Source organism: Mustela nigripes, chromosome 8 (genome assembly GCF_022355385.1).
Source record: "Mustela nigripes isolate SB6536 chromosome 8, MUSNIG.SB6536, whole genome shotgun sequence".
Lineage (NCBI taxonomy): Eukaryota > Metazoa > Chordata > Mammalia > Carnivora > Mustelidae > Mustela > Mustela nigripes.
Genome location: NC_081564.1, coordinates 86,129,120 through 86,273,298, shown reverse-complemented (window position 1 = coordinate 86,273,298; position 144,179 = coordinate 86,129,120). Strand labels below are relative to the sequence as shown.

Genomic DNA, 144,179 nt, shown 5'->3' with positions numbered 1-144,179 from the left:
AGTATATTTTGGCCAGTATAAATGATTACATCCAAAGACTAATAAAGGTTTAGAATATTTGAACAAGTTCAATGAATTTTACTAATAACTTTCTTTGGAAGTTAATGCATAAAATAAAAGTGAAGTCAGTTTCTGACTTTACAGTTAAACTATGTCAAGGATTTTTATCATTTGATTACCATGCGAGATTAAAGTAAAGCACCATGTGATCTCTCCTCTTCAAAGTTAATGTCATGAGAAAAAATTGTCCCTAAATAATCATGATTTTGTTTCTTGTAACTAAATCATAAACTATCTCTTTTTTTATCCAGCTGCCAGGAAACTTAAGTATATATGTGTGTGTATATTATAATAATCATAATATATATGTAATTTTACTGATGTGTTGTATGTAGTCTGTATGTTTTTATGATTCATGTATTTAGATGTTTGTGATATCAGATTTGTGTTAATATTTCATTGATATATTTTATATGCTATTTCTTATCACAGGCATTCACTATAAATTAGCTAAAATATATTTTTCATAACTCAAAAGAATGCTTATTACAAAATAAATTTTACAATCTGAAACCTCTGTCTTCCTGCTCTCCAAATAGAACAGGCAGGACCATGAATGCAAGCCCCACTAACTATTCAGAGCAACACGGTCCGGGGGACCCGTCCCTAGGGCAGCAGTCAGATGATGTGGTGCAGATTGATGCCGGGTGGACATTTCTTATTTCTTTCTCAGACTGACCAGGTTTTTGGTTTGACGATAGGCTTCTACTCACTAAAACTTCCACCACTTTCCTTATTAAAGAAGACATTCTGTTGCTGTAAAAAAAAAAAAAAAAACAAAAAAACAACAACAAAAAAAAAACCAGGCACCATCAATTTCTGGGCTGAGCGGGGTTTACCAAAGCCTTTGGAAATTTCTCCTGATCCTATTGATCACTCCTCATAGATGGTCTCTTCACAACGTTCCTACAAAATCTTGTCCAATCTGAATTCTGTCCATTTTCCTGGCTCTTCTCCCAGGGCAGATTTGTAAGTCTTAAGATCTCTATGTTATCAACTTGGAATATAATAAATGTGTGGGTCGAATAAGAGCAGATAGTGGAGTTTACCAGACAAACAAGCATTCTATAGATGGCTGCTCGAGATGTGTGATGCATTCTGTCCTTGACTGTTTATTGTAATATTTTATCATTTACTTGCTAGGACATAAAATACTAGTTACACACATGTATCAATAGAGTGAAGCGACGAGGCTGTCATGAAGAATAGCAACAGCAGAATTTACAATGGACTTCAAAAAACTATAACAAAAGCCTGAAACAAGAAATACGAAATGCCATATAGAAAAAAAAAAAAGTGTCCAGTCTTGTATGCAGGTGTGTTTAAAGAAGGATTGCAGGATTGAAAGAAGTAGATTCCAGAGTTAGATAGGACTGGGATCCAATCAATGAAATATCACTCTTTCTTTTGTGACTACGGTCAATGATTTATTTCCTAAGATTCAGTGTCCTTTTTCCTAAAATGGAAATGTGAGGATTAAATAGGATAATACGCATAAGATGCTTAGTACGGCACACGACACTAAGTCATCACTGCAGAAATACCACTTGCTCTTATGACAATCACCATTTATCATCACGTGGGAGAGGCTGAAATTAAAATCAATTCATTAAGAAAAGCCTGGAGTAAGAGTTAATCACAAGCATAATAGGAGCTGCAGAAGAGGGTTAAGTTGGTTGTACCCTACATTATGAGAAATAAAAAACATAGCTACCTCAATATTAGTAAACAACCTCTGTTAGTTCATGGCCTGATGCTTCCTCACCTTGAAAGTGCACATGAGTCACCTGGGAGTCAGATCACATCAGATGCTTCCAGAGGTGTGGGTGAATTCTCAGGATCATCATGCCAACTGCCGGGCAGATGTTCATGCTGCTGGGGGTGGTCATAAGCAAGAACGAGTCTAGAGTATATGTTTCACGCGAGGAACTAAATATGAGGAATAATGACAAACTTTCAACGACATTCTTTTAAAGAAAGCAATGAAGAAAATGAAAGATCAAAAATTTGTTCAAATTACAAGATAGTTAATAGAAAGCACTGGGTATAATAGCATAGACGTTAATTGTCTTCAAGTTATATGAAAACCATTACAAATAATTTATTAAATCTTTTTAAAAAACTGCTTTTTTCCCATACCCCACATGTTTGAAGATTAGGAAACTTACGAGCACTTTAAAATAATAATTTGGGATACTTAGCAAATGTCATGCACAAAAGGGCCAAAAATTATTCTATGTTCAATTTTGCTGATGTTATCTTGTTAAAGGTCTAAAGTTAATTTTAAATATTTATTAAACAACCTATGAATATGTGTCTTTGTACTTTGCCTGGAAATTCTGTGAAACACTCTGCATTTGAAAATTCACACAGAAGTAGGTGAGACACATATAGAAATATCTATTTATCATATAATAAATAAAGCATAAGCAAATACAAACTAATTTATGAGACAGCTATCATAATAGATAAACTGAGTGTTCTAGAGAAACAAAGGTACAAAATGTGTTAAATTTTGCAACAGCAAACTAAATTGAAAAAGGTTCCATAAGATTCTAAGAGTCAGAGATACAGCCAAGTTCTACATCATATTTAATTCATTTTTCTGAATAATATGTCATCTTTATTCCTAAAATAATCTTAGCCATTTTTATTATTATAATTTATTGTGGTAATGCATCTATGAAATTAATGGTTATACCTGAAAGTCATGGTTTATAATGACCATCTGATAACCCCTCGTCCTTTTAAATTGTTCTAAATGAAACACCAAATTTCAAAATAGTTGGCTTATTCTGATGTTGCCTCATTTTCATACTGGTTTTCTGCTTCCTTGCCAGAATCACTATTAAATAGATTGCAAGTAGCACTAATAATAGTACTTTCCTTTAGGGACTGCTTTGTTCAGGTTACAGACTATGTATTAATTTAAAAAGAGGGGGGCCCAAGTGTGTGTTGGGGGAGTGCATGAATGTGTATATATGTGTGTAAGTGTGTGTTGAGTTAGATTTTCTTAAAGTGTTTTCATATTGCCAGCATCATTCCGATTTCAATGCGGACAGGTGGCAGGGACAGAAAGAATCTTTGCCCACGGTCAGCATTTTCTCTTTCCAGAAACTATGGCCAAAATAAAACCATAGGAAAAATGTGAGGGGAGAAGCATTTGAAGAGCTTGAAATGTGTAGGCGTCCTGCTATGCATGAAATGTTAGAAATAAAATAGATCAATTTATGCTCAATTTTAAATTTTAAAGCAGATGTCAAATGAAAAAGTGATGCTCCAATGATCTAAAGAAGCAATGGTAAAAGTGGCCCTCAGAGTTCCCGAGCTGCACTGCCCACTGGGCATCCTAGTCTGGGTGGTATTACCGTGCTCGAATCTGCCTCCTAGACGTGGTTACTGGCTGAGATCCTAAGAGGTAGCCCTGTACAAAGGGTGGAAGTTGGGAAAACAAGAACTTTAAACGTTCTCTTTGACATGGACTCTTTCAATTCTGGATGAGCCTGAGGCTCTTGGAGAACATGGCATTTAGGGGAAATCACCGCCCCAGAATTAACAACCTTCCTGGCTTCCTACAGATCAGAGCAGGTTGGCTGCTCTTCTGTTTTGTTCTGAGATGTGCTTTGTTTGTATTTTGATACAAGGCTTTAGACAAATTCATCTTCTTTTCTCGGCCTTTATAGCTCATGATTCTAGAATCAGGTGAAGTCACTGTGGTCTGTTTAGTTAGTGGCTTAAAGACTGAAATAATAGTTTTGTCAAAAGAAGACTTGGCGGCCACACAGAGAGAGCCGAGGCCGAAGGACGTTGCTGTGAACCCAGGTTTCTCCAGGAACGTATACTAGGACTCTGGGAAGGTTGGAATGCATACTTTATTTATTTATTTTTTTAAGATTTTATGTATTTATTTGACAGAGAGAGAGAGATATCACAAGTAGGGAGAGAGAGGGGGGAAGCAGGCTCCTGGCTGAGCAGAGAGCCCAATGCGGGGCTCAATTGGAGACCCTGAGATCATGACTTGAGCCGAAGGCAGAGGCTTAACCCACTGAGCCACCCAGGCACCCGGAATGCATGCTTTAAAACCACGTTCATTGCCTCGAATCTGCATGTGGGGGCATTAATGCAGGTGACTGCTAACAGCCAGGTTAAAAGAAACACACAGGAAAGGAAATAATGGAGCTCTCCAGGATCAGTGAAAGATGAAAAGAGAAAGTCTCCTGACTTCCTTGTTCCAGAGCATCTTTTGAAGTAGAAAGACAATTTAGCTAAGCCTTCATTTCAAAGAATGCCCTTTTAGGAAAATCTGGAGGGGCCAGATAAATGAGGTGGGGGTATGGTACCGTGGAAATCACGCCAGTGTGTCCATTTCTCATAGAGTAAATGAGCAGGGGAAGAGCGGTGGTTGACTGACTGACGGGTCCTACAGATTATTTGAAGAGAATGAGTATGACCCCTTTAAGATCAGCATAACTCACCCTTAAATAAACTGCTATATGCAGAGTGAAGAAGTCACTAAAAATACCTGTAAAACAATATATATGTGCAACCGCTTTTCTTATTTGATTAGAGTCTGAAATGGTCACACTTGGAAGTGGTATTCACAATAGTCTAAGAAATTAATTTGTGTTTGGCTTTCTCCAGGTATTGTTCAGGGGTAGACCTGAAGTGTGGAAGACGTAAATCCCTAAATTGCAGGGTCACTGGTCCTAAGAAAGATCCGAGTGCCTTTCATGTGCAAATAGATATGATGTGTCTGTATTGGTGCTTCAAATTTACCTTTTTCATCACACAAAGTGGATAAACTTTGCCCTGCTTCTTTGATGAGCCATTGGTCCTTCCCATTAACACAAGCTTAGGATATCCCTCTGTTCTCGACTTAGATGGAATTCTGCAGATTGAATGATGAGAACAGAATTTCTTCTTTTGTATAATATTTGAAAGGCCAATTTATTAAAATACAGTTTTCACACCTGCTTTTTACAAGTAGAGACAGGGTTTCCATTTAGGTTTTTCAAAAGTAAAAAGGGTTTGCTTCAGATACATGCACGTTTTGGAACGAGTAGCATGAGTGTGGGATTTTTCTTGACTGTTGCCTCCCTTTGAATATTAAGCTGTGACTATTACTCTTCTCCAGCAGAAAGTGCTATGTAGTAAAATTGCTCTGTTTCTTAAAAATACACTTGCTATTTTGTAGGTCAAACAACTGAATTCTCTTCTGCACCTCACAGGCTTTCCAAAATCATATCTCAGATTTTATATCAAAATATTTATTAGTATGAAGAAAAAATATTAAAAAGGAAATATGAAAGATATAATAACTGATAAAAGTTAAACCTATTAGAGAGACTTTTAAAAAATATTTAGAAATTATTTGAAGACTCAGTTCCTTGATATTTTAAATTTAGACAGTCTAATATTTGCCATTATATTCTGTTTTATTTAAATTTCTATATAATATTATCATGCTTGTGATAATATTATGATGATATAAAATCATGTCAATTTTATGAATACACACACAGTTTACACTTAATTGCAGGAACTTACCGAAAATCATAATGTTCTAAATGCAGTGTGGTGTCCTGGATTGAGTTCTAGAGGGAAAAATAAAAGGTGTTAGTGGAAGGAAAATCCTAAAATGCAAACTGTGTGGACTGGAGTTCACAGTGGTGCGATGGTTTTGGTGTCTCGTCTCTGACAAGTATGCCAGGTGTTGTCCACATCAGCGGACACTGGATGAGGGTTTATAGTGACTTTGTTACCTTTGTGGCTTTTATGTAAACCTAAAATTATTCCAAAGTAAGATTTTTATTTTAAAATTATAAAACCTCGATCATGTATTTCTATGCCTCTATAATGGAAATTGCAAGTAATAACATGACCTTTTTAAAATAATTTGTAGGAAATAAAATATTAATTATAATTAAAATCTAGTTATAACATTTCCCTAAAAAATCCATGGTAAAAATTAGCTTATTTTCTTGTCCTGGTAAATTGTGCCATGCTGCTGATGGTAATGAAGATGAGTTTATTAGTTATGATGAGTCATTTTCATACCTTCATTTGTTTAGCAAACTGCATTTTCTATTTAATGCACTTTTTAATTTTTTTAAAATATTTTATTTATTTGTCAGGGAGAGAGAGAGAGAACACACAAGGAGGGAGAGGGACAGAGGGAGAAGCAGACTCCCCGATGAGCAGTGAGCCCAAAGTGGGGCTTGATTCCAGGTCTCCGGGATCATGACTTGAGCTCAAGGCAGAGACACTTAACCAACTGAGCCACCCAAGCTTCCCTCTATTTAATGCATTGACAATATTTTTTTGGATTCATAAGACACTGATCCATTAAAAGCCAATAAATGAAAAAATATTCTCTGTGACAGTAGACTATCTCCTACATCAGATTCTAGAGTTAATTAAGTTCATTGACTCCGATGTTTCCCAGCTATATGAAGTGTCACAAAGATTGTTCCCTTAGATCAAATATTGCTACCAGAGAATGATACACCTACAGTGCTACTCCCACTCACCAGAGAAATAAAAAAATAGCAATATTTGTCACAGATAATGCATTCTATGTATCAGATGCTAAAGAGAGAAATCCACTCACCGAATTTTGAATTGATAATAACCATCTCATATTAAACTCACAGTCTGGCAGGAAAGAGACCCAGATTTAAAGTTCTGGGAATCTGCAGTGAAAACACAAGGGACACATCTACTTTTACTGACAATGTTCCCCGAATTCTAAGGATAACTGACAGATACCTACTGAAGATGAAGACTGGACAATAATCAGATGTGAACGGAAAGTTTGAGGAACTAAGACATGTTATTTGAGCTTGCAAAAGGATGTTTGTAACAGCCCGAACTGGAAACAACCCAGTGTACGTCAACATGTCAATGAGAAAACACACTGTGGTCTATTCACACACATAACAGAACTAGGATGTTATCATGAAGGTTTAAACTGCCACGAGGCAGAAAATAGTGATGTCACTAAGAAAAAAGAGGAATAAGTTTGGGACGGAGGAGAAAGATGAAATTTGTTAGACAATACAAAGCAGAGAAAATGCAAAGAATATGATCCCTGCCCTCATTGCTTAGTTGAAACGAGGCCTATGAAGAAGCTTATCCTCTAGGTTTATTAGTTTAAAATATGAAACATTTTTTAAAATGACTTTCTCACAGCCAGAGACCTCTTAGTAAGTGCATAGTAGTGAGGAGCAATCCATTAGTATTTATAATTGTTTTAATTAAAACAACACTTTGGGATACTGGGGTGGCTCAGTGGGTTAAGCCTCTGCCATCAGCTCAGGTCATGAGCCTGGGTCCTGGAGTCAAGTCCGGCATCAGCATCGGGCTCCTGGCTCAGTGGGGAGTCTGCTTCTCCCTCTCCCGGCTGCTCCCCCTGCTTATGCTTGCTCTCTGTCTCTCTCTGACAAATAAATAAATAAAATCTTAAAAAAAATAAAATTAAATTAAACTAAAACAACACTCTATTCTGAATCTCAGAAGCAATTTTTAATACTGCTTCTTCATTTTATTAGTGTAATCTTTGATCCATAAAAGTGCATAAAACTAAATGCTTTTTATTTTCCATCACTTGCGCAGAATATATTGAGTACATTGGATTGCATTTGCGCACTTAAACATAAAAAATCATAACATCAAAATTCATACACTTGAATCTAAAGTAAAGATGGCATAGGAAGTCTGGGTGGAGAGATGTCCACCTTCCTTCGACATTAACAGTTTAATGACGCTCAATTTTCTCTGGACCAGGACTTCAAATATCGTTCTCTATCCCAGGTGTCCTTCTGTGGGGTGAAGAACATTCCATCTGTGAGCGAGCGTCTCTCATGAGACAAAGAATTTACAAAACTTACAGTCTCATGAACTCACATTAGAGCCAAATGGATGTTTTCTATTCTGTCTTTTACAAAAAGTTAGTTTTTCCTCTTTTACAGGCCAATGTTATAAAAATTACATGAATACTCTAAGCTTTATTTTATTAAATTAGATGAAATATGGTCTATGGTAACTGAATTCTGAATGTTTTCATTGACAGTCTATTCTTTTAAAAGTTCAACCTTCTGTAGACATAAGTAATTTAATTAGAATCCTGCCTGGTAGGCTACTGAATGTCTTATTAATAGGCAGAAGAAACATATTTAGAACTGAATTTCTCTTAAGGGAAGCTACTCTTACATATACTTGATACATTTAAAAATATTAAATAACTAGATCCAATTCAATAATGTTGGTTCCTGTCAAAATATACATTATGATCTTCATGAGTGCACGTCACTGTCCCATGTGTTATGTGATTTAATGCCATAAATTCAAGGAAGTTATTGAATGTAATTATCAATATTTACATAGTAGGGTTTTTGACAAATGCCTAGAGAGTTATAAAGTGTCTATTATGTTTAGACATAAAGAGTAAAGGATAGATTTGCTTTATATTCTGATGTTTGCTATTGCTTTTTTTTTAAGCTTTAAAATGATTTTTAAAATTAGCATATAATGTATTATTTGCTCCAGGGGTACAGGTCTGTGAATCGGCAGGCTTACACACTTCCCAGCACTCCCCATAGCACACACCCTCCCCAGTGTCCACAACCAACCACCCTCTGCCTACCTCCCTCCCACCGGCAACCCTCAGTTTGTTTTGTGAGATTAAGAGTCTCTTATGGTTTGTCTCCCTCCCATTTGCTATTGTTTTTAAGACTCTACTGTTTTCATGGTTATGGCAAGAAACTCAAAAAGCCTTTTTTTTCTTTGTAATATGCTGAAGGATAACTTTATAATACACTCATGGCATAACATTCCTGCAACAAGCTACCTTTTAAATACAGCTTTTATTTTATTGTCAGACCCCACTATATCAAACGTGAACTATGAGCAGGAATTTTTGATACTGAATATGAATGTTTACTATGTTTGGGATTCTCATCAAAACAAGCTAAAGGAAGGGGAGAGACATAAAAATAATTTTTAGCTTACTTGATATTGTTATATTACTATCATTACACAATTTCATTTTTAGTCATGGTACTCTAAGGCACTCATTTGTCTTTCCAAATCAATGCTTAAAAATTAGAACATAATTTGCTGTTTCTTATATCAGTCCAGACCCACTGTGACTTGGAAACAGTAAACACTTGACAGAACCTTCTGGCGCGGAGGTCCTCTCGCCCCCACTTGCACATCTGAAGTCCGTGAACTGTCCTCCACTCTCTCCCCGTCATCAAATTCTGTTTCTCATGATCTCGTCCCTTCTCTCTGAAGTCCTTTCTTTGCACCCTGTGAGGACAAAGCTGGCAGAGAAAGATGTTTGGCCTCTCCCTGGAGAAATGGGGAGATAAGCAAGACAGGAGTTATGGCAGTGAGCAAAGCTTCATGTGCAGAGAGAAGTGTGAGCTTTTCAAAAGCATGATTTGAGCATCTTGAGCTTCTCTGTTTATTTTCAGGACTGCTTCCTGGAGAGGAGCAAGGGTGAAAATAGCCAACAAAGGTAAAGAAACCCCTTTGCCTAAACGGCGATTGCTGAGAATTATCTTTCTTGAACCCTTCGGCTTCCGTTTTGCAGGTGCAGCTTTAGAACAAGGTGAGCACCTGTGTTTGCCCAGATCACCTCCCTGCTTAATGGCTTAAACACACCCGTCAGCTGTTGCACTGGGAAGCGCTATGAACGGATTCAGCATGACTTTTCATTAAGGAAATAAATAAATATGGTTTCTATTCACTCCTTTCATTTTCCTCAAGGAAGGGGATTTTGTTCTCAATTTAAAACCAAATACTATTATCAATATCCCTTGGAAATTCTACTTAATTAAAACGCTCTAGTCATAAAATCTGCCAAATAAAAACTTCGTTAGGTTTTTCAATTAACTGCATTTAATTAGAACTATATAATATGAAGTAGATAGGCCTGTTTACCTTATCCTAATCAAAGAGGTTTGGATTTGGTCAAAATAAAGAGAACATTAAAAAAGTAATGGATATCCATGGGATAAAATGTTCTTCATTCCAAATTAAGCTCTCCTCCCTGACACAACAAAGGGAAAAAGCCCCCCATTCGTGTGCAGTGTTTGTCAGGAATACTTTCCCAGGACTCCAGCCTGCGGGTGCAAAGGGGCTGGGGTTCAGACCACAAGGATGTTCTGTGTCTGTATCCAGTGCAAACCCACATTACCTGACTGTGTTCAGGGCACAGACTTGAAAATCAACAACAACAAACTGGCATGTAAGTCATTCGACTTATACATTTTATTTTCTTCAGCTCAATAATAATAATAATAATAATAATAATAATTTCTACTAGCATTCACTAACAATAGGACAAGATCCTAGCCCCGTCTTTAAAAAGAAAGGGGAAGAAAAGGTTCAGCCCTCAGGAAAACTATACGATCAAGGTCTGTCATCTGTACTTCTCTTTAAGGTGACGGCAACCTTTTCCCATACGTGAACAGCTAGCTACTAAGAACAGCATGCGGGGTAGAAGACCCACTTCTTTTCACGCAAATCACGTTTGCGACAAAACATTTGGGAATAGAATGTCTGAGATCAGCTGGGACAGTCCCCATTTCTAGTCACAGTCATAGATTGAGATTTCTAAATTTGCATTAGGAAAACTTCCATGCTCAGAAAATCGTCATTTGGGGGTAAAGAGTTTCTTTAGATGTCGTTCAGACTGTAGTGAGAAAAACAGAAGCGTGTATTTTAGATTTGGGGGCTTGGAGAGAAGGCTTGATCTTAGCCAGAAGCAATCTGGCAAATGTGGGTGTTTTACAAGCAGAGAGAAGGCAGCTCAGCAAAGCCCACGTCCTGACCTCAGTCAAAGGGAGGACAGCAGAGGGACATCTGCAACCTGAGGGATGTTCACTCCTTTGACTTAACTGGCCAAGATATTTATTTGTTTGGTCACATTTTGATTTATTTCTCTTGCTTCTTCAACTGCATTAATACATGACAAGCCTTCCTAATAAGCTCATACCAACTGCTATAATCCAAAGCAAGACAGGTTAGAAGGGAAAGCCTAAAGCCTCAGCCCACCCCCAGGGCATTCTGGAGCGTGACCCGCCAGCTGGAGTTTACCTGCAGACTTTATGGGCTGCAGGGTATGATGGAGGCAGCTGGGGAGGGGCTCCCGAAGCAGCGGACCATCCGGGTCTTGTCTGCCGGCAGCATCCTCTCTTCCGATGGGACAGAAAATTATCTATTTGACACATGGCCTATAGCTGAGGCCCTGATGACGGCGGTCACGACTGGTAGTAGGGTGGCAGCATCTTCTGGAACCTGCCCTTTTGCTGTAGGGACCAGAGTGGTCAGCAGTAATATATTGGGGCTCTGAATCATTTCAATCAGGAAAGCAGAGTGTTTCTGTAGAGGATCAGATACTAAATATTTTAGGCTTTTTGAAGCACCTCTGATCTCAGTGACATTTCTTCTTCTTGTTTGGTTTTAGGATCTTTTGAAACCATAAAAACCATTTTTAGTTTATGAACCGTGCAATGGTAGTTTGCAGCCTGAATTTGGCCTACAGGCTGTAGCTTGGTTATCCCTGATTTATATGCTTAAAGGTGGCTCTGGTTTCTGTTGTGCTTACCTCCCCTCCAACAATTCACTACCTTGGAGGATGTGCAGGTGCAGTTCCACAGGCTTCTGCTGGGCCCTCCCACAATAATGACATATGTGACCTGGCTCCCATATGCTCCCATTCTAACAGGGATCATGATTATACATGGGGTCTTTACGTAGTAAAGCCAACCTAGACTTTGTGTCCAGCAGTGCTCAGAATGGCTGGACATACCCTTTCCTCCATATTATGGGTTGAACTGTGTCCCCCTAGTACTGATAGGTTGAAATACTAACTTGCAGTACCTCGAGTGTGACCTTTTTTGGAAATAAGCCATTGCAGATGCAATTGGGGTTTTTTTGTTTTTGTTTTTTAAAGATTTTATTTATTTATTTGACAGAAAGAGATCACAAGTAGGCAGAGAGGCAGGCAGAGAGAGAGAGGAGGAAGCAGGCTCCCTGCTGAGCAGAAAGCCCGATGCGGGGCTCGATCCCAGGACCCTGAGACCATGACCTGAGCCGAAAGCAGAGGCTTTAACCACTGAGCCACCCAGGCGCCCCTGCAGATGCAACTGTTAAGATCAGGTTATCCTGGAACGAGTGGGCCCTAATCTGACTGGTGTCCCTACAGAACAAGATTTGGACACAGACACAAGCACAGAATGAACTTCACATGAACATGAAGGAAGAGCTTAGGGTGATGTTTCTACAACCCAGAGAGCACCAGAAATTTCGAGCAAGGTACTAGCAGCTCAGGAAAAGGCCAGGAGCAGACTCTCCCTCCTGGCCTCACAAGGACCCAACCCCACTGACACCACGGTCTCAAATTTACAGTTTCCAGAATTGTGAAAAAAAAACATTTACTGTATGTGAGCTGCCTAGTTACAGCAGCCCTTGGAAACAAGTATTCTCAGTACACATACATCCAAGGACATGACTAGAGGGTCCTTGGTGGAAGGACAGAGGCAGTGATGCCAAGGACTATGGTGGCATCGTTGAGTCCTTCCTTCTGGGAACATGGCCTCCTCTTCAGCAGGTGGGCTCCAGTATGGAAAGCTGGCACAGGTCCAGAAATGGAACAAAAGATTTTGACATTTGTGGGGAGGAGGGGTTCAGCATCCTGGGCATATGTCCTTGATTTATACTGGTAGTTCAAACTTTGCTGACCTCGCATCTATGTTGTTCTTAGGGTCCCCGTGTTCAATTAATTATCTCCATAACTTTCACTGGATTAGCCTTCTTTCCTGCATGCATTCCAACACGATAATGAGGATGCTCTGTCCACTTAGTTTCCCCATGGCTATCAGTGTGCCTAATTCTGTAATGACCTCCCTTGCCATATACCCTGGTGAGGAGGAGAGCCACCACTAAACATTTGGAGATGCTGGTGCCTTTGTCATCAGCTCATTCTTCCTGATGGTGGTTAATGGTAGGTCCTTTGGACCTGATTGTGGATAGTAATCCTCTTCAGGTCTTACACAGTATACCCACCCTAGCATGCCCATTTCCCTTAGCCACTCTCTGTGATGGAAATCTGACATTTCAACTTCACTTAGTGCTGGAGATGGAAGAGACAAAGGAGGGTAGACATTCGTCTAGGCTGAAAAGAGGAGAATAAACTGAAAATCTTTATATACATTTGTAGACTGTCATACCCTGCCTTCATGCACAGAATTTTGCATGTCTGGCATCTGTCCTCCCTCCCATGCCCCAGGGAGGAGATCCAAGCTTTCATCCCTGGGAAAATTAAACTTTCCTAATAGAAAGGCAATTCCATGGTCTAGAATTGGGTTCTCTCTCAGCATAATTACATCTAGCTTACTTCCAATCACTCTTAAGCAAATCTGACAATAGACAAGTCTTAGAAATGTATCCAAATTTCCTACTATCTTTTCATCACATTATTTTTAAAAAATAAGACAAAGTATGGACAGATACTTGAGAAAGCCTCCAGGTTGAAGTACATATTGAGGCTCCTCCCAAGATGAATGAAAACAAAACTGACTAAGTATACCAAGGTGACATCTCGTAACATTTAAGATAATCAGAATAATGAGAATATGCTGAATACTCCCAGAAATAAAAATGCAGTTAAATTACACAGGAAAGAGTTTCAGAATTTTTTTTCCTTTTACCTCTTATTCTCAGTACCAGACTCTAAATGCTTTCAAAATACCAATGTGAAAAAAATATTTTCAATCTAAAATGTTATACCTCACAAAGCTATCAATTAAATGAAAGTCAAAAAAATAAAAATAAAAAGACTTTTCAGTCATGGAAGAGCTCAGAACAATTTCTTCCTCTTGTAAGCTTCTCGCAGGAAATTGTATGACAGCACATTTCAGCCAAACTGAATATGAAACCAAAAAAAATTATTAGATCTGATGTATCATCTATGTCATGTCCACTTTGAATACCAGAAAACCAATAAAAACTAGCCGAAGCACAGAAGAACGGCAAGGACAATAACGAGGTGGGCGTCTTTTACTCATTTGCATGATGGTTTGAGGGCAGGGTTGGTGTTAGTCCCCAGCAATGCTATCCGCAACTGATGACCTTCACCTTGACTCAATTCTCTCATCCTTTGATGGCCATGGCAGGTGGATGCAAAGGATTTGGACACACCCTCTCAGACCGCTGTTCTTCAAGGAAAGAGAACCTTTCTTCTCCCAAAAATAAACAAAGAATGGTATCAGTCCCAATCACTCTTCTTGGCTCAAAGTGGTTATTCCATCAAAGCTGGAACAAGAAGAATTAGTTAGAGTGCGTGACTTAAACTACTGAGAATCCACCTCCTGTGAGGAAGGTCTCTCTCACTGAAATCACATTATCAGTGATCCTCCTGAGAGATTTCATGGGTGCTGACAGAGCAACAGAGAACACTGTACTGAAGAATGATAAAACAGTGCATTAAAAACAAAGGAATGAATGAATATTCCCAGGTTTATAACCCAGAGGGCTACTAGATCCGTTTGGGGCTGGAAGAGAACATTCAGGTTAGAGATTACCAAGAAAAAAAAAAATTTAAAAAAAGGTAATTCTCCTAGAACCCTGGCTAGGCTAAACCTTTTAAAAAATGATTTTATTATGAAGAGCATACTATAGTAGCAAAAAAAGCCTGAAACTCCAGTGAAAGACAAAATTTCTAAGTGAAAGAAATATAATTGCATTCCACCTTTTGACTTTGGAGTGAACACTATTTACATGATCATGTTTTTATACACACTGAATATTCATTTTTTATTTAAGTAAATATACTAAAATCTCATGACAGCATGAAGCAGGGGAGGTAGTGTGCCATGAACAATAGATAAATCATTAGCTGTCATTACAAGAAATAAATAGGTTGTATCTCACCTGACGAGAATTCAGGATACAGTGGTCTAGTAACTTCAGAGATATGGTTGTTAGCACCCAAATATAAAGCTTCAAGATGTAAAACCTATTGCCTTGGAGGGAAATAAAGAGGGAAGGAGGAGGAGGTAGTTGTTTTTCTTGAAAGTTTTTTACAAGGGGCCCCTGGGTGGCTCCGTCGGCTAAGCATCTGCCTTTGGCTCAGGATCCCAGGGGTCCTGGGATTGAGCACAGAGCCCTGCCCCCAGACTTATGCTCTCTCTGTCTCTCTCTCAAATAAACAAATAAAATCCTTTAAAAAGTCTTTCCCAATTATGTTATTTCTGTCCATGTTCATGTTATTTGGGAAAAATTGACTTTGTAAAGAGAAGCCCAAGTCATCTCTGTTGGTCTAATGCCAACTCCAGAACCATAGACTCTTTCAAGGTAAGAATTATCCAGTGTTATTTCAAGTTTTCAATAATTTGTAACTTTTTGTTTTTCCTTAGATGTGCTTTGTCTGAACAAAATGCAGCCAAGAACTAATTTGGAAACAAAAATGGCCATTTTTCTGTATGCATTCCACTAATGCCAACTTCTTACTATGGGGTGGTGTTATCACTGGTCCCAAGTTTGTACAGCCCAAGTTTTGATGTAATAGATGAACCACTGGGCATATGAAAGTGGATGGGCAAGTGAAGGTATGAGCCATTATATTCATGCAGTCCATGTGGTTCTCCTCTAGAATACAAAATGGCATATCCATTCTTATCATTCACCTTCTCACCAGACACTAGAACTTGTCTTTAGGTAACAGTGACAGAAAAAGAAAACAAAAAAGATCACAAGTAGTTTATCTGTTCATCTTTCTACAACTTAAATAATGTATCTTCAGATGAACAAAACCAGCAACCTTGAATGAGAAACTAGAAATGCATTATGTCAGGAAAAGACGCCTACAGCTTGTGAGTGGATACAAAAGAAAGGAGAGAGAGAGGGAGTGTCTTGTAGCTTGCCGCCATCCCACCTGTTTCTGGTGAGCGTGCATCTGTGAATACCTCAGCCTGTCTTAGTCCTGCCTGCTGGGTCCCCCTCCACCTCCCCCCTGCCACTTCTCCACCTGCTCCACATCTCCGGGCACCTGGTCCTCTCCCACCAAGTCTCTACCATACACTTGTGGCAACAACTTTATGCACAGTGATATCTTTGCTATTTGATAATCCTTGAAACTGACTTAGCAAAAGAGGATGGAAGAAGCGTGATGTGACGCCTCGTTGTTTTAGCTGAAAGTTATGCATTCAGTTCTTTGTTTCTCTGACACCTAATCCTTTTTTTCTGCAAGTGTCATGGGGTGCTTCTAACAGGACCAATATTCTAGAAATGGTTTTTCATCACAGATGTTGAATTTTAATAGAAACACAACTAAACACAATTTTAAAAGCTTTGGAATAAAAAATCTAAATTTCAGTGTGCTTTAGAGAAAATTCTTATGCATTTTTTTTTTGAAAAATAAAACAACTTAATAATGGTATCAATTATTTCCTACTGGAATCTCTGGAGGTGATTTCAACACCCAAGTGATATCATCAAATAGCCTCTTTCAATCTTTTCAAACTACGATCTTCAATAAATTGACGTTAGTCTTAAGCTTGACCCCTCGTGGTCAAAGTGGCTATGCGATCATCTCTCTGTACAACCCCAGGAAATATCCTAGCAAAGATTTATATGAGAATGTTTACACTAGCTATGAGTTTTCTTCTAGGCTGATATAATAGTTTAAAAACTAATAGATTATATTATCTTATTTCTTAATATTGGGTCCTATAAAACAAAGTATTTATCAATAGCCAACTAAGACACAGAGATGATATTCTATCTCCTTTTTATTTAGTTTTTAAAGATTTTATTTATTTATTTGACAGAGGGAAAGAGAGAGAGAGCGAGCACAAGGAAGGGAGAACAGCGGAGGGAGAAGGAGAAGCAGGATCCTTGCTCAGCAGGGAGCCCACTATGGGACTCATCCCAGAACCCTGAGCTCATGACCTGAGCCAAAACCAAGACTAGGATGCCCAAGCACCTTATGTTTTATCTCAAAATAAACAAATAATAGAAATTCTTTCTCATGTACAGAATATTTTTGTTAATTCAATTTTCCAAACTTAGGTCTTCCTCCTAAAATATTCTAAATGGCAATTCTACTAATTTCTTATCACGTCAATATTCTGTTCATTAACTTACCATTCATTCACTTACACATTAATATTTATTCAATTGAACAAGTTATAATATAGTGGAGAGACAACATGAACTAATGTTGAAATGTATGGATTCTGCAGGAAAACTGCCTAGGTTTGAATTCACTTCTTGGTATATAATTCAGTCTCAGGGCGCCTGCATGGCTCAGTAGATTAAGCATCTGCTTGTGCTGGGGTCATGATCTTTGGGTCCTGGGATCCAGTTCTGCATCCAGCTCCCTGCTCAGTGGGAACCTGCTTCTCTTTCTCTCCCTCTGCCCTTCCTCCCCACTCTCTCTCCCTCTCTCTCTATCAAATAAATAAATAAATAAAATCTTTTGTAATTCAATCTCATTGTGCCCTAGTTTTTCTATCTGGAACAAAATGAATAAAATGCACATACCTTATAAGGTTATCCTTTTTATAAGAGTTACCATATGTAAGTTGCTTAGAATGTCTGGCTCTCAATAATGAGTAAATAATCATTATTATTTAGTTAAATGCAAATAAGCAAATACATAGTTAGTATTGCTTGAAGGAATACTAACTACTTCAATACTTAGTATTGAAGGAAAAGGCATACTGTTTTCTTAATTGCCATATTTAATTGTTTCTGTGTGACAGAAAAGACAGCAAAAGCAAAAATATAAAAGTGAACCTACATCAAACTAGAAAGCTTCTGTACAGCAGTCAACAGAGTCAAAAAGCAAACTTATGAAATAGATAATATTTGCAAACATATCAGATAAGGGGTTAATATTCAAAATACAGAAAGAACTCCTACACTCAACAGCAAATGGACAAAAAAATCAACAACAACAACAAAACCTACAGCCAAATAACCTGAGTAAGATGGTAAAAAAAAGTTGAACAGACATTTCTCCGTAGAAAACATATAAATATCAAACATACACTATCAAACAAACGAACAAGAAAAAAATAGAAAATAAAAAGCGTTGTAGGGATGGGGAGAAACAGAACCTTTTTTACATTGTTAGTGGGAATAGGAAACGGTGCTGCCCTTATGGAAAGCAGGATGGAGGAAAAATAAAAAGATTGAACTACTGTATGATCCAGCCATCTAATTTCTGGATATTTATCCAAAAGCACTGAGATCAAGATCTTGAAGAAATGTTTGCATTTCCATGTTCATTGCAACATCATTCACAGTAGCTAAGTAGTGAAAACCACCTAAATGTCCATCAGTGGAAAACTAGATAAAGAAAATTCAATGTATACACACTCGGGAATATTAGTCAGCCTTAAAAAAAAAAAAAGTATACCTTGCTATATGTGCTAACACAATGAATTTTGAGGGCATTTTGTGAAATGAAATGAACCTGAGTGGGACAAATACTGTATAATTTCATCGACATGAGATTCCTAAAATAGTCACTGTCTCAGAAGCAGAAAGGATAATTGCAGAGGTCAGGGGCTGGGAAAGGGGAGATGGAGAGGAGCTGTTCTCAGGCATCCGACATCAGTCATGCAAGACAAGAAAGCTCTTGAGATTTGCCCACAACAATATGCGTATAAATAACAGTATTGTGCCCTTCACTTAAAATTTTGTTAGCGAGTAGATTTCACATTATGTGTTTCTACCACAATTAAAAAAAAAAAAAAAAAGTCACTTGAATCAATTCTAACCCGGAAAAGCTGGGTTTGTTTTGGGCACATATCCCACCCAATCTGACAGCCGGCTGAAGACCTGCATCGTCCACTGGCTGCTTTGACTCCTGGTAGGACATCACCTCAAAAGCCTCGGCTCTCTGCCATCATCCCCGCTGTCCAGCTTGACCAGAGCAGGATTTCATCAGACAAAATTGCTTTAAACTGCATTGTACCAATTTGGACTCCTTTCCTGTGCAAATGACTATAAACCAATGTAGACTGACTTTTGCCAAACTAGACTTATTGACTCATAAAACCCAAAGACCCAGGAGTAGTACTTTAGACATAATTTAAGCCAGAAGCTCAAATTATGTGGAATCATTTATTTCTGGTTGGTTTTTTGTTTGTTTTGTTGTTGTTGTTGTTGTTGTTGTTTTGTTTTGTTTTGTTTTGGTTCTTGGCTTCTTTTCTGAGCTTCCTCTTTACTCCCAGGCTCAGGTCTTCCTCTCTGGCAGCTGTTCACCCTGAAGCCGTCCTACGCCGTCTTCGCTACCGCATCTTTATTACCCTGCATGATACAGACAGATTGTATATTGGTATAAAATTATCATTCCTGGGGCGCTTGGGTGGCTCAGTGGGTTAAAGCCTCTGCCTTCGGCTCAGGTCATGATCTCAGGGTCCTGGGATCGAGCCCCACATCAGGCTCTCTGCTCAGCGGGGAACCTGCTTCCTCCTCTCTCTCTCTCTCTCTCTGCCTACTTATGATCTCTGTCAAATAAATAAATAAAATCTTTAAAAAATTATCATTCCTGAGTAGGCTCAATAATATCCAACAGACAACATAACCATATCCGTAAAGCCCTAAGGTAAACATTCATCTGGACATGTGGACCAATGGATTCTCCCTGAGTATTTAACAGAAATAGTGTCATTATATCTCATTGCCTTGATTGAATGTTCATTCCTGAGCAGTCACTCTGGCCATAGAATTTTCTGCGTTAGTTGGCTGACCTTAAATCATCCTGTAACCCTAGAGGCAGGAGTGGAGCAATGTATTTTTGTATTTCATATTGTTTAAGCAAAGCCTTTAATTGTTAGATTTTAATAATCCCTTTGAAACCTGTGTTCCATCTTTCATTTCTAGTCTCCAAATTCTGCTTTCAGTGATGGGCTTTTATTTTGCATTCAGTATTCCAGAAGAGCAGATTTTCTTTTCAAGCACCCCTATCCATATGTATGTAGTTACGAATCTTGAGTTGTGTGCCTAAAATAAAAGAATATGAGTCAAAGGTATATACTAAGAATAAATCATAAAAAATCCTTATTGCTAAGGGAAACAAGAACAATGTGTTCCATCTTTAAATTAATATATAGATTGTCTAAGGCAAGGCAAATCCTTCATTTCAAAAAGATGGATAGTATGAATTCTCAATAGATAAAAAGAAGGTATTACATTCAGACATGAATATTTGTTTTCTATCATCTCTCTATCAATCATCTGTCTGTCACCCATCTATCATCATCACCCATTTCCCTACTTGTTTGTCCAATCTCTTTTCATTTATTGAATGCTTTTTTTCCTATTTTGGAGGGTCAAAATTATAACTCTTTCAGTCTTTTCAAGGGTACTGCATACTCTTGGTATCGCTGTCTAATTCAGTTGGCCTAGGCTTTGCAAAACAGACCCTTTGGCTGTGTAAGAAGTTGACTCTAGCATAGCACACAGCTCTCCATGAATCAATCTGACCCTCTTCTCTCACTGCCTTGCAAATCTACTGTGTATTCAATGCAGAAACTTCTTGCAAAGGAAAATAAAAACATGAAGAGAAGAGACTTTATATAAGAGCTTTTCTCCTCCATTGAGGACTTTTTCATTTGAAAAAAAAAAAAAAAACAAAGAAAGAAAAGAAAAGAAAAGAAAAAAGTTGGGAGAAATTCCAAAAACAAACAAAAAGATTAATTGCCATGGCCACAAACTGGCACCAATCATGTATTTGGCATGAATTCGACCATTCCCTTGAATTCTCATGACTCTTCCTTGGTAAGTGATGTAGGCTTCGACCGCTCTTCCCTCATTACAGATATTTTCCCCTTTTTCAGTTTCGAGAAAAATTTTTGTATTGGGTGTAAGATTTCAGGTGGAATCTCATCTCCTTGGTAGCTATATGCATGTCATGAGGAATGCTTCAGTCAAATTTGGAAATAAATTTGTTTTCCGGAGCAAAGGGAGACAGCCGGGTGTAAATCTAGGAGACTATGTACTCAGTGAACAAAAATATGACTAGCTCTATTTTCTTCTTTCTGAACTCAGTCTAACCCTCAAACTCTAATATTTGCTCAAATACAGGGAAATAGTTATTTTCCATACTGAGGATAACATGACCGCGTATGATTTAAAACTCCCTTCCTCCCATTGATTCTAGACCAATGACGAGGTTCAAGGACCAGCATGTCCCAGTTGGGAAAATCCTATTACTGCTTTGCGAGGAACAGAATTAGTAGCAAGAACTGGGAATTAATGAAAAGCTGCCAGGCTGGAGACAAATATAATATAAATATCAATAAGACAGTTTGGATACCCCATGACTCAAAGCGTAATGATTTGACAAGGACACCTGAAGCAGGTGCTGATAATAAACTACTGGAATGTTTCCTTGAAGCCTTCCCAGAATAATGGCTTACAATGAATCATCTGGATATGCTGTTTTCAAGGGTACGGAGCACCTTCAAGATCCACTCCCAGATTCTGCTGATGATCTCTTTTGTCTCAGAATAGATAGGACTTCCCCAGTTAAGCCCACCCTGAGACCTTAACCTAGTAATTAGCCTGGAGTCAATGAGGGGAGATGAGGTCAGACCTTGAGAAAGTGATTATCAACCTCACGGCATTTGTCTGGGGGGAGGGAATTCCACAGTTTTGAGATAAAAGGAGGCTGCTCCAGAAGGTGGAGATCAGACACTTAGGCTGGCCCAGAAGAATTAGGGGTATCTGAATCGTCAAAATTCTCAGTCATGGCGACCACCGACTCACAGGTCTCAGGGTCCCACTTCCTTCCCATCACAGCCTGACTTTAGTATAGACAGAGTCGTGATGGGGAAATGCCAGGGCTCCCTGTTCTGTTTTCTGGGTCAACTTTCCTTAGACAAAAGTCTTAGCAATTGTGATGTTATCTAGTGTGCTGGGGGCATCAAGATTCCAATTATCCCCATCAACGGGGTATCTGTTACTCTATGGCCAGTGAATGATTCAAGGCCAGAATCCCATCCCCAGGATCTGCCTTCTAGGAACGCTTTGGGTACCAAACCAATTGTTTTCTTTGTCTTTCCCTGGCAGAAAACCAAAACCAAACCAAACAAACACAAACACACAAACCAAAAACAACCTCTGGGATAAGAATCTGTATATTGAATGGTTATTTTAGAGGTTCTTCTAGGAAGTATTACCAGGATATTGGACACTGAGGCTAGGAAGGGAATCAGCCTTGTACGTGTGTGTTATCCAACAAGCCACTGGTTTGGGCAACTCCTTAATCCTGCTTTGAAATCTGGATCAGGGTCAAACATGTACTTGGAGATGGCACCACAGGGTGGGTGAGGGACACCAGCTCCTAGCAGTTATTGTTTGAAAACTGCTTGTACTTTGTACTTTTCCCTGCTGAGAGCTACTCAGGAGGAGGTCCCCCAGAGAGAGCCTGTAGAAAACCCTCTGCCTTGGAAGAGTAAGCCAATGTGAATGGACAGGGTAAGGCCCACGAGGACCGTATGCTTATTCTTTTATTGGCCAATTTTGTTTTTTTGCATCGGTTGTATTTATTTTTAATAAATGTTTCCTAGGAGTTTAAAATATGTTTATTTTTGTTGGATTTAAATTTCTGCATATGACCTTATGTCCATGTGTTCTCAATCTTTGCTAACTTTAGGTATATTTAATCAGTTTCTGAGATGATTGCATTAAGAATTTTAAACTAGTTATTATTTAAAATAATTTTCTCACTATTTTTTCATTTATTCTTTTTTAGAAAAATGTTAATCTGAGGCTAAATTTTAGCTGCATATATGTTCAGGAACATTCTTTCAGTTTGCCATATTCTTTTTTTCTACAAATATATGATAACATTTTTTCCTTCATGATGTTTATTTTGCTTTGATTCTATTTGGTTAATATTAAAATTGTCTTCCAGATATACATATTTGCCTGGGATTCCTTTTACTAATCATTTATTCTATGTCTGTAAACTATGTTAAATATTTCCCTTACAGATATCTTAGTGATGGATTTCATTTTAGTTGATATAGTTTGATATTGAATCAGAAAGACTCACTGCCTTGACATATTTAATCCTTATATGTTCATAGCAAATTAAATTATAATTTAAATAATTTTTGTAGATCTGTTATAATTACAGTTTTCCTTTTTTTCCCTTTTGCTTTATTTATTCAGTAATTTATTGTTTTTACTTGCATCTTCCATTGGATGGGTTGATTTTTTTTTTTTTTAAGATTTTGCCTACTTATTTGTCAGAAAGAGAGAGCACAAACACTGAGGGGGGGCAATAGGGGGAAAAGGAGAAATCGACTCCACACTGAACAAGGAGCCCCACGCAGGGGTCCATCCCCCAGAACCCCAAGATCGTGACCTGATAAAGGCAAACACTTAACAGACTGAGCCACACAGGTGTCCTGAATGAGTTGAATATTTCTTAATTGACATGAACATTTTACATTGTTCTAGTCATAGAGTGATAACCTCTAATTTATTTATATAGAGTTATGCTTGTATTCCCTACCATTGCGATATTCAATATATATATATATATATATATATATATATATATATATATATATATTTTATCCAAACCAGACAGGAAACTTAGAACACACTTAGCCTCTGTTCTTGCCACCTGCCCGCCATACCCAATATATGTCAATTGCTCACTTAGAGAACAATAAATTTTTCTAAGATTTTGCTCACCTTTATTTCCATATTGCAATATATCCTCCTGAAGTCATTATTCTTGCTGCTATAACTAGCATTCTTTAAAATCAGATGTGCTGAAAGTATCTTTCTTTTCCCTCTTGAATTTAAGCAATGGTTTATATGCAATACCTTTCTCTAACAACAATACAGGTCTCTTGACTTTTTGTGCCCAGAAGATCGCTGTGAATAGAATCTTCTTTTCTGAGGTGCTCTATGTTTTTTTTCTGTTGAGCTTTGTTTGCTATTGTTTTCTCCTTGCTTTCTTCATAATCTTTCAGAGTTTTCTCCTGCTTTTGATTTTATTAAATGTCATTATTGGATTCAAGTTGTTTCTTTTTCTCCAAAGTAAGCTGCTCAGTAGTCATATGTGTTTTTGGCTTGATGTCTGATAAAATTCTTTAATTATGTTATTATTAACTTAATATTTCTCATATTTTGTCATTTTTAACCTTTCTTTCATTCTGAGATGTATGCATAACCTGATATGTCTATCCCCTATATCCATTAATATTTTCTTGATGTCTTCTGGGAAAGAAATTCAACTTTGAACATTTCAATACATTCATTAAGTTTTTTAACATTTCGGCAATGATCATTCATAGACCCAAATTTCCAATGTCGTCTTCTGTATCAGTGACCTATTCCTAAAAGAAACCAACTCAAAACCTAGTGGCTTAAAATAAAACTCAGTTTTTTAACTCATGATTTTGTGGTTAGCAGTTTGTACTCTTCTCAGTTGGGTGGCTTTATAGCTGGTCTTATATGAAGTCATTCAGTAGTAGTCATTAATGGCTCAACTAGTGTTGGATGGTGTTGGATGGTCTAAGATCATCTCACGCAGATGTCTTGCAGACGGTGATGGCACTTGTCTGGGAGTTTGTTGCTCTAGAAGCCTTCACTGGGATGGCACATCTATGTTCCAGATAGTATCATCCTTCAAGAGGCTGTCATTTTTCGCCAGTGATGATGGAAGACTTCTCATGAGCAGCAAGTTGAGTCCATTTTATAAGCACTTGCTAAGTCTCTACTTCTACCACGTGTGCTAATGTCTCATTGGCCAAAGTACATCACTGGGATTAGGTGATGGAGAAGCAAACTCCAGCATCTTTATGGGAGAAGCATCAATGTCATATTATAAAATACTGTGCAGAGAGAGAGGAAGGAATTACTGTAACCATGGATGACAAGCCTCTACTACACCTTTGTAACTTCTTAAAGTTTTCAATAGCCTTCTTTTATGGTGAGTATTTTTTTCTTATGCTTATATAGGTATTATGCCTTGTGCTTATATAGGTATTATGCCTTGTGCTCCTTTCAGAATGCTTGTACAAAGTCATCTGTTATTCTCTTGGGACTAGCAGCTGCCTTGATAGGATGCTTATGTAAAGGAAAAGCAACAATTCAAGCCCTAATTTGCTCTTCTCCACCTCAGTTTGGAGTATGTCTCAGGATAGGAAAGCACTAGTGTTTTCATCTTGATTTCCCCATTCTCTGTGCACCTCATAATAACACTGCCCCAGGTACTACTCTTGTTCCCGGGCATCCAACACCTTTAGTAAATGTTTGATCCGAGAAAGAGTGGATATGGATTAAGTGAAAGGATGCTGGTAGCTTCACTATTTCAATGGCTCCCCGCTATAGCTACCCTCCTGGTCTCCCTGGATATTTATTGCTCACCTAGATGCATTCTAGCCTGAGGATGGCAATGGGGTAGGTACAGCAGATTGTATTTCCAAAAATGGTTGTCATCATATCTCTAATGCCACATGTTCTTCTGCAATGCTACCATGTCATTCCCCTGCTGTGAGGTGGATCCTAATTCTCGATCTGGAAACTGAGTGGACCCTGTATTTTGTATTCCTTTGACCAACAGAAGATGACAGAAATGCTAATGTGCCACTCGAGGCATCCATTTCCACCAGGCCTGCAGTTTGCATTCCCTGTTGAGTCAGAAAGCACTGGGAGACATGCAGGTAGTTAGAGAGTACCAGTATGAGAAGCCCCAGCCATGTGGAAACACTGGAGGGCACATTGTTGAGGAGAGAGAGAGAGAGAAGAGCGTCGAGGGATTGGAACTGCAAATAAGGGCGTTTTCTGGAAGTTGAGCCTCCGTTCTGGCTACTTTGGCTGATACCAACTTCATGGGGCAGCACCAAGCCACCCTTCCACACTCTCCCTGAGAGTTTGTTTTCAAATGAAGCCTTGGGGCACTTTGTTACACAGCACAGAATTAGTACTTCAAAGGGAGAAGGTGCTGCCGTGAGAAGAGGCTGAAACAGATGGTGGTGTCTTTGGGACTGAGCTTCTAGAAGTCAGAGGCCTTGGGATCCCGAGGAAACTGTGTGTAGGAGCTGTAAAGACAACGTGTAAACTGTTGTCAGAGGCAGGAGAAAAGTTGGCAGCTATTGTGTTGTGATAGAAAGTGTAACACGACTGTCACCTGCGTTAATGTAGAAAATAGAAAATATACCTAGTGATGGAATGGATTTAGCTAAGGAGCTTCCTGAGAACATGCCAGCAGGTTTCTTAGAGCTGGGTGCGGTAAGACACAAGTCGAGAGGGAACAGCTACAGATGGAACTGTTCATCTTTCGAGCAGAATTTAGAGGAAATAAAAAGGAATCAGAACTTGCTATGTTAAAAAAAAAAAAAAACTTTTTGTCATTCTCAGTCTTTCCAGATAGCAAAATACTCTCAAATTTAAGAAATGGCTTAGGAAAAAAGTCAGCCTGGGGCATAGCCAGTTAAAGGGGGCTGGAGAAGAAGTTCAAAACAAGGTTGAAGTTGTAAGAACCTTGTTTAATAATTCAAAGAGAATAAAACGTGTCAAGAGTCTCATGTGAGTCTTGTGCTTTCTCTCAACTAGACCAATAGGACAAGGGAAGACCTTGAAGGCATTGTTCCACGTGCCTCCTGGTTAGCCCAAAGCTGGGAGAGATCTCTCAAGGAGATTAATGAGTATAATTTTTATCTGATGGAGGGGAGCCCCTCTAATAAGATCTACAGGAAACCCACAACATTTTAAAAGGATACTGACAAGCTTCCAGAGCAATGCAAGGGTCTATTTACAGCATTAATACAAACTCTCAAGTGTGTCTGCATCACCCAGTCAGTTAAGCGTCCCACTCTTGATTTCAGTTCAGGTCATGATTCCAGGGTCCTGGGATCAAGTCCCTTGTCGGCTCCATGCTCAGCCGGGAGTCTGCTTGGGGGTTCCCTCCTTCTCCCTCTGCCCCTGCGCTTGTTCTCTCTCTCTCTCAAGTAAATAAATAATAAAACAAAACAAAGCACACAAACTCTCCCTCAGCAACCGCTCCTCTCACCTCTAGCCTGTTGTGTCTTTGCTGCAAGGCCCAGTTTTCTCACCTCAGGACACTAACTAGTATGTTTGATTCCTCGAAGAGCATCTTACAGTATTTGTCTTGTTACGAGCATGGCCGTGATATAGGGCAATTTTTCTCAGCTCGGCCGTGAATCAGCATTGTTACATTAAACAGTAAAACCACATATGTCTTAATGATAGAACTATATTCTAGGGATTGATGGAGCTAGAGATATAAATGCAGATATAATACAGACAGAGATACAGAAATAGTTTTGGGTATATATAGTAGCCAGGTACTTAGGTTTTTACGAAATTGCTTCCATCTCCCAAGACACGAAAATAGGTAGGTTTCATCACTGTGTTAATAAAAGTAGCAATATTTATTTACACATGCCTGTCAGTGTGCACAGTGACTTAGATGTAAATCCATTTCATCATTAAATAACTCTGTATATCCCTATTCCGTCTTACAGGTGAGAGAAATAGGCTAAGAGAGTTTAAGTAATTTTTATGTGTTTACGAACTGACAGAGCTGGCATTCTCACAAGAAATTCCTGACTCCGATCTTCTCAGCTTGTACACATCACATTGAAACAATGTAAAAAGCTTATTAAGGAATTGTCCTTTCTTCCAACAGGTGATGTTATTCAGCTTGGTTATATGTAATGTGTACCCACCTGCTTTCTCCTTATGTTGTACATGTGTTTCTATATGAACGAGCATACAGTTATTTATTTATTCTAGCCAGACTTTAACAACAGCACAATGATCGCCGCCATCACCCACTTAAACCTTCTAAGTACCAAGTCCTTTCTCGTCCCTAAGCTTTTTTTTTTTTTTCCCCCTACATTCACCTACTGTTTTCTTTAATTGCTCTTTGGCTTTTTTTGTTTGTTTTTGTTTTTTTTTTTTAATACTAACCTTCATGGACACTTATGCTCCACAGCGGCAGTTCTAGAAGCATACACACTCTAACCAGGAGTAAGTGGAACAATGGCAGAAAACATTAGGTTTTCCTTTGAGCTCAAGGAAATGCATTCAAGTTGAATAGCAAGGTTTGTTTTTGTTTTCAGCTGTGAGTTGGAAGATCTGGAATCCAACAGTTACTATGTTACAAATAAAGTAACACTGTGGAAATTACTGCACTTCCTTTGGCCTCATTTTCTTCATTCTTAAAATGATAAAATGGGAGAAGATCAAGTATTGCCAACTCACATGCATATAGAAGTGAGGTAAGGAAGCCTTAACAATTCTAACTCTACTGTGTGTCCCCAATAGTCAAAACTGGTGTCATAACAGTATTGGCAGAGATGTAAAACTGCTGGTGACAATGGTATAGAAGTGTGGATATTTCCTACATCGTGTCTCAGAGCAGTGGAGGGTGGTGGACATTGTAGTGATCAAAGAGAATGTGATCAAACATTTGATTAAATTAACAAGGCTGCTGACATTGAGAAGGTTAGTTAATTGTGGTCCAATCAGGATTTTTCAGAGAAGCAAGGATTATTAAGAATTAGACTTAGTAAAATACATACCTCAAAAGCAGCAACTTACAACCTTTAGCAAGAGAACTCTGTTGTGCTTTTAAATTATGAATTAAAATGATTTTAACTTAGTTGCCCTCGGATGCTAATTCTGATGTTACTCAGTTCTCATACCCTGACCTTGTGGGATGGGTTCCTGTAATAACCAAACATGCCATGCAGCTTGCAGTCTCTAAGAAAAACCTGAAAACAAACATCTTTTTAATAGAAGATTCAAATTGGTATCTTATGCATATCCAACAGTCCTTGCGGGTCCGTCGCATTCCTTACCTGTCTCTTTCCTTGGTAAAGGACTGTGTTAAGACAGCTTTCAGAACGCCCCTCAGAAGGTTAATGCTTTATATCATTTCCAACAACCTCTTCTCTCCTTCTACTCAGTTGGAGAGCTTCCTTTTAGAAGGAACTATAATTGCCACAGGAGGGTGCACTGTGCAGAGCCACTCATAACTACAACAAATCCTTTATTTCCAAGCTACATATATTGAGAAATTAACTATGTATGTCCATTCCAAAACTATTTGCAGACTACTGTTTAAAATGGTACATTTACAAAAGCATCAATAGCATTTTTCCCTTGATGTTTTAAAATCATCATAACTGTAGCAGCCTGGCAAAAATTTTGCTGCAGGATCACTCCCTTCTGAAATTGTATTTTCTTTCTTATTTTATTTATTTATTTATTTATTTATTTTGCACCTTGGTGCTAAAACGGGGCTGGGGGGAAAGGGCCATTTTACATTTTTCTTGTCTTGCAAAAGAAACTGAGATCTTTGAGGATGTTTCTTGATACATATTGAATATTAAAGAGAATGGACAGCCAAGTAAAGAATATATACATGAATTTGCTATTATATGTATTTTTTTTTAAAAAAATAGTGTTTAAAAAAACAACATTCATTTCCATACACCACAGCTTGTTCACTCTTTAGAGTTATTTCATGAGTCAGACATAAGTCCTGTCCTACCTCAACATTTAGCCTTATTTTCAATAAGCACATCCTGGCTTTTGCTGTTTTCTAAATCATCTACTTAGCACCCAATAAATCATAATCATAGTATGACATGCCCTAACGATGTAAAGGAAGACAATTTGGATGATGCTGTTAACTTTATAATAAAGCATAAAATGTGATACCTGATGCAAACAATAGTCACATATGTGGTTTAGCAACTTTAAGTGAAACTCTGTATTTCTTAAAGGACATATTGTCATGAAATGTATACATTTGTTTTTTCAGTTTAACTTATACTTACTAAATGTGGTTAGATTCCTTTTTCAACTAGTGATTGTTTTTCCCCAAAATCACAATGAGTGGTTGCTGTGGCCTAAGTCAGTACAGAGGCGGATCCTTTAGGGAGAACAGTGTACCTTCCCATGTCAGGATATATCTTCTAAATGTTCCTTTTGTCTATGCTGATTTACAGAATACTAGCTATTAATTAGGCTGGTGACTTTTTTTTTTTTTTTAATACTTCAAGCCCTAGGGTGGTGACTATTTTAAAAATCCTGATATTATCTTTATAAGCCACTGTCAACTAAATATTAATCACAAGTATGACAAAGCTTTTCTAAATTTTCCCATAGACAGGTCGATCATGGAGTTATTTTTACTTACCTCATTTCCCCAAACAGAGATAATCATACATTGTTCCTGGAGCACAACCATCATGGGATATGAAACCTTGTGGACAATGACCACACATCTGTAAGTATGATGACAACAGGTGGAATAATGTGTTCTGAAAATTCTTGCCCACAAGAGGCTAATATCCCTGCAATATCTAACAATACCATGTATTCATACTTCTAAAAACTCCATGTTTTATTTCTCTGTCATGTTCATAAGGTATCCTGCCTGGTTGAAATGTAAGATTTCAATGATTTTTAACTATCTTCTGCATCATGAAGATTTTCTACTCTGCCCTAATATATTTACAGATTGTTGAAGGTAAGCGGCTTCCCATGTTCGTTCAAGTTTCATGTTAGAGAATTGGAGATAATTTTTAAAGACGTTTTGATATTTGGCAGCATTTATTAATAATTGTTTTTGATAAATTAATACCATGATGTGTAGATTGATGAGTTAATAAAATGGAAAAAGAACTTTATGTAACTATGCAAGTAAATGAAAATAATTATTTAAAATAAGTTTAGTTAATATAGAGTGTCAGAAGCACTACATAACATCATAACATCATTCGTTATGGTCATAGAAAAACAACTTTGAGGATGCCATACTGCAGATAAGTTAGCGAAAGAGTCCTAGAGGATCTGAAGCTTTCTAATGTTTTATACAGAGCTATGAGCCTTGGACAAATACTACTTGCTTTTGAATCAGAAGAGCAAGCATCCTACACCAATTCTTTTAAGGGTTTTGGGAATCTTTCTTAACATTTATCGTTATAAGATACAATGTAAGGAAACCAATGTTACCTTAACTGGTTTCCAGAATTATGCAGTCTGCATTTTTTCTAAAAGTAGTATCTATTTCAGTGCTAATTTTGAAAAGCTGTGATAGGCACCATCTTCTGGGATAGCACATTGAGTTTACAAAGCTATCAGTTTATACCCCCCCCCCTTTCAAAACCATCAAGTCTTGAAACCTGACCATATGTATGCATAACCTTCCTTGGAGAAGCTAAACTTTTCCCATATGTTGGCTTTTCTCAGACAGAAAAATCTTGTGGGTTCCCTTTAGGGAGGTAGCATTACTCAGCAAGTGGTGGTTCTAAACTCAAAAGTGAAAAGGCAGTTGGCCAAGACAGCAGAATGTGGTGGGTAGTTTAAAGTATTTCTGCACGCTTGTGTAGGAAAATGAATAGAATTTTCAAGGAAAAGTTGCAGCCACAGCCCAGGAAGATTGGGCAATAGTGCAAAACCACATCATCCGTCGGCCTCAAGTCTCTGGGTGAGTGAGCAGAGGACCTGGTCCAGGACAGGCACGTTTCTGCCCTCAGCACTGAGGTCTGAGCAGAAATGTCACCTCTCAGGCCCAGACACTGCCTAGGAGAGCTCTGGGGTTCATAAATCAAAGAGGCCACTATGTCTGAAAATTTGACTTCCAACACAGACATATGGAACCACTAGGTTATTGTGGAGGAGTGAGAAATGGATAAAAAGTTTTTTATCACCCTCCCCTTTTTTCCTTCTGGGATTTCCTTCCTGTATTTCCTGCAAGAACCACTTTTGTAGCAAAATTTAGGAATGGCCACTTCCTTGACCCAGTAACACAATCTGTGTGCTGGGAAACTGACCTAGGCAAAGGCGAGGAAACAGGTTACACATACTTGAGTGGGTGGATTTATCGAAGTCCAAGTTTGTATTCTCTTATATTCAAATGGCAACTGAGAAATGTAATTTCACTAAGATATTTTTTTAACATTGTTACTGTTAAATGGTTTTATCATTTTCCTAAAGAAGACATATTTTCTAAGACTTTTAAAACATCCAGTTTTAAAAGTTTCAACATTCCACAATCAACACTGGGGTTGAACATCTTTTGATGACCATCCCTCCCACCTTGGGGACCTGTGTCTTTGTCACCTATTCACACGTCTACTAACCACTTTAAAGGTCTGCTAACCACCCTCTGGTCACTCCTGCTTTTTTGCAATTGGGGCATTTCTTCCTCAACTCCACTCCCATCCACTCCCAACACCCATGCTGGGACAAGAATCACGTGTGGGACCTACGACTCCCAAGGGACCTTCTGCTTATTTCTCCTCCTGACCCTTTCACAGGTACAAACCTGGCCAGATACACACCGGTTTTCTGGGGGCGCTCCTCCTGGCTTTCCATCCCCCACCCATCCCTTGATATTTCCTTGCGCTCCCAGCTCCTCACTCTGGCTCCCATCAGGTGGAGTCAGCTCTCTGTCGGTGCACAGTCTGTCTCTTCCTCTGGCTCTTGGTTTCCTCCGGCCCCTCTACTCCCCCCACCGCCCCGTTCATTAAATGGATGTAAACACACACACACATACACACACACACACACACACACACACACACACACACACACCTCTCTACCCTCTACCTGGTCACTTTTACCCACCTCGAGGACTTGCAGCTGCCTCGAATCCAGAAACCAAAAGCTCAGTGGAAGGAGATGTGGAGGTAGTGTTTGGACTCGGGAATACCCCCGCCCGGGCCTTGGGGGTCGCCTTACTGTCCCTCTTGTCACGTGGCGGGCAGGAGCCCTCCACCCTCGCGGCCGCGGTGCCCGGGGAAGGCGCGCAGCGCGCCAGCACCGCCACCCGCACGCACGTCCCCACGTGGGCCGCCCCGCGCCGCAGCAGCAGGTGCCGCGAGGGGGAGGCCAGGCCCGGAGCCCGGCGGCGGCCGCAGCCCGGCGCTAACGCTTATCGTCCCCTCTCACGGCCCCGTCCTCTCTCCTCCGCCTTCGGAGGTGGTCCCCCGCGTCGCCGCACCGCGCCTCCGCACCGCGCCTCTCCGCCGACCGCCTCCTGAGTCCGCCCTACCCCCAAACAATCACCGCCATCGTCCCAACCCGAGCCCCAGGCCGCGCTCGGGAAGTGGGGTGGGGGGGTGGGGAGCAGCCCTGGGGTCCAGGACCACCGAGGCAGTGGCCGGGGGTAGCGGGCTTCGGGGTGGCGGCGAGGTCCTGCCGGCGGCGGGGGTGGCGCGGGCGGTCTGCAGCGGCCGGGGAGGGACTCCCCGGCACCCCCGCGCGCTCCGGGCCTCCGCCGGGCGGCCCGCCGTTCACTCTGCCTCCGCGACCGTGCGTTCGCGGTGTGCCCCGCGGCGGGGCTTTTCCGGGCCGTTTCCCAGCAACTCTCCCCCCGCCCCCTCCTGAGTTGCACGCGCTGCGCCCGCGCGGGTCGGCGCGTGTCGAGGTGGGGCGGGGGTGTTCTGGGTTTGCCCTGGGGCCTCTAAATATCTGGGCGAGGGTGAGAGAGTGTTCGCAGAAGCACTTCGGTGGGGGCGACCCCCGCATCAGGCCGGGCTATTAACCGCGAAACTTTTGCCGCTGCCTCTGCCTCCGGCGCGCCCCGGGCTCGTCTCCCAGCCCCGGAGCGCGGTCCACGGCGAGCCTCCCCCCACAAGCCCCGATGAGAGCGACAAACCGCTTCCTCCAGACAGATGCAGTGTAACGGGTGGGAGACACACCAGCCGCAATCTCTAACCCGTGAAAAGTGAACACTGAGCCCCGCAGGGAATTGTCACGCGATGGACCCTCCCCCTTGCTCGCTTTGTATCGGGCATCTGGGTCCAGCTCCGGATTTGCCTGCTCCCATCGCGTCCCCTCAGCCCGGGCTGGCCGAGTGACGGATCCCAGCCGGGTCCTCCCCCCCCCCCCCCCCCCCCCCCCCCCCCCCCCCGCGCGGGTGTGATGTCCTTGCAGCCGCCGCCGCCGCCCCAATCCGCCGCGCACCAGCCCCGGGGGCGCCGGCCGCGCCGCGCCGCCCGATTTCGCCCCGGCTCCGGGCTTCCTGGAGGGTCGCGCAGCCCACGGCTATGACTCAGGCGCCCACTTGGTAACTCTGCCATCTTCCTGCTCCTTCCCCCTCCCCTCCCGTCCCCGCCCCCGCCCCCGAGGCCACCCCCGTTTCCCTCCGCCGCCCTCACGCCCTCCTCCCAGACGCCCACCCACCCGCTCGTCTTTCCGCAAGATCGCAGAGGTGGCGCGGAGCCCGGCGAGCCGATGACGGACCCCTTCCTCCTGTCTTCGATGCCTCAGCGGAAGGTCCCCAGGGGCTGGAGAGAGGAGGGCTGCGGCTGGACATCCTCCCGGAGAGGCTGCTCCGACCTGCCGCTCGTGGTGTACGAAACTGGGGACTGAGCGAGCCCCACCGCCGCCGCCGCCGCCGCCGCCGCCCGCCCGCCCCGTCGCTGCCGTCGGTCTGGACTGGCCCCCCGCCTCGCCGCGCCCGCCGCCAGCCCCGGCCCCGGCCCCGGTCCGGGCGCCCCGGGGCTCGCCCCGCGCCCGCCGCCGCCCGCGCGCAGACTGCCCGCGCGTCGTCCTGACAGCTGCGGCGGCGGCGATGATGCAAGGAAGGAGGGTGCTGCCGCCGGCGCTGCTGAGGGTGGCGGTCGGCGCCCGGGTGTGATGCGAGCGTCACGGTGGGGATGCTGGCTTCGCGGCGGTGAGGGAGCGAGCGCGAGCGAGCGCGAGCCAGGGGCGGAGGACGCCAGAATTCGGATCGTGCTGCTGTGTGGGCTCCGATCGCTCTTGCCCCGCGCTCTCTCCCCCCTACATTTGGTTCTGGGTTTGCACATTTAATCCCCCCGACTCCGTCCTGTCCCCACCGCTGGAAGTCTTCCCGGCTCTAAATGGAATTAGTGGAGATCGGAGCCTCTGGTGTAACGAACAGACATGATCTATGGACGCAGTCTGTTTCCCAGTGAGTACCTTTCCCGCCGCGCGGGTCCACTGGCGGCCCCTCCTCCCTCCCGCCTCCCTCGCGGCCGAACGCGCAGGGGAGAGCCTCGCCGCCGCGCTCCAGCCGGAGCCCGCAGTGCCCGCGGTTCCGGGCACCTGTGAACTTTCTGGGCTGCAGCATAATCAGTCGAGGCGTGGGGGCGGCGCCCGGCCCGGGGTCTCTGGGGCTCAGGAGCCGCGGGGGACAGCGTCCCTGCCGTCTGCACGGACGTCCCGGGGGCGGCGGCGAGCACGTGCGGGAGCGCCTGGGAGCGGCCCGGCGAGGGCGCGGGTGGAAAGGAGAGCGCGGGGCCGGCGGTCGGCGGGCTGCGGGGAACGGCCCTGCTCCGGGGGCTTCCGCGGGCTCCTACTTTCCCTGCAGGAGGGAGTTTAGGGCGCACCTGAACGCCACGCTCGTGGGGAGGGCGCGGGCCAGCCTCAACTCTGTGGCCCGAAGACCTTTAGTGTTGCGTCGTGGGCGTGCGGGAGCGCATGCGGTTGAGAGGAAAATGGCTTCAGAAGTCCTCAAGTAAAAGGCAGTGTGAGAAAATGTGCGGTGGAAATTCCACATTAAAAAAGCTAGGATTCCAGTGTTAATCCTGTGCCACGCAGTTAAAAGACCGGCTTTGTGGATGTGTTAGTCATAGTACTTGTTCCACCGTGGGATTCCATCAAAACAGGAAAAGCAGAGTAAAGACAACAGCGCGAGTACGTCCCGGTGTTGATGGCCGTGCACCTGTGTGTTTGTGTGTGTCTAGAATCCCGGCAAATTACAATAAGATTTCTTTTTTCTGTTTAGACACAGACGACAACAGTTAATGTTTTAATCGAAGCGAATGATCAGGCAGGATTAGGAAGTAATTTAACTGGAACTCTCTCAAATGCCAGTATAAAAGCCCAGGTTCTCTTCCTGGAATAACCTAAAAGCATAAATCTGTAAGCTCCTCCTTGAGCTTCGGTTGAGGAAATCATCGCAAATTATACCTTCCCTTTCCCAAGTTAATTGTAAGTGGAAATGTGATTATATACCCAACGGAAGCTCGAGCTTTTAGGGAATAGGCAACAAAATAAATATCAGAGATAAAGCAGAAGAGGAAAAAACCAGTAATTATGAAGACTAGATTGTTTCATTACTCTTCTAGTTTCAGGTTCTATAAACATGGTGTGTAAATCAAGGTACAAAAGTCAAGCAGAAGTTTGGGTTGCAATGGTCTTTGCGGATTCACTCTTGTTAGAGATCGGGGTCTTTTTTTGATACTGAAAAACTGGTTCAGTAAAATGCTCATTTCTGGGTAATACTGAATATTAAGTCAAGGTTAAGGTTAGGAGAAATTAACTGCATAGCTTAGGAAGTGGTGAAGACAGGGGTTACTTGGTTGGTATAGTACTTTTTCATAAGAAACATTTTTGTAAAACTGCTTAATGCCCTCAATCCACATTTATCTGTTTTCTCCTGTTCCCCTCCCCCACCTACCGTAGGATCTGCCCTAGTATTTATTTTCTCAAATACATCAACACTGGCAGTGCCTTGAGGTCAGCCCTCATTGTTTGCCTTTTCTGCCTTTAGTTTGGTTCACTCTTCCTCTTCTTTGCTAGCAAAGCCATTCCCTGTGGGCAGTTGGAAACAATACAGATCCTGAAATCCTACTGGAATGTGCTTGAGTAAATTACAGCATTGCCTCTGAAGTCTTGAGGTTCACATTTGCAGCTTTGGGGAATCATTCATCCTTAACTTGCATTCCTTCCTGAAGGGATTTCTAAATTTTCCTGATTTGTACATTTTTAACCAGTTTTGGCACCTTCTGAGTTAACAGAATGGTTAACAATAATACAGTGAATCTGCTTTGATATTATCTTTATGTTGTTATAGAATGCGATCATTTCTGTGTATATTAATATGATCTCTTTCTAATTTTTCTTTTCTGTTTCAGTTGTAGCAAGTTTAATCATCTTCCATTTGTCTGGGGCAACCAAGAAAGGAACAGGTGTGTTTCTTTGGGAAAATGCAGTGGAAGACCTCGAATTATTTACATTTTCCTATTTTCCCCATATTCTTAATATCCCAGAATATCTGAACATTTTATAGTGTGTATAATTGATTGATTTTGACTAAGACGACATTTCAAAATTAATTTACTAATGGATATTATAAGAATGTCCTCTCTATTTTTAGTCTTATAGAAAATTGGATGATGGTACTTGTTTTTATTTTTTACAGAAAAGCAAGCCACCTCAGAAACTCAGAAGTCAGTGCAGTGTGGAACTTGGACAAAACATGCAGAGGGAGGTATCTTTACCTCTCCCAACTACCCCAGCAAGTACCCTCCTGACAGAGAGTGCATCTACATCATAGAAGGTAAGGGGTGAGACAGCCAGGGCTGGAGAGAGCTCCAAGCCAAACCTGGTCATCACTATGATTTTGATAGACAATATGCGTATATATTAAAGTATTGGTTTTGGAGACCATACACAGAAATATCTCTTAGTGAATCAAATAACTAAAATTTGGGATCAAACTAATTACTGAAATTATTAGCAATGGGTTTTGAGTAAGTAAATTCTGACAAATAAAAGCAGTTGATTTTGCAGTTAAGAGTTGATTTAGAACTCTTAATTAATTGGAATGGACACATAGTTGGGATAATATTACCTAATGTATAACAATTTTAGAGACTAGTATTTTATTGGTTACCAGTTAGTAGAAAAGCCTATACATTTGTTATTTTTCTTTAATAATTTAAAGTACAAAAATAGATATTAATGTCAAAAATCAATCTATAATCATGTTTCCAAATAGTGTGAATGATAGTTGCCTTAATTTATGTTAACAAGTGGCATTATCATCCTTTAATGCCAAAGTCAGAATTCCAAATTATGACGCTTCTTTTCATCATTTTCTTTCCTAACTCAAAAGATAAATAGTTCTGAGAAAGAGATTCATTTCCCTTTGAACGTTTCCAATTTCCATTATCCTTGTAGATAGCACTAGATTAAGTAACAGCTTTCTAAAATGAATGATCATTTCATCTACTGATGAAGATTTCAATACTATAAGTGTTAATACCTAAAAGCCCCAAACCTGCAACCCTTCTCCTTACCTCACACACATAGACAGATTGGGCCATCTTGATGAAAAAGACAGTGTACACTCAGTGTTTATATCTAAATGAGGGGCATGTTCATTTGGTAGATCTTGGAAAGGAAAAGGCTTTCTGTTTAACTGATTTCAAGAATTCCTGTTTAGCAATGATTCTTTTTTTCTTTTTATAACTTTTAAGCTAAGGATATTACTTCTCTCCTTTCTGTGTTTGAGGGTGAACTTTTAGCAAAGATATACTGCACTATAAGAAGGAGGAAAAAAAGCATAAGCTCTGATAATAAAAAGAGAAAACAGAAATCTGAGCTCTGCAGTTTTATTCCTCATGTGATTGATAGAAAAAGAAATTGAAATATGGAAATTCCGGGTTAAACTTAGTTGTTCTCTTCACCAAGTTAATGTTATCTATCTATTATATATATATCTGTATGTATATGCATAAAACATTCAAAGAACTTAACGTATATTAAAACATTTAAACTAGGTGGTAGGTACTTTTCGTTGTCCTTATTTTATGACCAGGGAACAGACACAGGGAGGTTAAATGTCTTGCTTAAACTCACCTGATCTGTGTTTTGAAGCAACAGTATTTTTAAACTTAGAACTATTAAAAAGAATAAAATCAATTAGTTCTCTCATTTGAAGGATTAATTCAGAAGCAGATCTTTGTATATTAATTGTGCTTCCATGTTTATTGTTATTTAGAATTGAAAAGCATCACTAGCATTTTATTCTCACATCATGCACATATCTACATTTATTCCTAGTTATGTCAAGGACTAAACATAAAGTTGAGACATCAGTAGAACTTCCTGTTACTATTAATCATACTTCTGCACTCTTTTTGAAATACTTCATACTAGCCATGGTTTTCTTCCATACATTTATTTAACCAAGATTTATTGAACAAATTACTAAGGAATAGCCACTCTTCTAGGTACAGTTTAGAGAGCTTTTAATAAAAACAACCATGGTACTTGCCTATGGAACTTAAAATGTGGTCTGGGGACTATGCCCCATTCAGTAAACAGTCTAAAGGGACCCCCAAATTAGCAGTGTTTGGAGCAGAGAGAAGAGGAGCCTACGAGAAGGAGATGCTTTCACTCAGTTTTTAAAAACTTCAGGGAGGTAATTCTCTGTTCAGAATGGCCTGTGCAAAAGCTCAAGATATGGTGTGATCTGGACCCAGGGGTAGCTTCTGCATGGTGTGAGGACAGGGAGAAGCAAGGAAGCTCAAGAGGTCAACCATCTCAGATAAAGGAGAACTGGTATTCCGTCTGGTCCAGCTGTGAAAGTTTGAACTTGGTATCATAGACGATGGGGTGCCACTGAAATAATTAAAGTGGAAAAATAATAAGCTGATATTTTGGTGAGGTGACAGAAGGAAAAGTAGTAAGCAGAGACTATTGTGAAGGACCACATAAGCCATAGCTCTTATGAGTAAGGTCTAGTATAGTAAGAGCCTGAACAACACTAATAACATTGGCTGTGGGTCAGAGGGAGAGATAAGAGGTCTTTAGGAAACTGAGTCACAAGTGCCTGGATGTAGGCAGGAGAGATAGGAAATCCCGACATGATTCTTGGTGACATATAGATGGAATTTCTTTTTTTTTTTTTTTTTAAGATTTTATTTATGTATTTGATAGACAGAGATTACAAGTAGGCAGAGAGGCAGGCAGAGAGAGAGGAGGGGAAGCAGGCTCCCCGCTGAGCCACCCAGGCGCCCCCTATAGATGGAATTTCCATGCCAGGTAAAGAATATGGGTAGAGAAATAGGGTTTAAAGGAAAAATAATGAATTCCGCTTTGGTGTTTATAGAGACGTCGTGTAAAGAAATTGGATATGTGAGTCTTTAGCTCACTGGAGAGCTCTGGGCTGAAAATAGATATTTATAGGTTATAAATATGAATTGTTGTTGAGGCTCTTGGTATGAATAAAATTATCCAGAGAGAGTATTAGGAGCGCTATTTTATAAATCTTTCAAAAAATACAGATCCCTGGGTCTGTCCCCAAGAAGTCTGGTTTAATTTGTCTTTGATGGAGCTGCAGGCATCATTATACTGTAATATATACATCCATTGGGATGCCAGTGGTACCCAGAACTCTGGTCTAGAAATAGTGGAAAGAAGACATAAAATGGGTTTCTGCAAAACAGTAGGTAAGGGATGGGAGAGTAAGGAGAGGGTAACAGGGACTGTGAAGGACGAACCACAGGGGTGGACTAGAGATCAGGTAAAAGATGCCCCAGCACATACTGGAGGTGGCATTTCAGCAGGAAGGGAGTAGCCAAAATGCCAACTATTACAGCAAAGACAAGTAAGGTAGCAGCAAACACATCTATTGCATGAGGCCACTGAGAAGCTGATGGTAACTTTAGGACGTGTGCACTCATTGCCCCAGTGGAGGTGGGAACTGACTCACTGCGGGGGGAGGTGTGGGGGGTGGGTGTTGATGGACCCACTGTAGGAAGGCAGTCACTTTCTTTGTCTTTTCGTCTTTTCTCGCTTTCAGGGGTGCAAATTGTCATGTTTAATTCTGAAAAGAGTAGCCTCTTCTGTAGAAAAAGGTGAATGTAAAATCTAAGAATGGTCTAAATCATTGGTCAAGTTTCTTGAGGTAGGACAGGTTCTGATGAACAGTGGAGGTCACAGAAAGGGAGATCCCTTTCATGGTTTCAGGTTGTCCTAAAACTCCTTCGAAGAGGGGGAAATGTTCTGTATCTATGTGCAGTTTTCAGGTGAAAGTACTCAGGTCGTCAGTGTACCCATGGACAGGTTAGGAGGGTAAGACCTCTCATAAAGGAACGTTAGAATCAGATACCAGATGACTTAGAGAAAGTGTGAAAGGCAGCTGTGAATTGAGAGATTCGAAGGGAAGGAAAACGTTAAGTGTAAGGAGCTGAACCTTGAGAGCTCCCAATGCCGTCCAGGTACTATAATCACTTGTTTTGAATTACAACAACCACATGGCGTGTTCACTTATAAAACCCTATTTTATTGCCTTTGAAAATTCAGTTAGTGGAATTCTGTATGTGAGTGTGTGTCGTTAACTTCAACATGCTGACCAAAAGAAGATGAGCTGTCCATAAGTGTGGACTGCCCAAGGCCATGGTGATAGTTTGTGTTGTAAAGGAACATTGGGAGGTTTGTTCATCCATGCTGGGCAGCAGTGAAGCATTCACTCTGTTTTGTTTGTTCATTCACTTAAGCAACAGTGAAAATGAAGGTATGCATACATGAGTTCACGTTTGATGGCCGTGCCTTTCCTAATAGGGAGAACTAGATGGATGGATACTGCTTCCTAGAGTTTTAAGTAAATTAGCACAGTTGTTCTCAATGCTTTATTGATCCCTAGGCATACGTTATTTATAACTGAAAGAAATATCCTACATTCTCCAGTAGCTTATTTCCTTATAAAACTTATCATACTGGCTTGCCGATGAGCAGATAAACAGGCACACGCTATAAGATGCTAATGCATACAAATGGTATACTGAATTCTACTACATCAGTAGGTCCAGTTTCTTGAGCCTTTGCCTTTTTGTTGTTAGACAAATAATCTCAAGGGGAAAAAAACAAAAACAAAAACAAACAAACAAACAAAAACACATGGTTTTCCAAGTAATTTCTTAGGATACTTTCCAATTTACAGATATTTTTAAAAAAATTATTGAAACTTCATCAAATCTATCAATATGGTAATACTACAGTTGTTGACCTTTGTGAATATACTGTAGTGGTAGGTAAAACCATCCCTGGTTTTTCTTGAAGAGTAATGAATGTTTCTTTTACAATGTTCAAAGAGTTACAAACATTTTTAGAGATTAAAAATATTCCCTAAAATAGTCTTGTCACATGCATTGACCTTAAACCAAATGAGCTTTGATTATTCTGTATATCTCTAATTTCCAATTCATCATGTATCTCAATTCCCTCTAAAATTTTGACATCCAGGCATGCAAGGCTTTTGTTTTAAAGCCATCAAGGGTGATATTCAATACACATTTAAGAACTGGTGTGGTGTGGACAGCAGTCATTCAGAATGATTACTGACCACATGGGGAGCAGGCCATGCTGTACCGGGTCATAACTTATAAGTTTCTGGAGGGTGTTGGTCCCTGAGGAGGGCCACATGGCAGGAGAGCACTCAAAGGACTCAAGGCAACAGCTGTTTACTAACTAGGATAAATGTGTACAGATATTTCGACAACTGTTATGGCTATTCTGGGGTATCCCGGCTGAATACCAGTCTGGAGTGCCAGGATTTTGAGCTGTTTTGGACAGGACAAGGGAGAAATGGCAGGACACTAGTAAGTGCATCCAACGTGGAGGTCTGTAGAGCTGCGAGCCCTCTGAGGCTCTTCCTGATGCTGTACAGAGCTCTAAAACACATTTATGATAACCTCATTTACTATTCACCCAACAGAGACTTTTCTTTTTTCTTTCTTTTTTTTTTTTTGAGAAATACTCAATGACAAGTACTATGCTGAGTGCTGAATTAAGAAGGTGAATACATTTTTCCTTAGTGAGTAGATTCAGATGGGTGGTTCTTGTAAACAAGGTTTTCCTGCATAAATAGGAGTCAGCAAATTGGAGGTAGATACTCCAGAAAGTGCTAAAATACATGAGAGCCCAAAAGAGCACATTGCATTAGAAAACAGTGTTTCTGCAGTGGCCAGAACTTAGGCTGTGTTTGGAGTAGGTAGACCCTGGAAGTCTGAGTAGTGGGAGACCCTCAAGGGTCCTGCAGTGTCAAGTGCATTGATCACTTTTCTGTAGCTGATTGAGAGTTGCTAAGTTTAAACCTGAGGGTGACGTGGTGAGATTTGTGTACTAGAAAAATTCTTCTTAATACCCTTGTATATGCACTTGGGTCTAATCAAGACATCTGACTGGGAGTCTTCGGATGTTTGGGTAACTCTATGCTTAACAACTCGTAAGTGGCTTTTGATCTTAAAACTGGACACCTAAGAAGATATGAAGATATGAGCAAAGTGACAGAAAGATGTCTTTCTACTTTCTAAACCTGACTTTAGTGGTCTTCCACAAAAAATTCTGTGATTTATGAGGTCTGTGTTAGACATTGAAACAGTCATTTTATATCTGAATAATCTTCTGTGCAACATCACCAGTTTTAAGGAGCATCCCCGAGACATTCTTGTGGAAATGTTAGAATGCTCTGTATTACAGACTTGCTTTGCTCTTCTACGCACGTCATACTCAAAGTTTGATAGATGTACAGGTACAACCTGAAGTAGAATTACAAATATCTACCTAAAGATTGAAAAACGGTCTTCTAGATATAGTCTTTCCTTTTTTTCAGCTGCCCCAAGACAGTGCATTGAACTCTACTTTGATGAAAAGTACTCTATTGAACCGTCTTGGGAGTGCAAATTTGATCACATTGAAGTTCGGGATGGACCTTTTGGATTTTCTCCAATAATTGGACGCTTTTGTGGACAACAAAATCCACCTGTAATAAAATCCAGTGGAAGATTTCTATGGATTAAATTTTTTGCTGATGGAGAGCTGGAATCTATGGGATTTTCAGCTCGATACAACTTCACACCTGGTAAGTGAGGGTTTGGTTTATTTTCCTATGTTTTTTCTTCCTTAGTTGTCTGTTGTCATAGTAGAAGAACTTTTCTAAGACAAGTTATTATTTTCTCAAGTAAGTGTCTAACTCTATTTAAAAACACATCTATAGTGCTTTCTCTTTTCATTTCATAAATTCTGAAAGCAAAATAAATTTTCCTTAAAATTTAGCCTCCACTAGAGGTGAGTGTAATGACTCAGGGGTCTTCATGATCATCAGGAGTACAGTTAATTAAATGGACTTCCATTATGCTGAAATGTGTAATTTGAGAGGCGGTCTGTAGTAAAGAAACTAATTACAGTATACATTGAATCCCTATAAACTTGAAAAGGCAATTGTAGTATTCTAAAATGTATCCATCAAAATGATCTTTGGAGAACTTGAATAAAATATTCTTTTGTTCTGGAAATTATGATTTTTAAAGCAAACTGGATCTTACTATAAAGCAGTCTAATTCCTTTTTAGAAATGCAAATTCCTGAGAGTTCTGATGAAAGCAAAACTGAGACCCATAGCAGCCAAATATTCATTTGCAAAGTCTACAGACATTATTTGTCATTACACAATTATGCTTTCTATGTCAATTTTCCTTTTAACTTGCTAATATTAAAAAAAGGGTCTATGATGTCGACTGGCTCACTTGATGATGAGTTGCCGTTTGTTGCAATAAAAATTGGTTATCACATTTTTAAATTGCAACATCAGGCTGAAGCGATTTGAAATTTGATGAAGTGAAGTCATTTTTTTTAATGGAAAGATGACTCAACTCTTTACATAAACCATGTTATTTATACGTAATTACCTATTTTTCCAGTCTGTATATATTGCTTTACTAAGGTTATAATTAAAGACAGGAGATGAAATTGTAGGATATGTAAAATTTGTTGAAGTTTCTATTACATGTTATGGAGGTAATGTAAGAGCAGGGCGTAGCTGCTCAGTTCAAGCACTGAAATTAAAAAAAAATAATAATATAAGATTAATGAGGACTTTGGTTACAATATCATGGTTTACATTAAATAAGTCATATATTAATCTATCATACGTATTAACTTTAAACATTAGGAATGTTTTCACAGTATCACTAAGAGGTATTGTGATTTTAATTATGTTTTGTTAATATTGGATTTTTTGCAGAAGGCATGGTTATTTCATATTGGTGATTAAACTAACATGATGTATTCTGAAAAACTGCAAGCATTGAGATTACTTTATTAGTTGTTAGAGTTATACACGGAAATGTGTTTTTTTTTTTTTTTTCTTGACTGGTAATTTCTAGTATAACCATGACCTAAAGATAGTTCTAGACCTTTATAAGTTATGTCTTCACCCTGAGATTGGAAATCATGGGGATAATGTCTAGGATTTAAAATTGAGGTTGCATAAAGTTGTAGGGTCAATTTTACCAACATAAGCCTTGCTGTCCACGTTTCTAGCTCTGCCAGAGAGAACATAAATGTTGGAGCTCAGTGTGGTCTCTCAAGGTTTGAAAAAGCCACTCTGGTCCCTGTTCTTTGCGCCTTGTTTCTTTAGAGTCACTTTACTCTATCTGTATATGAAAGGAGATCTTATTGCCAGGAACTACTGAATTAGAAGGAAACGTGAGGAACTGATGGCATGAAACTGAGGATGAGTTATGGATTGAGTGAGGATCCTGTTTCCATTTAGATAAACTAGAGTAAAGTAAGGGCGCGGGGAGGTGTAGGCTTGGCGTACAGAGGAAGAGGACGACCATAAAAGAGAGACTTGTAAAACTTCCATGACTGCGGACATCGATGTTCCATGGCTCAAGGCCATTGCCTGAGTGGCACAATCATCTACAGCTCATTTCATAAAGAGGCAGGACTGAGGAAGCCAATTAGTTAATGAAAGAGGAAGGGGGCAGGGATTAGTAATAATTCAGACAGCATTTAGGGAATAGGGAGTCAGGCAGGCTTCAGTTTAATTTGGGCTTAATTTTGATATGGGAGTGTGCTTCAGGTGGTGATTTGGAGAAATTGAAAAGGTAGAGTTCGTGAAGTCAACTTCATGATTTAAATTACGAGTCACTGTTGCTGTCACCAGATGCTGTCACTAGGTGTGGTCAAAGTGGACCCCACGTTGGAGGGGGATGCCCCCTGCCCACCAGGTCACTTCCAGAGCTAGACCCCACCGTGGTTCTGAGGAACACTAGTTTTGGAATACATCTGGCTTCAACACTGGCTCTCTTATTTCTTGCTTGCTGTAAACTGTGGACATGATCCTTAATGTTCTATGCCTCATATTTTAATTTATAAAATAAGGATGGTATTGACCACCACATTGGAGTGTTTGAAGATTGCGTGTTTGCCAACCAATGCCTGTCTATGGATTTTTCACTTCCTATGAGATCTCAGCTCTTGGTTGCTATTATTTTTATTAATTTGATCACGTGTTCTTTAAGAACAGAGGGGCCTTGTTGTAGTTTATTGGGAGAACAAGTGTCTCAGAGACTTTAAATTACAACCGCTCTCGCTCTGATTTGGGTGGCAGATGTGCAAAACGGGTGCCTGTAAGATGTCCCCTTTCCCTGTCCCCTGTGTGTTTGAATGGGTCCAGGCCTCTGTGTGGGGTCCAGGCACCTGCGTTCCGGGGCGATGGTGAGTGGGAGCTAGCGAACTGGAGGTCCTGTGTGGACGTGCAGGATAGGAGAGCAGAGCCAGAAAAGACGCCATGGAAGCACTCTTAAAGGGGTAGCTCCTTTCTCTCCTGTCACACTGGATTGGTCCTCACTTTTTATTTCACGGATTCTGCTTATCTTTGCACACTGTGTCAGTGCCTGGGCCCACAGTGCGCCAGTGAATCACCCCGGGCTGTAGTCAGGCACGTGTAAGAATTGTGAGGTTGAGCAGGACTCAGCGGTTGGCGGGGTCTTGCCTTGGAATCTGCAGAAGCAAAGGACAAGGGTGGGGTCTGAAGAGGGACCAGGGGACCCAGAGGCCTGGTGGGAGGCCCCAGGGTGATCTGTAAGGGAACCTCTCTTCTTTCTTTGTAAACACAGTTGTGTTGTGAGCGCTCCTCAGCAATGTGCTCCCGCTTCAGAGAAGACGGATGAATTCAGAATCACCGAAAATGTTAAACGTTACATGATGGACAATTTGGGAGCTCACAGTTAATGAGAAAACATAAGAAAGTGCTCATTGTAGTAAAATGATACAGTTTTCTCATCTTCATAGGACTTTTTTTAATCTTTTTTTTTTTCCAAGATTTTATTTATTTATTTGACAGACAGAGATCACAAGTAGGCAGAGAGGCAGGCAGAGAGAGAGAGAGGAGGAAGCAGGCTCTCTGCTCAGCAGGGAGCCTGCTGTGGGGCTCGATCCCAGGACCCTGAGATCATGACCTGAGCCGAAGACAGAGGCTTTAACCCACTGAGTCACCCAGCACCCCCCAACCATTTTTTATCTTAAAAAAAGTGAGGGCGCGTACTGCATGGAGCACTGGGTGTTATATGTAAATGATGAATCTTGGAACACTGCATCAAAAACCAATGATGTATTGTATGGCAATTAAGATAACACAATAAAAAATAAACAAAAAATAAAAGAAAATAGGCTAACTCGAAATAATAAAAATAAACAATGTAAACAAAAAGAAGGAAATATTTAAATCAAATATATAGCAGAAAAATGAACAACAGTTGCCCTAGCTAGGTAGGGGTTGGTGGAAAATGAGGAGGAATTGAAGGGACCCAGATGGGGACATGGTGACAAGGTATTAGCATTATCAGTAATACTTTCATTTTTGAAAAGGATACTACATTTTTGGTATGACTTATGTAAATACAAGTTTTTAAGATTAAAAAAATAAAAAAAGAGAAATACTTTAGTCAGTAATCTTTAAACGAATTTTGGAGCAGAAGAATACCATTTGTCTACAATCCACATTTTATTTTTTACTCAAACTGAGAATGCTTTTCAAATTGAAAATAATTCTCCCCTACAGCCAGGTCCCTATATGCCTCAATTTTCTTTACCACTGGAAAATATAAATGAAGGAGAAAACATGTAACATCTGCTGTGCCCCCAGTCCAGTGGCATTACGAGGGGCTTTATTCAATATTAAGGAAGACAAACATCTAGGATGCTCTACTCTTGGGGAAAGTAATCCTTTCAGTCTCTTTAGGAATAAGTCTCTTTTGTTAGCCTTGTGCTTTTATTCCTAGTAGAGGCATTTTCTGCTTATCATCCACATAAAATGTTTATGATCTTCCTTTTTCGATGATTTCTTTTTCTGAATTAGTTTTATGAAACAATGTTATATATACACTATTAGAGAAATTCAACTTAAGGGTTGTACCTCAAAATACCAAACAGGTGAGGCAGAGTCAGGTGTCCCCATGCATGTGAGTGGCGTTGTTAAATATATTGAGATTATTATGATACTTTGTACTTAAACAGCACCTTTCATCTGAGAGCTCAAAGTGTTTCAGGAACCTTCTGCCCAATTCTTAGCTTCCTCTTAGACTCCAAGCTGATTGACATCAAAGGCAATGGAAATGATACACCACATGTGATTTAAATCGAGTGTTTTAAAAAGATTTCTATGCATATTGAATGAAATGTATTATTTAGGTAAAATATTGTCATGGACTCGAAGCTATTTTAATTATCCCACACAGTGCTTTTCTTCTTTGTATTTGAAATGTGAGTGCATGTGCGAGTATTCACCCTATCGAAAGTTCCTACACTTGCTTCTCTTCATAATCAGAGTTGTGATACCTGCTCTGGTAGGAAAGATAAAAAAATGCATACATCTATTTACCTGTATCATTTTTTAACAACTACAATTTAATTTGAACTTTACTCTAAAAAATGAAAGAGTAAAGGGTTTTAAAAGCTAAAATTGAAAGGACTTTGTTTACTTTGTTTTTCACATATAAATAAAAAATTGAATGACTTTAGATCAGATAGCATTTTGTTGCCTTTCTATTATCTTTGCATGTAGACCCCAAATGGTCTAACTTCAGCCCAGCAAAGGCTGTCAGAGAGAAAATGTATGAAATAACATCACATTTCCTCTTTTTTTTTTTTTTAAATATAATTGAGGTACAACAACATTGCATTGGTTTCAGATCTACAACATAATGATTTGATATTTGTATACACTGGAAAATGTTTACAATGAGTCTAGTTTCCCCATCACCATATAAAGTTATAAATAATATGCAATACATTAACTGGAGTCACTATGCCATACATTACACCCCCATGACTGATTTTTTTAATAACTGGAAGTTTGTACCTCTTGATCCGCTTTCACTCCTGCCCCCCAGTTCCCTTGATCTGGCTACCACTAAACTGTTCTTCATCTATGACTTGGGTTTTATTTTGTTTGTTCCATTGTTTTGTTTTTTGGACTCCACACGTATGTGAAATCATACAACGCTTGTCTTCCTAAGGCTGATTTGCTTCACATAGCATAGTGCCTTTAGGAGCCATCCATATTGTCACAAATGGTAAGATTTCATTCTTTCTATGGCTGAGTAGAATTCCATTGTGTGTGTGCATGTGAATTAGCCCTTTGTATTACATATAATATATATACACATGTATACGTAGACACATTATATATCATCTTCATCCATCATTCACTGATGGACACTTAGGTTGTTTCCATATCTTGGCTTTTGTAGACAAGGCTGCAATGAACATAGAGGTGCATCTGTTTTCAAATTAGTGGCTTGTTTCTTTGAATAAATACCCAGAGTGGAATTGCTAGATCATATGATAGCTTTATTTTTAATTTTTAAAGGAACTTCCATCCTGTTTTCCACAGTGACTCCATCAATTTATATTCCTACCAACAGTGCATGAGGAGGGTCCCTTTCCTATGCGTTCTTGCCAGCAGTTGTTATTTCTTGTCTTTGTGATGATAGCTATTCTTGGAGATGTCAGCAGATATCTCTTTGTGGTTTTGATTTGCATTTCCCCCTGATGGGGAGATGTTGAACATCTTTTCATGTGCCTGGTGGCCATTTACAGGTCTTCTTTGGAAAAATGTCTGTGCAGAACCTCTTCCCATTTAGAAAATCAGATTGTTTTTTGTTATTGAGTTATATGATTTCTTTACGTATTTTGTTGTTGGTTTACTTTACCATGCGGAAGCTTTTTAGTGTGATATACTTCCATTTATTTTTCCACTTGTTGCCATTGCCTTTAGAGTCCGAGCCAAAAGAAATATTGCCAAGAATGATGTCAAGGAGCTTACTACCTATGTTTTATTCTATGAAGTTGTGTGATTTCTGGTTATATATTCAAGTCTTTAATCCATTTTGAATTAATTTTTGTATATGGTGTGAGGTAGTGGTCCGCTTGCATTCTTTTCTGTGTGGCTGTTTTCCCAACACCATTTATTGAAGACACTGTCTTTTCCCCATTATATTCTTGCCTCTGTCCTAACTTAGTTGACTATATATGCATAAATTTATTTCTGGGCTCTCTGTTCCGTTTGACTGATGCCAGTGCTGTGCTGTTTTGATTATAGTTTTGATTTGTAGTTTGAAATTAAGGAGAATGATACCTTCAACTTTGTTTTTATTTCTCAATATTTCTTTGGCATTTAGGAATGTGGTTCATATGAATTTTTGTATTATTCATTCTATTTCTGTGAAAAATGTTATATTTCTGTGAAAATGCCAATGAGATTTTGATATAGAATGCATTGAATCTATAGGTTACTCTGGACAATATGGATATTTTAACGATATAAATTATGACAGTCTATGAGCACAGAATGTCTTTCCATTATTTGTGTCTTCTGCAATTTCTTTCACCAATGTTTTGAGATTTTCAGTGTGTAGGACTTTCACCTCCTTAGATAGATTAATTCCCAGACTTTTTTTTTTCCTTTGAAGCAATTGTAAATGGGGTTGTTTTCGTAATTTAAGGATTTTCTTGATTCTTAATCTGATTGCTGTTCATGTGTAAAAAGACAACAGATTTTTACTATTGATTTGCATTCATTTAATAGTTTTTTGGTGGAGTCTTTTGTATTTTCTGTATTTAGAATTATGTTGTCCTCCAGTAGTGACAGTTTCACTTCTTCCTTTCTAATTTGGAAGCCTTTTATTTCTTTTTCTTGCTCCGGCTAAGACTTCCAACACTCTGTCGAATAAAAATGGCAAGAGTGGGCATTCTTGTCTTGTTCCTAATCTTAGAGGAAAAGCTTCTGGCTTTTCACTGTAAAGTAGGATGTTATCTCCACATCTATAGCCACAGGTGGTGTTTATTATGTTAATGGACATTCCCTCTCTACCTGCTTTGTTGAGAATTTTTATCATACATGGATGTTGAATTTTATCAAATGTTTTTAACGCGTCTATTTGAGATGATCCTATAATTTTTATCCTTCATTTTGTTAATGCAGGATATTATGTTGATTGATTTGTGGACGTTGAACCATACTTACATGCCTGGAAAAAATCTCAGTCGATCCTGGTGTATATTGATCATTTTTATTGAATTCAATTTGCTAATATTTTGTTGAGGATTTTTGTTGTCTGTGCTCATCAGGGATAACGATTTTACTTTTCAATTTTCCTTTCCTTCCTTCCCTCCCTACCTCCCTCTTGCTCTCTCTCTCGCTCTCTCTCTCCATTCCTTCCTTCCTTCCTTCCTTCCTTCCTTCCTTCCTTCCTTCCTTCCTTCCTTCTTTTTCTGTCTTTCCTTTTGTGGTGTCCTTGTCTGGTTTTGATTTCAGGGCAATGCTGGCCCCGTAAAATGAGTTTGGAAGCATTTCTCCTCTTTAAGTTTTTGGAAGAGCTTTAGAAGGATAGCTATTAAAATCTTTGAATGTTTGTTAGAATTCACCAGTGAAGCCATCTGGTCTTGTCTTTTCTCCATTGAGAGGTTGTTGATTACTGGTTCCATCTCTTTGCTAACAATTGGTCTGTACAGATTTTCTACTTTTGATTCAATCTTGGAAGACTGTATATTTCTAGGAATTTGTCCATTTCTTCTAGGTTGTCCAATTTGTTGATGTATGATTGTTCATGGTAGTCTTATGATCTTTTGTATTCCTTTGGGCACTTACAACTTCCCCTCTTTCATTTCAGATTTTATTTATATGAGCCCTCACTCTTTTTCTTTGTGAGTATAGATAAAGGTTTATCAGTTCTGTTAATCTTTAAAAAAAACAGCTCTTTGAAACCAGCTCTTTCCTCCTTTTAGTCTTTCTTTGTTTCCACTCTAATTTTATTATTTTCTTTCTTCTGCTAACTTTAGGCTTTATTTGTTCCTCTTTTTCTAGTTTCTTAAGTGAAAAGTTGCATTGTTTATTTGAGGTTTTTTTCCTTCTTTCTTGAGATAAGCAATTGAACTCTTCCAAACTGCTTTTGCTGTATCCCATTGCTTTTGGTATGCTATATTTTCACTTTCATTTATCTCAAGGTACTCTTTTATTTCTTTTTTGATTTATTCATTGACCCGTTAGTTGTTTGCAGCATGTTATTTAATCGCCACATATTTGTGATTTTTCCAGTTTTCTTTTTTTTTAATTGATTTTCAGTTTCATACATTTTTGGTAAGAAAGGATGCTTGACATATTTTTAATCTTCTTAAATTTATTGAGACATATTTTGTAGTTCCTCTCTATTCCTTTCTTCTTCTCTCACTTTATTCTGTTGTAGTTTGATGTCTTTTGTGTGATGTTTAGATTCCATTCTTAGTATCTTTTATGTATCTATAGTTTTTTGCTTTGTAGTTACCATGAAGTTTATGTATCAGTTCAAATATACCAATCTATTTTAGGTTAATAGCAACATAAAGTTTTGTTTTTGGTTGTCTTTATCTTTTTCCTTAAGATTTTATTTATTTATTTTAGAGTGAGAGAGAGTAAACAGTGGGTGGGTAGAGCTTAGAGGGAGAGGGAGGAGGGAGGGGGATAATCTCCAGCTGACTCTGCTGAGTGCAGAGTCCTACTCAGGGCTTGAACCCAGGACCTTGAGATTGTGACCTGAGCCCACATCAAGAGTTAGCCACCTAACCGACTGATCCACCTAGGTGCTCTACAAGTTAAATTTGAATATATTCTAAAACTCTATGTATATACCCTCCTCTATGTTTTTTGTTTTCGATTTCACCTGTTACACCTTTTCATTTTGTATATCCCTTAACTAATTATTTTAGTTATGGTTATTTTTACTACATTTGTCTTTTAATCTTTCTGTTAGCTTTATAAGTAGTTTCTTCACTTTACTATATATTTACTTTTACCAGACAGACTTTTACTTTCATATGTTTTCTTGCTACTAATTAGTGCTAATTTTTTTTTTTTTTCAGCTTAAAGAAGTTCCTTTAACATTTCTTATAAGGCCAGTTTAGTGGTGGTGAACTCTTTTAGTTTTTAAGGAAAACATACCTCTCCTTCAATTATGAATGATAATCTTGCTGGATGGAGTATTCATGGTTAGAAGTTTTGTGGTTTTTTGTTTGTTTTGTTTTGTTTTTTTCTTTCAATACTTTGACTATTTCATGGCATTCTCTTCTGGCCTGCAAAGTTTCTGCTGAACAATCTGCTGATAGTTTTCTGGACATTTCCTTGTATGTAACAAGTTGTTTTTCTTTTGCTGTTCTTAAAATTCTCTCTTATCTTTAACTTTTGACATTTAACTATAATGAATCATGATGTGGCTATCTTTGAGATTATTTTATTTGGAATTCTCTGGGATTTCTGGACCTGGGTTTCTGTTTCTTACAACCTATCGGATCTCCTGGATAGAAACCCCATTGATTTTTAAAGCCAGACGTTTGAGAGGCTCATCTCTCCAGTACAGGTCCCAAGAGTTGGGATTCCTGATGTAGGGCTCAGACTTCTCCTTCCTCACTGATACATTCCATATCTGTGACATTCTTCCCTCTTCACCTGCTTGGTGGAATCTATCTCTGCTTCTTCAGACTTCTCAATATCCTTTGTTGTAGAAAAGCTGTTCATCTAGTTTTCAAGTCTTTTTCAGAGAAAATTGCTATATATGTAACTGCTGATTTGATGTTTCCATGGAAGAGGGGAGTTCAGGGTTTTCAGATGCCACCATCTTGACCCACTCTTTTTTTTTTTTTTTTTTTTTTTATGGGGGCTTATGTTTTAAGGAATAAAATTAAAAACTTGAGAGTCACAGCAGGGACAAAATTGAGTGTGTAATGGATACCAACATGTTCCTGTGAGGGCAGTTTTATCTATCCCCTACTCTCATCCACCCAACACATCCCTTGGTTCATCTGAGCTGTACAATATAGGGCTTAGGGGGAGGGATGAGGAATAAAGAGAGAGACAAAATGCTATTTGGTCTTGGTGGGTGTTCAGGAGAGAAGTTGAGAGTGGGAGAGAGGATTTCCAGGATTAGCTGCCATCTGTGCAGAGAATACTAAAGGCAATAACAAAAGAGAAGGAAGATTTTTAAGAAGTTTCCCGTACAGAAAGAATGCCTCCTTCAACTTGTTTCCTGGAGAGGCATAGAAAAGTGTTTTAAGTTGTCTATATTTATTTAGCGGTTAATTGCTGGCACACAAGATTAATTATGGTACATCTGGGGCTCGACCACATGGAGACTCGGGCATATTTCTGCTGTAGATGTGTATTTTCTTTAGATATGAAAGAGAGCTTGGAGTTCACCTCATTCAGCCTTTTCATTTTAAGGATGAAGATACCAAAGCTATAGATAAAATCTGCTGCCTAGGTTTAGGACTCTGTGTAGAAGTTAAGTTACTGCTCGTTTATCGGTTACACAACCATAGTGCTGATACACCTTCTTCAAAGGGTAGAGATTATGACTTTAATCACATCACATATTGCAAGCACATTTAGTACAGTTATATTAAGAAGTTTAATTAACTGGTGCATGAATTTAAAATTTTATCTTTTTCATGTTGTCTGAAATGTCTTTTAATTCAAGATGGCCGAAGAGACAATGATCTGTGTCCTCTCCCTCTACCTATGATATTATAAAACTCTGCCCTTTCAACCTATCTGAGCCTGAAGTATGTGATTTATTCCCTGTTCTCAAACATCTGCTATGATGGACATGGCCAGTTGCTTCTAGTCTCTAGCACCATTCTTTACTTCAAGGTTGCTGTGGACAGCTGTGTACCCTAAGGACACTCAGTTGAAGGAGAAGGAAGGGCTGATCCCATTTACATTCAGATGCCCTGGTGCAGAGCTATATCCTGAAATCAATACTGCTTACTAATTTGCACAAACGTGTATTACGGACTAGCTGAGGCCATGCCTCAATCAGTCATAATAACATCACCTCTGTACCCAATCACACAGTAGTCCCAGCATCAAAGGACCAGCGTCCACCCTTCATTTAGATAGTCTTAATGAGAAATTGTATCATTTAAGCAAGAGGAACATCTAAAAAAAAAAAAAACAAACAAAAGAAAGAAATAATGCGTATGTTCTGTCTTCATTTTGCATTGTCATTTTTTTTGTTTTGTTTTGTTTTTTCTGGATGTCTGGAGTCACTAAGCTTCTTGGTAAAATAATAAAAAAAAACCTCTATCATTTCTTTTATCACTGCATATTCAAGAAGAATGTGTTTCAAATTATAAACATCTGATGTACTTTGCCTCAGATAATATTACCTAACTATAATTTTTTAAAACACTTCCTCTGTAACAATTTGCATATAGTTTGAGACTTAATGTTATTTTATTTATATGCATAAAATCAAGGAATTATCAGGAAAGCAACCCACAGTGTTATATTTTCTTGACCAAAAGTGTTTCCTTATTTTAGCATTTGTATGCCATTATAGCTACTTGAATATAGCTCATACGACTATTCTTAAAGTGAATGCAGAGAACAGCAATTTCCACTAGGCTGTATTTGCTACTACATTTGTTCAACACATGTACTGTGGAGATGTCGTATATACCTGATATATGTGCTGTATATCAACATTGTAGAAATATAGTATATGCAAGATTCCATCCTCCATACAATGAGTTTATACTTTATAAGATAACAAAAATCAGAGAGACTGTACTAAACAGAGCAATGCCCCTCCCTACACTTCCCAAAAAGAAAAAAAAAAAAGATATTTATGACCAAATCCCTGGAATCTGTGAATATATTTGGTTAATGGCAAGGGGAATTTAGATAATAGATTAAATCAAGGGTGCTACTCAGGGTGCTACTGTGAACACTAAAGTTCTTCGGTGTGGAAGAGGAAGGCTGAAAAGTCAATGTCAGAGCGATGTGATACAAGCAAGAATCGAATGCCATTTCTGCTCTTAAAGTTGGAAGAAAGGATCATGAGCCAAGGAATGTGGGGAGCCCCTAGAAACTGAAAAAGCCAAGGCATGGATTTTTCCCTAGAACCTGAAGAAAGGAAAAGAAAATAAATAACCTTGCCATCACCTTGATGTAACCCAGCGAAACCCATTTCAGATTTCTGACATTAAGAACTGTAATATAATACATCTGTGTTGTTTAAATCATCTAAGTTTATAGTAATTTGTTCCATCAGTGATAGAAACTGATACAGATTTTCCTACCTGCAAATAGAATGCTGCTGTAAAAACTCATCTAAAAATGTGGATATGGTTTTTGCAGTTGGGCAGTGGGCAAAAGGTAGAAGAATTTTGCTGAGAAGCATGACGGAAAGAGCCTATGTTACCTTAAACAGACTGTTAATAGATACATTGATATTAACAACTTTGCCAATAAGGAATCACAAGGAAGCGAGGAGGGCTGCTGGAAACATATAGGCCTTCAAGAATACATGTGTCATCATAAACAAACTGCTGGTGGAAATGTGAATGTGGAAGGTGCCAATTTTGGGGACTCAGAAGGAATTGAGGGACACGGATTTGGAAACAGGAGGAAAAGGATTCTTTGTTCTCTTGAGTCAGAAAGCTTAGCAGAATTGTGTCGTGGCATTATATGGAAAGCAGAACTTTTAAGCAATGAACGTGGGTATTTCACTGAGGAGATTTCCAAGCAAAGTGTGGAAGGTTCAGCCTGATCTCTCCTTAATGCTTTAGGGAGGCACAAGAGGGAAGAGACAGATTGAAGAAATAACTTTTAAACCAAAAGTAATTGAGGCTTAACGACTTGTTAGATTACAAACGATTCTCAAATTAAGAGATTTACTGCCTATTGAAATTTAGGGAGCTTGGGATGGGGTTGGAAAAACATGCTCTAGAGAGAAAAATGAAGGTTTTCTCATTGGACAACCTTTTGCTAATCCTATGGAAAGATAGAAACATCAAAATATTCAGTCTCACAAAAGGCTCTTTCAAATGATTAAGTGTGTGACTCATAAATCTCTTCAGTCATCTCAGCAGAAGCCAAAAATAGAGATGGGATTATCTAGAAAAGACCTGTGGAGGAGACTCTTGGCTAATAGAGTGAATCTCGTGATAGACACAGGAGACTCAGGAGGTTGCTGGGAATGTTGTTATATCAGCAGAAACATTGCCATCTTGAACTGAAGGAGACAGGATGAAATGGAAGAAAATGGTTAAGACCCCCAAATATCTACAGGCGAGAAACCTGCGATAAAACTTCTCAGCTGCAGACATGTTCTACCTTTTATGAAAAAGGAAGGCTGATTCAGAGGAGCAACCCCAGGCCCAGAGGATGAGGCTTTGAGCCCCAAGGTAGAGCTAAGAATCACAGAGGATTATTTCCAGGCTTTGAAACTAAGGGGAATTTTCCAGGTGGATTTCATAGTTGCTTGGGACTGTCAGAATTCTTTTTCTTTCCACTTTTTTCTCTTTTAAGGAGAAATCTATGTAAATGTTACCCTATGCCTTCCTCACCATTGTGTTTTTGGAGCAGGAAAGATGTTTCTTGGGTTAAAGTTCCACAGATAGAGAGAACTTGTGCTACAGGATTATATCCAGTGCCTGATCTCTACCTGACTTAAATGACACAGATGTTGGGATGCTGATGGGATTTGGACTTTGGTTTGATGCTGTAATGGGTTGAGACTTTTGGGTACCTTGGGATGGAATGAATGTATTTTGCATGTGGGATGGACTTGAATCTTGATGGGCCACAGGTTAGACCATGGCAGGAAGAATAATCGCCCAAAAAGATGGGCCATTTTCCTACATCCAGAAATCTTGAATCTGGCTATATGTTCTTCTACATGGCAAAGGGAAATAAAGGTTGTGGACAAAATTAAAGTTGCTTATCAGCTGATCCAAAGACAAGGAAATTATCCTAGATGATCTGGATGGACCCAGTGTGTTCATAAGGATCTTTCAAGAGGGAGGCAGAAGAATCAGTGTCAGAATTATACGATGTGAGGAACACTCAAGTGGCTATTGTTGACTCTGAAGATGGAAGATGCCCATGGGATGCAGATAGCCTCTAGAATCTGAAAAAAGCAAGGAATGGATTTTCTCCTAGAACCTTCAGAAAAGGAACAGAATACTGCCAACACTTTGATTTTTAACTCAGTAAGACCTATATTAGACTTGACATCCAGAACTGTAAGATAATAAAATTGTGATAATTTGTTAGAGGAGCAAAAGGAAACTAGTTTGGCATGTAACTAGCTTTCAAAAATGTTTTGGAATTTGGGGACTGATACAGAAAGTAAACAGATGATGTAAGAATTCATTGTTGGGATGAAGGACATAATCCTTTGAGTCCATCAGCTCAAACTTTGAAAATACTTGTGTCCAAAATGCAGAATACCCAGTCATTTCAGCCTGACTTTCCTACACATGAATTGATACTCTTTCTATGTGGATGTATGAATATGTCTATATATATCATTTGATTTTATGTGAATGCCATCATTATGCATAACTATGGCTGAATCTGCAACAAAATAATGACTTGCAGTCCTTCCTGAAGGTGTGCATTGGGACGGTGGTATTTTTGTTTGTGGTAATAATAGCTATTTGTAGAACCTGGCACACTTGAAGCCTCTGCCTCTTCACGGTGTATCTGCCCCATGCCTCTGCTTCAGAAGAGCTCTGCTGTCTGTTCTCGGTTGCTCACTTGGCCAGGTTCCCACCATTTTCACAGCTATGCTGACTTGCTTGAAATTCTGCCTCAGTACCTCCTTATGGCATTTTCCCTTTCCAGCTACTTTCAGATACCTCACTTCAACTAGACTACCATCAGAATTATAGAATGATGATAATACAGTAGGGCTCTTTGCAATCAGCAAAGGCGTGTACCCACAAAAGAACTAAACTTGACTTTTCTAAGCAGGTGGACATCATAGTCATAAATATGTCACTTGTGTTCTGTTCTCTGTTGATCAGAACCCAAATCAGAAAACTATATTCTTCCCTGGGAACTTTTCCTCTGAAATTTGTACTTCAGAGCCCTAAGGAGGTTCTCTAAGTGATTCAGGGAGAACTGTGATGCAGAAAACCAGTACTCCCTTAAAACATTCCTAGATTCTATCATGCTTGCTGATGGGACTGAAGGGAAAGTGTAGCAGATTTGATGGGCAAACAACGTAGAATTTGTAGACTGGTCAGTGTCTGTGCGATGAAACTGGGAAAGAAGATGGTTGTCCTGACAAGGGCTGGTAAAGCCGGTGGTCAAGGGCTTCATGGGCCTTATTAGGACCTTCTGCCATAGATCATTGGTTAACTGGTGAGAAAATTATTCCTGATATTTGTTGCATGTGTTCATTATTTTCTTTTAATAATAATTTTCAAATTGTATTTACATCTCAGTTTGAAATTAAAGGACACGAGCATTTAAATAGTGATATAACCATGCTTATTTTTGATTGACAGCTGGGTTTCTTTTTGTTGTTTTTGTTTTTGTTTTTGTTTTTGTTTTACCTTATTTCCACTTGGTGCATTCCCTTTGTTATTTTCTTGGATTCTTCCTCTACTCCTGCCTGCCACCCATTCCTTCTCAGCATTTCTCATTTACGGGCAGAGGCTGCATACCTCTTTCCCTGAGACACCTTGAGACTTGGCGGTGCATCTCCACACCTTTCTCCTTCCTGCTCCTTCTGGCTGCCGAATCCCTGGGCTGTCCATCGCACTTCTTCACTCTGCTAGCTCGTATTTTTGTTTTTCTTTTATTTTTGTTTCTTTTCTTTTTGTTTTTCTTTTGGTCTGTGTCCACATTTTCTAGAAAAAAGATCCAGATGCTATTTCCATCCGAACTATTTATGAACCCTCAACAAAAGAGAAACGTAGCAATTACATAAATAAACATGATAGCTTTCTGTTCAGAATGTCAGGATTGGCATTTATCCTCACTGTGCCAAACTTTTCACTTCCCAGCTTGAATTGGAAATAGTTTTTCTTTTAACAACAACTTCCATTTTCTATTCTAGAACATAAAGTAATCCACAATGAAGTCCAACATTTTGTGGAGGTAAAGTCACTCTAAAAATGTGATTTGGTATGGTTTTCTTGTTATCTTTGGATGAAATTTTTCTTTAAGCCTATAAGACACTCATGTTCTAGAGAAGTTCCTCACTGGTTTCAATCTATGTCTAGTGTAACTTGTATTTCCTCATCAGGGGGGGAAAATAGTAATTTTAATTTACAAATAATTTGAAGCTGTAATCTTAGTACATATTGAACTAAAAAGAATTTATTTTAGGTCTTTATTTTTAAATATATTGGAAGATACTCTTTCTATTCAGAGAAGATTAATAATGTGCCAAATAATTGCTATAGTGTATTTGTCTATGGTTTTAGTTCTCCATTTCTGCATAAATGCATTTTTTCTCATATTCATAGTTTTTTATGGTTTCATATGGCATATAAACTTGCACACACATGCATATATATAAACATATGCATATATATATATAAAATAATTTTATGAAACATGGTCAGACATGGGCTCTGGTGCTAGCTTGTTGTCTAAGTTCAAATTGTGGCTTGGAAACTTTGTTATGTGACTTTTGGCAAAAACAATTACTTAATCTCTTAGCTTTACTTTCCTCATGAGATCAGTACTCGACACATTATCATTATAGAATTTTCTACTTAGTGATACAGTCAGAATATTGGCATTACTTCACCTGTGGTGTGTTTTTCCCTGAGGCCACATCTAAACCTCTGATTCATTATTTCATAAATTCATTCAATAACAATAGAAGATTGTTGACCCATAATTGGTCCAGACTCTAAATGCTGAGACATGAGATTGAGACAGTCTTTGTTCTTGAGGAGATTACAGTGTATTTGAGGGAATAATAATTTACCCAGTATGATGAGTGCCATGGATAAGTGGGGGAACTTCTGGATATGACATGAAGACTGTGTCTCAATGGTCCTTCCCCACGCAACCCTCCCAACGTCTCTAGGATGGACCGTGTGTCCTCCTGTCCGTACCTGCCATAGCTCTGTCATGCCCTTATAGAACGCATCACGGAAATATTCTTTGTCTCTGTCAACACCAAACTTCTTAAAAGGAAGGAACTTTGGTTTAGACCTTTAAATTTCCAGTGCATTGACCGTGCCTAACATCCATTGACATTTATTGAAATTTATTTGAAGAAATACCTGGATAAGATAATGAATGCATAAACGATTGAGTGAGTGGATTGAATAATCAAATGAGGAAGGAGTAAGATACTAGGTATGAAAAAGTTGGTAAAATGTACTGCAGGTAGTCAAGGCCATTTAAAAAGTAAATGTGTGACTTTGAAAGGAGAGGCGTTGAGGTAAGACCAGAAGAGTAATCTAATTCAGATGCTGAATGGTTCTAAAAATGATACAAACAGAACTTCAGGAAAAGTGAGAAATATACTAATATTTTAAATTGAATTGCAATGGATGGATTGAGAAGAGACAGACTAGAAGCCCAGAGAATGACCATGAAACAATTCAAACACTGCAGGGAAGGAATTGTGAGAACGAAGATTCAAGTCGTGTTTGGCCCTGTGGTGAAAGGGCAAATCTGAAGATTGAACAACACATCAGATGCGCATATTGAGAAAGAGAAGTGCAGATGTCTGAGGTTGCTGTCCTCCATGATTTGGTGATTGGTTGTGTCATAACTTATGTTGGAGAATAAAATAATAGAACATGGTACGTTTGTTTTTAAAGATACTGGAAGAGAGGGACCGTTGTGGTATTGTAGACATGTTTTATAGGCTCTTAGCGATGTTGAACTAGAGCATGAGAAAATAGCCTGGGAAGGGGAAGAGAGATCATTAGAGAATGAAGCACAAAACTCCAGCTAGTGATGACATCCTCATATTAGAGTAGAACGTTAGAAGAGTTGGGGCCGCTGATTGCAATTGCAAGCTTTAACAATGTAAATAGCAATGCTACTCACTATTGGCTACAATTTAGAGGATTGGACTGAGAAAGGGGATACTATTTTGCAAAATATTCTTATACATATATCCTACATATTTGCAGAAAAAAAATAGCTTTTTCCTCATCAAAAGCATCTGGATTTATTTATTGGATAAAATACCTTTCTCCCAAATTTCTTGATGAAATTATTCAGCATAACAATATATGATAAATTAATCATTCAAAATTAATTCAAATGAAATAATGGTGTAATTAGACAGCGATTCCTGCTTTCTACAATCTTATTATATGATATTCATCTTAATAAAAATAATGAGTTATTGAGTTCTTATTATATGCCAGGCATTGGTCTAAGCTCTTTGCATGCATTATTCCATTTGATTTTTGTAGGTATTATAACATTGCCATTCTTCTTTTGGGTTTTGAAAAAAAAAAAAAGATTAAAAATGTTTAAATGCTATGCTCAAGGTCATCTCCCTAGCAAAGCTGAGACTTGTACAGAAGAAATGTATATATTTAGGTATAGGCCCCACTGTCAACAAATTGTCTATTTGCTTCAGGGCCTAATGTCTCAAAAACATTCTTTTATTTTCATCCTTTGTGATTTTATTATGGAGTTTTGAGATGTTTTTGGTGATCCTAGAATTTCTTTTTTCACTATAATCTAACACGTTTCATATAGCAGCAACATTTTCCTCCGCTATTGTAATTAAGCAAAACAATTGCCCTGGAGTTTTAAAATCTTAATTATAATATTTTATTTTCATTGTTGGCATCATCATCATTAGTCATCAATATTAAGAATCAATAATAATAATATCACTGCTTATAATCATCTTGAATGCATTTTTATTCCATAAAATAATATTCATATTTTTCAAGAACATCATAATGCATATTTGTCAGAAAAAGACTAATTCACTCAATCACCATGTTGTCGGCTAGTAACAAAATAGTAAATGACAATTTCAAACACTAAAAAAATAATAGGCCTCAGTCCTCTTCATTTTGAATATTTCCCATCACAGGTTCTACTTTATATTTCTTTGCACTTTTAAAGAAAATTGTGAAGCAGTTTCAAACTTAGAGAAAAGTTGAAAGTGGATTGAGACTCTCTTCCCTCGCCCCTCCAAATTTTTTCTGTAAATACTTTGTGTTCCTAAGTGGAAAAATAGCATCAATCAGCTTTACCTTTTTATTAAATTTCAGGGAGGGCTCAATATCTTTTCTCTTTATCACGCTTTCTTGACCGTGAATGTCAAAGTGGTACAGCCCCCAGTGTTAGTGTGTGGTGACAGGCAGGAGTGCCAAGGGACACAGCAAGAAAAGCACAGCTTTTGAGCCAGCCAGACTGAAGCTAAGAATTTAGACCTGGGAAATCTGGCAGTAGGTTTAGGAAGTAAGGTGAGCCTGTGTTTCAGCTGAAGTTAGGATGCTGTCCAGCTATTAATAAAAGCAAAACAATTAGCCCTTCTGAGCTTGAGATTTCTTGTCTGCCAAGTGCTTGTTATAATGACAGTTCAATCCAATTTTGCAAGGACTAAGTAAGATAATATATGTATAACCCATTTGATAGGACACTTTGAACCTTTTTCTCTACCTTGGGCCTGTGTGTAGACTGTGGGAAACCATTTCATCCCTACCTACCAAAGCCACAAATATCACAGCCAAGTCTTTGATCCATGATGCAAATTTTGCTAAAGCTTTCTCGAGGAGCTGGGTTAGGTAACTACTTCAAATATCAAAAAGCAAATTTCCTAAATGTTTTATTTAAATATTTACTTCTCTCCAGATATTCTTTTCCTCTCCCTTACCTCAAATTTTTCTGTCTCTCTGGAAGTCTGAGCCAGTCCCTGCCTCTCAAATGCCTCCCCTCCATCCTTTTGATGATCAGGACAACAGCTAGAAGGACTGTCACTGAAACAAAAGGTGCCAAAAGTTACATAACCAGCAGCTGTTGTTCCCCAAATTTATGCTTCTGAAGCCCCAAAGAAGGGGCTCCCTTCTTTGGAAAATAGTATGTTGCCTGGGACGATATGAATTAGCAGGCATACTACAAAAGGTAGCTAATAAGCTTATATTAACTATGTTGGTAATCACCATTCACCTCTATCTGGTGTCTGTGAAGGTTTTCATTGCTATCCTACTGTGATCACATCTGGTGTCAATCATTCTACCTTGAACCCCTAAAACAAACACTGATCTCACCAGGAAATTCATCTTCCTTTAAACTTACATTAGCCACAATCTTTTTTCCATGTTATTGGTTAAATCCCGGAGTACAATTCCCAAGAAGCATTTTTTCCCCCACTTTACCTCTGAATTTGCTGTTGGAACAAACTCAAATTCCTTACTGGGTTATATAATGCACATTTGTGGAAAATTTCTTTAGGCCACTAGCAGACTTTCTGAGATCTTTATAAATCACCCTCAATAATTACTCCCCTCTTGTTTGTATCATGGGAAGGAAGAGTGATCCTTGAACTAGGAAAGGCTTGCCTGGCAGCCCGAGATTGATTTGTTGGGTTGTTTGTCTTTAATTGGCTCACTGATAATACCTATGGTGGCTTCCAGATCTATGGTAATAATTGTATACATAAAAATTAAATATTGCTAGACCAATGATGCCATTTTGGGGCTATTCTGGCTTCCTGTGAGACTTAAAGGCAAACAGAAAGTGCAGAAAGAGAATTGTGGTGAGCCCATGAGTAGCTTTCCGTTTTGCACTTTCTTGCTTCCTCCTGCCATGCTTCCTTCCCTTGTCCATGTTCAGAACTCACCTTAGAATCCTATCTGGTCTCTTTCCTGCAGATATTTATTCTGACCGGAGAATGGTCTTGTATACCAGTCTCTACTGATGAGGAATTGTATTCCCTCAGCCAGGGCAACTGCCCCTCAAATGGTGACGGACAAGCCCTAAAGACAACGTTGGCCTCAGGGAAATGAGACACTGAGGTTATACTTCTCGGCAGTAGGACAAATGGTGGAGGAATGGAAACAGCTTCTGACGCTGAGAGTTTTGAAAGTCTTTTACTTGTAAACTGTGTTCACTAACTGGTGGTCGTTGAGCACCTGCTTTGTGTTAGGGGCTAGAAATAATAGATACAAACTGTCATGGTTCGCCAGGAGTAGGAGATAAACAGACAAATACAATTATGGCAAATACAAAAGGGTATGGCTGAATTAAAAACAAAGACAACTTAATAATAACCTTTCTTAAATATGCTTAGATGTTGGAGCCTCAGAAAAAAATTAACCTTTCCCCCTTCTCTAGTCCTTTAATGTGGATAATACCTCTATTTACACTCTCTGTATACCTTAGGGAGATTGTGTACTTGTGTGTGTGTGTGTGTGTGTGTGTACAGAAATTAAAGAAGTGGGCATTTTAAAGGCATTTGAGGTGTTCTACTAAATTAGAGAAGGTTATCTTCCCTTCAAGGCACTTACATAATGGGAAGGTCTTATGGGCCCTGAATTAAGAGCAAGTCATACGACCTTGAACATGCCCTTCACCCATTTAGGACTCCCATTTGCTCATTTATAAAAAGGAATGCATAGAACTTGATGTCATCCAAGGCTGTTAGAGCTCTAACATTCTAAAATTGTAAAATCATTCATAGTCCATTAAAAATGTTTTTAGAAATATCTATCCCTTGATTTTTCAAAATGAATTTGTATTGTTTCCCTTGTTCCTCTGTTTTATAAATGAGTAATCTGAACTTTGGAACAAGTCTTAGTCCATTTGGACTGTTTTAACAAAATATCATAGACTGGCTAGCTTATAAACAACAGAAACTCATTTTTCACAGTTCTAGAGCCTAGGAGGCCAAGATCAAGCCACTAACGTATTGAGTACCTGAGCCGTATTGAGAGCCAACTTCCTGGTTCGTAGACAACACCTCACTGTCCTCACATGGAGAAGGGGAAAGGCAGTTTTCTGGGGTCCCTTTTATAATGGAACTAATCTCATTCTTGAGTTCTCTGTCCTTGTGACTTAACCACCCTTTGAACGACCCACCACTTAATACCACCAACGTGTGATTAAGTTTTCAGTAAGTTAATTTGGTGGTGGTGGGGGGGCGGGGGAAGCAAAAACACTGAGTGGATAGCGGCGCGGTTAAGCGCCTTGTCCACTTAATGAAGGAATGAATGTGTACAATGAGTGACTGAGTAGCAGGAGGAGCTGACAACGGCAGCTGCTCTTCCAACTCTAAATTCTACATTGTCTCTTTTTGTTCAAATGGGGAGACAGCAGATTCAAATTCTTTGCTTTGTATATTCAGCAGAACTTCTTGATATTCAGTACTTTTTTTTTTTTAAGATTTTATTTATTTCACAGAGAGAGACACAGTGAGAGAGGGAACACAAGCAGGGAGAATGGGAGAGGAAGAAGCAGGCTTCCACTGAGCAGGGAGCCCGATGCGGGGATCGGTCCCAGGACCCCGGGATCATGACCTGGGCGGAAGGCAGATGCTGAACGACGAGCCACCCAGGTGCCCCTTAATACTCAGGTCTTAATAAATCTGCAATAAGACAATTATCATTATTCTATTTACTTTCTCTCCACATTATAGGAACAGAAGTATACATTTGTTAAAGGTCATGTGATTTTCAGTGCTTTATGAAACAGTAGGGAAAAAAATAATAATAAGAGGCAAGTCTACGTAGATCCTTCATGCATTATTGACTCCAGGACAGCCCTAAAATTTTAAGCATTATTACAGATATAACAAGATGTAATTTTTGTAAAGCCTGCAGATTTTAGTCAAAGGCTTACAGTTGAGAAAAAATAGGTAAAGAAAAAATTTTAAATTCCAGAGACCACAGTTAGTTACATCCTTGTGGAACTTAAGTGACCAAGATTGTGCCTCAGATTTCACCCACTACTTCCCAAGAGCCTTCCATTAAGGAAAAACCTGAAAATTCACCAAGTCTTAGGATAGGAGAATTTTTAACCTGGTTGGGGATTCTCTAAGAAAACCAGTCTTAAAAATTAGGGGTGCCCACAAGAAGTGGAGCTAGGAACTTGTCACAAGAGATGAACTGAAATGATGTGACCATGGAGTTCTGGGACAGCTGTGTCCTGGGGTTTGGAAGTGTGTGTCAGCAAAAGAAATGCTGCCTGCTTCCTTCTTAAAGAACTTCACAGGCGAGGGTCTGACTGGAGCAGCTTGTGACGGAAGCAGAAATACAGGGGAGGAGAGAATCCCACCTGCTCTCTTACATCTTGGTGTAGCAAGAGTGCATGTTTCCCATGGGCCAGGTGGTTGCTGCCCAGCCGGGTGGACCGTCAGGGAGGTAAAGGTATCGGAGAGGCAAGAATTGTCTCGTTGCAGCGTCAAGGAGGTCAGGCTGGAGAAGAGTCCAAACTTCTCATGTAACTGTGACCTCTGTGGGAGAACCGTTATTGAAACGTCTGCCACTCACAGTGATTCATCCATACTCAAGAGATGACCCTGAATTTCTACAGCCAAAGTATAAATGTATGCTCCTTTTCTTTTAGCCTGTGCCTCAGCCAGATGAGCAAGATGAGAGAGGTGAGGAAGCTACGAAGAAAGAAAGGCATGTCTCCCCTCTCCCTCTGCAGGGTTCTCAGTCCATTTGTTAGGGTTGGAGGTGGGGGAAGGGGGGATGTGTGATAGTGGGTGACTACTGGTTCTACACAGCTGAAATAGCAGAATGGGAGTCTTAATGACAGTAACAAGAAATTTCTTAGAAATTAAAAGGCTGGGACGCCTGGGTAGCTCAGTTGGTTAAGCAGCTACCTTCGGCTGGGGTCATGATCCCAGTGTCCCGGGATCGAGTTCCACATTGGGCTCCTTGCTGGGTGGGGAGCCTGCTTCTCCCTCTGCCTCTGCTGCCACTCAGCCTGCCTGTGCGCTTGCTCTCTCTCTCTCTGGCAAATAAATAAATAAAATCTAAAAAACAAATAAACAAACAAACAAACAACAACAACAACAACAACAACAACAAATTAAAAAGCTGTAGGAGCATACCAAGCTTTCCTTTACTCACAGGGAAAAGAAATTCTACATCAGTCAAAGGCTAGACTTGGTAATAAAATAAAGTAAGATTATTCCTCTTTGAACCCCACTGAGATAAGCCTAGCAAATCAGTTAGGTATATAATTATTTTCATATATTAGAAAGAAGAAAATGGAAGCTCCAAAAAAAGAAAAAAGAAAAAAAAAAGAAAAGAAAAGGTGAAAAACCTACTCAGCATCACTCAGTTTGCAAATTCCAACAGAAAAATTTAAGTCCCATGCAGTCTGACCCTAATACCTGTGTTAGCCCCTATGCAGTACTTCCTCTGTAAACAAAAATGACAAATTAAACTTACAGCTATCTTCATGGTAAGCAGGCTAAAAGAAAAGGAGCATAAGTTTCTATGTTTAGCTGTGGAAATTCGGGGTCATCTCTTGACTTACTGAGAAAGGGAATGATCCTTTATTCTTAAACCCAAGCTACTCAGTATTCTTCCATTTGTGTTATACCACACTTTATCTGGAAATCCAATTCTGCATTCCGAGCTATTAACTAGGTATCACTTAAATGCACCCCAGATGATGAATTTACAATGTACAGACTTGACTTACTAATTCCACACCCCAGATGAGCACCACATACTGAACATTCCCCACGCCTAGATCTTTTCCTAAGTTTCATTTGTGATTGGTCAACAGCAAGATGGCTCACCTGGAAACTCAAGTCCATAGGAAACATGCTTGATTTTCTCTTTCCTACTCACTAAGTCCTCATCTCTCACTCAAACGGAAGTAGCAGATGAGGGAGTCAGAACCAATCTGTGCATTGCTTTGAACACCTCATAACCATTTTAATTTAAATCTTAAGAGAATGAGGAAGTGTTGAAAGTTTAGGAATATGGGAGTGCTGTCATTTTATCTGTAATTTGCAAAGATAATTCTGGCTCTCGGGTCCACCTGATAAACGTTTGTTTGAACTGACATATAAAGTTGTGTAAGTTGAAGTCGTACAACACTGCTTGGTACATGTATGTATCGAGCAGGGATCACTGCCACAGTGTGAGCTCACACCTCCATCACCTCACACCATTATCAGTTCTTCTCTGTGGTGAGAACACTGAAGGATCACCTCTAAATACTGCCCCCTTGGTCACTTTTTTCTCTTTACACCATCCCTTTTCCTGTCTCAAGGCAGAGAAGGATCATTTCATGCCACTCCAATGTGTGTGTGTGTGTGTGTGTGTGTGTGTGTGTGTGTACCTGTATCTTTCTCTTGCTCTCTCACACTGCCTTGTAATTATCTATTTACATATTTTTTTCTCCCACTACACTGTGAGATTCATAAGGAAGTAAGTGAGTCACATTTGTGTTCCAAACATTAGCCATAGTGTCAACATATGGAAGAATATACTTCTCACCCGCTTATTTCCCAACACACTGCTGCTTTCGCTTACAGGTCCCATTTCCTCTTCAAACTCAAGAATATCACTATTCCTTTCTCAGAAAATTACCGTTTCCTTATGTGTTTCACATTTGGGGTAATGACCCTACCAACCCTGGTCTGCCACACAGTGACCTGTGATTATCCACCATTCTTTCTTCTCCTTTATCCCCACATGCTACAGAAATACTTTCTGATAATTTCCTGAGTCTCCACCTTACTATATTACCTCATCACTAATTGCAGGTATTCCCAATATTTTACCTGTGTTATTGGATTTTTAGCCTACGTTCCTACTTCAGAATTGCCTGTCCCACCAGACTCAAACATCTACTAGAATGCGTTTCCTAAAATTCACTGGATCAGGAAACTGTCTGTGAAGGTCATGAAACTCTTCGATTGACACCTCATTGCCTGCAGGATACAATCTAGACTCTTGAGCAGAACATATAGGGTGTTCCATGGTCTCCCTCCCTCTCCAGCTTCATCTCTGGAGGCTCCAGTGCCAGATCTGAGCATCTTGAACCACACTCAGAACATCTACTGCATTGCCACTTGAGCCCCTGAGAACACTCACTCCATCTAGAAAGTTTCTTCTATTTACCAGCTCCTGGATTACAACCCCCACAAAGACCACCCTTCTCTGTGAGGTACTTTATATGTTTATCCCTACTCAGACATTCATGACCTTTCTATTATAGTGTTAGCCGTGACCTCTCCATGCTGCCTGCCCACCATATTGTGAGTTCTTGAAGCTATACCTAATTATTATTTTTTTTAACCAGCAGTGCCTGAGAATTACCATACCTGTACCGTAGTTTTTACTCAAACAAATGTGCCAGTAAAAAAATCAAATAATATTTTATCTCTTCAGTCAGTGAGAAAGTTGGAGATGATTTTAGGGCCAAAAATAAACACGTAAATAAGTTAATGAGTTACAAAACATGGATTTTTCTCTATCTTCAATTTCACTATGATCTGAACAATAACATATGAAATTGACACCAAAGTTTTTTTCATTACTTCTGTATCATCCATAAAGAAATCAATGTTCAGCATAGCTGATGAACTTCAAAAATCATACAACCTAAAGATGTAATTGCAGCATGGGCCCAAGCATTTTGTCTATGTTTTATTGTCTAGTATAGATTGTGTCTGTATGAAAATTGTTAGTATTAAATACTGAAGGTCTGCCATAAAGTCACATATATTTAGATGCTTTAAACCAATGTTCCAAAGATTTTGCTACAACAAAATAGAGGCTGTGGTTCAGAAGGAAGTAGCTCAGCACAGAGTCCGATTAAAATCCTGCTCCAATTCGCAGTCATGTGGCCTTTGGTGACCTTTAGACCTCTCACCTGTAAAGTGAGAACAACAGCGTGAAGTTCATTAGGGTGACAGTTGAGCATATAAGGCCATGCAAAGTTTTCAGGACAGTGTGTTTCATATGTGCTTTAATGAGGATATGTTAAGATCACTGTTCTCTAGTTTCAAAGTCAACCCCTGAACCTTCAATGAACATTTGGGCAAGAAGCATGATTAGATCTGTTGCCAGGGCAGGAGGAAATATTTCTAGGGGGCACTTTCAGTCATAAGCTAAGTGCAGTCTGCCAACTGATTGTTTGTTCAATCAATGATTACTTTGTCTTATTTTTTCTGTCTTTTGATTTTATATTCTATCAAAATTACCTTGGCGGTTGTCATGGCCACAAAGAGACAGAACTGAAGGAAGGGAAGTGTGATAATAAAGTAACTTTTTTTGCTTTCTCTGAGAAGCTCTGTACCACCCTTTGCCACATTTTTCTCAACTTCTTCACCTAAAGGGCGACTTCATCTAAAGGGTGACTCTCCCTGGATTTTACCCTGTGGAGAGAACATGTTCTACTTCTCTTATAAAGTATTTCCTTCCTGAATCTTCCTAACTTAGTGACCTTTCTTTGCTTTAAGTTCCTATAACATTCCTTTCAGAGACTATACCCCCAGATTTGGCAATATTATCTATTGTATGTTATTCTGTAGAGTTACATGTTGATGTGTTAAATATTCCTAGATACCTTTAACATTCTTTGGTCTAAGTCTGTATCTCATTTCATGCCTACCATGGGTCTTTTGGAATGGATATATACACAACGATTATAGGCTTATGACCAGAGAAAATTACATGAAATAAATAATAGTTTTTAAAATTTATAAAAATTATTTACACTGGGCAATGCTCAAACTCTCCAAGAATATTTCTGACTTTTTTTGTTCATCTTGTTTCACATTACTGGCATTATAAATCCTGCATTAGAAAATGGAACGGAATAGTATCACTTGCAAATAAAACTATAGCAATATTAAGAACAGTTTTACTACACTACTTTATAAGTAAAAATATGCATATGAACATCCAAAGTATAAAGTTTTAAATGGAATACTGAATTATAATAAAGCATACTTTAGCCTACCCATTACTAACAGCCTGTAGAAGTGAGAGCAGCAGGCAGAATAGATTAGGTTAGTACGGTCACACATCAGTCCCTTGGTTGACACTAGGCAGCCAGAAGATGTTGTGTCACAGGTCTTATAAACATTAACTGCCAGATGTTACCTACAAGCTCCGGAGATAGAGTTCTAAGAGCTGCTTGTTGCAGTTACATGGGTTAGAAAAAGCCCAAGGAAGACTATTTGACTACTTCTTTATTCTTTTGCAGTATGATTGAAAAGTGGCTGTCCCTCAAGAGTTTATATTGCCCTGAAAGAAACTTGGTCTTTATGAGGGTGATGCAAATCCCTCTATTTTCAGACCTCAGACTTATGAACCACTGCAAACAATAACATTTCTTCTAAAAATATTTCGAATCTTACTGGAATTTCTGTGATGTTGTGAAATATTTTTTTATAAGTTTTGGGGACTATGTTTTTATTTTATTTTCTAAGAATCACAAAACATTCTACATTGCATCAAAACAGAAGAAGAAGCACATTGTAGAGCTAGCAGGAATTTTTAAGATACCACCTGGTTCATCTATCAGTTATATATTTTTTCCTGTGCTTGGCACTGGAGGTAACTAATAAAACTCAGACAGAACTTGCTCATATCCTACCTGGGGACACAGGGGGTGGTGCGGTATGACATATGTCATAATATAGGTAATATATGGCTTCTGGAAAGTGAGAGACCCTGAACTCTGATGAAGTCAGGCAATAGAGAAGCTGTCAAGAGGGAAAACCAAGTCTGATCTCAAAGCACTTGGATCTCAAAGCACTAGCTAGGCGGAGGGTCTGCGATGCCCAAAGACAAATGTTCCTATTGTTTTTCTACCAAAGAAATTGCAAATGATTTGACTTGTTGACATAAAGACTATGCACAAAAATGTAATTAGTGATGTGTTTAGAAAAGTTATCCAAGATGAAAGTCAGCATTTGCTAAGCTAACATATTTGAATTTAGTCAAGACACGGTAGAAACCACCAGAATATTTTGTATATGGATATGAGCATAGTGGAAACATAGAAACACCACCCGACCACAAGAGAGTACAGTGAAAGAGGCTGCAACTGTTTATGAGTCGGGAAGCTGTGAAAGATGTCCAGGTGAATTAATATGAGTTCCAGTGGTAACACTGGAGATGAACAGAAAGATGTAGCTTCAGGTATTAGGGAGATATTAAAATTTATAGCATATGGTTTCTGAATATATGTAAGGAGAAATGACAGTGAATTACATTGGTACATCTTTGCTTTGCGTTACCTTTGAAATATGGAAGTGAAGTAACCTAGTGTCTTTTGTTATCTGACACAACAGACTCCAATTCTCTGAAGAAATAGATCATTTTTAATTCATTATCGTAGCTCCACTTGCTGAATATGGTTTTAAATTAAAAAGAGGAACTGGTCAGTGAAATCATGCATCAGGCCTCTGCATGGAGGTGGGAGTAGAAATCATCTTTCCCATCAGAGAAATAAATATCAAGAAAGATAAAGACAGACTATCTGCATAGATGTATTAGCGAGGGAACAGACAGGTATTTTGGTTGAAGGAGCCAAAAGTCAATAGTCAGCGGCATGGCTAACGAGGGTCCAGGCAAGTGAGCTTCAGGTGGGGGGGTAGACGTCCTGGAAACCAAGGGAAAGAGACCTGCAATTATCAGTCGGATTTTCTGATTAGAAGTTACTGATGCTCCTACCAGATACAACTTCTTTGCAGTGGCCAGAGTGGGATTCAGCCTGCAGAGAACTAAGTAGTGGATAAAGCTGAGGACTGGAGCCTGTAAGCGCGGGAACCGCATCCTTCTGGGCCCTTGTCTGCGAGAGCAATCGTGATAGGAAGAAGAGAGAGTAGGTGGTTGAACTTAGGAACAGTGCAGAATCAAGGAGATACCTTAAGGTTGACGACCATTTGTCCCTTCTTCATGCAAGTCTTACTTCCACTAGGAATTAGCTTCGAGATAAGTTTCCTTATGCCTTGTTTCTACCTGGTGACACCCGCCCACCTTCCCCCTGCCCATCCGACCCCCCAAACAAAGTGCACTCCTAGAAAATTGTCTCAGTGTTCCTTATCCTACCTACTCACTGCGCAACTGCAAGCTAAACTTCAGCCCCTGTGACTTTTGCTATTTTTGCCATTTTTCTATTTCTTGCTTGGGATCCTTATTTAGATGCCCAGTCCCTTCTAGTGCCCAGTAGAAGCGATAGGACAAGAGTGTTCGGAAGATGCATGTGGTGCTACCGTTGCTGAAATTCACACCTAGCTGCCACCCCTACTTTTGGCGTTTGGAGACTATCCAGGAAGCTCAGCGTGTGGATGCCGACACCTCGTTTTTGCCAATTCCAGGCAGCACAACCTCCACCCTCTCTCACCTCCGCCAATACAGCACTGCTGTTCCTACTCAGCATAGCGGCTTCCTCACCCACACTGCCACTTCCCCAAGTCCACGGACGCCTTATATCCCCATCTGAAGGCATGATGACACATTAGAATTTTTAGGACTTCCTTTGATTTCAGTGGCATATGTAGATCGGGGGACAGGACTGAGGCAGTCTCAGGGACAGACGCTCTGATCTTCCAAATAGCCCACCTGCTTTATACATATAACCAGAAGTCTCTCTTTTCTGGAAGTGAGGCTTCCTTAGTTCACCCGTGGACACACTCCAAATATATATTCAGAAGTATCCTCACCAACTTGGTCAACCCTGGGGGAATGTCTTTTAGCCTCAAGCTGGAGTAAGGCAGTGTTGGGCCCTACATATGTGCACGTTGCCTTTACAGCTTCAAGGATGTGACAAAACCATACAGCCAGAGGGACGTACATGCTCTCGCTCCCAACCAAAGAGCACTGGTGTGGGCGCCACCTGGGTCTGAGAGAAACTGGCCCAAACTGTCTTGTTTCCTAGGGTCCCTAGTCTGTCCTTATCATTTCACTTGTTTCTCAGTGAACTTTTCTGCAGAGGAGCAAGTAATTTGCTAGTGTTTAGACAAGTGAACATATGCTAAAGTAAAACAAAGATAGGTCCACTTTAACAGCTACAGTAGAAGCTGGATGTTAAAGTGGACCTCTCAGTTCACAGGTTTGAATATGGCAGGTGTGTTGGGAATGGGCTAGAGCTGAACACATAGCAATGATAATAATAAAGAATGACATTGTAATAAGACTTCATAACCCGTTGGAGTGTCTTGGTTATTTTTGACCCTGTATTCTTCCAGAGGGAGAGAGTGCGAAAAAGAGAGAAGGAGAGAGAGAGAGAGAGAGTGAGCTTCTCATTTTCATGTAAAAAAATCACTTTTGGGGTTTTGGTTGGTCTATAGATCAACTTGAGGAGAGCTAGCAATTTTAGTATGTTGAGCGTTGTGTTTAATGAACATGGCACATGCTGGGCGTCTCCTCTTATTCAGGTCTTATCTGTTCAGTAAGTGTTTTAAAATTTCTTGAGCCTCCCCTTTCTTTTTCCAATAATGGTAGTATTCAACTTCTAAGTGAAATGAATTTACTTTTTGTTATTAACTTTTAAATTGTGTTGTGATCAGAAAATGTGGAGTGTTCCCTGCTACCGTTTTATTTGTTTGCTGTTCTTTCCTGCATTTGAGACTATTCTGGGATCATTTTTTCTTTTGGAACTACATCAAAGTCTCCTTTAAGACAAGCCTCTTAGAGATAAAGTCCCTCCGTGTTTACTTACTTTCTAAATGTCTTCTTTTCCCCTTCATCCTTGAAAGATCCTTTCACTCACTGACAATCCTAGGCTGACAGGTATTTTTTCCCAGTTCTTAGTAGATATTATTTGACTGTCTGTTGACTTGTGTTTTTGCCATTGAAATGTCTGTAACCATTCTGTCACTTCCTTTAATTGACATGGTCTTTCTCTCTGACTTGTTCAAGGATTTATCTTCATCTTCTGCTTTGTGATTCCATTGCCATGTCTGTAGGCAATGGACATGGAATTATTTTTTTCATGAAAGATATCATACTTTATAGATCAGTGGCTGCATATTTTCACCAGATTTGATGGTATTTCCTTAAATATTGCCAGATTTCAGTTCTGCTCTTTAACAAATTTGTATGTGAAAATTCCATGTTCAATCTCTTTGTTTCTTTGTAATTTCTGATTGTCTACTTAGGAGAAAAAAAGTATATTCTATATTTAATGATTCCAAACTCTAGAATCTATCATTGTGCATTACTTCAGGCTGTCATTCAGAGTAATTTTCAATTGTGTGTGTGTGGGGGGGTGAGCTCTTTAATTGTTTTTTAAATCTATTCCCATTAATGTGTACTAATTTGAGGGAAAGCGTTCCTCTAAGGATGACTTGTTATCTGTCTTGTTTCTCCCTGTAGCAAAAGAGAACATTTGACCAATACCATTTCAGCATCCCCCAGAAGTGTTGATACAGAAAAGATTATCAGGCCCAGTTTCCTTGTGTTCTCTCCCAAAGTTCAAAATCCCTCCAGAAGTGTTTCTGAAGAAATCCTGCATCAGGGAACCATCTGTTTCAAGGCCCCTGACATGCAGACCATTTTCTGCACTTCTGCTCCCCACATTCCTTCCTACTATTGGTCTGTCTACCCATTCTGGATTCCAAGTCTTCTTTTCCCAGATACTGAAGGCTAGTGTGGCCCAGGGTCCAAGCTTAACAGGGGCTCAGCTTCCCATTTTAGGATTATTTGTGAGTGTGCCTGTCAGGATTTCTGTGGGGGAAGTGTGTGCATGCACATGTGTGTGGATGTGTCTGCGTGTGCATGTTTACATGCATATGTGTATATGTGTATGGTGCCTCTCAGAACTCCTAATCACTGATATTACAACAAACAGAAGTCCTCAGAGTTATTTTCCAAAATTACTTTATTATGAATATATTAATGATCAAGAAAATACAGGGGGACTAAGTATAAAATTCTACAAACCTACTAGTGAACCTTTACAGATATTGGAAAGTTACCATGAGAGAGGTAACTTACAAACAAGTTAAAATGGTAACCGCTAATGATACAGAAATACTCTCCATAGTGTCCAAGCTGTTAAAGAATAAAAGGGGAACAAATCTTATAAATAAAAATGAAAGCAGGGGCACCTAGGTGGCTCAGTGGGTTAAGCCTCTGCCTTCGGCTCAGGTCATGATCCCAGGGTCCTGGGATCGAGTCCCGCATCAGGCTCTCTGCTCAGCAGGGAGCCTGCTTCCTCCTCTCTCTCTGCCTGCCTCTCTGCCTACTTGTGATCTTTGTCTGTGAAATAAATAAATAAAATCTTAAAAAAAAAAGACAGCAGAAGAGTAGGAAAAAGAAAATGAAAAGAAAAAAGAAGGCTAAGAAAATACAAATTATGATTATAAAAATAAATCTGATGTTTTATTAATCGTTGTAAATATAAATAGAGTTAATTCACCAATTAAAAAATATGGCAAAACGTGAATTCTCCTAAGGAAAAATATCAGGAACCTAATACTTAAAAAAAAAAATCTAAACTTAAAATATACCCATCTACTTACAGGATGGCTAGAAATAAGGAATATAAAAAGATAGGCATTAGCTAAAAGAAAACCATGGGCTTCTGATCTCTTTCCATGGATGTTACAGTTGGCTTATGAGTCCGTGGCTGGAGGTTTCTTTCTTGTTAGAACATATGACAAATTTTCTTGTTCTAATAATTCTAAAGTCAAGACATAATTTTATATTTAATCCCAAATGTCTTTTATGGTAATTTATTTTCTAGTCTGAAGAAATGAAATAAATACTTGGAAGCTATTTTTGTATTGTGATGTCCTCAGTAGTTAATGAGTATTTTTCAGAACATTTTCTGTTGTTCAAAAGGGATTCCTAACTCATCTGTAGCAAGCATACAGAGCCAGGTAATTATAAATTCAATTTGAGATCATAATTTTAAGATGGAGGCTCACAAAAATGTTATGAGAAAAGAAACATATTAATAATAGAATGCCATGGAAATATAATTAGAAATAAAGTTACTTCCAGCCAAGCCCCAGTCTGCAATTTGAGTCCATTAGTTCTTTAACGAGTATAACATGAGTACCCGCTACATGTTAGGGATTCTGAGGTCTATTTACTGAGATTAAAACAACCTAGAAAACTCTACCTACTTTCAAAGTTTGTATCTAATCCGTTAGGAGTTCAGGATGAGTAAACATTATTACTGTAGAACAAAATGCTATAATTCAGACATAAAATTGTATAATAAAGTCAAGCCGTTGTTCCCAACAGTTTTTTCCACATAGCAGCCAGAATGATCTTTTAAAAATAGAGTCAAAGTCACTCCTCCATATAACCGTTCACTGGCCCGGCTTTTCGATAAGAGTTCTTCCATTACTAAGCTCCTCTTTGGTGAAGGGCAAGATAGTACATATTTTGGGATCACACCATTTCCACGGCATTTACTCAGATCTGCCCTGTGGTGGGTAAGCAGCCTCAGACAATGCATAAGTGAGTGGGCGAAGAGTGTTCCAGTAAAACTTACTGACGGTTACTGACGGACAAGAAGCTCTTTTGACTATCCTTTGTTTTTTTGGTTTTTGGTTTTTTTTTTTTTTTTTTTTGAGGGAGGGAGAGAAGAGAGGAGAGAGGTTGAGAAATTTGTTGCTATTGCTGATTTCACTTCCAGAAATCTGATTGTATAAGCAAATTTAATAATTTATAAAACAGCTTAGAGAACAGTGTTTGTCACAAGTCTTCAGCTTTTATTCCTGTGACAAGCCATGTTGTTTTGATAAGAGTAGCACAATTATTCTCTCTATTTTACAGTTACAAGATGCACATAACACAGGGGCAGAAAAATGTCACTCTATTTCATAATCACAAAAATTGTGTTTTTGACTCTGAGCTCACTGTTGTACTTGGCAATAGTCAATCTAACCAGTGAACCAGTGAATTTTCTTTTTTTTTTTTTTTTTTTTTTTAGTCATATTCAAGATTCAACTCAATTATTTTTGATGTATCTTCTGCAGATGGCTCTGCTCCCTGCTGCACTTCCCAAAGTCCTGCAAGGGGACATGAGGGTGGCAGTAGTCTTGACCTTGTTTTCTTCGCTGTGGCCACAGTTGCCATCTATTGGTGGCATGGTTGTCCCTGTGCTGGCTTGTCTACATGCCACCCTGGTCAGCCTGCAGCTTCCTGGCACCATGAGCCCATGGGAGTCAGGCTCCCTCTCCCAGCTCACTGCCTTGCTCGTGCACCATGGTCCTTCTGGTGTCCACCCTTTCCTTCCCCCCAGCCTCTGAGACTGGCGTCCCCCCCAAGCTCCCAGAGAACTCCCGGCATCCTCTTTCCGTCTGTGAACCACATACAAATTCCCCAGCAGCTGTGAGAAGCCACCGTCTGGTACAAGACCCTTGCTCCTGTCCTGTCACGGGTTCCTCCCTTCCTGATCAGATCCCAGCAGGAGAATATCAAGTCCCTTTCATCCTTACTTCCTCAACCTTACCTGCATAGGGACAATTTAGAAGACTCACAGGACCCAGTAAGGGAAGATCTAGCATATAACTTAGGTGAGCAGTGAGTGATATGTCCCATGACTGCCTCACACCTTGCCCATTACAAATCCGTTAAACTAAATCTTAGAAGGACACTGAAATTGTGGGGCAGTTAAAACTGTGGGCTCTGCCTACATTCATATTCTGGCTTTGCCACCTGCTGGCAGCGTGACCTTCACCAATCCTCTCAGTCACCGGAAGTCTCACTTTCTTCAACTTTGAAAATCAGGATGATAACCACCCTCCAGGACAAGTATCACTCTAAGGATTAATGAGATCATCAAAGTTCCTACACAGGGTCTGGCATATAGGAAGACCTTGCTAAATATTGCATGATTCTTCTGAGATATTCCCCTACATTTATTGACTTATATAAAAGGAGGAAATACAGGGCAAATAAAGCTCATCTCATGGAGATAAATAAAGAGCTAAGGAAATGACAAGACACAGTATGTCAGCCAGGGGAAGCTGTTTCAGGGTCAAGAAGTAAAAGGGGATCTAGGGCTGTTCCTTAGGCAGGAGGTGGGCAAGGATACAGGAGAGATGATGAAGGGCTCTGTGCCATCAGTATTAATCAGGCTTTTTGAGTGAAACAGAATCAATAATATATATGTGTCTGTGTGTATATATATATATATATAATATATGTATGACATACTTTGTGTGTCGATTTATTTTAAGGATTTGGCTCACATGATTATGGAGTTTGAGAAGTCCAAAGATGTGCATCCCACAAGCTGGAAATCTAAGAGTTGTTGGTTTAGTTCTCATCTGTAGCCAGGGGTCTGGGAACCAGGACAGCCACTGGCACAGTTACAGTCCAGAGCAGGCAGGCTCGTGACTCAGGAGGAGCCAGTTTTTCAGTTTGAGTCCAAAGGCAGGAGAGGACTGATGTTTCAGCCCAGCAGTCTGGCAGGAGTTCTCTCTGCCAGTTTCCCTTTTTGTTCTATTCTGGAATTCAATTTACCAGGTAATGACGCCCACCCACATCAGGGAGGACCGTCTTTTCACTGTGTTTACAGTTTCACAGATTAATGTCATCCAGAATCAACCTCAAAGAGACACTCAGAATAATGTGTGGCCAAAGGTCTGGGTATGTGGTGGCCCAGTCAGGTTGACACCATCCTATGTTTTCAAAGCTGTGGCAAGGAGATCACATGTCTGGTGGACAAATGGCACAAAGAGGGTGAATGGGCTGGGCTGGCAAGAAGCACCAAGTTCTGTTGCCTAGTGAGGTAAAGGAGGCAAAGCAGAAAGTAGTCCTGTGTATTCGGTACCTGATTTTGCTTTCCAGTCGGCCTGGTGGTTTGCCACACGTTAGCCTCCTTGTTGATTTGACCTATGTTGAGGCACATTGCAATTTCAAAGATGAAGCTTTGGAAGCAAGAGCTTACAAAATTTAATCTTCACACATTTATTGTTATTCTTTTCTGAAACATAAAAAATAATTTCTCCTCCTCTCATTGTCTATATACAAATTAAATGAACAAGAATTGGCTAGCCATACATCAAAAAGCCTCTTCAAAAATTTTTAGAACAGCTTATGAATTTGAATGTTTCCCACTTAATGTGGCTTTAATATAAAATATATTCTTTCTTTCTAGGACAAAAGCAATAATAGAAACCTTTTAATCTTTCTGGTGCTAGAGTAGTACCAACTACATGTTTACATTTATGTTGCATTCATCTCTTATCAATAAAATAAATTTTGAAATAGAGATTGGGGATGACTTAAATCGAATGACCTAAGAGAAATTAGGTCCTGATATAATATTTAAATATAATATCCTGAAATGCAGTCTTTGCCATATCAAATGTGATTCAAAATGAATTTTATGTATTTAAAGAAAAAAGTATGCTTTTTTTTCTACTTTCAGCATATTTTATTTAGAAATATCCCTATACTTAACATTGTAACTTTGGCCGAATATTATTTTATTTTTGCTATATGTCTCACTGTGTGAAAATTTTCATGATAGAAATTTTAACATTTAAGAGAAGGAATTTTGACATACAAATTAAAGAATGAAATTACAATTATATTAAGTTTTAATGTTTTCAAATATTTTAAAGGTGTCTTTTAAAATCCAGATTTCTTTGTATATTTTAGTGTTGATTTAAATGCTTTATTACTAAGACAAAACTAAGGGATGTTAGGAAAATATCTCATCTTGAAATATCCAGTATTGATTTCAAATGTTTTTGAAATCATAGCATAGTAAAGTGTTAATCAGTCTCAGAATTTCAGCAAACATACAGCTCCTCAGAATCTTTTCATTTTCTGTAAAGAAGTAATAGCCAATATATGAATAAACTAGAGTTTGTTTTAAGTCATTGGATTGGAATGTGTCACACTCTCCCTGTGGCACAGTTTTCTGTAGCCGACCTCTCTTATCCCTGCTGGGCTGGATGTGATTGCCAAATGATTGCTGTGGCCTTTTTCACACTCTACAGAATAGTTCTCAACACAAGTAGGGAGGAATGTTGAGAGACAAAGAAAAAGGGAGAAAGTAAGAAAGGAGAATGATAAGGGGCAGAGACAAAGAGGACCAGGGATTTAGAGTCACTGTGGTTTCGTATGCTAATGGCAGATGGAAAATAAATGGAAGAAAGGACAACTTAGTGCAGCTTATGCTAAAACATTTTCTTCTAAATTAATGGAAAAGTGGAATTCATTGTAGAGGCATGTGTGCATGTTTTAGGAATAGAATACACACACACACACACATACATACATATACATAGATGTAACTATTTTATATTCCATTTTAATATTTTTAGCTAATTTTAAATTTTCTCTGCTATTAATATTGGAAAATGATACATGTAATATAATTGTAATAACTATCATGGGAGTTTCCAAAGACTATTGCTTATTTGCTTTATTTGACTGATAGATAAACAATAAAGGGTCTCTTATAAAGTTATAGCAAGCATAATATTTATGGCATAAGTTTTCTCCACAAATTATAATATTAATATTTTTATCAAGTCAGTCATGGCATCTCAATTGGCAAAGGATCTTCCATGATTAAAAAAAAAAAAAAATGTCTCAGTCTTAATTTTAAGGTCTGAAAATGCTAGGTGAATAAGGTCTTGATTTATAAAGAATAGGCTTAAAATGGTAAAAGGAACACTTTGTTCTGAAGATCAAACCATCTATTTTTATTTTGAAGAAGTATACGAGAAGCTTCCACAGTTTTTCCCAGCACACAAGGATTCGAGCTCTCCACAGCGGAATGCCCTAAATTGCTTCCTGTGCTCTAATACTGTTTCTTAAATATGGAGGAGCATATTGCCAGAGGCCAAATCCAGCATCTCTTCTATTGTCAATATTTTCCTTAATATCCTCAAGTTGCAAGAGACAAGTACATGAGAGAATTTATATTTCTGTTTGAAAATTGTATTGACCTCAGGTGTCTTCTACTAGTGAAGAGGTAATGTGGCCAAATCCATTTTATGTGGTTTTCCTGCTAATTTCCAATTATTGCTAAATATGTCCGTATCCTTTTAGTTTTGTTTTTGATCATTGTGTGACATTTTTGATTAATAACAACTCCTAAAAATCAGGAAGTACAGAGATTGGATTTTCTTACTGCATGCCAGCCAAAGGCTAATATTATTTAAGACACACACAGCTGAAGTTGAAAGCTCTGTGCATAGCATCTTTATCAGCTCAGACTGCAGATCTCAGGGAAGGTGTTCTCCGTGGTTTGCTCCACTCATGGCTCTTCACATGGCTCAGTCTTCACCATCCATTGGTCCAAGACAATATTTCCTTGCTGTGGGGTTTCTCTATAGTTCACAAGATGAGAACTGACTTCCCTTAGAACAGATGAGAGCCAGAGAAAGAACAAGAGAGAGACAGAGGGAGAATGTGATGAAAGTCACTGTGTCTCTAACAAATTTTGGAAGTCACATCCCATCATCATTACTGGAAATGAGTCACTATTTGTTAGAAGTGAGTTACAAGTATGGCTCACGCTGCAGGGGAAACAGTTACACAAGGACATGAATACTAATTAAGAAGTGGGGTACATGCAGGGCTTTCTTAAGACTACTTACTGCATAGTGTTTCAATCTCTGTATGTAGGTTTTATAGATCAGTGATCTTTTGGTGTTCATATGAACCTTTTTTGAGTAAAAACAACAAGAACAACGGGCAAACAGAAAGCTCTGGAATTTAGTGCATTAAAACAAGAGCAATGTGTATTTCTTCTGTTTCTGTTGGTTGACTTGTTGGGTCCTCTGCTTCACGTGATGGTAGCCTGAGCACTGACTTGGTCCAGTGGCCTCACTCCCGTGCCACCCGGCTGGGGTTGGTGGCAAGCTGGGAATTTAGCTGGTGCTGTTGCCTGAGGAGACTTGGTTTCCTTCTTCCTGGCATCTCCATGTGGTCTGTTGACTTTCCTCACAGTGTATTAAGAGGGAGCATCTCAAGAGCGAATGCCCCAAGGGAAGGAAGCAGGCGCTGCCAGTCTCTTGAGGTCTAGCTTCAGTAGTCCACAATGACACTCCATTCTGTTGATCAGAGCAGTTCCGGGGCCAGCTCTGGTTCAGAGGGAGGACACATAATATCCATCTCCTGACTGGTAGCTGTCATCCCCATACTAGAGAAGAATTCTGCTGGAGAGCATCTTTGAAGACTGGCTACCTCAGTGTGCTCCCTGCCATAACTATCCATATACCTCCCACAAGCTACAGGTGCTTACCCCTTTCCAGGGCCCTCCAGTTGTCATGGATTAGACACAACTTGAAATTTAGTATTCCATCATCTGTGTTGGGTCCAAGTGTGGATGGCACTGCATGGCAGCAACCCAATGGCATAACTGTTCAAGTGCACTTCCCTTGATGACAAGACCTGTGAGCTAAAAAGTCATGTTATCTGCACCTCCCCCCTCCCCCCCTAGGTCCCACCCAATGTGCAACGGTAAAATCAGGATGGAAAACCATAATGCTCACTCCCATTAGAAGAGGGAAATTGGGAGGCTCACAGTAGTGTCACCCATGGTAATTCTAAAATCCAGCCTGACCTAAGTTACCAATCCTCTGATTGGCAGTAGGGACTTTTCCTTATTTGGGGTCCTTTCCCTTTGGGTGCCTGGAGTGGCTCTGGCCTCTGGACTCTGAGCTCTGATTTTGGAGTCCTCTCTCCTTCCCCATTCAAAGTGCCCATGTTCACAGCGAGTAGGTTTCTCAGCATTCTTCCTGACTGACTATAGGGGGTTACCACACTAGAGGCCTCTTTTCATGTTGAAGTTTCTCTGTCGCTTTGAATCAAAGCTGCTGTGAGAGTCATCAGAGCGTCGAGGTTTACTGTGTAACACAACATGATCCACTCCAGCATGCTTTGAGAAGATGCGCTAAAGATCCTCTGAGCCTGTTGCCGAGATGAGCGGCCCTTCCCATCTTTCCACAGTGAGCCGAGAGCCACACAGCTGTTCTGCTCTCCCATTAAGGAGAGGGTCCACTGCCGCACTCTGGATCGATCTTTGCCCCCCAGTTGTGTTTTACTTTTAGGATAATTTCCAGGTCAGAGAAGTAAGAAATAGACAATAATGGCGCCCTGAGTTGGCAAAGTCTCCCCTTGTTTCTTACGAAAGTTTCTTCTCAGGTCGATCTGTATCATATGCACTTACAAGAAAACATTTGGCACTTTCAACATTCTTTCTGGAAATCTCCTTAGTTTAACCTCTCTCAAGTTCACAGAGTCTATCTTCCATGTTACCCAGGCAACAATGCTACCCATGCCACTTCCAACCATGAAATGACCCAGCTGTCTGTTAAGAGTCTAGTAAAATTTTTCTAACCGTTCTTCCAGCTCTCTTTGATAGTTTTCTCAAGGGCTTTCTGACCTTCAACCACTATCCAGTTCCAAAGCAGAAAATGGAATTCTTTTTAAATGGAGCAGTAGCAGTGTCCACTACCATCAGCATGGACAAAAGTTCTCATTGTCCCAAACCCTCACAAAGCTTGATGCTGTCAATCTTAGTCTACTTTTCTGGTTAGTTAGCTGTGTAATGGGATCACATAGTTGTTCTAATTAGTGTTCAATTCTTCATGATTAATAAGATTAAGTATCTTGCATTCTGTTTTCGGGACACCTGGATTTCTTCTTGCGTGAAATATCTGTTTAGAATTTCGCCCATTTTATATGGTGCTGTCGCTCACATACTGTCAGTCTGTAGATATTCTAGATATCAGGATTTGAAGGTTATATGTGTTGATAATGTCTTCTTGCAGGTGTGACTTGGGTTGGCACCCGCTTCTTCCAGCATGCCCCATATGTCATCCCAGTGTCTTCTGGATTCTGTTAAACATAAGTAGGTGCTCCTTTCTCTCTGGCTGTTTTAAATATTTTCTCTCTCTATCTCTCTCAACAGCTTTTAAAGCTCTGAATAATTACTTCTTTAAATATTGTATGCTCTCTATTTTCTTCTTTCTTTCTAGAAATCTGATATGATCAGTATTTCTCCCTCTGTCCATTTATTCCCACCCAGAGGTGAAATTTGGGGGTCATATGTTGATTCTGTTTTTAATTTTTTGAGAAGCTGCCATACTGTTGCCCACTGGAGCTGTACCATTTGACATTCCCCCCAACAGTGCATGAGAGACCCAGTTCTTTCAGATACTCATCGATACTTGTCATTTTCTGTTATTGAGAGTAGCCATGCTAATGGGCATGAGCTGGTATCTCATTGTAGTTTCGTTTGGTTTCCCTAATGATTAATGTGTGATATTGAGGATCCTCTCATATGCTTATTGGGTATTCATGTCTTCTTCCGAGAAAGGTCTATTCAAGTCATTTGTCCATTTTTGCATCATGAGCTGTTAGGTTTTATCGGTGGTCTTGTTGCATTTTAGGAGTTCTCTATACATGCTAGACCTTAGTCTCTTATCAGATACCTGCATTGCAAATATTTTTTCCTGCTCAGTGAGCTGATTTTTTTTTTCTGTTGATATTCTTTTGATGCATAAATTTTTTCAAGTTTCATGACGTCCCTTTGTTCATTTTTTCTTCTGTTTCTTGGGTCTTTGGTACCATATTCAACAAATCATTGCCAAAGTCAATGTCATAAAGAGTTTAAGCAATGTTTCCTTCTATAAGTTTTATATTTTTAAGTCTTACAATTAAGTCTTTGATATATTTCAAGTAAATTTTTGTACATGTTAGATAAAGGTCTGAATTCATTACTTTGCATGTGGATATGCAGCTTTCCCAGAACCATTTGCTGAAACAACTGCCCTTTCAACACTAAATGTCTTGGCATCCTTGTCAAAAATCATTTGACCTTATATGAGAGAATGTATTTCTGCCTTTTATGTCAATTTTAGCTCAAATATTCACAAAGTACCATAGGGAGGAGGGATAAGACAAAGAGATTACCTAGGCTTCTGATATCCTAAAGTGATGAATGCCAGAAATAAGAAGACCATGGCAGACTGGAAAGGAAGGTTAGTAGTCAAAGATTTTACAAAGAATAATTGAAAGCTCTTGGTGATGTTTTGTTTTGTTTCATTTGAAAGCAAAGGTGTGAAGGAGTCAGGTTATTTTGTTTTAGAAATTTCAGCTCAGGTAATTAGGAGAAGGCCAGTAATTAATAAAAATTAAATGAAAAGTCTAGAGGAATAAAACTGATGGCATCCCATCAGTCACACTCTCTGACTTAAAATAAGAGAGACCTAATTGTCTCCTTTCAATTTAAAATTTATGATATTGATTTATATTGTGTTAGACCATTACTTTGGGGAAACCTTCCATTATTTTCACACCTCTTAATGAAATAACTTTAGATGCTCTTATATTTGAATGACAGAAAAATGAGCAAAGGGAGAGCAGATTTAGCAAGTGTCTCAATAAACAGCTGGGTCTCAAACTGCAGTCTCCAGGCAAATGAAGCATTTTCGGGTTTTGATAATGTAGCATCAGCTTTACAATTACATGAATATTTCTTAAATGCCAATGAAAACAAATGTCAGTACAGCACTATTAAGCATTCTAAGACTTCCATTTTGATGGACATACTAATCGTATTTGATCTAGGCTAGAAAAGCATTTGATTCTTGCAATCTTTGGATGAGCAATCTTTTGGATGAGACCAAGTGGACCCTGACTTCCCAGCTCTGTCTGGAGCTCCAGGATCTGTAATTCTCTCCAGTTCCCAAGATGGAAGCTAAACTTCCCAGAAATAATGGTTTCTCAGAGGAGGAAGAATTTAAGAAGCTGTATTTTAGTTTTCTTAACATGTGGTTCAAGACTAGATACCTGACTGATCACTTACATTCTCAAATGAAATACTCATTAAAAAACATTGGTTTCAGACACCCCTTCCAACCTTCAGAATCTCTGTGGTATTGGAGAAATTAATTCCAGGGGGATGACAAGAAATGTGAGAAGTGGAAATGAAATGATCCTGCATTTTTATTTTTGTAATCGTTTAATCTCCCTAGACTTAAGTGGACCAAAGTTACCTGCTAGTGGAGAAGGCAAGTACATGGTGAGATGTCCAGTTCTCTGACAGGTGTGTGCTTCTAGGAGAAGTCCTCTGAGATCACCAGCTGTGACAGAGGCACAGTGTTTTTTTCAGTGGCTTCATACATATTCAGATAAGCTCAATTTTATCATCATCTAAAATTAAGGTATAAATTTTGAGCTAAGTTGACATAAAAGGGCTTTTTATACCTCGTATATATTGTCATATGTTAAAGGAAAAGTGGAGGCCTGGGCATTTACCATCTATCTATCCTTATTTGGATATTTGTGAATATTCAGTAGGAACTATGTTATTAGTTTTCTGCAGGAATTCTCCAGCTGATCCCAGGCATTTGAGGAAGACTGATGAAATCCTCATCTACCCCAAAGTTAGATGCTACCCAGTAGAAATACGTGCAACATGCAGAATCCTCAGGGAGGTTACAACAATGGGATTTGACTTGTAAATAAGGATTTAGAATAACAATAATATTTTAGGTACATTTTAAAAACAATATTTGAGGTATTTTTTATTTATTTACCATGCAGGAGCTTAAATTTTGGTGTGTCTGGATGGGATAACTTATGTCACATTTTATACTTTAGGAAATCTGTATCCTATCCATTATTTAGCTGATTTTCATAAGTTCTCTGCTTGGTACCAAGTTGGCTGATATTTTTATCATATTTTTTTTTTTTTTAGAGAGGAGGCAATTAATATCTTAGAAGGTAGAATTCTGCCAATAATTGTTGTTACATAACACAGGTTAAGCATCATTAAATCTTTCTGGTGATTTTTTAAAAAATGAAATTAGTATTTGACCTCCTTTTTGATTATATATTTTAGATTTGCTTTTAGGGCCATTTTGCTTAACATAATATTGTTTCAGAGTTGTTGTTTTTTTTTAATTTTTTCATTGACTGGAATATCATTTTTTGTCCTTTTAATCTCAGTCATTCCACATCAATATGCATTGCACATACATGGCTTTTATAAAAAGTATGTGGCTGGATTTTGTGGATTTGAAGGATGGCTAGAGTCAGTGATTCTGACCTTGGTCCAGAAAGATGAGATGTGTGGGTTAAAGTAAAGACATACTTCCTTTTAAAGACAGAACATGGTAACTCAACTCTTCCTCCCGATGGGCAGGAATGCATCTGTTTAGATAATTCCATGGGCATCTCCAGGATGGATCAAGAGAAACCTCATGCATGCGTTCATGACAATCTACTGGCAGGGGCAGAACTTGGCACTCTGCATTTGCTCGTTTTTTCCAGTCCCATGATGGCTCCACTTGCCCAAGTGCACTGCTGGCGTCTGGCATGAAAACTCTAGTGTCCTTGCCAAGGGCACCAACAGAGGACGCTCCCACAGTCTCCAATTAGAGGCCATTCCAGCTCTATTTAGAACCAGTGAAGGCTCATCAAATCCACTGGAAGCATGGAAGATCTTGTCTTGAAGCCACGTTTGTATGGCTTGTGCAGCTTTATGATGTCCGCAATATATATAGTGAACTGTAACTTGCAAGACTTCCTCATGGTTCTTGCATTTATATTTTTAAATAAGATTGAGAAGACATAACTTTTTCTTATATGCATTTTTCATTTTCAGTGACAATTTGTTAAGCATATAGTGACACAGTGGGATAAAAGAGGCTGGTGTGAGGCTTGCGCCAAACTCTAGCATGCTCACGCATGTGCACACACACACACATACACACAACTTGTGGTGCCACCCCTACTTTCAGCTGTTGGCATGTTAGAGCCAGGAGTACCTTACTCCTCTGTAGCTGAGTGTCGCGCTTGCTAGTCCGAGGCCCAGACCCTCACTTCCTCCTCATGATGTCATTTCCTACTCTCTCTTCAGGTGTGAAACCTCAGATGCAAGTCCCACACCACCTGCCGTGATATTTGCTCTAAACTCTTCTGTGGTCAAGAATTCCACCTTTCCGTTATTCCTATGAAATAACACTTTTATTTTCTTTAAATATTTTATTTATTTGAGAGAGTGAACGAGGGAGAGAGCACAAGCAGAGGGGATAGGCAGAGGCAAAGAGGGAAGCAGACTCCCTGCTGAGCAGGGACACCCCCCTGACTTGGGGCTCCATCCCAGGATCCTGAGATCATGACCTGAGCTGAAGGCAGATGCTTAAATGGCTGAGCCACCCAGGCGCCCCTAAAATAACACTTTTAAAAAATTAGTTCTCTTGAGTGCAGTTGACACACAATGTTACATTAGTTTCATGTGTACAGCATCGTGACTCACCTTCTATATGCAACAGCCTATGTTCCCCTTCAGTGCAGCTCCCGTCTGTCACCATACAGTGTCATCACCATATCATTCACGATTGTCCCTACGCTGTGCCTTTTATTCCTGTGGCTTATCCATTCCATAACTGGAAGCTTGTGTCTTCCTTGTGTATATGGATAAACATTGCTGGGTGTTGGGAAAGCAGTAAACATGAAGTTGTTGAGAGGAAGAAACGGGCATGGGCAGTGTTCATTCAGGGGCGTCTGGGTGTCTCAGTCAGCTGAGCATCTGACTCTTGGTTTTGGCTCAGGGCGTGATCTCAGGGCTCTTGAGATTAGGCCCCGTGTCACCAGGCTCCGTGCTCGGCAGGGATCTGCTTGAATAGTCTCTCTCTCTCTCTCTCTCTGCCCCTTCCCCTGCTCTAGTCCTCTCCCCTTCTCTCAAAAATAAATAAAGGAAATTTTTTTTGTTAAAAAAAGGAAATGCTCATTCACTGACAGGGCTGGCACCACAGCTATGCCAGCGAGAAATGTCTTACTAGACCAGTTCTATAAAAAAGATGGTTCAAAAGACGGATTTGTTCATCTGAGGTTTCATGTCATTTAGGGTCTATGAAGCGAATGAGCGAATAGGAGCTTCTGAGACAAGGAGGCAGGGGGCAGGGGCAGGGGCAGGGGCAGGGGCAGGGGCAGGGGGCAGGGGCTGCTACGAATCCACCAGGAACTTCCCGGCTTCCTTTGCATTCAATATTCAAACACCAAATACCAGTTTTAGACAATCTAGGTTTTAAAATTTGTCTTTATTACTCTTTTGGTCTTCTGATGATTTCTTCTTCCTTTCTTCTTACAAGTGTTTTCTTTATTCTGTATAGTAAATGCACATTTTCCCCATAGAACAATACTGTTATCTGGTGACTATAAAAAATATTGTAAAATCCTGTTTAATGTGAGCACAAGCAAAATCCAGATTCTTTGCATACATTTTATTAAAAAGAGTTATGTTTCCTCAATATATTTAAAAATGTGAATACGAGCAACATAAGAAAACTTTCTATATTATATCTAAAGAAATAAAATAAGGAAACAAAAGATCCGTACAAGCCCATGCAAATATCAATAATATTTTAAAGGGCTTGCAAACTTCCTTCCTGAAATTCTTTACGTTTTGATTTCTAAAATCCACGTATGAGTAAATTTTACGTTAAGTCAGAAGTCATAGTATATAAACTCGGTGCCAACATTAAAACCCTTAGGAAGAGAAACTCTCTGTGAAGATGTATGCCAACCTTATACTTATAGATAACAGCAACCTTAAAAAGGTCTAAAGTATTATACTATGAATTTTATGTTAAAGCAATGTTGCTTCTAGACAAGAGTGAAATAAATCAGATAATATGATGATGCAATAGTATGTTGTCAAGATTTTTTGCAATTGCTTTTAAAATTGCATTTTAAGTTCAGTTAACTAATTGTAAAACCCCAAAGCCAGTGGTTTTTCAGTCTTGAGTAGGAAGCTGGAAGCCAAGGTTGAGATGTGTTCCAGATGGGTAGAGAAGGGTGGAGACATCGAAGTGGCCATTGGAATGGCAGTTAGTTTCCATGCCAGAGTTGACAGAATAAGGATATATCCAGAGATATTTCAGGACTTTCCCAAGTAAATAAACAGAAGTGGAGATATTATGTAGCTTATGACATAATTCAAAATGTGTGAGAGTGGGGAGTTTGAGGGAAATATTGACTCACATTCTCTAAGACTATCCGGTTAAGTAGTTGAGCTATGCCTATATCCAAGTACTGAAGTTACGCCTTTTAATCAGAGGGTTTTGTAGTTCTGGTAACATGGCCAGGTCAGGCAATTCCATTTTCCCATAAACTGCTGTTCAAGGACTAGCTCTGTGTTTTGTGATATAATGGCATCCGTGAGTTGTAAAAGCCTAGACCAACAATACTTTCAACTCAGGAAAAGGAAGTTTCGGGCATATTAAATGAATGGTTCAATGTTAAAGTTAGCTATAAAGCTGTTTAGGTTTTAGGTCAAAACAAGTTGCATTTTTCTAAAGTAACTGAACCAACATTTTGTCCATTTATGAAATGAAGATACCTCTGATTTTGTTCAGTGATAGTCTAATCAGATAGACATTAATTTACTGAAAGTCCATCTACAATATGGCTTGTAGATGTAAAACATGTTAAAGGCATTGATTGATATTAACATATTAATAAATATTAAAACTTTCTTTTGAATATGAAATAAATGTATCACACAGTCCTGAATTAATAAATTACAACTTTGAATTTTGTTGGAAGAAGACATTTACCCATGATACAAAGGTGGGGTGACAGGGTCAAACTGCAATACTTTAGTCTTAAAACCCCTATCATTTCTTATGAAATATCGAAGACCTCAAAGTGCTTTGGCTTATATGGCCATATCAGTCAATTCTTATTATATTAGACATTCAAGCTGATAACATTTTAAATAGATATTTTTTAATTCATAGAAAAATTATACTGTGGTAACATAAAAACATGTTAAAGGCATTGATTGATATTTACATATTAATAAATATTAAAATAATAATTAGAAGAATTACATTTTTCTACATTTTTGGAAACCTACTTAGTGTCTGGCTTATTAAAAGATAACTAGATTCTCACATCCACTTCATTAAATGCATCACAGTGCATTCCTATGGTTGAAGTAAATGAAGAAAATTCAGCCTCACAGAGATGGGTAGTTGAAAAAAGGAGGTGTATTGTCATAGCCTTTTCAGATGAATACTACCTCAAACCTCAAAAAGTGATAGTTTCTTAAAGGTTAGTTGCAACGAGGAATGTGAAACTGTATCAATGAAGTTCTTGTGTTCTATTCATTAACATCTGTCTATGGCATTTTTATCCATACAGGATTTCTTAAGGTCATGCATTACTCTTTAACAATTATTGGATCACTGTTACGCAGATCTTCCAAATGTTGATCCATTTCATTATTGAACATCAAAAATCACATTTGTTCATTTACTCAACAATCACATTTAAACATGCTTTAAGTACTGAGAAGCTGTCAGATACACAGTGATGGATATGATTTTCCTTGCTTGAAGCTTGCATTTGATCATTGGCAGCAAATATTGTCAGTTGTTTTTCTTAAAGTCAACAGATTCACTATGTGCATTCTGCAGAAAAGACATGTATTCAAAATTTTAGATTTAAAAAAATAGCACTTTTTCATCGAGGAGATTTTTAAGCAAATAGTTCTCTACCCCCACAAATGCATGGGCACGAATTATACAATAAATACTATGGCTATGGTTTAATTCCATTGTCTTGGAGCCTGTTTAGGCATCAGCAGTTTATTTACCGTTGCTTTTGCACCGTCGATGCAAATGTCAACACAGATGTTCCAGCATAATTCATAAATTCAAAAGTTTTCCAACAATTTGAATATTTCAGCACAACTAGCATTTGCTGCCAAGCATTCTTGTAGAAGAAGGTCGTTGATGATTGGCTTACAGTGACACTGGATGAACTCAAGCAAAAGAAGCAAGTTCACCCATGTCTGTACATCTATTTGTTACACAAAAATAAAATTCTCTAGACAAGATGTTAAGTTTTTCTTCTTGTTTAAAACTACAACTTTAAATCAGCAAGTTGCTGTCCGGCCGGAAAGCAGCAGACTCCTGTTTTTTGTTGTTTTTTCATTTCATTTTTTTCTGATTACCCATCCAGTAGACATCCATCAATGGCAGCCATGCACTGTCTTCTCAGTCTGGCCTCTCTCGTGTGTGCTTCTCCAGCCAACACAGGACAATAACTTACTTTGTAAGATGTCTCAGGGACTTTATCAGTTTTAGTTTCAAAAGTGTAATATAAGACTTTTAGCTTTTGAAGAACTGATTATGTCTGCATTTGAAATATTCATTACTTCTTAAAAAATTATTTATCTCAAAATAATGTTGCAATCAAACTGTCACAATAAAATTACTAGAAAATAAATAACAATAAAACAAATTATTACCATCTATAAAGCTGAAGAGATGATCGCTTTTGTCATATTTTCATTTCTTATGGACAGCTTTCCCATCTTATTGGGAGTAGATTTCTCCTCTTCATGAGTAAGAGGCCTCTTTGGAATATTAGTGTCTCCTTTCTTCAGCTTTAGAAATAAACTGTGTAAGGACAGGTGGAGACAGGAGGCTGTCAGTCTCCTCCACCATCTCCAACAAATGTCTCCCTGCACAGGAAGAAGAATACATTACAGATATATTTCTTTTATTTCAGGGAGCATATTATGGAATTTCATAATAGTCATAGTTAGATGAAAATTTTAAAATTAGGAGAAAATTTAAAATATTTTAAATATGTATATAATTATAAAATAAGACGTAAATTGCCTAAATTCTGGTTGTGCTTCCATGTATGTTAGAGATATAACTCTAAATTTCATAATAATAGTGTCTTGGACAGAATGAGATTACAGAGATTACAGGAGGGAAAAGTAAACCAAGCCAGTAAGTGTCCAGTAAAATTATTAAGAATTAACTGGAATTAATCTCTGGAAATGTACATCATTTATACCCTAAATTCACTACCTTAAGAATGTTCTGGGAAATGCAAGCAAATATTTCAGTAACCATAGTAGTGATAATGTCATCAAACAGCATGTAGGGTCTGGAAACCACCATACATATTTATTTAGAAGCTGAGGCTGATGGTGTTCTGTATTCTGTGTATGGCTTTTGACGTGGACCCTGGAAAGGAGGAAGAGGGAATGGAGAATTGTTTCAAGTAGTTTTTATGGCTCAACCTTCAAGTGAAGTTCAGCCATTTTGTCCACATTTCGCTGGGCAGAACTCAGCCACACAGCTACTCACAACTGTAAGGGGGGCTGGGGAGTGTAGTCAGCTGGTGCCCAGAAGGAAAGAGACTCGGGTTTTGTGGATTAGAGATTAGTCCTTAATATAGCTTCTAATTCGATAATTTACTGTGGGAGCCTCTGATTTGGAAAGAGGTACTTATATGTGTTGTAAATACATCAACAGTATAAGAAAATCAACCTGGTATAAAATCACTGTATTTTTTATATTCACAGAAAAATACATTAAATTCAAAAGTATTAATGGAGCTCCCACTATGTCCAAGTGGTATTCTAGGTCTTGGAGACAAGGAGCAGTAGACAAAAATCCCTTAGAGTGTGCTTCCTTATAGTCTGGTGAGAGTCGACGGCCAATAAGAAAGTAAACCAATAGTAAAACAATAGTGGATTTTGATAAAAGAGACCATGAAGGAAGAAAATAAAGTAAGAGGTAGAGTTATTTTAGAGAGGTTTATGAAGGAAGGTCTTTTGAGAAGACGGTTCAGGTTCTCCAGTCATGAGCTGAAGAAGGGGAAGGATCCAGCTGTGCAAAGAGCTGCAGGGGGCGGGGGCAGCGTGGAGGGAGCAAACAGCAGGTCTGAGTGCGGAGGGGCAGCCTCAGGTGCCGGAGGAACAGGAAGGCTCCACGTGTTTTGAGAGATGACAGAAAAGTCTAGAGCCTGTGGTACATTGGGCCAGGGGGTCAGGGGCAGGAACACAGAGAATTACTGTCCTTTAGAAAGATCTGTGGTTTTGGTTATGGGGAGTGACAAGCCAGGTGAGTATAACGATTTGGTTTATATTTTTAAAAAGTTTATTTGGGTTGCTTCGTGGAGAACATTTTGGGAAGGTCTAGAGTAGAAGGTGGCTTCCTGAGTCTAACCTCACTGTGCCGCTGCATAATCATTTCTGTCATTGCCCACGAACAACCTGGGGCAAAAACCCCCCAAACAACAACAACAACAACCAAAAAAACCCAAAAAACAAAAAACACAACTACAACAACAACAAAAACCCCACTAATCTTGGTGTTCTTAAACTTGGTGTAGGCTGCTTTAAAAAAATTATTGTATTGTTTATTTTCTATTTTGCAGGTCATAGGCCCATCTGTTATTGTGACTGTGCTATTACTGGTGGTTCATTCAAATGGAAGTACAGAAACAATTTCTCCCTCTCTCCCCCCGCCTTTTCCTAACCATCAGTGCTCTCACCATTAATTTAAAGACAAAAATAAATTTTCAACTCCCGGAACTGGCATTTCTCTCAACATTGTCTAGCACAAGTTATAAAAATGACAAATGTTAGCCTTCAAACCAGAAAATGGAATACCAGCTACATTTCCACAAGAATCATAGGAACAGTCATGCCGGCTGAAACATTTGAACCTGTAATGACTATTATTAAATGTTATGTAAAATAGTGAAAGGGACATAATAATAAAGAATCTGCAACACTGAGGTGGACAAGCTTGATGTAAAAGTGAGGGGGAAATATTGGGTCTCTTCAATACCAAGAAAACTGCTTAGTGGTGACCACCAGTATGAGTAATTCTATACAAAACATAGTTCTTTTGTTGTACACAGTAGGTATTAAATATACACTTTTTTAAGGGGCACCTGGGTAGCTCAGTTGGTTAAGCATCTGTCTCTTAATTTCTGCTCAGGTCTGATCTCAGGGTCATGAGATGAAGCACTGTGTTGGTCTCTCTGCTCAGCAGGGAGTCTGCTTGAGATTCTCTCTCCCTCTCTCAAATTTTATATATATATATATATATATATATATATATATAAAATATATAAAAACTCAACATATATATGATATATATACTGTATATATATATATATATGTATATATATATATATATATTTAAGAATAACCAAATATCCATTAATTTAGATAAAGGCAAAAAAAAATCCACTTGGGGATCTCCTGATCCAAATGAACGATGTGGCCCTCCTCTCTTCATCTTCCAGGGAAGTTGCACACAGTTGCTTCTTCCTGCCGCCTTCCCTCACTCTCTACCTTTTCTTTCCTTCCGTCTTTCCTTCCTTCCTTCCTTCCTTCCTTCCTCCCCACCCCCATCCCTTCCTTCCTTCCTTCTGAAAGGTAAAAGAAATGTCTTCAAAATAATTCTACAAAGGAGTTTATATCTCAATTCAAAATATATTCCCGCATTGCAATTGTGTTCTATGATAAAGTGAACCTGGGTAGTGGACCTGACTGAATGGTGGCCTTAAGCCAGGCCTTTCAGTTTCCATATATCAGTATGTATTATTGCTTAAGAAAATAAGGGGGAAAAAGCTGTAATGAAAATAAGTACAGCGATACAGTCACTGGAAGTCACGGGCTTGGCATCTCCAAGCACACGGACATAGAAAGGAGCATCCCTAGATGCACATCGCATCTATGCACACACAGTCTTGATGTCCAGAAATTATTGCCTCCTGAGAGTGCTGCCCTTTCATATTTCAGCCCTAGACTCCTGTCGCGCAGTGTCTCTCAACATATTTTTAACTTTGTAAGATTTTTAATTTATGGCCAATACCTTAATAGTATAAAGAAATTAAATTTCACAGTCTTCTTTTAAATTGGATGCCATGTGTCTCCAAGAAAAATTTTTGTAGCCTTTAATGCCTTTATCCTTAAGGAAAAGAAAATCCAATTCAAAGTAACTGAAATTATAAGGACATACATTGTTTCAAAAAGCAAAAGGGGGAGGGATGTGTGACTACAGGGTAGTTGAATACAGTGCCCCAGTGATGTCCGTAAGGATTTGCGTTCTCCAGAGAGTTAGCATCTCCTCACGTTAGTGCCTGCCAACATCATAAGCTGACCACTGTGCATGATCCCAAAGGGACCCCATACAAGCCGGATCACAGAGGAAGCCAGAAAACTATATGCCTTGTTTCTTCTTATTACTGAAGAAAACTTTCTCAAAAGTCCTTCAAAAGACAAAGGTCTTTGTTTTCTGCTTACCATTACATTTCACTGGTTGCATACCTATCTCAAAATCAATTTTAGGGAATGGAAGCAAGCCTACCATGATGGCTTTTAACACCTGGGATGCTTCTGAGGATCATGATAAGTCAAACTTCCTCCAAGTACATGAGCAGAGGACACATACGTGGACCTGGGATGGGGTGAGGGGAAAGCCAGAGAGGGAGCTGTCTTTGAGAGGATCCAGTGTATACTGAGGAACACTTTGGAAGCTCGCATGCACTAAAAAATTAAGGAAAAATGTCTTCTGGAAATAGGATAGTGCATTCTGCTGCAGGACGGAGGCCCTCGGTTTCACAGATGAAATTTGCACTTCCAGTATTTCAGTGGCAAAGAAAATTGTGTTTCAACAACTTGCAAAATCTGTTAAATCCAAACAAATGATTATATGTGTCATAGATGGAAGTTTACTCATAGCTTGTCTTACCTATGGATACATTTTAAAAACCGTCTGGTGTCTGATTATGGATTTAGAGGTAATGAATAATATTTTTACTTGATGCCTAGATGATGAATGGCATTGGAAGGTTTTTAAAAATGGCTTCTTGTGTGGTGATAAAAATGCTGTGATAAAATTCTGTTTTATAAATTAACATTTCAGTCATAACATTATCATGCATTTTGTTTATCCACTTAAGTTCTCTTAATATATTTTTTGGCAGATTCTTGAATAATTTAATGGTATATTACGCACCATCATTTTAAGGAATAAATGCAGAATAAGACTAATTATCTTTTTCTCAATTTTTAAGATCCTGACTTTAAGGACCTTGGAGTTTTGAAACCATTACCAGGTCGGTAAAATAGATACTCGATAATGTTCAAAGGTCTTTGTTTTCTGCTCTGAAATATACTTTTGGTTTATTATTCAAGCTCCATTTTTCTGTGTTTGTTTGGCATTTCATTATTTAGCATGTGAGTTTGAGACGGGCGGTCCTGAAGGAATTGTGGAATCTGTACAAATTATGAAAGAAGGCAAAGCTTCTGCTAGTGAGGCTGTGGATTGCAAGTGGTACATCCGGGCACCTCCACGATCCAAGGTCAGTCTGAAGGTGAAAACATTAGACAGTCAGCTTGGGAAGTATGTGGAGCACGCATTGCTTTGAACCAACTGGACATGCTTCGTGAGTTTCAGAGTGCAATCGTAAGCTTTCGTTTTATTTTAGTTTGAAATGCAACTTGTCTTACCCCATCCAAGGAAATTTTTGATGCCATAAATAAAACGGAGAAGGTGCTTTGAAAAGATCACCTGGACAAGAGACCCTAAGGTGACACCCCTTCCTCTCTGGAAAATGGATTGAAATTCTATACCTAAGCTGTGGGTCTAAGTATAATCACATTTATGCCTGTATTGTCAGTATTTGTATTTTGCTCGCTTTTCAACCTAATATCGAATCTTTGGAAGAAATTGTCCAGGCCTTGCAAATACCCCATATCTCTAGCATATAGAATATCTTGTGATAAGGCTGGGGGACAGTGGCGAACAGGACCTGGGAGAGCCTGGCCCAAGCAAAGAGGTCAGCCTGGATTTCACTGCCTCTTAAGCTACTTTTTATTGTCGTTATGAGAACATTTTGGTCTGACATTATCAGGCCCTCCAATGTTCTCATGACAGGGAAGTCAGCAATTTATGTTATCACCTTGACTTTTAAATACTGCAATACGTTTTTTAAATTGTAAATTTACATGCTATTAAACGAAATACATTATGGGTCAGATTCAGACTCAAACCACTATTTTGGAACTACTTCCTTAGAACAACCATATTTATCCTCTTATTGAAATTTTAAGGAATACTGGGGATGGTGACTGTGTCAGTCACTATCTTCAGTGGGGACTGTTGATTATTTGCCAGTCTCCCTTCCTGTATTGCCATTCCTCAGTTATAGAGTTTCAACTAAGTCTTATTGATTTATTAGGTTTGTCGTTGACTTTACTGAGGTTGAAACAGTTTGTTATTTAGTTAATAGATTTAGTGGCTCTGTAAAGTCTCGAGCATCATGTTGGAGAGAAGAAGAAAGCATGCCAGCCCCTGCCCTCTTCCTGTTTAATTCTTAGACAAATGTGTAACCAAATAACCCAAGGAATGAGCCATGAGAATTGAGGTGTCCCTAAGGTGTAGTAGAGAGAGGGGGAAGTCACATACACCTGCAGAGGTAAGTCAAATGTGGAATCAAATTCAGCCAGGGTGTCCACTGATTCTCAGTAAGAAACAGCTTTGTGTCAGGTAGATTAGGGAAGCGCTCTCCAGGTAGACGGGAGAGCATTGGGGCCATAGAATCAGCAGACAATTAGGAGTTAGGTAATTGAATGTGACCAAATAAAAGAAGCATGGAGATGAATAAAAGTATGGAGGTCGATGGTGAGTCTTTGAGCCCAAGGGCTGTAAAGAACCTGGATTCATTCCGGTAGCTTTAGTGATACACAGATAAGCATGAAGCAGGAAACCGATTTGGTCCGATCTGCACTCTGGAAAAAGAGCTTTTCCCTGGGAAGCAGGGACAGAGGCATGAACACTGCAAGCAGAACACTCAGGAGGAAGATACCGCAGTGAGCCCCATGGTTGAGGCTAGCGGATGACGGTAGACAGGCCGAAGAAAGATTCAAGATCAACAGAGGAGAATTTGGTGGCTCGATATTCAGGATGTGGGGAGGGATAGAGGCATCTTTGGGGAGGCTGGCATTTCAGGAAGTAGGTTGGTTTTCTTCACTTGATTTTCCCAGGAATCTGTCTCTGGGTCTGCATACGATTTATAAGTGCCGCCCGCTTTGCCCCGACATCGCCATCACAGACGTTCAGAGCCACGCTCCCTCTTCCCGCTTTGCCCCTGGTGGGCCTCTTTGCATCTGTGCAAATCTTTGAAAACTTATATTGTATTATCAAGAAAGACCCAGTGATTCCTCCATTAAAAAAAAAAAAAAAAATCAAAGACTGTTCCTGACACAAAAGCCAACGCACTCGCTGGATTATAAAGGAGCTAGATTGCAGTGTGTTATTCTCTCTTATGTAATCTGTGGGTTCACATGCAAGTGCTATTCATTTTTCTCAAACTCTATGAATGAAAAATGAAAAAAAAAGTTCTCCAGCTGGAAACATTTGAGCCCCTCCTCATTGCTGTAAGGAGCATCTTTGTCACGGCAGTGTTAAAGAGAGGGCTTTGATGGGAGCGTAAACACACGTCGTTTTTTTTTTTTTTTCCAGCTGGTAAATAGGCTGTCTTTTGTACAATTCCAGAGCAACAATACCCGGTGTACCTGTCTGTTACAGAATTTGGCATTCTGTGACCCAAAGGGGAAGCCGCCTGCAGAGCTGGACAAAGATGACTCTATTGTGACAGGTTTCTCCGTTAAATTAAAGGTTAGAAGATAGGAAGTGGCTTTGAATAACTGTGGAGAAAAGCAAGAACTGGATATGACTGCCTATGTGGGCTTTCTATTTTTGTGGCGTTCCTAACAGCTTATGAGGATAGACTATCAAAGCCCGAATTAAACTTGAAGGGGCTGGTGGTGAATATTTGAATGATAACTGGGAAATTGAAACATACTCCACAATGCAAGTGCTAAATAGTTTCCCAGGTTTTATTAAAATTTATATCAAGGCTATATTGCTTCTCAGACTTTTGACAAATAGAAAATAGTCATACACATTTAATTAGAATGTGATTAGTCCAGATTTCTTAGAATTTGGCATGCTAGACCCAGAAAGAACGTTGGGATTCTGCTCCTGATTAACTCATTTAACAGATAAATAAGCTGAGACATGATCATCAAGTCTTATATGGGCTAATAATGGAATATAGAGATCTCTTTGTGTAGACTCTAGAGCAAGGATGGTGGAAGGGTGTTATGGTATCTTGTCCTGGACCTGGTACAGAAGAGAACCGACAGAAAACAATGTTGGGTGATCATATCATGGTAACTATTTGAATGTCAATTCCCTGAAGGCTGCAGCTTAATGTATCTCTAGATACTCAGCACCGAGTGAAACATCTGTCATTCAGTTAAAACTCATGTAATACAAAACAAACTGATGTGTATCTAGAAAAATGGACATGGTGGCAATCTTCAGACATTTGAAGGACTCTCATATGATGGAGAACAAGAGGATAAGCGTTATTCTGCATGATTTCAAGTACTATAATTTATTTGAATGCTTGAAACTGGAACTATATAGCTTTTGGTTTGATATAAAGAAGGTTTGTCTTTAGTTTTAATAATGGAGCTGCTCAAAAACCGAATGATATTCCATAAGGAGGAATCTAAATAAAGTTTGGCAAATATTTGGTATAATAATTTAAAAGCAAGGTAGTTCTTTAGCATAGATAATATTAAACTCCCCTCAAGACTAAAACTTGGTGAGTGTGTGGTAAGTGACTGCCCAAGTATTTGGTCTCTTGGTACAGAGCTAAGGCAAGATTTCAGTCTCCTGACTCGCAGTCCAATGTTGTGTCACCAAACCACACTATTTGAGGGAATTGTCAAATTTGTTAAGATAGAAAAAGAGATAAATCCAAGACTTAGAAAAGTACACAAATGAAGATGATTAACTTAATGATTAAGGTGTTGGGACAATAAAACTCTAGCTTTTAATAATTACCCATCATTTCAAACTTCACATTAATTTTTAATGTGTTGTTACTCCAGTCAAAAATGTTTTGAATAAAATTAGCATTAAACTTGACAAACATAGTAAGTCAATATTTTATAGTGAAGTTGTTTTAAGGTAAATTATATGATGAACTTAATTGTAGGTGGAATCTTAAAGATGACACCCAAGATTTCTAGCCCAATCAGTGACTGTGAATATAAAATATTACATACCTGATTATGTTAAATTATCTGGCAAAAGGGATTTTGCTGATGCAATAAAGGTTACCAGTCCGTTGGCTCTGGGTCAGTTAAAAGACAGTTTATCTAGGTGAGCCTATTCTAATTACATGAGCCCATTACAAGCTGAATTTTCTCTGGCTGTAGGCAAAAGGGGGAGTCAGAGTAACTAAAAATGTTTTCTAGGAGCTAAACGTGAGCCCTGGTACATGGGCATCAAGGAAACAGGGACCTTGATACCAGAATGGCAAGCTGCTGGGTTTTTCAACTTCCTATGCCCTTAGCAGAGAACACAGTGCAGCCCCCAGTCACTTGCCCTACAGAACTCAGGGAAACTGAATGGGTCTTGTTTAAAGCTACTCTATCTCTGGGAGCTTGTCACCGGCCCGGAGAAAACTAGCAGCAGATGAAGAGTAGCGGCTGTGCTTGATCACAGTGATGAGTCCCGGGGCTCTAAACACCGAGCCTTCCTTTATCATCTCCAAAAGTGAAAATGAAAATTAAGTCGACAAAATGGAGATTTTAACTGGCTAGATAACCACCAAGGAACAGCTCATGACTCACTGTGTTTTGAACTGAAATCTCAGTTTTGAACGATCAGATTTTAGAGATGGCGTGTTTTGATACTTGCTTATGCAAGCCAGAAAATCATTTTAATATTCCCATCAGGATTTGTTATAGGAGGTATCATTTCAACACTTCAGAGAATATGATGTTGTGATTTTCTCCTCCAAATAAAGGGGATGCTGCTGCTAGCCTCCAGATTCATGGGATATCGAACCTAAAATTCTAAGACCTGGAATGTCCAGTCACAAATCAAACAGTAAACAGGGAAGTTCTGGGCTACACATTTTTTAGAATGTGGCTTTATTTATTAAAGTAGAAAGTATTGAAACCATGGAGAGCATTTCTGAGGCTGTGGTGTGTATTTAATTTGTATTTTCATGGAGAAAACTGTTCTGGCAAGTCTTAAATAATTGCCCCAAACAATGTCTGTTTTCTGCATCTCACTGCAACACAAGGGGAAGGACCAGGTTGAAAGGTTGGTATTTCAATGTTTTTTTGTTTTTTTTTTTTTTGTAAATATATTACTTAGTAAATTGTTACCTAGATTTACTTTTCTTAAGGGATTCTTCTCTCCATATTAGTGTGATTTAGAAGACAGATATTACTAGAAATTGCTTATGTGTTCTGAAGCTTCTCCGGTCCTATTCAATAAATCATTTTGTCAGCTCAAACCCTGTGATTGATTAGAAAGAAGAATGCATCAAAATGATTCACTGAAAGGAGATTGTAATCTGACCATTTTACTGGAGTTATATATGATTCTGTTTATCATTTTCCCTTTTTCTCGGCAGAGAGACTAAAGAGCGTTCTGTAGTTTTCCACCTTAAATAAAACCCATGTCATTGGGCATTCTCCCCTTTGGCGATCTTATGGCACAAGTTTTAAGCTGGACAGATATCATTTAAATCCCAATCTAAGGAAGGCTTTTATACGATGTATCCTAGAGCTAGTGTGGGGAAGCTTGGTCACTTCTCTGGCTATGGACAGTTGGCTTTTGCACCGACATCACTGCACCCAGTAAACCAAAATATGCCAGTGGCATATTTTGTATCTTTCCTGAAATGATTTTTTTTTAAATGAAGTTAAAAAAATAATGGAACGCTTCAGAAGTGAATATATAAAATCTAGCGACTAATTGTTCACTTCCTCTATAAATGGTGTCCTAAGAATGGCCTTTAAATATAGAAGGTGCTTAGACCACTGTCGTTGAACTTCATGTGAGAATAGCAGTCAGTTGCCTCCTATGGAAAAATGTGGATGCTCTCTTGAGCTGTCAGATGAGAAACCACGGGCTGAATCTGCAAATTGCCTTTCTAACTATAGCAGTGCTCTTCTATGAAACAAACTTCTTTTTAAGAAAATTTAAGACAGCCCTTTCTTTCAGTGGGACACATTTATTTTCCGTGAATCTCATTTTTATCTGGATGGTCAACATGTTTCCTTGCCCCTGTAGGAAAATCAAAATAGTTTGGCTTTGCTGGTTTAGTCATTTATCTGGTTGTGGTTTGTTTTTCTTAAGACAATAATTTTCTTTCTGGAATATAAATCTGTGAGAATTATTAAAAAAAAAATACATCAGTCTGCATAGTGTGGTACAAAGGAGGAAACTGTCGGGTGGATCTCCGTTCAGTACTCATCTGTCATCTAAGGGCTTGGGTCACTTTGAAAATTACTTAGTTTCTCCCAGTGTCATCTTTTTCATTTTAAAATGGTTATAACAAGTGTCTGTGGTTGTCGAGAGATTGGAGTGAAATCACGTGTTAGCACAATGTCTTAAGTTATTGTCAGTTTGGGATGTAAATAATAAATTAGCATTTGAAACTGGGTTTCTTCAGGCAGGGTAAGATACTCAAAATAGGAGGGCAGGCATCTTAGGCCACTGACTCACTCAACCTGGAAACATCTGCCTCTCAAATATCTTTCTTCCTTAAATTAGTCAAATGATGATTTATTTCTCTTTCTGTGGGCAGACTGTTTGGTTTTTGTAGCTCTGGAATGGCACTGGAGGGAGGGGTTACTTTACATTTGAACTCCAAAGGACCTTTTCATGTACCCTACTCAGTTTTTCCTCCTGCTGATAATTATGTGTATTTACAATTGTAATTGCATATTCTTTTGATGGCTAATTCTTTTGAGGTTGGGTTGATTGCATAGTATTTGAGAATATAAATTTATACTTGATTTTTATTACATTTAACAAATTTATATTACCTAATAAGAATCCCTATATTTTGTAAGTATTTATATTTTTATAGTACTTTCCATCTGTTTACTTTTAGGTCAGGATCAGGTGATGTAGTGTAGTGAAAAGAGCTTTAAAACAAAAGTTAGGTATTTTATTCCTGCTTAAGGCTCCCACATCGATTGCTTCCATCCCTTGAGCAAGCCGTTTTGTCTCCTTTGCTCTGGCTTCCTGGTAAAGGTCATCTGAAAGACCCAATCCCTTTTCATAAGTCCATGTGAAAATTTGAAAAACACAGTAGTTAGTGAAAACTTGGAAGGTTTAACATTTTCACATATGCCTTCTTAAAGGAGACATTTGGGGATTTCCTGGATAGCTTTCAGGAAAGTAATGGTTGGGAAGAGTGCGTCCCAGATGGATTACGTGAGTAATAGCTGAACTTCTGATAAAATGAAGTAGAATATAACCTGGGAATGAGGAACATAGAGGCTTTCTTAGGGCATATGTTTTATGTCTGTAGTAATGGCAGTTAAAATTAGCATCAAAGTGTTTGGAAACTTTACAGTAGCTCCAACTATAATGTTACAGATTGCCTTCGTATGAAAACCTCACCAAGAAAAGCATCATCAAACTCAAATGCTTTCCACTGTTTCTCAATTTTTGCCCATTTCTTCCTATTTCTCTGTTGTTCTTCCTCAAGGTTATATGAGAATTTCTTGACTTGGAGCTCACACTTTATTTTTAGTCTGTTCTCTCCTGTATAGTCTGCAGCGTACTATTTTGTGGTTCTCTGACAGTTTAGAGTTATAAAGAAACACCTTGTCTGGGGGATTTTTGCACTTGGTTTCCTACTGCAAATAATAAAATGTCAATTATTCCATATAATTATTATTTATAGTACTTTAAACATTCTGACATATACGGGCCCAGTCAATAGTCGATTGATAATAAAGAAATGAAATCAATAGCAAAATAGAATTCTCCAATCAGTCAGTCATTCACAATCATGCCCTCACAATATCTGATGGAATGCCTAGTGTGTACAACACGTGGCTTGATGCCTCAAATGCAAAAATGTATGCCACTGCCCCAGCTTTTTAGGAAAGTAAAAGTAGTAAAAATTTTGTAGAACCTGTAACTAAAGCTTAAAGTAAGTTCAAAATAATATTTTAGGATAGAGGATGCATAGATTAATTCTGCCATGGCTGGGGAGTGGAGGCCACGGATATTCTGGACTGCGTGTGTAACCATTGAAATGGACCTTGAAAAACCAGGAAGAGCTTAGTAGGCAGAGAAAAAGGAATGGTGACTCACATTTAACCAATGTCCTCTGCAAAAAGGATGGCATTTTGTCAAATAAATATGGTATGTTCAGACATGAGAAGAAAAATTTGGTCATGGTTTTTAAACATTTTAAAATTATAACCATTTGAATACCAGTTAAAAGATGGTAGTATGATTCTTAAATTTGTTTCTTAGAAATGTAACTTTGATGGGCCTGGGCTTTGGAGTAGACTGGAGAATTAGAACCTTGGACAGATCCAAGCCAGCTGGGAGACTATTGAACTATCGTAGACCGACCTGCCAGCAGAGATGGAAACAACTCTTTTGAAGTTCAAATTAACAAGTATCACTGCCTGATTCAGTTAGAATGTTGGGGGCAAAGGAGAACTTTCTTTTAATTTGAAATACTGAAACTTCTACGTTTAAGGCAGACAAAACGAGCCCAATACATTTTTGTTGTATGGGGTTCATAGTTTATGAATAAATAAGCAAAAATGAGTGTTGAGATGAAAGAGATGGATATTTAGGTGAACACATGTCTTCAGTTTACACCCACGGTACATTAATAATAGAAGGGTGTCTGAGAGGAGGTAGACCCTAGATTTTCATGTTAGAAAGCATAAAAGGCTTGGTAGATATTTGTGAAGGGTGCTTTCTTTATTTCAGAACCATTCCAGATATCCCTCTCATAGTACAGAGATTTTTTTTTTCCTTTATATCACTTCTGTCTGGATGACTTTGTGTCCATGTGTCATGGTTTAATGAACACATACTTTCAACACTGAGCCTAATTCTTCTGGGCACCTGCGTTTCCTCAGTGCCTTGAACAGGGACTGGGATAAAGTCAGAGGCCAGGTTGTAGGTAATGCTGAACCAGCGGCTGAAAGGGCCGATGGCTTCTTTTCAAACCTATCTTGAGCTGAATTAATTGCTTATGATTTTGTAAAGCACACTGGAACAGAGTCAGATAAAGTCTGTTGATCATAAAGCAGCATGTCCGCAGCAGTGTTATATTGTGGAAGGCTCATAGCCTAGGGAGCTAGAGAGACCCTGTCTGATGTCCAGTGTATACCACTTGAGTCTCTGTTTCATCATCTGAATAGGACAATAAAACTGTATAGAGTAGTTGGGAGTATTTAAAAATAATCTATAGAGCAGGTTATAGGGCAATTCTACTCATTAAATGTTAATTTAATTTTTATTTATGTGGACTTCACTAAATGGTTTGACTCTATGTTGTGGCAAGAATAATCACAGATTAGCTCTCTTTTATTTTATTCTTTTTAATGTGCTCTACTTCAAAAAGGAAACCGTGTGGTTCTGTGAAATTATTTAAACAAAGTGAAATCAGAGACTATCTTTTGATACCGTTTCTGTTTTCCTTTAATAGTAATACAGATTATTTATTTCCATACACTTACCTATGTCAAGAAAGGATACTAACATTGGAAAAAAATACTAAGCATGGTTTGATCTTAGTTGTACATCTTTACCTCCTCCGCCCCACAGGGAAACATCCTAAGATTGATTGCAATCAAGACTGACTTGTGAGACTAAAGAGAAAGCCTGGTGCTCGCTGTACTACTTTCCTGTTTTGAATTGAGGAAATTACTGCATCTTTGTCGTTATGTTACAGATCTACTTACGCTTCTTGGACTATGAGATGCAGAATTCAAACGAATGCAAAAGGAACTTTGTGGCTGTGTATGACGGCAGCAGCTCCGTGGGGGATCTGAAGGCCAAGTTCTGCAGCACCGTGGCCAATGACGTCATGCTCCGCACGGGTCTTGGCGTCATCCGCATGTGGGCCGATGAGGGCAGTCGGAACAGCCGATTTCAGATGCTCTTCACATCCTTCCAAGAACGTAAGAACCCCTGCACTTGGCTGTTTGTCCTTCAGGAGGTCCCGGGCTGCAGGTCCCGCCCGCGGCTCGCGGTGTTTCTTCTTGCAGTGCGAGCACACTAGGCTGCGTCTAACGAGATTCCCTTTCCGTCATTTGGGCCCAGAGACAGGAGAGAGTTACAGATCACTTTTTGGTGACCTGTTTCTGCACAGGCATCGCAGCCTTGCTTAAGACAGCTCAGCGTTCAACCGGGAAATGACAGTTTTATTTCTCTTTGCTTTAGCTCTTACGAAGTGTATGGAACTTGCACAGCTTCTGATGAAGTTTGAGTTTAAATCTTAAAAACCTGCGCAAAAGTATCTGGTAGCTTCTCTTCAGTGAGCTCCTCCTGTAGTCCCACGTACTGCAAGTAGGTCCGAGAGAATAGAGTTCCCATTAACGCAGGCAAAGAGGGAGAATTGTTTGGGAAGAGAGTAAGCAGAAAAGGTTTCAGAAAATATTGAAAATGGCACAATGGGTGATATCCAGAGTTATGTGCAAAGCACAGCGATTTTAGAAAATTATGTTCTAACAAATAATGAGTCATATTAATAGATATATTTGGAATGTTCTTTAGAAACCCTGAATAACTCATGTTTAATAATTTTATACAAATGAAAAAAAAATCCTGAAAACTTCATCTTTAAGAAATCAGCACTTTGTATTTTGAAACAATCTATTTATTAAATAGAAAAAAAATGCTTCTGAAACCTCAAGGATTTCTGAGTGATAGGCACAACATGCAATATTTTTTTCAGTTCATAAATATTAAATACACTGGACAATTCTTTTATATAATGAAATTCCTCTCTAATTACCCAGTTGGAGAGTTCTAGGACACCAGAAGCACTCTAAATCTTGATACCATCATGGAACGAATTATCTTGCCCAACGTTATCGCAGATTTAAGCAACATGTTCCCATCACGTCCTCATTTCAGTGGTTGATCAAAAGGTTAGAGGTAGTGCATCTTGATTTCAACAAGGTATTGGGTCAAAAACAAACAAACAAACAAACAACAAAAACAAAAAACAAACTTGTCATTTTCTTGACTAGAGTAGGAAAAAATTCCGGCTACAAGATTGCACATTTAATCTCACTGATGATGACTCCACAGTGGACGATAGCTCTTGCCTTTGGTGAGAGGTTAAAGGTGCTTATTCAGTATCCTTTTCAGTCTTGCATGATAATACATTGAGAACTCCTCTTTAATTTAAATGATACACATATAGAAGGGTTAGCTTATATGTTGGAGAATATTATCAGATTTTTAAACAATATCACAAAAGTCTTCAGTTTTTATCAAAACTGTAACATGAAAGGTAATAGGGGGAAAATGAAATTATACATCTTTATCTTTCAAATATTGACTAAAACAACAGTAGTATAAAAGAACCCTAACTCCTAGGACTTCCTGAAGTTGTATTTCATTCAAATTCATTTTGAGCCAATACTTAAAAAATAATAATAATGGACGAAAAATAGCTTAGCAGTATTAGCTTATATTAAGGAAACTGAAACAAACAACTCAAAGGAGATTGTCTCGTGGGAAGATTGCTGATGACATAATCTGTTCTTTTCTGGGTTTTGTGAATGAGAAGGAGAGTAATCACTTAGAAGAGGCTGAGCTGGATTCAGGAGCCACTGGAAACATGAGACCAGGTCAAAGGAGGAGAAGTGTTTATCTTAGAGATTTTGTTGTTGTTTGAAATGTGATAACTACCATGGACTTACGTTGGTTGGATGGATTAATGAATGAGAGCTGAGATTTGTTTGCTAGATTGTAGGGAAACATCTAAGTGAAATTCAGGAAAAACATGTCTAGCTCATAGGAATGCTCCAAAACTGAATGGATTCCCATGGAGGATATGGGCTCTGGCTGGAGAGTGATTGGTCGGAAAATGGATCATCATGTTACATGAATGGGGGAGGGGGAATGTCCGTGTTTAGTAGGGAAAGGACTGGTAAACCTTGAAGGTCCCGTTCAACTCTAACAGTGACTGAGTTCTGTGAGTATTTAGAATTCTGCTTATGCAAGAAATGGTGAATTATATCATACGGTGCAAATGCCATTAGAAGTATTTCTATCTGAGCTAAAAAATAGAGTTTTTGTGCGTGTACGTAAATGATCTCCAGAAGTCCTTCAAGTGGGTGGACATTTCAATGTTGAATTCAGAAAAAAGCTTGGCCTTCTTCGTCTGTGGGAGGAAAGCACACCAATCCTTTATATTCCGGCACAAGGGGTGGGTTATCACTTTCATTTCAATGGTGAGTATTACGAGGCTTTCTCTGTGATTATCTCATCACTTTACAACAAGCTTCGATTAGAACAAATTTATCCTCTGCGTCATGTTGCCTATGCAGCATTTGAATATTCTGCTTTTTCTTGCTTTTTTGGGCAGCTAAAACTGGGTGGAATCTACCATAGCATATGCCTAAAATCAAAGCCATCGTGTGATGAAGGATGTGGGGATGGACTAAGTCTATCTGTATTGAAATCAAAATATTCCAGATACGAGATGATAATTCCAAAACAACAAGAACAGAACTTCAATTAGTGCTACTACTCAGAAATGAGTGGTTATGTCATTTTAAAGGCTCTTAATGAGGAAACAAAGGAATTCTATTTAGAGAGTTTCAAGTTCCACAAATGGTATTGTTTTATTCAATATTAGTGCCTAGGAGAGTACGTTGCATTACATTTTTGTTTTTCTTGATGATGATAGGTATAAAGTTTATATAATATAGATCATATACATATATAGCTTATAGATAATATAACAATATATAATTACATAATACACATTAATATTCATATTTAATATATTTCTTTAATTTTACTCCATACACACCTGCACACGTATGGAGTAAAGATTAGAATCACGAAAGCAACGACCAGCTTTGCCATAGTCAAATAATGAGTTTTTCTTGGCTCCTTGCTGTTTTTCTTGGCTCTCAACATTTATAAGGTAGTATTCCCCAGCGCAGTGTTCAAAAGTGCTCATAGCACATTCAACAATATTCTAATATCTGTCAAAGGTCTTGGGACCATATGATGTATTTTTTTTTTACTGTAATTGATACCCCATGTTTCATGAGTTTCAGGTGTACAACTTAGTGATTTGACAGATTTATACACGATGCTGCGTTCAGCACAAGGGTAGCTCCCGACTGTCCCATGCCATCCTTGTGACAGTGTCATTGACTGTAATCCTTGTGCTGTGCCTCTTATTCCCACGATTTACTCATTCCATAACTGGACACGTGTATCTCCCACCCTCTTCGCCCATTTTTCCCAGTGCCCACCCACCTCCCTGTTAGTTCATTCTGTGTATGTAGAGATCTGATTATGCTTTATGTTTGTTATATTTTTAGGTGTTAAAGGACAGCTTAGGGTCCATCTATTTCAATCCCAAGCATTTTGTGAAGTGAAACAGAATAAGAAAAGATCCAGGAACTTAACTGAATTTCCCAGCACACCCTCAACTCCATGCTTAGTGACTGAACACTACTGTGGCAAGGACTGAAGACCAGATTCCGAAGGTGCTAAGCTCATTAGCTTAGGATACCTTTGTCCCTTGTAAGGAATGACAGAGCTCCCATTTTCTAAAGATGATCATAATAAAGGTGGCAATAACAATAGATAGCACTTACACATCACCCATATAGCACAGATATGTCTGCACTGGTTTATATGTTTACAAAGGGAGCTTTGATCCTCTGGTCCTATCTGCTGGACCTGAGGTCTACATGTCATACGAACATGCTATGATCATACCATATACCACTTCCATATGACCTACAAGATTAGATGCATGTAAAATTATAACAAGGGACTTCTACTCTGGAACATACTAATCTGGAGACTAATGCAAATAGAAATATACTTTCAATCATCCTATTTTTGCATTTGTATCTGAATAAATTCCAGAGAAGGGATAGTAGAGAGAGAGTGGGGAGAGAATCTCAAGCAGACCCCTTCTGGGCATGGAGTCTGATGTGGGGATCCATTCCATGATTATGAGATCATGGCCTGAGCTAAAATCAACAGTCAGTTGCTTAACTGACCTGCCACGAGGAGCCCCAAATCACTTTTTATAAGTCATCGATTTTGCTCTCAAGAATCACTCAGTTTTTTTTAGAAATTTAATTATTGTTAGTATAATTTCAATATTAAACATACTTAATATATGAAAATTCGTAACCAATTATAATGGACTTGTATAAATACACATAGGGGAAATATTATTGAAATGTGCTCAAATTGAGCTGCCTGCCAAACTTTTTGAGACTTTCTGTGTAACATAAATTTGCAGTGACTGGAAGGGAGGAACGACGTAAGTAATCCTGAAGCTCCACCTCTGTCACTCTTCTTTCATGAGAGGTTTTGCACAATAAAATCTTAGTCACTTAATACTTGATTAATGAATAACGTATTTTTGTTAAAAACAGACAAGTAGAAAGAGGTGAAAAACAAATTGTCCGTTTTCAGGTTGTAGCATGTTGTTTAAAATAATTTGCTGGGGCGCCTGGGTGGTTCAGTGGGTTAAGCCTCTGCCTTCGGCTCCGGTCATGATCTTAGGGTCCTGGGATCGAGCCCCATATCGGGCTCTCTGCTCAGCAGGGAGCCTGCTTCCTCCTCTCTCTCTCTGCCTGCCTCTCTGCCTATCTCTCTCTGTCAAATACATAAAATCTTTAAATAAAATAAAATAAAATAATTTGCCAAAATGACATAATTTATTTAGTTTTGTATTATTTTGTGACAAAGATTGTATCAAATATAAACGATAGGTTTATTTACAATGAAGACATACATACAGTAGCATCTAAATTCCAAGGAAAACTGATTTGACGGGTGCCTGAGTTGCTCAGTGGGTTGAGCCTCTGCCTTGGCTCAGGTCATGATCTCAGGGTCCTGGAAGCCTGTTTCCCCCTCCCTCTTGCCTGCCTCTCTGCATACCTGTGATCTCTTGCTCTCTGTCAAATAAATAAAATCTTAAAAAACAAAACAAACAAACAAACAAACAAACAAAAACACAACTTTTAAGTTGAAGGATTCCATGGAAGGCAGAATTTTGAAATGAACCAAAAGATCCCACCTCTGGGTATGGAAGTCACTCACATCTCTTTCCTCTTGAAGTAGGTAGAACCCATGAGAACCTTGGGATATCATTCACTGATTCATTTGCATTCTGTGGCAAAAGTTATTTTGCAGATGTAACTACATCCCTTAATCAATTGACACTGAGTTCATTAATAGCGAGATTACCTTGGGCGGACCTGAGTGCTCATGTGAGCTCTCTGACATAAAGTGAAGCCTCAGCTGCTGACCTCCAGAAAGAGTGTAGACAGGTACGTTGTGAACTGACTTAGGGAGCTCAGAGCATCTCTGGCCACCAGCTCACAAGCAAATGGGAACCTCAGTCCTAGGACAGCAAGGAAGTGAATCCTGCCACCCGACTGAGCGCGCTAGTGAGAGAACCCCGGACCCAGGTGCAAACCACAGCCCCAGCCAACACCTTGTTTGCGCCTTATGAGACCCTATCAGAGGGCCCAGTGTCTAGGCTTCTGACATTGTGTGGTTATAAATGGGTATTGTTTTAAAATCCTAAACTTGTGGTGGTTTGTTACAAGGCAGAAGTGAAGCTCTGAATTTGGTGCTGAAAGAGAGCTGTTGCCATAACAGATACCCAAGATGTGGAGCAGCCTTGGGTTAGGTAGGCGTCAAGGGTTGGTTAAATTTTGAGGAGCATGACAGAAAAAGCCGAAATTAGATGGACACAGTAAATCTGGACTCAGAGGGCTGCCAGGGACAGAAGTGGGAGGAGGGGTATGTTGTTAGAAACTGGAGGCTGGGAAGTCTTTGTTTGGCAGTGGCAAGAAAGCTCAATGAAACTGTGTCCTGCAGACATGCAGCAGGCCACCTGGTGAGTGACTAACAGTGACCATGCAGCAAAGCAAATCACCGCGGAGAGCATTGAAGGAATAGCCTGGTTTCTCTTGTTGCTGGCAGAAGCTTGTGAGGGGAGGGGGACCCATGGAGGGGAGAACCCTTAAGCAAAAAGCAATTAGGACCCAGTGATTTTGAAACTTGTCAGCTTCTCTGGGTGGCAGAGGTGTTAAAAATCAGAATAAATGCTGAATGCCGGCAGAGAGTTGAGGTGGGACGCGTGACTGTAGAGCCTTTGCTAAACGACCAGAATCAGAACAGCACAGTGTCCGTAACAGAAGGGCCCTTTCCAGAGATGAAAGGTGTGCCTCATGGATCTTTCAGTCAAACCAGAGGGCATCCAGGAGGACAAAGGCCATGACCCCTGTCACGTCAGCAGGAGACAAGGAGAGATGCAGGATCGTCTCAGAAAGAGTTTGGGTGAGTATTTGAGGACACAACACAGTGAGTTTCAAGCAAGGGCCTTGGGGTTCTTGAGGAAATCACTCTAGCGGAAACACTTGCAGTTTGGACTGAAAGGAGTAGAGTACCGAGGAGAAGGTATCATTAGATCCCCTAAATTCTTGTGGCAGGAAGTTGCCAGCTAAAACTGCTTAATAACTGCCAACATGTGGCAACTTTCAAAGAAAGGAAGAATGACTCCAAAAGAAGCACCAAGAGCCTGGAAGGTGAAGCCCAAACCATCAGAGGGCTTTTCCCAGGACCGGAAACATAGTCCAGCGCCATCCAGCATTCACCCTGCCGAACTTCAAAACTATTACCATTTACTCTCCCTTCCCCCTGTTTCCAGCCAGAATCTCCATGTCCATTACGCTGTGCCTCTGCCACCATTGTGTTTGGGGTGTTAAGGTAGGTGGCTTGTCTCTTGGGTTCCCTGGGTCTCTGGGCGGAGGGAAAAGGACCCCAGGGGCTGCAGTTCAAGGACGGCCCAGCAGCCTCTTCGGCGCCACAGTTAGATGGTTTGGACATGAGGTTTGGGACTTTGAGTGAGTGCTGCATTGTGATGTCACTCGTGGGAACCTTCAAAAGGGGAGAATCTGTTTTGCATCCATGAGGGAAGAGAAGCCCTGGGAGTCCGTGGGTGGGCTGTGATGGGCAGAATTTTGTGATGACCCCAGTATTTCCACCTCCTGCTATTCAGGCCTTGTATATAACCCTCCCCTTGTGTGCAGGAAGAATCTGTATCATGGGATGTCATGTTCTATTTTGTGACAAAAAGGATTTTGCATAAGTTGATTCTGAATTAATCAAAAGGGAGACTATCCTGGTGGGTTGGACTCTAAACAAAAAAATATTGATAATAGTCTTTAAGCTCTTTTAAAAGAAGTTGGAAAGGTCAGGGATGGAAGAAGTCAGAGTAATTCTAAGCTGTAATGAATATTCCTGCTACCTTAAAGAAGCACGCTGACCAGTTATAGAGAAGGCAGAGTAGGGTGGGTGGGCTTTGGGAACTGAGAATGTCACCCAGTTGAGAGCCAGGAAAAAAGGAGGAGCCTCAGTCCTTATAGTCCCAGAGACTGAGCTCTAACAACTTGAATGAGCTTGAAAGGGACCCTCATGTTGCAGTTGAGTCCCAATCCTGCTGCCTCCCTGATGTTGGCCTTGTGAAACCCTAAGGAGAGAACCTACTCAACCCAGACTTCTGACTTACTTAACTGAGATGTAAGTGGGTGTTGTATTAAGCCAGTAAGGTTGTGGTACTTTGTTAGTCGTCAATAGAAAACCAAACACCTTCCTATTGTAATGATGTACACTTTTGAGTGCAAGAGATAATCTAGATGTCCATCTACATATGTTACTTACATATATTAACTAATATATTATTATTTATTAACTGTTTATTGCCATTTCTAGAGGTTTGGTAGTTGAGATGTGACAAGGTAGAATGGTAGGAAATACATAAAAATAATCACTCCAACATCAGCGTGACCCTAAAAGTTAAGTAACCACCACCACTATGTTATTAACTTAGTCATCAGGGTTTTCATTTTGATACTTGCTTGTATGCTATCATTTGTTCTTTTGTTACTTCCGCAAACATGTGAGCACCCAGGCGCAGAAATGAATGGATGGGTTGCTACCGCACTCACTCAAACTGAACTCCAGCCTGTGACTCACTTCAGAAAATGTGGATTTTTGTCTGGTACTCTGCACCACACTGTGACCACATACGTCCTCAGTTACTTTAGTAAGTTACCCACTGAGACACTGTATTTTAAATGCCCGGCTCTTCTTTTGTAGGGGATTTTTCTTCTCTCTCCAGCCTTGGTTTAGATTAGTAGAATCTTTATGCTTCGGCCACAGTGATCAGTTATTATTTCATGGTTCAGTTTTATTATCCTTTCTTGTCTGGAGCCTAACTTGGTGGCTATCTGCCTCTTGTATACACAATTTGCATTCTCTCCTCGGTAGTGTGCCTTCCCAGTTTTGCTATATACAAGTACACTTGTCATAGGACCTCGGTAAACTAACTTTGGTAGATCCTAAAGGGGGAAAAGTATATAGATATTTGATTATGAATGTAAAATGCACCACGTTCAGTGGCACTCTGAGATTATACATCAGAAAATATTGATGATGATCAAACTCACAACAATAATATTTAATGTCCTCTCCAGAAAAAGCAAGGCCAAACACACTTACAAGGTTAGGGTAAATGGTAAGACTAAAAAGCATTGTATTTACATGTATTTCATGAAAGGAGAAAAAGTGGTATTTATTACAGGCAGCCATGTTACCAGTTATAACACAGACCAAAATGTAAAGTGATATGTTTACTGATAGAGATCTCCATGCCTCACTGTTATGGCTTGGTGTGTTTTAAAAAGTTTAAGACTACTTCAATGATGCAGGAAATATTTACTTATATCTCTCCGACAGCTGCGTCCATACCAGATGGCATAGATTGAAAGATCAGTAATACACAAAATAGGCTGGGAAAATTTCTGCACATATGTCTGATTTGGGCCTGTCTTCTAAAACAGACATAAAACACTTTACAGACAAGGGAACATATCAGATAGACAAATATACAAATTTTAAGATATATATTATTACAAAAACATAATTAAAATTCAAAAAGGAAAAGCTGAATTGAGCAATTGGCAACAGAAACTGCAGGCAGTGGGTAAATATTCTGAACTGATAAGGAATAAAGATTGCATAAGATGATTAGAGAAAGTTATATAAGCATACCAAAAGAAAATGGGGCAGATAAAGTGAAAATTTCATATCCAGAGAAGCTAAATGACTTGTTGGTACAGGAAACACACACCTATCCATATTAGTGAACAAAGAGATGTAAATTCCAATAGGAAAAAGACATCATTTTCATCTATCAAATTGCTTTACAAAAATAGCAATAATAAAATACCCAGTTTTGGAGATAGTGTAGTAAAATGAGAATAGATGTCTGATGGTACAAAAGGAGAAGTTTTACAGGTTTAAAAATTTTTAAAAAGTGTACTGGGTGTTTCCGTTGGTTAAGCATCCGGCTTTTGGTTGCAGCTCAGGTCATGACCTCAGGATCCTGGGATCGAGCCCCACAGTAGGCTCCCTGCTCAGCACAGAGTCTGCTTGAGATTCTTTCCTCTCCTTCCTCTCCCTCCCATTCTGCTGCTCCCCTTACTTGCATGTTACCTCCCCCCCCGAAATAAATAAGTAAAATCTTTTTAAAAATCATAAAAAACAAAAAGATTAAAAAATAAAATTAAGATCTCTCCTGTAGATCTAAAAAATTAACCTAAGAGTATATATATATATATATATATATATATATATATATATATATATATATATTAGTACATCTAAGTACATTTAGAATCATTTAAAAAAATGAAACCTGCTTAAGTTAATGGTTAGATGGTTCTTGGAACCTACATATACTCTTTTCACTCTTATGATTTGTGTATTTCTATCAACATGTGTGATAAATGTTTAATATAAAGTATCTACTATATGTGCAATGCATGTGTATAGAAGGCAATGCAGTTAAGGTAGTAATAGTGATTATTTTTAGGTGATGAGGTTTTTTGATTCTCTATGTTTTGTGATTTTCCTACAATGAACAGTTTTTGTTTTCGTAAATATTTTTTAAAGCAATAAATAAAACTTTTGACATAAATGACTTTCTGAAGGGATGTATTAAATCTGAGAAGAGTATATATGCCACATCACACACACACATTTTTAGGTAGGCTCCATGTTCAATGTGGAGCCCAATGCGGGGTTTGAACTAATGACCCCAAGATCAAGACCTGAGCTGAGATCAAGAGTTGTACATTTAACCAACTGAGTCACCCAGGTGCCCCATATATACATTATTTTCTATATTGAGAAAATCAAGATACATCTACAATGTCAGGAAATGATAACCAATCAAGAGGTTTTTTGGGGAGTTGTAATAATGCCAACACATGAGGACAGGTCACTATCTTATGACCTGCTCTTTTAGACTAGATAATTACCGTGGTCTACATTAGAACTTCTCAACTTTTTACCTCTAAGACCCTCTCACCTGATGACTTGTGTATGGCATGACAGATGCTCCTGGGTAAGCCTACATTTTTGTAATGTTCTTAGAACACTAGAGCTCATGCAGTCCTTCCTCTGCTGGGTGACATGAGTAAATCTTTGAGTTTGTGCTGATATTTGAGACGCTGTATGTAATTAGAAAATGTTGCTTTTGGGGCACCTAGGTGGCTCATTGGGTTAAGCCTCTGCCTTTGGCTCAGGCCATGATCTCAGGGTCTTGGGATCAAGTCCCACATCGGGCTCTCTGCTCAGCAGGGATCCTGCTTCCCCCTCTCTCTCTGCCTGCCTCTCTGCCTACTTGTGATCTCTCTCTCTCTGTCTGTCAAGTAAATAAGTAAAATCTTTTTTTAAAAAAAAGAAAGAAAGAAAGAAAACGTTGCTTTTGCTCCATTTCACAAATCATGACTCAGGAGTTGCTGGGTGTCCTGGTGGAAAACCACTGCCAGGCCACGTCAGAGATCTCATTGTTCACTTTTCCCATTTCTGACCTTCCTGACCCTGACCCTGTTGCGATGTTGTTTGGCCACACCTACATCAACAGTTGTGTTCTGATTACCCTCAGAAGTAAGCTACTAGGTTTAAATATATGTTTTTAAATATATGTGTTCAGAACAGAGCAAATGGTGGTTGCCTATTCTGTTAATTAATGGGATAATAACATTATGGAAATTTTCATAATCAGTAGTTTCTTACTTGCAAATTTAATGACGACTTTGAGCAAGGAATTATAATATAAACTTGTATAGTCTGCTAGGGACCCAACCTTCCTTTTAAAGCATGTGGTTGAGTCCAACTGTAGCATGAAGAAAACAACTATCAGAGATATTTTAATATTTGAAGTTAATTATTGGTGGACATTTATTATTGACTTGGTCATTTAACTCCAATTATGTTTTTAAATAGTAGGCATGTAGATATACAGGTCAGTGGAATAATTAATATTTTAAAATCAATTTCCTTGGGTGGCTTTTTAGACTAAAATACTCAAATCATGTTGGTTTCTATATGTATTTGTTGAATTACTTAGAAAATTTTGCAAAATTTTCATTGAACTTTTTAGGTCAACATTGTCTTTAGTTGTCAGTCTGCTGGGGAGCCTGTGCACAAGAATAAAGGCAGTAAATTCCTTCTAATTTTTGGTAGACTCCTCGGGGATAACATATATTGATTTCTTTGATTCTGACTTTACAGCTGGTGTAGTTTATGTCTACCACGGAAAGTAGACTTTGTATAGACATTGTATGCAGACAGAAAACTATTGTTCTGAATTGTTAGCCTTTGAACTAGGAGAATCACAAACTCGAGGTTATGATGGCCCATGTTTTCTCCACTCTACTCTTTATTTACCTCAGTTCCCATTTTTCAGACTTGGCATGTTTGACAATGAAACCAAATATAGTAACTTTAACAGAACAGCATGTCTCTACAACTGTTGCAGACATGGTTACAACAGTCATGAAAATGAAGCCTGAGACACATGTCCAAGTACAATAACCATCAGAGTACTGACCCCAAAGAACCGTAATATCCTCCTTATGGTCATGCAGTCCTGTCTGATTACAGATGATGAATAAATCATCATGTAGCCGACCCAAGGCAGATGCAACATAGTATAAAAATGTATACTCATTCTTGGAATCAAACAGAATGGATAAGATCATGATGTGGTTCATGTCCTATGTGAAGAAAGAAATGGCCTCTGTGGAATATACTTTTCTCATGAAGATGCTTTTCTTTTCTTAATATAATGTGTTTTTGGAGACGTAGCAATATGTGATTCTAGCAGAAAGATTGGGGAAATCTAATAAATGTGAGTGGGATTAGACTCAAATTGTGAATAGATTGTCTTGTATTTAAAAGAGATTAGCGAAATAAGTCAAGCAGAGAAAGACAACTATCATATGATCTCCCTGATATGAGGAAGTGGTGATGCAACATGGGGGCTTAAGTGGGTAGAAGAAGAATCAATGAAACAAGATGGGATTGGGAGGGAGACAAACCATAAGTGACTCTTAATCTCACAAAACAAACTGAGGGTTGCCGGGGGGAGGGGGGTTGGGAGAAGGGGGTGGGATTATGGACATTGGGGAGGGTATGTGCTTTGGTGAGTGCTGTGAAGTGTGTAAACCTGGTGATTCACAGACCTGTACCCCTGGGGATAAAAATATATGTTTATAAAAAATTAAAAATTTAAAAAAAAGAGATTAAAATGTATCTTAATAATACTGGATATTTTGACAGATAACTAAGTCACATTGGAACATAGAGTTTTGGAGGTAGATACTGATCTTTCAAAAAAAAATATTTGAAGATGATAAAGGAGGCAAAGAGAAGAGGCACAAATCTATTTCTGGCCTGAAATCTGGTCATCATCTTTCAAAAAAAAGTTCATTTCCTCTAATTGCATAGCCTCAGGGACCTTTTAAGTTTAAAATGTGGTGGCAGGGGGAGTTTTTCCATTTATTTTAGGGAAAAAGAAAACATATATATATAATATATATATATATATATATATAATTTTTCTGTAATTAGAATATCATGATTAAAAATGATACTTAGCAGCAAGCTATACACTTTTGAATCCAGTTTTTGAAGTTTTTGAATTCTTACTGAGATGCTTACTCATAATTGTTATCTCTGATGTTTTAGATTTTTCTTCCCTTTAGTTCATTAAGAAAAGTTTACCTCTTTCTTTTTTTGAAAAAGAAGAGATCAAACAGAGATCACAAGTAGGCAGAGAGGCAGGCAGAGAGAGATAGGGGGAAGCAGACTCCCCACTGAGCAGAGAGCCCGATGCAGGACTCGATCCCAGGACCCTGGGATCATGACCTGAGGCAAAGGCAGAGGTTTTAACCCACTAAGCCACACAGGCACCCCAGGTTTACCTCTTCCTTAGAAATTAAAATGATCATCAGAATTTAATGGGAAGTTTGCCCTCCATATCCATTTTACTATTGAAAAGTTTTTGCTCTGATGCCTGTCAGTCAACCGGTATTTAGTAAGCATCTCCAAAACGCACGTGTTATTCAAAGCCCAAGTGATAAAGCAGTGAATAAGAAAACTCCCTTGCTTTACCTTTTTATAAGAGGAGGAAAAAGATGTACGGGTACATTAAGTAAAGAAGATAAACTCTAATCCTAATAAGTACTGTGGGAAAACAACAACACTGGGTAACATGGTGGGCAAGGGTGTGGCTCTGGGGGTCCCAGGGTTATGGTGGGTGATGTTGGAGTTCAAGAGGCAGCTGGGTCAATATTTTGGAAGAGCAGAAGGGGTCCTGAGAAGTTTGGGATTTAATCTAACCTTTTAAAGTAAGGTTTCAGAGTGTTTGAAAGTGGGGTGAACCACGGTCTGATTTATAGTTTTAAATGACCAAGTTTCCTCTGGCGGCTGTGTCCATGCATCTGCTATAGGAGGGAAGTTGGTGACAAGTGCCCGTGAGCCACCTGTATCAGTGGAGCCGACGGCAAGAACTTGGTAGATGGATTGATGATAGAGAGATAGACAGACAGACAGATAGGGCAGAGACAACTAAAGGCTTTTTGGATGTGGGTATTGAGGGAGAAAGGGCCCAAGAATGACCTCAACCTTCAATGTTAAGGGCCGAGAGGATGGGGGATAGTCCTGTTCCTTATTAACGTCAGGAAGGTGTGAGGGGAAGAATGGGTTGGGGAAAAGGTAGTTAAAGAGGATTAAGTTGGCAGCTGTTTCTGCAAGCCTGTCCACACATTTTCCATTTGAGATGGTACTTAGAATCCCAAGTGGAGATGTTATATAGGAGTTCGATGGTTTGGTATAAAGCTAGCTGGGAGACAGAGCCAGAAGGGTGAGCCCAGGAGAAAAGAGAGTGTCAGAGACTTTAAGTCTGCTGGGATCCCCTAGGGGAAGACCATGGACAGAGAAGAGAAGGGGCCTCGGATGATGACCCTGGAGACTTGACTACAGGGTTCTGAGAGGCAGAGAGAAAATCCTCTCTGTCATCTAAATCAATTAAAATTATTGAATAAAAGTAATTGAATTTCCAACTATGCTAGATCTCATTCCTTAGTATGAATTCATTACTTAAATATATAATGTGGATATGTATCCCATTTACATATTTGTGATAAATTTAAGCTTTATTTCCATCTCCCAGGCAAAGGAGGGAGGCTGATAGGCTCTAGAGCATCTTGAGTGTCAGAAAGTTTTCATAAGTCAGTGTCTTCAAGGCGGATAAAAGTTGAATTAAAAAATGGAAGCAAGGACATGTAAGTGTTCTCCAAGCTACGCCCTCACTCTCCTGCAGCTCCGCACATGTCTGTGACCATTTCCACTCCAACTTCACATGGGAGAACTCACAAGGGATAATGACGAGAAGTAGAAGACCCAGTGATATGGGTGTGTGAGAGTGTGTGTGCACGTGTGGCTGCAACCACACAGGCCAGAACAGAGGGGTTGGGCTTTTGACAAACTTCATGTCAAAGAAGTTGAAGCACCTGAGGCTGGCGAGAATCTGGAGTTTGTGCGTGGAGAGAACAAGACTCGGGTCAGGAGGTGTGGAGGGAGCATCTGAGCTGTCGTTTATACGGTAGAATCAGTAAAAGGATCATCATTTCTATTTCTTGGTGGATTATCACGTCCTTTGACTTTGAATGAACCCACAAATGATAGTTTTATGAACCATAAGACACACGTATTTGAAGTATCCATGTTTCAAAAAGAAATCTGCCAGTTTCTAATTTCCTTTTTAATATTCCTTAAGGGTGGCATTTAGTGAATTACCAAATTGAAAAAGAATGCAACTGGGTGAAAACATAAATTTGAAAAGAGATGTGAACGCTTATGTTTACTACAGCATTATTTACGTAGTTAAAGTGTGGAACCAGCCCAAGGGTCCCTCAGTAGATGAATGGATAAAGAAGATGTGGTGTGTACACAATGGAATGTTACTCAGCCGTTAAAAGAATGAAATCTTGCCATCTGCGACCACATGGATGGATCTGGAGAGTATTATGTATGCTAAGGGAAGTCAGTCAGAGAAAGACCCATACCATGTGATTTCACTCATCTGCAGAATATAAGAGACAAAACAGAAGACTAAAGAAAGAAAGAGACAAACTGGAAAACAGACTCCTACCTACAGAGAAGAAATGGGTGGTTGCCAGAAAGAAGAGGAGAAACCGGTGAAGGGATTGAGAACACTCACCGTGATGGCCGCCAAGTCCTCTAGAGAGTTGCTGAATCACTATATTGTACAAATGAAACAAATTCTACTGTATATTAACTATACTGGAATTAAAAAAAAAAACACTGAAAAAGAGAAAAAAATAATAAAAAGAAAAAGAAAGCCATTATGAAGAAATGACCCCAATAGTGAGAAGGAGCGTTAGTAACTTTAGCATTAAACACTTCCTATAAATTTGAAAATTTTAAGTACAGAAGTGGAACAATATTTGTAAACATGTGGCACAATACTGAAAAATGGTGAAACATTCAAGATTAGAACTTTAACATTAGAGTAAATACATTTTATGACTCTTTATTAACATTTTAAATAAAACTTCCTTTATGTTGAGTGTTGTGACTGCCCTTCTCTCTCTTGTCCTCCCTCCACTAATTCAGATATGCCCAAAATTATTTAGGTTGTCTTCTACGGAAGTTTTTATTCTTAAAAATCAGCAACATATAAGTATATGTTGTTTGTCTCAGACTCCTGTAGGATTTACACATTGGGGTAGAATGAAGTGCTCTTTCAGGAAATATGGTGCATGCTTGCCACCTTGTGGTGAGAGCGGGTACAAGCGAGCATTTCAAAACCACCCCAAAGAAAGCGAGGAATTCAGTGAAAACGAAGTTCACTAATTATCTTTAAATATCGTAAGGTATAAATGTTTTGTGAAAACTATTATTTTACTGGTTAAATTATAAAAAAGAAGATATATTTAAAATTATTTTAAAAAATATTATTTAAAATAATATAAAAATATTTTAAATATTATTAAAATAAATAATATAATATAATATTAAATAAAATATTATTTAATTATTAATTTTAAAAATAAAAAAAGATTTTTAAAAATACTATTTTCATGAAAAGTTAAAATGTGTCTCTGAATTACAAAAAATAAATGTGTGTTTATGTACAGATACACAAGTATCGGCATACATATTTTTATGTGTGTATGTTCATATGAAACATTTCTCAAAAAAAGCTAAATATCATTTGTGAATATCCTAGAAATAGTCATTGTCCACATTTTTGCTTAATATTTCCAGTAAAATCTTCCCATGTGCATATTTGTATGTGAGGCTTTATAATTTAAAACAAAATGTTTCCTAATGTCTCATCCAGCTTTATACCTTAGTAATTTCCCATGCTGTTCTCTATTCCCTCAAGAAATAAGAATTCTATCACGATAATTTTTGAACACCGTGGTAAGACTTCTGAAGAGTTTGCTTTGGCTTTTGTTTTTGTTCTCGTTTGTCTATCAAGCGGTAAACTAATAAAATTGGAGCATCTGGATTAAACAAAGTTAGATGGGCTTCATGGTACCCACTTCTGTGAACAAGGGAGGGTTTACCAAAAGCTGATAATGGAAGGGCACCGTGCTTCTCAGTCTTACTGACCCACAGTACATTTCTTCCTTGCTAGAGCAAAATGTTGCATTAAATTTCATGTTTCCGAAGAACTTATCATGAAATATTTGGATAAATGTTTGCTTGAGATGTTTTAAATTGAAATTTTTAAATTGGACTTAAAGTACTCATCGATGCTTTCAAAATCTGCATCTGTATGTTGTGTTTCTCTGTTCCTAAAACTTTGTTATTACAGTTGTAGAACATTGTTGTCACTTTTTTCCAACCTCAATTTATGGGATCACTAAAAAGTTCAGAAAAAAACATTCAGGGAGCCAGAAAAAACACTCAGATTGGAGCCAAAACACCCAGATCTATTATACACACTTGCTGGTCTTGGCTTTCCAGGATGGGACTTGAATCTGTCTTTCCAATTTGGTGTGAGAAAATGCACATATCTTGATCATCTTATTATCCTGTGAATCAGAAGTATCATAACTATTTTCTACATCTAAACCTTCCTCCTTTAGTGTAGTTTAAGCATGTGGTAAGATCGGCATTTGCCATTGTATTTAACATGCATAAAATCTATTTTCTCTTTCTTTTTTAGAATTGAACTTCAGTATATGAAGTATAAAATAATAGGCATGAGTAGAGCAAAGAAATTACTCCCCAAGATGTTAAAATAACTCAGCAAGTCTCAGTTTTAGGAAAGCTCTGAACATATCTAGAAAGGTGTATAGTTGACTATAAAAATGGAGATTGGTTACAGATTTACCTTTTTTTTTTTTCCTTTTCATATGAAAATACTACAACAACATAGATTCAAAGAGTTGGAGCTTCCAAGTTTCTGGTGTACTAGTGACTTTGTTTTCACAATTAAATATATTGCTAAATTCGTATAATTACTTTCAAGAGAGAAAAGGGATAAACACATTAATTTCTGTGAGTCTTGTAAGATTAATTATTGATATTACCGGTCATTGTTCCTTCATGTTATATTAGAAATAATTTGAAACCATTTTGTGACTCCTAGGAGGGAGTTGTCCGCTTTGCATGTGGGATTGGATTTTTGTGAAATGAACCGTAGGTGGTGTAGGAAGTAACAGCTTGGAGAAAGATATGCTAGGGACACTCTAAAATTAATATTCCCCAGACATTTTTGAGAAAAGGATGTCTCACGATACATTCCTGGCTGTGAACGGGGCTGTCCCAGAGCCCGTGTGCACCGCCGTGCGGGAGTGCCCAGTGAGGCCCAGCGGTCAGCGTCCCACTGCTCCCACGGGTTGGTTCCCTTGAGTTGATCATTAGATATTTTAAATATCACCCTGAGGTATAATAGCTTATACATCTATGTGCTGAAACCATTTCATTATTTCTTTTACAGTGTTGTGCTCTCTATAGAACAGTTATGCCTTTTATTACACAAAAGAGTAAACACATGTGTGTATAACTCATCTTTTTAGACACCGTTTATTGCACCCTGTCATGTATGAAATCATCTGTTTAGGTCTGCGTGGTCCTCCAGTGTTGGTGAGAGATCTGTGAATGACCGTGTGCTCATAAAGGTATTTTTTATACTTGACGGGTAACTACTTTTAGAATGACTGTTATTTAATATTACATCGCTCTACTTTCATATTTTGTATCTCCTTAAATATTAGAGGTTGTATTTATTTGATTTGGGGTAATTATCATCATAATTCAAAACCAGCTACCATGCGTCTATCCTATATTGGCTACAGTGTTTCAAGACAGATCACCTTTCATCCTCACAACTGTATGTGGTAGTCAAGATTAGCCTCCCTTCTATAGGTGTAACCGAAATTGGGGGATTTTAAGGAGCATTGGCTCAAGTTTGCACAACCTGGAAGGGTGGATCTGGGTTTCAGTCTCAAGCAGTTTGGATCCACAGTCCCCGTGCAATGCTTGTGTCCTGGAATAGCTTATGGTCATAACGCTTGCATCCACAGTTCTCGGCATTATGAAATCACTTAGGTAAGTATGATCCTTATTCCCATTTTACAGATGTGATAACTAGTAAGTGTTCATGGAGGGAGCTATTCTATCCTTTGGGATTACTACTCCTCGAAGCTGAGACCCAGCTCTTCCCACAATAGAGTCATCAGGACTCTGCTGTCCTGGATTGAAGTGTCTGGAGAAACACAGGCTAAGCTTCGTTCTAATGTGCAGTCTCTTATATAGCCAAATAATAATAAATAATAGTAATAACACTTTGCACAGAAGGATATATTTTGGTGCAGGAGGGAGGAGGGAACGGTGAGGTAAGACCCATTTAGTGGGGTTAGAATATACCATTTCTATGTTACCTGCAGGATTTGTATCAAGAGCAATGCTGCAGTTGTGCACACGACGTTCTTTTGACTGACTAGAGTAGTTCACTATGTTCAGTTTCTGTCCTTCTCTTAAAAAAGAAATACCTAGTATTGTGTCTAAATAATAAAATGGGGATGTTCAGTAAGTCCTTCCACGAAGCAAGGTTGCAGAGCTGCGCTCATTTTTCAATACAATTTAAAATAGTTCAGAAATGGGGCACCTGGGTGGCTCAGCCAGTTAAACATCTGCTTCTTGATTTAGGCTCAGGTCAAGATCTCAAGGTTGTGAGATCAAGTCCTGCGTCAGGCTCTGCACTCGGTGGGCAGTGTGCTTCAGATTCTCTCTCTTTCCCTCTCTTGCCCTCCCTCCCTCTCTTAAAAAAAAAAAAAAAAAAAAAGTTCAACGACAAAAGCCATGAAAATATTTTTTTCTACATAGTTTTTAAAAAGCCAATATGAAGCTACATGTTTTATTATTTGTTTTAAGATTTTATTTATTTATTTATTTGACAGAGAGAGATCACAAGAAGGCAGAGAGGCAGGCAGAGATGGGGGGGAAGCAGGCTCCCTGCTGAGCAGAGAGCCCGATGTGGGACTCGATCCCAGGACCCTGGGATCATGACCTGAGCTGAAGGCAAAGGCTTCAACCCACGGAGCCACCCAGGCGCCCCTACATTTGCTATCCTGATAGCAACAGAAAACCTCCTTCCGGAAATAAGTAGATTCTTGATGTTGGGAACCATGCATGTGAGGTAGTCTGTACTGAGTATTGCTTCCTCGGTGGCCATGTTATTGTGAGTAAATCTCATCCTTCAGTTTGTTACAGACTGTTTTAGGAAATAAGGTGGCTGGTTTTTACGAGGCAAGAGCTTATGACAATGCATACTGAATTTCTAAGTAGAACAAGTCCTTCACAAACCGGTAGAATGTGTCTTTCTCTGCCACAGTAAGAGCCAAGGAAATAATCTGAGGTGTAGTTTCTGAGAATATCACAAATTGGATTATACCTGAAGGCTAGCTCTCCACTAATAAACACATCTGTTAGAGTGTTCTGCTTTCTGGGACACTCAGGTGGGCACCCTGGCCAGAGTTAATCTGTTCGTTCTTTCTTTCTTTCTTTCTTTCTTTCTTTCTTTCTTTCTTTCTTTCTTTTATTTTATTTATTTATTTGATAGAGAGAGAGAGCAGGGGGAGAGCAGAGGGAGAAGGACAAACAGTCTCCATGCAGAGCGTGGAGCCTGACACGGGGCTTGATCCCAAGACCCTGAGACCATGACCTGAGCCCAAATCAAAAGTCAAATGCTTAGCCAATTGAACCAGCCAGGCACCTCCAGAGTTAACCTTCTGCTCAGGAACAGTAATCAATTAAAAGTATCTGTTGAATATTTACTATAAGCCTAGAAATGTTAAACCATACGAGAGATTAAAAATGAACATATTTTAGAGGCATGTCCTTAGTCTCAAGGAACATGTGGGGAAAGATCATAAGCCTATGCTACGTGCTAAGCTCTTTTGAAAATTTTAAGTATAATAGGATTTAAGAAAAAGATAATTTTCTTGGTAGTTTGGAATAATATTTCAAAACCGCACAGAGAATACAGTGCTGATACGATTTGGATAGCAGAGTGGAGAATGGATATTGCAGGACAGAGAGAGGGGAGGAACATACTTGGCCTCTGAGCCACAGATATCGGGAATGTGTGGTGGGTCATGGAAAATAATGTCAGTGTGTAGAATGTGTCCAGACAGCCTCGAAAGCACAATAAGAACATGGCTTGCTTTGTCTTATCAGCGGGAGGTAGAAATAAGATCTTTAATGAACCATTGCCTATGTGCATTTACGTGAGAGAAATAGTCAGACATACAAGAACACTCAGAACCCAATATAAGTCGTTACACATTTGTTTCTTACCCACTGCAAGATTTGCTCTTTATTTGTGTTTGTCATTTTCATAGCAATTCTGTAAATTCTGGCAAAAGTAAGAAGAAGAAGATGGAATGGTACCTAGAATAATAATAAGTGGAAAGAACGAGATGATTAGCTGGCACATTTCCCTAATCACTTGACGTAAGGAAGTGCATCAGGAATGTGATTTCTTGACAGTCCTGAGGACCTGTTACGTTACCAGTCAAACCACCAATATTTAACCATAGCTGATACTGGCACATTGGCGTATAAGAGATGTTCACAACTTACAAACCAGCAGAACTAGAAACAAAATCCCATTTGGAGAATTCATAATTTAAGTTTCAGTGCTCTTACCAATATTCTCATGTATTGTGTTCAATTACAGAATCCAATGTCATTTTTATTTACATACTTAAAATTTTAAAAACTAACCCATTCTACTTAATAGTAATTGTAGCAATTTTTCCAACTTATTCTGGAAGGGCAATAAAATTTATGCCCTCTTAAAGGTATTTTTTTTTTTTTTTACTTGATGGATAACTGTACTTCCAGAACCACCCCACTCTATTAGGGCATATTTATCTATTTATTTATTTATTTTTTACCAAGGCATTTCACAGCTACTCCATTTGCAGAAAACTTCTTGTTCTATGTACACATTTTGACAACATTCATTATCTGCTTAACAGACCGTATCAGTTGTGTGAAAGCCATATCTGAATACAGAAATTTAAATTTCATTCCTTACTAAAGAGCAGATTTTTGCAATCATATATCAGATCATTAAACTTTACATTATAAAAGGCTTACATGATGCTTAACAAGTCACCAGCCCATGTTTAGCATGATACTTTCTTTACAAAATGACTACTGTATATTTTCTACTCTACAATATGCTTGTTTTTTGTTTGTTTGTTTTTCAAAATGACCACCACACATTTTTAAATCTTTAGCCAGGGACCTAAAGTCAAACCAAGCCAAGGGAAGAAGGAACTGTCCTTCTGGGAAGGGCGAGGGAAGAGTGTGGAGGCAGGGTTGTGGAGATCCAGAAGGAATCACTTTGCTTGAGTTAGCTCTATCTTGGCCGTATCTTTTTTATTTTCAAGATTTGAGTGTTTTTGTTTTGTTTTGTTTTTTGTTATTACTATTGTTAGGATTTCTCTAGGTGTGTTAAAATACACTAAGTTGCAATATGCAAATTATTTGCCTGACGTTTTTGGTTAGTATTTAACTTTTAACTTTCCAAAATACCCATGATATATATAGTCTTGAAGGTGAAAAAGTCATTACCACATGACTGGCATTTAAGTAGTACTGATCATTAATAAATCTTTACTCATCGATTAGCCACTGTAAATGATGTGTTTTATATCAAATATGTTTTTCTAGAATCTATCCTTAAAAGGGCTTTAGAACTATTATTGAGAAAAAAGTGAAACACTAAAGTCACATTTTCTAAGATAGGTGGGACCACTGTGAAGGTAAAAACAAAAGTTAGCTGTGAAGCATGATCTGTAAACTACCATCCCGAATTCACTGTTATTCCAGCGACTGAGTATTGTAAACATCCTATTACTTTGATAAATATATGTATTTCCTAATATTGAAGTCATATCTAATGTTCTACTTTGCTGCACTCAACTCCTCACTATTTCTCATGTCCATGTGTTGGATACCTTCCCTGTGTTCTTATTTTACCTCCCAGCACCCTGAGTAGACACTGTAACCTGAGATCGTGGATCACTGTACCTAGAGTTACTAGGACGCGTGAAATACATGCAAAGTAGGCTAATTTCATCACCATGCATATGTTAAACATTGATGAGAAAATACATTTTTTCTTATGTTGTTCAGGATTAATTTCCCTTGTTCTGAATTTCCGTGGTATTCTTTGTTTTGTTCATGTGCTTCAGTGATAGTATAAGGATGTTTGATACATACTTTCTTCATTAGTATTTTGCAAGTCTGTGCTTTATGCAATTATTTCAATGTTAATTGAATGAAGACTTTTTACACAATACTACATTTGTACAGACAGAATTTCAGTGTAAAGCATAGCATTATCCATGCAGCAGACACTTTATTTTTGTTAAATGAATGCACCGTGTCAAAGAAAAAAAGACCCATAGAAATAATGTATTTCATTTTTATGATGGAAACCCCCTGTGCCAGTTTTATAAACTACGCACATCTAGAGAAGTGCCAGCCCTGTTAGCAACACAAGGAATAATTACCACAATGGCAGCACTTCTGAGAACAGAATGTCAGGTGATTTATCTCAATTTGACGGGAAATTATCATTCTACTGTTTTTGTTTTTAGATTTGCAATATGAGTGATTTACTAGAGTATCAGGTCTAACTTTTTTCTTCATTTTCCTTTCCTACTCTTATCTTTAGCTCCCTGTGAAGGCAATACATTCTTCTGCCACAGTAACATGTGTATTAACAATACACTGGTCTGCAATGGACTCCAGAACTGTGTGTATCCTTGGGACGAGAATCACTGTAAAGGTAATGATCAAAAATCTGCAGAAGTCCTCTGCCCGTAGAGTGGGAAGCCTTTATTAGGATGTGGAAATGTATCAGAGTGACTTGAAAATTGATATGCATATGGGTTTTGTGGAGCCTCCTGTATATTTTGTAATTTATGTGCAAACGTCTTTCTTTGCTTTTGCCAGAAGTTTCCTTATTCATTAATGTATAGTAGAGAATCTTTAACATTTGAATGCTCATTAAAGACACCTTGTTAGCACCTGCAGAGCCCTGGAGAGGAAAGGCAGCTTTTAGTGCAGCGTGTTTTTCCTGTCAGACCTGGTGCCTTTCCTTTGTGCCTGCACCTCTCACCAGTCTGTCTTCTCGGGACTGTGTGCATGTACTCCAGGGGGAAGGTGCACTGAAGGAACATTTGTGCTTTCAGATACTTCCAGCCACTTAACTTGACTTCAGTTTTGCTACCAAAATGCTTTTCTTCCTTTCCAATGAAAATAGCTCCCAATATCCCTGCTCCCTTTTCTAGCTTGAACACAAAGGTCTGTTTATGTAGATAACAATCCATGGGTTGGCTATGAATGTTGCGTGTTTTAGTTAAGTTGAAAAATGCCAGGCATATTCTTTTATTCAGGTTCAATATTAAATGATTTGTAAAGGGAAATAACAGGCAATCAACCCTTTCCTGCTTCAAGTGCAGTATTGTCTACTAAAATGTCTTCTGTCGATGGAAGCCAAGAGACATCACCATAGTAGGCATGGTTCATGGTCAAGGAGAAAGGCATATGCAGCCTTGATTATTTTGATGGTGGAAGTAGATGATTATTCAAGGAACCACTTCTAAATGATGGGAGAGTAAGTTATCTGTGTAGTAGAATCTTAAATTAGTGTCATTAATGATTGGTAGTAATAAGCTTTATTTGCCCAATGGGATTTGTTCCCACACATGTAGGACCATTTGACATGAGAGAGAAGTGAACAGAATGTGAATGGATAGGTTTTTTGAGCTTCCATGTTTATCTTCTCCAGATGGCAAGACCACTATTTTGATTTCTACTTCATTCTCTTGCAGGGAACACACCTTTACCATTTCGATCTTTGTGACAGGCTACCCTCAGAGATATTGCGAATTCCATTCTAGACCACCACAATAAAGCTAATGTAGCAATAAAGCGAGTCAAATGAATTTTTTGGTTTCCTAGCAGATATAAAATCTGTTTACGCTACACCGCAGTCTATTAAGGATTTGATAGCAGTATGTGTATAGAGGCAATGCATTATGCAGCTTAATTAAAAAGTATTTACTGCTGAAAACTGCTAGCCATCACAAAACCTTTCAGCAAGTCAAAAATCTGTGATCACAGGTCACTGTAATAAATATAGTAATAATGAAAATGTTTGCAATATTGCAAGAATTATCAAAATGTGACACAGCAAAACAAAGTGAGCAAATGTTATTGGGGAAAGGGTGTTGATAGACTTCCTTGATGCAGGATTGCTACAAACCTTCAGTTGTCGAAAACAGTATCTGTGAAGTGCAACAAGGTGACGTGTGAGGAAAGGAGCCTACCTGTAGTTTACTGGAGTTAGTACCACAGACTAACACAGGGCGTGTCCTAGAAAATGTCCCATGTGCTCTTGAAAAGAATGCATGTTGCCATTATTAGGTGGCTTGCTCTAGTGATGTAGGTTTACAGCATTGTTCAAGTTTTCTGTTTCTGTTTTCATTTTCGACCATATTTTATCTATTTTTTTTTTACATTTGAACTTTATTTTTGTTTTGTTTTATTTTTTTTTTTTTAGTGTTCCAAAATCATTGCTTATGCATGACACTCAGTGCTCTATGCAATATGTGCCCTCCTTAATACCCACCACCAAATTAAGTGTTAATCAACTGTTTACATTGTCATAAGGTTTCCAGTCAACAGAAGGCTGTTAGTAGTTAGCTTTTGGAGGAGTCAAAGTTGTACATGGATTTTTAAAAACACATGGATTGTGTCCCTAACCCCTGCATTGTTAAAGGTCAATTATATATTTGGTATGTAACTGAATACTCGGTCAGTAGGTCCAGTTTAGGTATAGACTGATCCCGGTATTTATTTATTTTTCCATTTCATTTTATTTTATTTCTTTTCAGTGTTCCAACATTCATTGTTTATGCACCACACCCAGTGTTCCATGTAATATGTGCCCTCCTTAATACCCACCACCAGGCTCACCCATCCCTCCCACTTTCCACCCCTCCAGAACCCTCAGTTTGTTTCTCAGAGTCCACAGTCTCTCATGCTTCGTCTCCACCTCCAATTTCCCCCAGTTCACCTTTCCTTTCCTTCTCCTAATGTCCTCCATGTTATTCTTTATGCTCCACAAGTAAGTGAAACCACATAATTGACTCTCTCTGCTTGACTTATTTAACTCAGCATAACCTTTTCCAGTCCCATCCATGTTGATATAAAAGTTGGGTATTCATCCTTTCTGATGAAGACATAATATTCCATAGTATATATGGACCACATCTTCTTTATCCATTCATCCATTGAAGGGCATCTTGGCTCTTGCCAAAGTTTGGCAGCTGTGCCCATTGATGCTATGAACATTGGGGCACAGATGGCCCTTGTTTCACTACATCTGGATCTTTGGAATAAATATCCAGTAGTGCAATTGCAGGGTCATAGGGAATCTCTATTTTTAATTTCTTAAGGAATCTCCACACTGTTTTCCAAAATGGCTGCACTAACTTGCATTCCCACCAGCAGTGCAAGAGGTTTCCCCTTTCTCCACATCCTCTCCAATACTTGTTATTTACTGTCTTGTTGATTTGGGCCATTCTAACTGGTGTAAGCTGGTATCTCAATGTGGTTTTGATTTGAATTTCCCTGATGGCTAATGATGATGGACATTTTACCATGTGTCTTGGAGAAGTATCTGTTCATGTCTCTGCCCATTTTTTGATGTGATTATCTGTTTTGTGTATGTTGAGTTTGAGGAGTTCTTTATAGATCTTGAATATCAGTCCTTAGTCTGTAGTGTCATTTGCGAATATCTTCTCCCATTCCGTGGGTTGCCTCTGTGTTTTGTTGACAGTTTCCTTTGCTGTGCAGAAGCTTTTGATCTTGATGAAGTCTCAAAAGTTCATTTTTGCTTTTGTTTCCTTTGCCTTTGGAGACATATCTTGAAAGAAGTTGTTGTGACCAATGTCAAAGAGATTACTGCCTTGTTCTCCTCTAAGATTTTGATAGATTCCTGCCTCACATTGAGGTCTTTTATCCATTTTCAGTTTATCTTTGGATCCAACTGTACATTAAAAAGATTATCCACCATGACCAGGTGGGATTCATCCATCGGATGCAAGGGTGGTTCAACATTCGCAAATCAATCAATGTGATAGAACAAATCAGTAAGAGAAGAGAGAAGAACCACATGGTCCTCTCAATCAATGCAGAAAAAGCATTTGACAAGATAGAGAATCTGTTCCCTGATTAAAACCCTTCTAAGTATAGGGATAGAGGGAACATTCCTCAACTTCATAGAATCTATCTATGAAAAAACCCACAGAAAATATCATCCTCAATGGGGAAAAACTGACAGCCTTCCCTTTGAGATCAGGAACACGAGAAGGATGTCCACTCTCATCACTCTTGTTCAACATAGTATGAGAAGTCCTAGCAACAGCAATCAGACAACAAAAAGAAATAAAAAGTATTCAAGTTGGCAATGAAGAAGTCAAACTCTCTCTCTTTGCAGATGACATTATATTTTATATTTTATCTATTTTTGAAAGTACCTGTTCAATTCTCCAACTATTATGAATTTTCTGCTTTCTTCATTTCTGTATATTTTCATTATATGTATTTTTGAGCTAGTTGTTATGTCCATATATGTTTAAAATTGTTGTATTTTTCTGATGGCTTGGCCCTCTTATTGATCATTAAAAACCAATCACTTTTTGTTTTATTTTGTCTAATGTTAGCACATTCACTCCAGCTTTCTTCTAAATGCAGTTTGTATACTCAATCTTTTTCTATCCTTTTGTTTTCAGTCCATCTGTATCTTTGAACATAGAGTATGTTTAATGTAGACAGTATACAGTTGGATCTTATTTTTTAATCCAGTCTGACAATATTTGCCTTTTGATTAGATTGTTTAATCCACTCATATTTAGTGGTGCTATTGATGTATATTTGGATTTACATCAGCTACTTTACTTCTTTTCTCCTCTATGTCCCACGTATTTTTGTTCCTCTTTTCTTCTTTTATTGGTCTCTTTTGCTATAAGTGAATACATTTTAGTGTAACATTTTAATTCCTTTAGTGACTTTTTAAAAAAATTTTTCAATTTATTTATTTCAGAAAAACAGTATTCATTATTTTTTTTTTGAGTTATTTTCTTAGTGATTATTTTAGGTCTTACAACACAAAGCCTAACTTCTCAGAATGTATTTCAGATTTATACTAATTTAAGAACATTATTTCAATACAGCTCTGTTCTCTTTCTATTTACCTGTTACTTTTGTCCATATTATTTTTATGTATTTTCAAATCAAATAATGCATTGCTGTGTTATTACTTTACATAATTTTAGAGCAAGAATATATTATGCAGTTCATTACATAACACTTCTTCTTTACCATTTATGATTCTCTTCTTTTGTTTTTGTAGATTCACATTCCCGTCTGATGTCACTTCTTATTCCAGGACAGTTTTGCTCCTACCTACATCACTTGTATTGTTAATACCAAATATTTACTATTTCTATAAGTTATAGGCCCAACATTACAAATTTATATGTATGACATTACTCTTTTAAGAAGTTAAGGGAAGAATGCCAAAGATATATGCAACTATATAGTTCTTTGTAATTTTGCATATAATGGCCTTTATTGGCATTATTTATTTGCCTCTTTAATTTGCTCTCTATTTTTTAATTTGGGTTTGAATTAGGGTCTGAAGTCACTTTCAGACCCTAAGCAGCAAGGAAAAAATAACTCCTCACATAGAGGAGTTAATTTCTTTTAATATTTCTTTTAAGGCATTTTTTCAGCATTAAATTATCTTTAGTTTTGTTTACCTGGAAATGTGTATTTTATCCCCATTTTTGAAAGTTAGTATGCTGGATATTAGATAAAAAGTGGTTTTTGTTTTGGTTTTTTGGCCTGCAGAATTTTGAATGTGTCATGCCTCTGTCCCCTGGCCTCCAAAATCTCTGATGATAAATCAGCTATTAATCTGATTGGGGTTCCTTTCTATGTGAGGAGTTATTTTTTCCTTGCTGCTTTCAAGATTTTCTCTTGCAACATTTTTTATCTTATAGGTCAGAGTTGGGTATCAGTTCATTTATCTTACTCAGAATTTGTTGAAATTCTTGGATGGAATTTGCTCACCAAATTTGGGAAGTTTTCACCTTTTATTTATTTATTTGAATGTTTTTCCATTACTTTCTCTCCTTCTTATACTCTCATCCATTAGGTTGGTGCCGTTGATGGTTTGTCTCATTTCTGTTCATTTTTCTGTGTCTTTTGATCTTAGTCTTCTTCAGATTGCATAATTTTCCTTCATCTCTCCTCAAGTTTGATGTTACTTTCCTCTTTCAGCTGAAATGTACTGCTGAGTCACTCAAATCAAGTTTTTATTTCAGCAACTGTGCCATTCAACTCTAGATTTTTCACTTTTTTTCTTTTTTGTAATTTTTCTCTGTTGCTATTCTGCACGTGATAAGACCTTATCCTCCTATTTTTCTTTACTTCCTTAGCCATTGTTTCCTTTAGTTCCTTGAACATATTTGTAACAAATCATTGTCTGTTAAGTCTGATGTCTGGCCCTCCCCTAGGCTTTTTTCCCCTTGTGTATGAATTGCATTATCCCATTTGTTTACATGCCTTGGGATATTTTATTGGAAACATCATGTTAGATAATGTATTGTAGCAATTCTGGATACTAATTCCTCTCTCCCCAGGGCTTGTTCTACTATCGTTTTTTTTTTGTTTGTTTGTTTGTTTGTTTGTTTGTTTTTGGTTGTTGTTGTTGTTTTGTTTTGTGTGTGTGTGTGTGTGTGTGTTAGTGTAGAGTTGGCTGGACTGTTTCAGTGATGTCTGTCACTGATGGTGTTGCATGGAGACCATGCTGTGGGCAAGCATACCATAGCCTCAGATGGCCATGGTTTAGTAAGACACTCTCTGACCATCTTTTTCCTGTCCTGTTTATCTGTCTTTTTTTTTTTTTATCACACCCAGCTATTATTCTCTATTAATCGCCAAATGATTGTTAGGTCATTTTGGACAGTTCCCAGGAGTGTAAATTGTTCCAATTAAATTCAGTTCCTTTAGTTAGTCTTTGAGTCTTTCAGGGTTAGTCTTTGAGTCTAGGCTTTGTGATTTGTTCTAAACTAGGAGGGTTTTCTTTATTTTCCTGGTATTTTATGTTAAATTTCTACCTGTTCTAGTGTCTGGCTCATTGCTACTGTGGAGCTTGACAGTCTCTTCTTAAATCGCTTCCCAGAAAATGTCTGTTGTTTTGAGATATCCTTAGGTTTGAACTTTTCCACACTGTTTCAAAAAATGTAACTTTCTTTGGGGAAAGCTCTAGTGTTCTCTGTTCTTGTGGCCTGCCTCCCTTCTTTGCCAAAGTGTCTGCATTACTGCTTTGGGTGCTGAAAGGAGGCAGGGATAGTGACCAACTTCTTTTGGAGTAACACCTCTGCTTTATGAGTAGGGTACGGGGTGAGGGTGGTGACCTCTTGTCTTCTGAGCTTGCCTCTCTAGGCAGTTCGACTCAATGAGTGAGCTTGGGCAAAGGTGATGGGAGACACATATTCTCAGCCTTCTGCACCTGGTGTAGGGCTTCCATCCTACCAGTGGGGGCTGGGAGGAAGAATGGAACCCTTGATAACTGAGGATCTTTTGCCTAGAATACAGTACGTCCCCACACTATGGATTTGGGGGGAGGTGAGAGATGCTTGTGGTTTGTTCCACTTGGGGAGGTACTGTAGCTCTAGGTGGGGAGCATTAGGGAGAGGAAGCCCTGTGCTATTGTCTGAAACCTCCCTAAGTAAGCTTCCATCATGGCAAATTGGGGTGGGGGTAGGGAGTGGGTTTAAAGGACAGATTCTCACTGTTCTTAAAGAAATTTAGTAAATTTCCCTGAATAAATGTACTTCCATTTGCTGTTTCCATTATGACAATATCCAGAAATGATGATAGATGATAGATAGATAGATAGATATAGGTAAAGATATAGTAAGTATAAATATAGATACAGATTTTTGTTTGTTTTTAATTATTTTTACCAGTTGTGGTTGTTTCATTGGGGAAAAGGCCCACAGATGGAGTCATGCTACCATTCCAGAAGTGTCTGTCAAGAAATTTAATTACCTTTTGGTATTAGAATATTGGTGTTATTGTGAGTTCAGTTATTTAACTCAGGAATAAATTCAAAACAATATAGGTAGAGTCGTGTTCCCACTAGTCGAGTTTGGATGTTTTCTTATACCTATGAAGAGAAAAATAATTTACTGCTTTTAACATTACTAATTTATTTCCAAATGTCTTGCTAAAGACCTTGTAAGAACTTTTTCAAACGTATGTTGAAAGTAAGGATGCTGGGCAATGGGAGGTCTATCTCTAAGTTTAGAAGATAGGGCCCTTGTGAAAAGGGAAGCTTCTTGTTTATTTTTAAAGATTTGTTCATGTTACTTTAAGCCTGTACAAATTCTCGGCTCAGTGTACACCTTTTTATGTGCTCTGACTACCATATTAATGCATGGTGGATTGTTTCTTGTTTTGTTTGTTGTTTTCACTCTCCTCAACCTGTAGAGAAGAGGAAAACCAGCCTATTGGACCAGCTCACCAACACCAGCGGGACTGTCATTGGCGTGACTTCCTGCATTGTGATCATCCTTATTATCATTTCTGTCATTGTGCAGATCAAACAGCCTCGTAAAAAATATGTCCAAAGGAAATCAGACTTTGACCAGACAGTTTTCCAGGAGGTGTTTGAACCTCCTCATTATGAGTTATGTACTCTAAGAGGGACAGCAGCTACAGCTGACTTTGCAGATGTGGCAGATGACTTTGAAAACTACCATAAACTGCGGAGATCCTCTTCCAAATGCGTTCACGACCATCACTGTGGGTCACAAGTGTCCAGTACGAAAGGCAGCCGCAGTAACCTCAGCACAAGAGATGCTTCTGTCTTGACAGAGATGCCCCCACAGCCCATCAAACCCCTCATCCCGCCCATGAGCAGAAGAAACATCCTCGTCATGAAACACAACTACTCGCAAGATGCTGCAGATGCCTGTGACATTGACGAGATCGAGGAGGTGCCAACGACGAGTCACAGGCTGTCCCGCCACGACAAAGCCGTCCAGCGGTCAGTATCAATAGATTTTTTGATGACACCTAGAACCTGAGGACTGAAATGCCTCCAGAATATTGTGTTCTAGTTGATCTTCTTATTTCAGTTTCTTTTTATAACAATTTAAACCATAGTGTCTCAATTTTTTCCTCTCCCTTTTCCTTTTCAATGCTATCCAGACCCTTCCTAAGTCCTATTTATATACATAGGTGTTTGGGTGTGAGCACACACAGACCAAAGATATGTCATTTATTTCTACACATATCTAGTATTTATTTCTACAAAAATTATGGTTTTAATTTATATTATAAATTTGTATTGCTAATTTGCTGCCACATATTCATGAATTTTGCTTTCATCAATACTTAATATATTTTCAGATATGAAATGCTATTTGGAAATAACTGCCTTACCAAGATGGGTAGCCCATCTTATTAAATAATTTTAATGTAAAAATAACGTATTTTGCAATATGATGTATTATATTTTTTGTATGAAAATGAAAATGCCGAAACCCTTTTTTCCCATATCACATGATACTTACATGACAAATTGCATATAATAGTATGGTATGCTAAAATACTAAACATTTATATTTAAATGTAGAAAAAATAGTAGAAACATTTGATTCACCTTCAACATAAAGATAATATCATCAGTATCATATTATTAGCCCTAAAATTGGTAAAAATTTTGGGGATGGAAAATTTAATTAAGGGAAAATATATCTATTTTAAACCCCCAAAACCCGAAATACATATGTCCTGTTTTGCATGTTTACTAGCATTCAGTTTGTTTTATAAATGGACATACTTTCTCAATTCATCATGCATCTTCAAAACCTAAAATATTTTCAGTTGATTTAATATTTTTGCATGCTGATGGAAAAAAATCTATTTCCATAATTTTATGAATTTTTAGGAATGCTTTTAACTAAATATTTGTATGCATATTTATTTTTTGTGCAAGTATTACTTTGTTGAATGAAATAGCCATAACATTCCAGGTTCTGCCTCATTGGGTCTCTAAGCAAACATGAATCTGAATACAACACAACTAGGGTCTAAAAAGAAAATTCAAGGTAAGCGAATGCCCTTGGTTCCTTCTCCCACCTTGTTGTATTGTTTTGTTTTGTTTTGTTGCAATTGTCTTGTAGATTTTTTTTTAGGGAATGTGCTCTTTTTCATTATCTCTTGAGATAAGTGTTTCATAATACTTCATAATCAGAAATATGCTGGATTCAGTGCTGATGGAATGATGGCTTTTAGCATACACATCTTTAAAATAAATGTTCATATTCTTATCATCAGGCATTGTACTAGAATGTTATTTCAAAAAGGATGTTAAATTAGCAAGTTAAATTTTACATATTTCAAGGTTAAAATTAAAAAATAGTAAATTTTCAAAAAAATCAGAATGCAAGTTTTTCATAACAAAAACAATGGAATATTGTCTCAATATAACTGAAGTCGACACATGCAGTTGGTAATTTTCTTATTTAATTTGGCAATATTCTACTCAGATTCATACACTAAGTGTTTGGTGGTATTTATACAGTGTGTGCACTCTTTATTTTTGCATGAATATGTAGCTTATGTCATCAAAGTTAAGTGCAGCATGTTATGCCAGATTCTATGATATCAGATTTGAATGCTTAACAGTGTAAATGTTCCATAAATACTAGCTGTCTATGTGTACATCTATTTTGTGATCAAATACCATAAGAGCTTTACTTTTAGCACTTGATAATCTATATCTCTATTAGACTAATTTGTCTCCAATTAAATTTGCTTGACAGCTAAACTCTTCAAAACACTTCAAGCCTATCAACTATTCTTGAATTAGGTGAATGCATTTCCATGCTCTATATTACCTTGATAAATTCATGTATTTGTATGCATTTTTCACTGGGAGAAAATGTTTTAACTGTGTTTTATTTTCAGAGAAGAACTATTTATACAAACATGGGGACTGTGAAACGAAAATTCTCTAGTGAATTGTGAAAAGTGGACATATTTCTAAATTCATTCCACTGCCTTTATCCAAACTTAAGAATTAGAGACATTTGTTATTCCTTCGGCAAGACATCCCCGCTGCACAATGATATGTTCATTTCATAATTTGGTTGCTGGTCACCAAGTGCTCCTTAGTTTTTAAATACATTTTGAGATTTACTGGAAACTTGAAGAAGAAATTAGTTCCTGATTAAGACTATCCCAATTTTTCTTTTTACTCTTAGTTTCACTTTGTTTCTATGTTGTTTTATGTCCTTGTTATATAATTGTACGTTGTGTGACATGTGAACAACACGATTTTGGATGAACTTTGTGTTACATGTACATTGTTTTCATTAGATAGACTGCTTGAGACTAGTGCGTCCCTGAGGGATTTTGAACATGCTACAGTTAAGAAGTGAAAATATGGACCATGGAAGCACCAGCTAGAGGTTTTATGGACTATTAACATCTATTATTGTATTATGATTAAATGCAGCCAAGAGTCATGAGTAAAAATACCAGATTGCAATAAGAAACATCTGATTTTTTTTTTTTTTTTTTTTAGTCTTTCCCAATTTCCTTTTTGTTTTATATCAAAGGAAGATACTAAGTTTCAGAAAGAGGTTTTGAAATCAGGTAATTTACCACTCAGACCCATCAGTAGAAATGTTTTTTTGATTAAGCACTTAGCAATATGACTGAATTGACAGTTTGAGAAAATACCCTGCATGTCAGTACTGGATATTTGAGTTGGAAAAATATCCTTTTTATTAGACACATTGTAAAAAGCATGCATTCTCGGATACTGCTGTTACGCTTCCATTTCTTTGTGTCATATGCTTGCTACTTGTAACTTTTTATATAAAGATATATAAAAATGTATAATAATTTCCTAACGAGTTAAGAAAAATGTTTTCTTCTATTAGAGTGATAAAAAATTGACTTACATAAGTGCACACTTTATATCAACTCTTTCTACCTGTTAGGCTCTAGGATGTCTTTTAGTATTGAGGCTTACTTCTCTAAATTTGATCTCTCAAATTTTATGACTATGTTCTCCTTTTAGAATAGGACAATCTTTTTAAATTCTTTAAAATCACAGGCCCTTTTAAGAACGAAATTATGCCATTCTGAGTTGTTCTCCTACTCAGGCACACATATAATACCCGAAAGCTTACTAATCATGATGTGTTTAATATAAATAAAGCAAAATCATATAATATACTTAATTGTTGTTGAGTCATATACACACTCTCTAAAGTTTGATTTAATAAATGGGTACTTTTTAAATATTCAATGTGTATTCCTAGAAAATAAATTTTAAAAATCAGAATTACTGTAAATCCGCTTACCAACATCTCCAAAACTGCTGAATTCTATGGAAGTC

General features: G+C 38.7%; 1 protein-coding gene across 1 annotated transcript; it reads left to right on the top strand.

Annotated features, from left to right (window-relative positions):
* The first annotated feature begins 34,654 nt into the window (after window positions 1–34,654).
* NETO1 (neuropilin and tolloid like 1) lies at window positions 34,655–142,643 on the top strand. The gene is made up of 11 exons (XM_059410096.1): window positions 34,655–35,029; window positions 36,978–37,031; window positions 37,265–37,402; window positions 43,466–43,714; window positions 98,682–98,723; window positions 98,842–98,969; window positions 108,426–108,654; window positions 132,354–132,467; window positions 140,252–140,810; window positions 141,802–141,876; window positions 142,594–142,643. The coding sequence occupies exons 1-10, from the start codon at window positions 35,002–35,004 to the stop codon at window positions 141,860–141,862; spliced, it is 1,602 nt and encodes a 533-aa protein (XP_059266079.1). The 5' UTR covers window positions 34,655–35,001; the 3' UTR covers window positions 141,863–141,876; window positions 142,594–142,643.
* Window positions 142,644–144,179: the final 1,536 nt, after the last annotated feature.

Bases quoted from the DNA above. Each gene is read 5' to 3' on its own strand.
- NETO1 (XM_059410096.1), top strand. From the start codon at position 35,002: ATGATCTATGGACGCAGTCTGTTTCCCA. The intron at 108,655-132,353 runs GTAAGAACCCCT...TCTTATCTTTAG, and splicing joins CTTCACATCCTTCCAAGAAC to CTCCCTGTGAAGGCAATACA. The intron at 140,811-141,801 runs GTCAGTATCAAT...ATAACATTCCAG, and splicing joins CACGACAAAGCCGTCCAGCG to GTTCTGCCTCATTGGGTCTC.